The sequence below is a fragment of the Ruditapes philippinarum genome, unplaced genomic scaffold, assembly GCF_026571515.1.
Source record: "Ruditapes philippinarum isolate M1 unplaced genomic scaffold, ASM2657151v2 ctg2933_1_1_1_1, whole genome shotgun sequence".
NCBI lineage: Eukaryota > Metazoa > Mollusca > Bivalvia > Venerida > Veneridae > Ruditapes > Ruditapes philippinarum.
The window spans coordinates 148,680-271,919 of record NW_026862688.1 but is presented as its reverse complement, the minus strand read 5'-3'; the positions used below and the strand labels follow the sequence as shown (position 1 = coordinate 271,919).

The 123,240-nt window shown below is 30.6% G+C and overlaps 3 protein-coding genes and 3 long non-coding RNA genes across 6 annotated transcripts; all 6 read left to right on the top strand.

The window, feature by feature from the left end:
• Positions 1-3,927: 3,927 nt before the first annotated feature.
• LOC132719896 (protein phosphatase 1 regulatory subunit 36-like) lies at positions 3,928-14,346 on the top strand (the record flags this gene model as incomplete). Its single annotated transcript, XM_060703851.1, is given in 10 exon segments — positions 3,928-4,068; positions 4,327-4,369; positions 5,381-5,463; positions 6,031-6,086; positions 6,611-6,710; positions 6,893-6,922; positions 8,361-8,435; positions 11,810-11,908; positions 12,233-12,378; positions 13,468-14,346. Coding segments are annotated over 10 exon segments (841 nt in total), but the record flags the coding sequence as incomplete, so codon positions are not given.
• Positions 14,347-28,699: 14,353 nt separating this feature from the next.
• LOC132719898 (protein phosphatase 1 regulatory subunit 36-like) lies at positions 28,700-38,145 on the top strand. The gene is made up of 9 exons (XM_060703852.1): positions 28,700-29,063; positions 30,789-30,929; positions 31,356-31,398; positions 32,059-32,141; positions 32,714-32,769; positions 33,291-33,391; positions 35,990-36,012; positions 36,337-36,482; positions 37,581-38,145. The coding sequence occupies exons 1-9, from the start codon at positions 28,966-28,968 to the stop codon at positions 37,646-37,648; spliced, it is 759 nt and encodes a 252-aa protein (XP_060559835.1). The 5' UTR covers positions 28,700-28,965; the 3' UTR covers positions 37,649-38,145.
• On the top strand, positions 33,538-35,957 carry LOC132719897 (uncharacterized). The gene is made up of 3 exons (XR_009624281.1): positions 33,538-33,590; positions 34,021-34,095; positions 35,915-35,957. It is a non-coding gene; the product is annotated as an uncharacterized LOC132719897 (long non-coding RNA).
• Positions 37,672-74,841, top strand: LOC132719893 (protein phosphatase 1 regulatory subunit 36-like). Its single transcript, XM_060703845.1, has 13 exons — positions 37,672-37,687; positions 42,261-42,288; positions 43,047-43,067; positions 46,454-46,594; positions 47,019-47,061; positions 52,684-52,766; positions 68,822-68,877; positions 69,398-69,497; positions 69,680-69,709; positions 72,132-72,206; positions 72,512-72,610; positions 72,928-73,073; positions 73,994-74,841. The coding sequence occupies exons 1-13, from the start codon at positions 37,672-37,674 to the stop codon at positions 74,059-74,061; spliced, it is 906 nt and encodes a 301-aa protein (XP_060559828.1). The 3' UTR covers positions 74,062-74,841.
• Positions 54,193-56,586, top strand: LOC132719899 (uncharacterized). Its single transcript, XR_009624282.1, has 3 exons — positions 54,193-54,222; positions 54,686-54,760; positions 56,490-56,586. It is a non-coding gene; the product is annotated as an uncharacterized LOC132719899 (long non-coding RNA).
• A 33,227-nt stretch (positions 74,842-108,068) lies between the features above and the next one.
• Positions 108,069-109,520, top strand: LOC132719891 (uncharacterized). Its single transcript, XR_009624280.1, has 2 exons — positions 108,069-108,465; positions 109,402-109,520. It is a non-coding gene; the product is annotated as an uncharacterized LOC132719891 (long non-coding RNA).
• The last annotated feature ends 13,720 nt before the right edge of the window (positions 109,521-123,240 follow it).

The following is a 123,240-nucleotide window of genomic DNA, read 5'->3' as shown; positions in this document are numbered from 1 at the left end:
ATTAAGGTATTGTACACTAGTTAATTAATTTGTTATTGTAGAGATAATTAAATTTGTTGACATGAATATTGTCATGATACTACATAATTATATGGTTGTATTATTATTGTTACATGATATATTGTAGAGGAGGTGGCCATTTATCTATTGTCTGATATTCTGAAGATTTTATTGGAACAACTAAAGTATTAGTTTCAGGTCTAAAACTGAATTATGCCATTGTGCGGAAAATATGGGTTTCTGAATAACGACATAGAAATTTTTTATTTTTATGATGCAATAGCTGTTGACAACCGCCATACGCTCATTTGTCCATTTCAAAATGTTGTTCCAGGGTGTACTGAGTTAAAGTCAGCAAACCTTACAGGAATGTTGGACACCTAGGGTTTGCTTGTGCATTTTTTCAGTATTAGTAGACTTATTGTCTTTGACTAATAGTAAATTTTTTGTTATTTTGTGGTGCAAGCTCAAGAAGTATTTGACCTAGAGTCATGAAACTTTACAGTAATGTTGGTCAGCATGTGTAGTTGTGCATCTGATGTTTTACTTGTTTTTGATTTCTGTTAATATAAAATTGAGGTTTGGAATTCTTGCAGCTCAATATTGGAAAAGATCAAGATGTCGCAACATTGGAAAAATTGCATGTCATTTTTATGTCCGAACCACTTAGTGGGAGGGGAAGTTATGTAGAATTTCCTTTTGTCTGTCCGTATGTCTTATTGTTAGTCAGTAGACTGACAAAATAGTGGAAGAGAAGGCATCTGTGTGCTATGACCACATTAATTTTCTAGTAATTGCTCTCTCTTTCCCCAATTACAACAGTCTTGGTAATCCTGAAATGTTAGAAAAAAGGCATGCAATCAAGAAGGTCTCACTTTTATTTAAGTTGCAAGAACTACAAGGCATGCACTTTTAGTGTATATTTGTTTGCAAAAGGAATTTGACTTAATTGCTGTACATGATTAAGTGTTCCTTAGGGAAATCAAGAGTTTCCTGTTTGATAAACTCATTACAACTGAAAGGAAAGAAAGTTCGTATATTTTTGAGTGTATAGTGAATGATTATTTTTGGAGGAAAACAAATAAATATTTTAAGAGTTGGGATGGGTTGACAGATAGGTATGTACAAGAGATAGAATGTTATATAAACCTAGATGTTGTTATATGTTGTAAGAATATTGTTGAAGCCATATTTGATATTAACGATAGTGTGAATGTTGTTTAAAATAATATGTTCATCTTGAACAGCAGTATAAAAACACAGAAACAATAATGTAAGACGATGTTACAAAGTTTTTAATCAGATGTCACAGGCAACTGATTAAAGGTAGACTCAGTTTACATCAGCATGTGACTGCTATACTTACTGACGTACAACTAAGCAAGATTGACATTTAAATTATATATGTGACATCATATTTGACTTATTGAATGATTATTTCTGAGATAGATTAGTTAGTAAAGATACAAATAACATAATTAATACTTTTACATAATTAATACTTTCAAAATAAAATTAACCAGGGATATCTGGAAAGTTTTGAGACTGACTCTATATATAAAGGAAAATCAATATTTGTGCCTCCACTTTAGTGGCGGGCATTTAGATTTACCCTTGTCCTTCCGTCCGTCCGTTCTCTTTTGTGTTGCACGTAACTCAAAAAGTATTTGACCTAGAGTCATGAAACATTACAGGAATGTTGATCAGCGTGTGCAGTTGTGCACCTGGGTATTTTCGTGTGGATTTATTCAGTATTTTTAGAGTTATTGCCCTTGACTTAGTAAAAATTTGCAATTTTCAACTTGTGTCGCACGTAACTCAAAAAGTATTTGACCGAGAGTCATGAAACTTTACAGGAATATTGATCAGCATGTGAAGTTGTGCACCTGGGTATTTTCTTTTGGATTTATTTAGTATTTTTAGAGTTATTGCCCTTGACTTAGTAAAAATTTGCAATTTTCAACTTTTGTCGCATGTAACACAAAAAGTATTTGACCTAGAGTCATGAAACTTTACAGGAATGTTGATCAGCATGTGCAGTTGTGCACCTGGGTATTTTATTTTGGATTTATTTAGTATTTTAGAGTTATTGCCCTTGTAAAAATTTTCAATTTTCAACTTGTGTCGCATATAACTCAAAAAGGATTTGACCTAGATTCATGAAACTTTACAGGCATGTTGATCAGCATGTGTAGTTGTGCACCTGGGTATTTTTGTGTGGATCTATATAGTATTTTTAGAGTTACTGTATTTCCCTTGACTTAGTAAAAACCGTTTCAGTATGTTGTTATTTGTTCCTTGAGTGCTTGAGTTAGAATCAACAAACTTTACAGGAATAATGATCAACATCACTTAATTACAGGAATTCATCAACATCACTGTGAAGCTATATGCACCTTGGACTTTGAATGTGGATTTTTTTCAGTTTTGTTAGAGTAATTGCCCTTGACTTACAGTAGTATAAATTTGCAATTTTCAATTTGTTTATGCATAGCTCAAAAAGTATTTGACTTGTAGGCCTGAAAGTTTACAAGAATGTTGGTCAGCATGTGTACTTATGCACCTTGGGGTTTGCTTGTGGATTTATTCAGTATTTGTAAAGTTCTTGCCCTTAGTAAAAGATTTTTAGTTTTCAACTTGTGGCACATGTAGTCCAAAAATATTTGACAGAACAGTGGTGTGTTGGGGCACCCGTGTCCTATGGACACATTTCTAGTTTGCTATAATATGACATATATATTATAACACATATATTTTCCATGAATTAAGTTTCAACAATGCGAAACAAGAATTTCATTACCTACACATAAATATATTACAGAGCACTTTGACAAATAGATGTGACATCACTGTCCCTTCATTTCAATAAAATTTCAGTCAAGTCCCTTAAAGCAAAACAATCTCATTACAAACATGGATATAATTTTTCCCTATAAAATAAAAAAAAACCCAAAGTGTTCTGATCAATGTGGGATCAGTTATTATGGAAACAGACTAATATATAATACAATAAAACCTGATAAAAAGAAGTTATTATAAAAATGATCCTATAAGTCTCACAACTTTCAACATATCCTTGTTAATATGAATATATTTTATTATGAAACTAGGATATAAATGTTTACTTTCTATGAATATAAATTCTGATTTTTGTGTTGCTGTGTAATTGCTTTGATTTGCTCTTAAAAATAAAAACAATGGGGCAATATAAATTATTTATTTGCAAGCAGAATATGAATGATTATATTCTCTACATGGAATTGTGCTGTTTTATGTGTTTCTCTCTCTTTCTCACCATAATTATAATTCTTAGACTGTAGAGCGGTTAATAGCAGACAAAATTCCTGCCAGATGATATGATTGGATAGAATCAAATATCAAGTTATTATAGGCTACAAAAAAGTGTGTCTGTCAATTTTTTCCAGAAAATGTTCTGTGACATTTTGTATAAAAATTGTAATTTACATTGATCAAGATATTGTATTTGTTTTTATCCACCTAGTGTCTAAAATGGAGTTGTCAGCTTCAATTGTAATCAATAAGGGATGTAAAGGTGCCATTTGAAGCTGGTGACCCAGCAATATAGAGCACAAAGATCAAAGCCTGACCTGACTCTGTACAGATATCAAAGGCTGTTTTCTGTTTTTGATTGAGGGAGCAAATTTAAGGATACCATGTTATAATGAGGTGTGATGGCAAATACAAATATTTAAACAAATCTTTGGTTTTTATTTTATATATATTTTAAATATCTACCATCGCAGTATCAAGAAATCAGATGGAGATAATAATTGGTATAATTAACTGTCTCAAGATTTAATAATTCACAAATCTTTGCTGCTAATGATAAATAGCAAAGTTATGTTTAAATACTTATACTAATATTTCTACTAATCAGTATAATAGCTTACTATGTTTTTATTTCAGTGAACCAAGTCTTTCAGAGAAGCAAGCCTATGCTGATTCACTGGTCAAACTTCAAGCTGCAGAGAAATATTTAGGACGTGCCTACTGTGTTCTTGTGCTAGGACTTGGTTTAGAAGAGCAACATCATATGTCATGTGGAATGTATGTTTGTCTTTCTCTTTGACTTACTTAATCATAGTGGTGTGATTGAACATAAATTTTTAAACTACTGAAAGCTAACAATCTAACGAAATGTAAACAAAACAATTACTGTCGAAATGTTTTTATAACTGTTTCTTATTGCCAGACCAGGCCTTTGGTCACAAAATGTGTTTGTAGATAAAAAAATTGTTTGTTTCTTTCAATTCTGTCTTTTATATTATACTTACAAATGTTAGATGTATGATTATCTATTTATAGATCAAGAGTTTCATCAACAGACAAGGACAGGGCTATGTTTGAGGTCAGTAATTAGTCTATTTACAGTAACTGTAGTTTAATATCTTGTTTACTTTTCAGTCTATATAATTGCTGTAAAATAACATTTTTATTGATAAATAGAAAACACAATGTAAATAACATCCTCATTCTGTAAAATGACCATGGTAAATAATATATTCCAAATTTTTTTTCATCAAAATGTTGTATGTATTATGTAACAGACATTAAAGCTGCATGCCTCCAGATGAGCCAAACTATTTCAATAAAATCAATATTGAGAAAAATGCACTAAAGTTTTAAGAAAGGTTAAAACATTCAAAGTCCAAGTTATATTTTACATGTTATGTGCGGTTTAACACTGATTTTGCAGTATTTTATCACCATATTTCTACTGCGTTACTAACGCAGTAAGGGCTGTTTTTGCATATGTTGGCCACTTTTTGGTAATATTCGTGGATTGTAAGTGCCGATTGCAATATGTAAATTACTTTATTTGTTCACCTCACATTATTTTACTTTTAAATACATTTTCAAAATTTTTATGAAAATTAACATGAATCTGGATGCGTGCTGCTTTAAACTGTAATTGTACCAGTTTATCATTTTGACTACCTTATATTCTACTTCTTTTTTTTGCTAATTAATTTATCTTACATAAGATCTGAAGCTTTTACTCTGATTGTTTAAATTGAAATTTATTAACAATTTTAAGTAAATATAGCCAGTTTCATGTGATAACAGAAAATTAAGAAAAATTGTACATCCAAGAACAGGAACCTTCCAATATACTCATAGGCTCAAAGTAAACTCATTAGGCCAACTCTTTATTACTTTTTGACAAAGTAATATACTTTTTGACAAAGTAATATAGTTATGCTCCTGTTTAACTTGATTAACGTTAACTTTAATAGCTTTGAAACCAAAACATGTTTAAAAATGGCTTGCAGAATGACCTGGCTCTAAATTGGTACTATAGAATAGTCATAATTGTTGCTATCATTGTAATATTAATATATTTACTCCTTCATTTCAGACTCTGTATTCTTTTTGTACATTTGTGGTATGGATCACATTTAGACGAAAGGATTTTGAAGCTGTTAAAAAAGAAGTGGGAAGGTAAGCATATAATGAAATGGCAAAAAGCAATTTGTTTGATAGGTTTTACAGTTAGAAAAAAATTTCATTTTGTAATGACAGCTATACTGAATATTCTTAAATGTGTATGCTGACAACAAAAATAAATGATAACTGCTGTACATGCTTTGTACTAAGATAGAATTGCACTGTACTTGGCACTACATATAACTTAAGTAGTGCAGTGTGAAATAAAAAAACTTTATCGAAAATGTCAAATGGAAAGATTGGCAGATTAAAGGTTGAAAATACCTGCACATAAAATCATGAATGACAGCATTCTCTATGGAGTGTAACAAGTTTGTTAAATTAAGAATTCATTAAGGGAAATTTTACACTCAGAAGTAGATGAGAAGTTAAAGCATTTTACATTCATAGCGAAGAAGGTTAATAGTTTGTAAATTAGCTTTAACATTAAAACATGATTTTGTGGTGTGCAGAACACATTATGGTAATATCTACATATCTCTACTACATTTAACAAATGCATTGTGATGTAGGGAAGATTTCTGCCTGTTAAACTAATGAATGTTGTTTTCTTTATTTTAGAATGTTACGATCAGATACATTTAATCCAGCAATAAGGGTTAAGAATGCGCCAGAAGGTAATGTACCAGTAAATCTACTTCATTGACATCATTTCCTAATTTACTATGCACTGAATGTAAATGATGCATACTGAAAGGCTTGCATTTAATGGAGAGATTAACACTTTATTATATAAGCATCAATTGTTTTAAATCCTTTTATTATTGCAATTTTTTGTATGATGAAAATACTGATGAAGGAATTAACACAGATTGTCTGTTAATTAACATATTGATATCAAGAGCATCTACGTAATATGTAACAATATGTGGAACTTATAAATGTGTGTTCAATGTTCATATTTACTGGAACTATGATATCTGGTAAATCAATTAATAAGAGATATAAGTAGATCATTTTATTTGATATAAAGAAATTCCTTAACTATAATTCAACTTACGTACAAGGCTTTCTGAATACATTTAAACTATTCAACACCTGTTATAATCAAATGAAGATATGTTCATATTTTGGAAGCATTATGTAATACATATATATGTAGTGATGACTTCCCTGTCTCACGTTTTGTAATAACTTTCAGAGAAAGAAACAGAGAAAAAAGAAGAGAAGTCTGGTGAAGGAAAAAAGGAAATTAAAATCGAGAAGAAGATAACACCTGCTGAGTAAAGACGACTACACCCGTGGGTTTAATTTGTAAAAACACTAATTATAAGATTAGAATAACAAAGCATGCCATAAACATTTGAGATTTACAATTAGATCATGATCAATGTACCAACTAATTTCTTTCAAATCATGATTTTTACATGGGTGTGTTACAAAAACGTGCTTTTGTGAATCTGTTTTATTTTTTACGTTTCAGGAAAAGACCAGCTATCAAGTCTATTATACAGTAAGTGAAGTATTATTAATGTGAAAGTTAGATATGGTAATTGGATGACTGTGAGATATAATCAACAAACTTGCACATATTCTTAAATGCTGCAAGTCAGAAAAAAATTCTATCTTTCTTATTTTTTTTCCCATTGAATAAATTATGAAACAATACATCCCACACTAGAGTAATCTACCAAACATTCATTAGGATGATTTTGTTCACAATTACAAATTTTTTCTAGAATAACAAGAACTCCAAAGGAGTAACAATTGTGATTGTTTAAGGTTCATTATTTGATAGATTTTTATTAGTGACTTGAAGTATGTCATTTTATATGTTTAGATCCATAGCATCAACACCATTGTTATGCCCCCACAATGTGGGAGCATATAGCGTTGCACTTGTCCGTCCGTCCGTCAGTCCGTCCGTCCGTACGTCCCGAAATCTTGTGAACGCAACTCCTCTTAAACCGGATGGCAGATTTTGCTTAAACTTACAGGGATGAACAACCTTAATGTGTAGATGGTAGTAAAGGAAGGAATTTTTTGCTGCGACCAAATTTAACAGAATTATGGCCCTTTGTTGATTTTTTCACTAGATACTATGTAGAAATTTTGTGAACGCAACTCCTCTTAAACCTGTTGGCAGATTTTGCTTAAAACTTACAGGGATGAACAATCTTAATGTGTGGATGGTAGTAAAGGAAGGAATTTTTGTTGCGACCAAATTTAACAGAATTTATGGCCCTTTGTTGATTTTTTCACTATATACTATGTAGAAATTTTGTGAACGCAACTCCTCTTAAACCGGATGGCAGATTTTGCTTAAACTTACAGGGATGAACAACCTTAAGGTGTAGATGGTAGTAAAGGAAGGAATTTTTGCTGCGACCAAAAATTTTACAGAATTATGGCCCTTTGATGATTTTTTCACTATATACTATGTAGAAATTTTGTGAATGCAACTCTTCTTAAACCGGATGGCAGATTTTGCTTAAACTTCCAGGGATGAACAACCTTAATGTGTAGATGGCAGTAAAGGAAGGAATTTTTGCTGCAACCAAATTTAACAGAATTATGGCCCTTTGTTGATTTTTTCATTATATACTTTGTAGAAATTTTGTGAACGTAACTCCTGTTAAACCGGATGGCAGATTTTGCTTAAACTTCCAGGGATTTACAACCTTAATGTGTAGATGGTAGTAAAGGAAGGAATTTTTGCTGCGACCAAATTTAACAGAATTATGGCCCTTTGTTGATTTTTAGTTTTCAACTTGTGGCACATGTAGTCCAAAAAATATTTGACCTAGAGCCATAAGATTGACAGAACAGTGGCGTGTGGGGGCATCCGTGTCCTATGGACACATTTCTAGTTTATTTTATGTTCTCATAACATATTTAATACCATCTTTATGATATGTAGAGATTTATTTTGCATATATTTGTTTTTTCAGTCAGAGATCACCTGCTATTGTAGCAATACTGCCCTCCCCTAAAGAAGAAGCTCACTGGTTGTTCAAGACACGCAAGTAAGAAATTCCTTCTGATCTCTGACATTCAGCCTATTTTAGCTCGACTATAAGAAGTATATGGAGAGCTGTCCTACTCGCCCCGGGGTCCACGTCCAGATTTCAGATTAAAGTTTTGGTGCAGTAAAATATTTTTCACTATAAGTTTTTAAGGTATCAACATTAAACTTGAAATATATGTTCCTCATCATCAACCACATCTTATGTGATAAGGTTCATAACTTTAGCTAGCACCAATATTTTCAGATTATCTCCCCTTGAACTTAGAATTTTCCTTATAAAATACTATTTTTATCCCCCGCCGAAAATTTTCGGCGGAGGATATAGAAATAGTCTCCGTCCGTCCGTCCGTCCTTCCGTCCGAAATTTTTGTCCGGAGCATATCTCTAAAAGTATTTGAGTTATCAGCTTGAAACTTCATAGGTGGATAGACCTCATTGAGGAGGAGTGCAGTGCACAAGAATGATAACTCTACCTTGCATGATTTTTGAGTTATTGCCCTTTGTTATTTTTCAAAATTGATTTTTGTCCAGAGCATAACTCCAAAAGCCTATGAGATATTAACATGAAACTTCATAGGTGCATAGATCTCACTCAGGAGGTGTGCAGTGCACAAGAATGATAACTCTTCCTTTCATAATTTTTGAGTTATTGCCCTTTTGTTATTTTTTCATACCTAATTTTTCACCTGAGTGGAGCATTAACTCAAAAAGTGTTTGAGATATCAACATCAAATGTCATAGAAGGATAGATCTTATTGAGGAGGAATGTTGTGCGCAAGAATGATAACTCTTCCCTATACATTTTTTGAGTTATTGCCCTTTGTTGTTTTTTTTTCATGCTATTTTGTCCAGAGCTTATCTCAAAAAGTATTTGAGGTATCAACTTGAAACTTCATAGGTGGATGGATCTCATTGAGGAGGAGTGCAGTGCTAAAGAATGATAACTCTACCCTGCATTATTTTTGAGTTATTGCCCTTTGTTATTTTTCAAAATTAATTTTTGTCCAGAGCATAACTCAAAAAGCCTTTGAGATATCAAAATGAAACTTCATAGGTGCATAGATCTCACTCAGGAGGTGTGCACTGCACAAGAATGATAACTGTACCTTTTATAATTTTTGAGTTATTGCCCTTTGTTATTTTTCATACTTAATTTTTCAATTCAATTTTTTTCTCAAAAAGTATTTGAGGTATCAACTTGAAACTTCATAGGTGCATAGATCTCACTCAGGAGGTGTGCACTGCACAAGAATGATAACCTACCCTGCATTATTTTTCAGTTATTGCCCTTTGTTATTTTCAGCCATCAGTATTCACATAGGTTTCAAATCTGTAATCACTATAGCCATCAGTTTTCATTACCAAAAGACCTCTTAAAATGGAATTATTCTGCTCTACTACATATACATTCTTCCAATGAGCAAACACATTCGGCGGGGGATGGCCATGTTGACATGGCTCTTGTTTACTCTTACTTCTTTATTTCTTAAGGGATAAACTTCATACTTCAAATATATGTTCCTTATCATCAACCACATCTTATGTGACAAGGTTCATAACTCTAGCACCAATATTTTCAGATTTATCTCCCAATGAACTTAGAATTTTCCTTAAAAAATATTATTTTTTACTGTTACTTATTTATTTTTTAAGGGATCAACTTCATACTTCAAATATATGTACCTTATCATTAACCACATGTTATGTGACAAGGTTCATAACTCTAGCACCAATATTGCAAGAACTATCTCCCCATAAACTTAGATTTTTTTACTAGAAAAAATTTATTTTTAACTATAACGTTTTTAGTTTTAAAGGTATTTACCTCAAACTTCAAATACTTATTCCTTATCATCAATTACATTTTATGTGACAGGGTTCATAACTCTTGAAGCAATATTTACAGATTTTCTCTCTTTGAACTTAGGATTTTCTTTAACAAATATTATAACTTCTTTACTTTTTAAGGTATCTACTTCAAACTTCAAATATATATTTCTTATCATTATACACATGTTGTGTGACAAAGTTCAAAACTCTAGCATGACTATTTCCAGAATTATTCCCCTTGATCTTGGAATTTATGTTAACAATGTTATTTTTTTCCCTATAACTTAATACATAATTATACATAATTGATTTCTTTTCATAGTTTTGTCTTCCTTACTGCGCCCAGTATTTTATTAGTCGAGCTCCGCTGTCTCCTGTGACAGCTCTTGTTGTATCATAACTAATGTTTTAGTGTAAGATTTGTTTTCACTTTAAAAAATTGCAAGTTGGAAGTTTACAGATGTTTCCAGTAACCACATTTACCTGAAGTTGACATCATTGACAAATGGAGTTGCATGATGTATATAGGGATCACTTCTCCGTCGTCTGTCTGTCCGTCTGTCTGTCCGTCTGTCCGTCACAAAACTTGTCCGGACTACTCCTCATAAACTACTGGTGCAATTTCATCCAAACTTTACAGGAATGATCAGTACCAAGTCTAGTTGTGCATATTGTCAGCATTTTCCGGTTCAATGATTTTTGTCAGAGTTATGGCCCTTTAATAATTTTTAATTTTAAAGTTTGTCCGGACTACTTCTCTTATACCACTAATGCAATTTCAATGAAACTTTACAGGATTGATCTGTAGCTCAAGTCCTTGCGCATATTGCACGGGTTTTCCGGTTGAATGATTTTTGGCCTAGTTATGGCCCTTTGATAAAAAGGTGTTTTTTTCTGTGTGTTGCCAGATACACAAAAGCTTGTCTGGACTACTCCTCATAAAATACTGGTGCAATTACATCCAAACTTTACAGGAATGATCAGTACCAAGTCTAGTTGTGCATATTGTCAGCATTTTCCGGTTCAATGATTTTTGTCAGAGTTATGGCCCTTTAATAATTTTTAATTTTAAAGTTTGTCCGGACTACTTCTCTTATACCACTAATGCAATTTCAATGAAACTTTACAGGATTGATCTGTAGCTCAAGTCCTTGCGCATATTGCACAGGTTTTCTGGTTGAATGATTTTTGGCCTAGTTATGGCCCTTTGATAAAAAGGTGTTTTTTTTCTGTGTGTTTTCAGATACGCAAAAGCTTGTCCGGACTACTCCTCATAAACTACTGGTGCAATTTTATCCAAACTTTACAGGAATGATCAGTACTAAGTCTAGTTGTGCACTGTCCGTCTGTCTGTCACAAAATTTGTCCCAACATGAAATTGGCCATCATGAGGCGACACATGTGATTACTGATCGCTCTTGTTCAGTCAAGTGAACAGTTGAATTTTTATGTTTTATAGTTGGGATTCTACTACATTAACTCTTTGTTGTCGCTTTTTATAGTAAAGTTTATGAACAATAAGCTATATTATAATATTTTCAGCTTACTTGGTAAAATGGATAATGAGAAAGACAAAGAAGACAGTGAAGATGATGATGATCCAAACAAAACAATCTTTGTCATTGACAAAAGAAATTTTAAGTATGTCACTTGATATATCTACAATTATACACTACTCTTACTTTTCAGTGTAGTTTCGTTTAAGTGATGATAAAACATCAAAAGAAATCATTTTATTTTGCCAATTATATAAACTTAAATTAAATTGAGGCTCTGATATTAAATAATGATAATAATAAGATATTATTTATTCACACATTTAAATGTTAGATATGTAAGATTTGTAAGTATAAATTTATAAAGCTTAAACTGTAAGGAATAAATTAAGTCATAGAGACTGCATGTTAAAGTTTGATGAGTTGTTATATTTAGATATTTAATGAATGGAGACTTTATGTTGTTTAGAATTGGTATATTGGGCGACTCCCTTAGTCAGTATAACTCAGTGACATTGTCACCAATGGGAGCAGAAAATGAGGATGAGGACAATGAGGGTGAAGATGGGGAACAGAAACAGGCTGATGATAATACTGCCGATAAACCTCAAACTGGTAATTTATCCTTGGTGTCCTTATTGAAAATATTATAAATTATGATATTTTACTGTGTAAATCATTATGATGTCAAGAATGAGCAATCTGTTATTGTCAATGCTCTAATCGGAAGTAAATACTGTTGTTGTTAATTTGTATGAAGATGAGAAGTGTACCAAGAACCTAAGATATGTTGGTTAATTGTTACATTTTAGCACAAAGTCCTCAGAGGTGAGCTTTTGTTATAAACCATTGTAATCCATAATTAATTTAACTCATCCTTAAGCAATATGGTTGACATTTACCAAACTTCACGGGACTAGATATAATCCTTAGTTGGAACGCTACAAAAGTTGCATAGATGGTTATAGTTTGATGCCTAAAAAGCTCATATGGTAAAAAATGGAACAGAATATGCTTACTTTCAAAATCTTTTCTCAAAATCCACAGCTTAGATATATGACATAACATTATCTAATGGTGTTCTTGATCATGCCCCTAAGAGTCAAAATTGTTCCTGTCCTAGAGGTTACTTAATTAACAAAGATAAATATAGGAAAATGCATTTAAATTCGCTTGTGGGAAACTGCATAGTCTACTGCAAGATATTTGGCAACATTGCTTAGTTGGCAGCTATAAAAGATTTATAAATCATGGGCCTTAAATCAAACCTTGCCTATTTATGACCTTTCCTAGCAGTAGATCTCGTGTGTGCGATCTCGGCCAATATTGTCACTCTCTAGTGTATAGTTCTGAAAGAACATCATACAAATAAGGACTAATGTTAGAAATTTGGAAATAATATGACAACACAAAACAATAATTCACAGTCCAAAATATTTTTACATATTTGAAACTATGGAATATTTAGAAAAACCAATCTAGAGATATACTAAATAATGAAAAATGTCATGATAGAGCTACATTACACTTCCCTTTAGTACTAAGCAAATGCATATGTTGGTTGTGAAGAAAAACCTTTCAAGCATAAAAAAACGGGGAAAAAACATTGATTATTCAATTATTTTAATCTTTTCAATGTACATTTTTGTACTAATGCAAAATAGTATAGATGTTTATTATGTTATTTCTTGATATTATTTACAGACAGAGGTATGAGTCGTACACAGACAGCAGTGTCTGAGGCAGTCACAGATGCTTTTACTGAGGACTGAGATTTGTTTATATTTGTCTCAAAATGGAGAAAGAGAACTGTAAAATATTTTTTTAAAAAACATTCCAAGCTATAAGTGATATATTATTAAAAAAAAGAGTTTGATTATCCGTCCTATATTGTTGTCTGTGATAAAATTATTTCACTTGTTGCATTTAAGCTATTTCTTGATTTACTATTGTACATTATAATTTACATTGAACTCTGTTAGGTTGTAGATATTACCTCAAAAAATAACAAATCTACCTTTGTAGACAATAAAGTTGTTACGTTTTTTGCCTTTATTGATAAGACTTTGTACGTCACTATTCAAAATGCACTGTAGTACATATATTTTGAATTACTTAACCAAATTTCAATAAAACTTGATTTAATAGATAGTTCACAGTTGATGCATATTGAATATAGTGATATTTTTTTCTTTGTATGAAATATTTTATACAGATTTTTCCTCGTGAAATGTAAAAGCCAACAACCCAAATATATGTTCCCACAAATAAAGAACAAGATAATCGCTTTGCATTACATGGTGCTGCCAAGGAAAATTATCTTATTGGCGAGCACTTGTTACCTGATGATGATGGTTATCTATATGTTAGGACATGATTTGTTGCCAATCAAATAATTATGAACATTAACTTACGAGTTTTCAGCAGGAAATTTATCTGCAACAACTTAGATACTGGATAAAAGTTTTGGTATACATTATATATTTTAGAACTATGCTGTTGTTGTAAAATGTCAGTGGCCAAATTTCACACTTTATATTATTATAATTATTGAGTTTTGTTCCAATAAAACTTAAAATAATATGTTGTTTTCCATTTTTATGTCACCGCATATAGCGATTCACCTGTGTGTTTGTATGTATGTGTGTTCTATAGGTTACAAAGTAAACTTAAAAAATCTTCTTGTGAAAAACCACTAGTCCAATTTCAACCAAACTTGGCAGGATTGATCCTTGGGTGAAGGGCTTCCAAAGTTGTTCAAAGAATTTTATTCCATGCAGAAATCTGGTTGCCATGGCAACCAAAAGGAATTATAAGAATAAATTTAAAAAATCTTCTTGTAAAGACCCACAAGGCATAGAGCATAGATATTTTGCATAAGGCATTGTCTGGTAGACCTCTACCGAGATTGTTCAAATTATAGCCCTGGGGTCAAAATTGGCCCCGCCCCGGGGGTCTTTGTTTTTTACTATATGTACATATAGTAAAAACTTAAAATACCTTCTGGTCTGAAGGTACAAGGCTTATAGCTTTGATATTTGGTATATGATATCATCTATAGGTACTCTACCAAAGTTAATCAAATTTTGCCTTTAGTGTCAAAATTAGCCCCGCCCCGTTCAGTATGTACACATAGTAAAAACAGAAACTAAAACAAATGTTTTCTGAATTGGAGAAAGCTACAGCTTAGATATTTGACATGAAATGTTGTTTGGTAGACCTGTATCAAGATTGTTTGAATTAAACCCATGGGTCAAAATTTTGCCTTGCCCAAGGGGACAGTGACTTACTTTCTTGACCTTTGATGTACAGCCATGAAATTTGGACTATGTGCACAGTTTTAGTTGTAAAACTGAACTTTGATATCAGGTGACCTAAATTTTGATGATGTGACCTATATGTACTTTCTTGTCCTTTGATGTGCAGCTATGAAATTCGAACCATGTGCACAGATTAAGATGTAACGTGAACTTTGATATCAGCTGGCCTAGATTTTGATAAAGTGTCTTACTGTGTTGACCTTTGATGTACAGTCATGGAATTTTGGCCATGTGAACTATGACCTTCACCACCAAATTCACTAGACTCAACTGCATTGATAGATTCATACTCTGATCTTTTATTTGAATAACAATAGATTTAACAACTAATCTGATAATAAGACTTAGATAGGTCAGGGATCTATGCATTATGACAATCTTCAATTGTATAGAAACAAAAAAATTCTGTTCCTACATTACTATTTAGTGTTGTACATGTATTAATGCGGTGGCATAGCATTTTCACAAATGCAATCTTGTTTTATTCTACATTTATTTATTTAATTCCATCAATTTACTACATCAAAACATGCAAATAAATACTATACACAAAGTAAAAAATACATTGCCACTCATATGACGAATTTTAAGAGACTTGTATTACATAAACATTTTACTAAAAAAACTATTTACATATTTCCAAAGCTAAGAAGCAGACGCCAATCATAACATTAAACTGATATAAGTATGAAAAAGCCACTATAAAATTCTAGAAAAAAACGCTAAAAATTGAAATTGCTCAATTCGATTTGATTGTAGGTGAACCAATAAGAATCTACCTCTTAGGAGTTATTACGAAATACAAATAGCAATTAAAAAAGAATTACTTTATTTGGAAAGATAAAAATTTCGTCTGTTTAAAACATTGTCTTAATAAGAGAGTGATTTGAAAAAAAAATCAGCTTAATAATATCTTGCATGTTATTGAAGTTTGAATCAACTGACAGAGCAGTATTTAATTGTTTGATTCTAATATTATCAAAGTGCAGTCGAAAATAGCATGAGTTTCAGTTTCAATAATATGAGATGTTATGTAATGTCCATATGCAGTGAATAAGCATAACTTCCTTAACTTGATATAACATCTGTACAGGTGAGAATGCTTATTATCATTTTTAAATTCCCACCACCAGTACAGTTGTATAAGAAAGCAATGGTGAAAATCGGTTTATATGACAGTCCATTAGATCGTTTGAGCCATATATGACTATTTGTGTGCACTAGTCATTATCACCATTAAAATTACACGAAAGCTTTGTTTCAAACAAGTACTGACTTTTACACTTTCCCACAACAAAATAGAGAAAATAAGAATCCCTAAAGAAAGCCCAACACGGCAAAATTGAAAATGTTGCAGGCTCGGTTTGATTGAGCCTGTTCATGGACGGTACTGTCAAGTGCAAACTACCGTCCACGCCCCCTAGCACCTAATCTATAATTTATACTTTTTCATCTGTTTTTGTTTTTTCCTGTTCCCTTTTTCTAGATTTTTTAAATGATAAATTATAATAATCATAGAAAACACATAGTACAGATTGTTTATATTGTCCGGTGCTTTGGTCATGCTGTATGTTAATAAATAGTGTATACTGAAACGTTATTGGATGTTTATTCTTAGAAGTTGTTTAGATGATAAAGATCTTTTGATGAAATTATTAGAAAAAACTGTATTAACAATAACATAACAGAATGAAATATGCATCTGAATGGAATTTTTGTTACAAATATTTTTTTCTCATTAATCTTAGGTAGTTATATTGCATTTCACAATTATATTGCATTCAGAGGGCAGTCTATTTATTTGTTTATTTTTTACAGGGTAGCTCTAAATATAAACATGTTTTTTATATTACTTGTACATATTAGTGTTTTGTTAAAATGGGTTTGTTTGTTGTATGCAAAATGACCTGTTACAGTATGGCTTTTTATATAGAACTTACTTACAGATGAATTTTGATAATGGCAGAAATTAAAATTGTTACATATAATTGTAGAGGTTTACATGATCCGAAGAAAAGAACTGATGTTTTTGATTTTTTAAAAGCAAAATGTAATGCTGATATTGTCTGTCTTCAAGATGTACATTTTACGTCCAATATGAAAAAGCATTTATATTCTCAATGGAATGCTGAATGTTATTTTAGTTTTGGTACTTCTAATGCCCGTGGTGTGGCCATTTTGTTTCAAAAGAAATCTAGATATGAAAGTACATCAGATGTTTGCTGATGATAATGGTAATTACCTTGTTCTTGATCTTACACTTAATTCTAAAAAAGTTCACATTAGTTAATATATATGGCCCAAATATAGACATGCCTGAATTTTATGACCACATTTTTCAAATTATTGATAATCTAGAAAATGATTCGTATATATGTTGTGGTGACTTCAATCTTGTATTAAATACTAACCTTGATTATTACAATTATAAATCAATGGATAATAATAAGAAAGCTAGAGATTTACTTCTTCAAAATATTAATAGTCGACATTTATTTGACCCGTTTAGAGAATGTAATAAAGATATTAGACAGTATACATGGCGTCGGACAAGTCCGACACAGCAGGCTAGGTTAGATTTCTTTTTGATTACTGAGGATTTTTTTACCTCAGGTAAGGAGTTGTGATGTAGGTCTTAGCTATAGATCAGATCATTCTATTGTAACACTTAGTTTAGATCTTAGCAATGTGCCTCATGGTAAAGGTCTCTGGAAATTCAATAACTCTCTTTTATATGATAAAGAATATTTGAATATTATTAATGAAAAAATTGAAGAAATAAAAAAACAATACTGTTTACCTGTATATAATATAGAAACTATTGAAAATATTAGCAATAGTGAACTATCATTTGTTATTGATGACCAGTTATTTTTAGAAACTCTGTTGATGGAAATAAGAGGAAAAACTATTTCTTATGCAAGTTTTAAGAAAAAGAAAACCAAATCTAGAGAGGATGATTTAATATCACAGATTACAGATTTAGAAAAAAATTCAAATGATCCTGGAAATGTTAGATTATTAAACTTGCAAAAAGAATTGGAAACAATAAGACAAGACAAAATTAAAGGTAATTTAATACGCTCTAGAGCAGAATGGATTGATAATGGTGAAACACCAACTAAATATTTTTGTAATCTTGAAAAATATAACTATACTTCAAAAATCATTCCTTTTTTGGAAAAAACTAATGGTACCATTATATATGAGCAGTCAGAAATTTTAAAAGAAAGTGAAATTTTTATGAAACATTGTATACAAAAACTGATTCTCCTGATGATTTTAATATGGAAGAGTTCTTAGGCAACATAACTGTCCCAAAATTGAGCAGAAATCAAGCAGATTCGCTAGAAGGTCTCTTTACCTTGAGGAAATTTCAGAAACACTTAAGAATATGAAAAATGACAAAAACCCAGGGTCTGATGGTTTTACATCAATTTTTTTTAAAGTTTTCTGGAAACAAATTGGACATTTTGTTGTCAGAAGTATTAATTATTCTTTTATTAAAGGTGAATTATCACTTACCCAAAGGCAAGGTATAATTACCTGTATCCCGAAAGAAAACAAACCAAAACAATATTTAAAAAACTGGCGACCAATAACTTTATTGAATTATACTTTAAAACTAGCCTCAGGCACATTAGCCCAAAAGACTTAAGTCAGTTTTAAATTGTTTGATAGATACAGACCAAACAGGATTTCTAAAAGGAAGATTTATCGGAGAGAATATACGATTAGTCTACGATATAATGAATTATTTAGAAGAAAAAAGAATGCCAGGACTATTAGTAATGATTGACTTTTGAAAAAGCATTTGATACACTTTCTTTTGATTTTATAAATAAGACTTTTGAATTCTTCAATTTTGGCCCAATGTTTAGAAAAATGGATATCTCTTTTTATACAAATACTGAAACTGCTGTCCAAATGAATGGATTTTTGTCTAACTTTTTTAAAATAGGGCGTGGTTGCCGTCAAGGAGACCCAATCAGTCCTTATATTTCATCTTATGTGCCGAAATATTAGCCATCAAAATAAGAACTAATAAAAATATAAAAGGTATACATATCAACGGAACAGAGTATAAGATTTCACAGAATGCTGATGATACCTGGCTTTGATTGTTGGAGGATGGGTCGTGATCAGGGGTCTTTTAAAATTGGTACGCTTGATATTTTACATGAATTTTCTATTATTTCTGGATTAAGAGTTAACTTTGAACCCACCACACCACACTGTACCAATCGCGCCATTCGCGCGCTCTCTTCACAAACTCACTACCCCGCCCACTACGACTCTCTCCAATAACACCCCTACGGCTGCGCAAACACTTCAACTCTTCGCGGCGTCGCTCACCACCTCACCTTCAGCACTCTCACCTCTCGACTGCTTTCACATAACCTATATGAACGTGTGACTAGAGTACTAATAGACGACTAGACATTTGCAGTCTATAAGCTCGGACAATTTATACATATAGGAAGAATATCGCTGGAAAGAATCAAAAACATTATATGCACGGAGATGATAGCTGGTGTATCGAGAGTAAAAGTATAGCGGCTTTAACAACCTATGGTAGTAGAAAATGAGATACTAGCGAGCATAGTTAAATAAGATACATCTTGTTCAATATAAGGCTATACTCTATATTTAGGACTATTCGTTAATGTATATTATATCATCTGACAAGGTCTCAAAATCTCAAAATTCTACATAAATATTTTAAAGGAAATAAGTAACATGTTTTTATGATTTTGTGTTAGAGCAAAAGTGAACCTTTAGTCAAATGATTATTATAGATCTTCTGTCTTAGTCGCGTTGTATAAAAGAATTATAGAAGGTGCTAATAAAGTTGGTTGAGAATGTCCTATATTATGATTGAGGTGCATAAATAGTTTGCGTCTACATTGAATAAAGTTTAAAACTTATCAGAATAGAGAGGAATGAAGGTAATTTATTAATTCTAGAATATAGTATGAATAAAAATGGTTATCACCATTAGTTACTAGTTTTTTTAGTTATCAACTTTTTATACATTTTAATGAGAACTTATTTAATTGTATGGAGAAGTTTTTATATATTATATGCTAATTACTAATGTTAATTGTGTAATCATTTATATGATAAACTATTCATTTGGATGAGATGCTCAGTTTGACATGCTTAGTAAGAAGTTGCTATAGACAGCTCACTGTATGCTTAGTGTAAACTGATACTTAGTGGCCACATTAGGATAATTTGTAGTATATTGAAATAATAGCTACTTGTTTTCTGAATAACCAATTGACTCACTATTTTGAGGCGCAATGGAGTGAGGAGAGAGACATCTATTTTTATAAAAACAATAGCTATTAGTATAAGAGAGTAATAAAGGGATCAATAAGAAGTAACATTAATGAGAGATGAGAGAAATAGCGGTTCACTTGATATAAGTAGAGATAGATAATATGGAAAAGCTAAGATTGTAGACATTGAAAGTAAACATTATCTATTCCATATAATACAATGAAATTACACAAATATCATATGTGCTTCAGAATGAGTATAACATGTAGTGTATTATTATTAAAATCTAAATAGTTTATTGTTTATATATTTTAGACAATCATAATATAAGAGCTTCACCTATATACTTGATTCACGCCACGAATTATATCATTTGTTTTGTTGAGTTATAAAAAGACTTATTACATAATTGTATTAAAGGTAACTATATGAAAAATCATCGATAAGGACATCGAATGAGTAAATTACATATATATTGAGAGGATGATGTAACGGTTATTACCAGACTAATATAGTCTCCAAACGCTATATATTGTGAAGCACATTGCTTACACATACTTTATCAAGCATTCATGACATGAGAGAATTGAGATATATAAACTATGAGTATCGTGTTGTTCATCTATTGAGTTACAATTAACAATTGTCCCCTATAGATAGAGCATGCCACTTTGTAGAACAGAGTATATCTATGACAGACTAAAACATAATAGTAGAAAAAACAGACCACTTATCTGAGAGGGCCACATATTACTTTCTTGAGAATGATTTATCAGTTACGAGTATAGGTATGTGTACTTTTTGTGTGAGACTCAGATCGAGATCTATAGAATATTCATTGTTTATCACACACCTTATGTTAGGAGGAAGTGGCTCATTTAGCTTTCAATATTTATAATATGTATAGACGAGAGAAAATTATTAAAATTGTCTCAGGGTAAATACACATGATGCTTAAGTTTAATTGAGATATTAGATAATTGCGAGTTCAAGTCAATTCTTTTTTATTATGCAGCAGTCCCTCATTTCCAAAAAAGTTTATAATGCATTGTATTTCACTCAATAATACATAGCTAGCGTTCACACAAGTTAACAATGAATATGCGATTTTATTCTATATAGTCTAATGTAGATAATGCACTATATTATGTTTAACTTTTATGTAAGAAGTAGTAAATTATAGATGTAAATTCAAAAATACTATAGAGTATAGATGGAATTAAGTTTAGAATTCTACCTAATTGAAATAGGCATTGTTAAAAATGGCATTCCTTCTAATGTATATATGATGCATCGAGTGCAACAGTCTAACACATACAAGCATATAAGAAATACAATATATGATTTGGACGAGATATGTGTATTCTTAAGAAACAACCCACACCACTGTCGTTTAGGTTCATAGTCACACGGGTTAATATAATAATATACTATAATATACGCAAGTGCTCCATTGGTATTTTTTCTTGTAGAAAGACTCTATGAGTATTTTTTGAAAAGATAATCACAACATAATCCATTTCTAATCTTCTTATCGTTCATAAGTTCATTCATTACTAACCATTTTGCAATTTTTATTCCGTCTTCCAAATTATATCACTCTCTACTAATTTCTGATATTAGAGTATAGTATATTGATATATTGTTGCTTATTGGTACAAAATCATTGTTTGTAATATAGTTTCACTTAATGTGGAAAGTGAAGTCTCGTATTACACCACTCCAAGTAGACACATAAATTTAGAGTTACTACAGTAATAAAATTCGTACAATATAAATTTTGATACATATAGTGTTTAATGTAATATATATACTGAATTATTCGCATATATAATTTATATATATTTCTATTGTAAAAAGTGTTCACTGACTGTCGGCGTTGTAATTATTCCTCTTATAAGAATCCCTGCACCCACGTATGTACTTCCATATTTAATCATACAAGACAGTGAAGAAGACATATATAAAACAAAAAAAACAGATAGAAAAAAACGAGATACTACGTGTTACCACATTATTGTAGCATTAAGGTATATTGATTAACATCTACGCATTTCAAAGAGAGCGGTGAGAATTTTTCCGTTAATAAATCAAAAGCAAAATAGTTCATTTATATAAATTAATTAGCGTAGTTTATATCAACAAAAGATGTAAGTTCTGTTACTGCCCTGAGACAGTCAAAGAGCATAAATTGCCAAAATATGAGAAACGATATATTCAATAATGCTTATAAATATAGGCAGATGTAATAAAGCTTGATAACCGCGCTTTTAAGGGACAGTAATCTTCGTCATAAAATGACAAAAGGCATAGAAGGAAAATTTAAATACTAGGAGAGCAGATCATTTTTTGTATCATCTCTTTCGCTTTCTTATTAGTTCATTTTTACTTCTGTCTTCTAAATATTTTGAATATATTCCCTGTATTAATTATTGTCGAGATACTAGAAATAAATGACAACACATGATTGATTGAAAGCGTTAACTATTCAATCATCAATTGCGACATTTTCACAAATCATCATAAGTTACCTATTATTACCATTAATTTTAAAGCGACACGCGCGAGCGCCTAAGTGTTTTGAACTTCTTAATATTTTTATTTCATTATATGTTTTTTGCACTTTTTGAGTATTAAAATATATCTCTCAAGTATCTACTTCAGAAAACCAAGATCTGTTAAAAAAACTATATCATATGTTTATCCATCATTTGATACACTAATTCCAATCGGAGTATAGCAATTAAACTATTTCAATGAACATCAAAACGCGAGCACTGAGTCCTGCCATAGCAAGCACTCAATCGCAGATAATTTCAGTCTAAGTCTGTGTAGTAATGATAACTAAACGAGTCCGATAGGTTTCCCAACTCTTTTGACTTCATATGAATATTGTTCAGGCCGATACCCCCCACCTATTCCCTGCTGTCGTCGTATAGTGTAGACCATAGTGACTATTATTACCGCCTTTAGTATCAAGTAGACCGTCTCATAGCAGATAAAATAATCTTTCACTACAAGGTGAGTATTTATAGATATCGATTATAAGTTGATTACACTCTCTACTTCACAAGATAAAATATTATAATTTCTAAGCATTTGGTGCTATGGTGTATAAATGTCGGAACTTTCAGTCAAGGATTCTCGCCGTGACACTTCATTTGTTTCTTATAAGGCATTAAGTTTATCTTGGTTCTTTATCTAAAACAATCATTAGACATGATTTCATAAACACTATAACTACGATAGTATGCGATATGATATGTATACAGAGTTAGTTATTTTGGATACAATTTCACTCGCACATATATCAAACATTCTGCGATTTCGAGCTTAACTAGTAACATAATGCAGTCCTCTGGAGCGGATATAAGCGGTTTATAAAGTTCATATTGCCACCACTACTAGATCGTCTCATGATACAGACCACGAACCGATGCAATGTTCAAATCTACATAAAATGAAGAATTACACATATGACTCATATCTTGATTTAAAAGTTGTGGAGCAGTAATTTTGTCAGCAAGTAGGAATATTTATTGAGTTTAATTGAAGACGGGTAAATATTATAAGATCTAGTGTTATATGCATTCATTTATTGCCAGTTTAACAAGTTGAACCATGTTGAATAAATTCATATGTCCCTAAAAATATTTCAACAATGTACTTTTATTATATCCGTGATAATATCAGTGATGTCTGAGCACATCTATTTCGCATATTTTAAATCAACTAATACGTGTTATATGGAGAGTAGATAATAATATAACAAGTGTCTCACTTTACCTGGAATCAAAAATGATACATGGTTAATTATAATCTTATGATATTCTGATATAGTTACATACTACACAATCCGTAGTGATGCGAATTTATATTTTACAAGCAATACTCGTACGTTTTATGTAGCAATATACTGAATGTTACGATCAGATACATTCTAAAATGGCCCAGACAATGTAATGTTTGTACACTGATATTGCTTCTCACGCTACACGAGTTATAATTTTACCCTTTGAGATACATGTCTAACTTCATTCTATTTTGAGCTCATCATTCTTTCTACATTCTATCCGTAAATTATTAAGTTTTTTATCTTATATCTTATCATGACATCGAATAGAAATACTGCGAGTAGCGTGTAAAATGACTCATTAAACACATTTCACTATTTATTACAGAATATAACACTTCATTACTTCAGCATCAATTGTGTTCATAAATCCTACTATACTTGTTATAATTACAATTAGACTCATATTAATTTGTAACTGATCATTACGAACAAATCTTAAGAGTCACACGCTGCGCGCGATACATAATCTTAGTCGAGACATAATGAGACAATTAGACTGTGAGACTGGACTCATATTATTATTAACTAACGTGATCAAGAGATCAATAAACGAGACGAGAGATCAGGAAAACGGAGTATAAGGTTTAAAAATGCTGATTGATATTACCTATAATATCGTAAATACTAAAAATAGTTATCTGATGTAATCATTTTATATCACAGTAAATTATTCTATAATTCAACATCTAGACTCAAAATTTCAAGAATGAATTATTGAAGAGTTCAATTAAATCTGAAGACTCGTTGAATTTATTAAATTTATAAAGAAAATCGTCCAATATTACACATATATCACCTAGCGTACTATATATTTCTATCTATATTGATAACAATCTTCACAGAGCATAATTTAAATTATATCAGACACTTATTCACCACCATAGAGAATAGCCTAATGTACACAATACTTATAACATATATTTGTTTTAGCCCTTTATAAAATAGAATAATATGAAATGCAAAGACAGCGTATGTTAGTCTTATAATGAATAATGTAGATAACTAGTGTGTAATTAATTGAATGAGAGTACCGATATTGTTTGCGGACCCGCAATTCATAGGCATAACAGAGACACAGACGTCAGTTAAGTATAAACTCGTACCTCACAGGATCAACTCTTGAATATAGAAATCTAACCAAAGATCACACCAATGAAAGGAAGTTAATATATGACTTTATACAGGAGCGTGAGCAGTGTATTGTAGTAACCTCTTTTATATTTAAACAGGATTGAAAGATAATTTAAATCTTTTTTTTTAAAAGAGCAGCATATAAGAATGATTTTCTATAGATCTAGTAAACCAATGATGTAATGATTATCAGACCTGGAAATAAAAGGGTAATGACCGAGTAAGAATGTGGGTGGGTAAAGTTTATACTTGCCATTCTTTGAGAGTAGATAGCATGTATTATATATATCTAGTAAGCGCGAGATCTGCTAAGCAATATAAGATGTCTTCAATTTATCACTAAATTGTTATGTTGTAGATATTGCATCTTTGTCTGTATGACTTTAAACTGATATATGACCAGTATAGCCGAATGAATAACATAGTAGTTAATAAGAGAATCCGAGATGAAAAGAAGAAACTATACCATATACAACAAATAATCTAGTTCCAGCAGTAGATTGTCTTCATTATTAATTTTGCGACGCGAGAGATTTATGAGCATAGAGAATTAATATGACTGCGAACATCTTAGTAGGTAAGTTATAAGTAGTTAATTGGTTGTATATTATATAGGAGTTAATGGCATGTGTCGGAACATTCTATATTTGAGAGCAGTATTTTGTATTTTAATTGGTATCTATAACATTGTACTTATAATATTCTTACACACTTGTATAAAAGAGAGAGATATACCAATCATTCTCAATGAGACTAGGAATATCGTAATAGTACAAAAAATATATCATTTCACGAGTATATAGGGTTCGCAAGACAATGCGATTACTGTACCTAGATGTGTCCAGACTTATTAATTGGAGGTCAAATATGTGCATATTACTATTATAATAATATGTTTATGTGTCTTCTAGAGTTTGAGCGTGTGAGCTTAGGAAGAAAATTACTTTGTAGAATAATAAGAAGTAATATTGGATACATAAATTAAACACATTATATTTAATATGCAGCTGTACCATTGACATAGACTGTGTACATATTATTATCGTTAGTTGGTTTGTATGGGGGAGGAGCGTTGAGGACCAGTGGATTGATAGATGAACATATATTGTACAAGTTGTATTGGAGGAGTAAGCTCAGAATTTTTATATAGTAAAAACATGTGTTAAGGATTATTTCTTCTAGGTTATAGAGTTAATGAAATCTTAATTAGAGAAATAATATTACGTGTGCTTAATATATAGGCTCATACGCGCTTATGCAAAGTACAGAAGAAAAAAATGGCATACATCATCGCCATTCGAGATCAAAAAGTATTCTTGAATTGCGATTGCAGGCGTTCTGTGCGATACAGAAGAAGTAAAATTATAATATGAGCATAGATAACACTACTTCTACTCATACATTCCCAAACTTGAAATAAGTTTTATGTCAGAACATAAATCTTTGAAGTTTTTATTATGTTGTCTTATTTAAAATCTTTATTATATGTATTATGACCCAAGTTTTCATTTAAAGTGAAAATAACCAAGAGTTTATTTATAAAGGTATGGTTGTTTTTTAATGCTTTCAAATTATCCATGTTATTTATATATGTGACCTTGACATGGTGTATACAGACTATATGTATCTAGGACAACTTTTGAGTATGGCTGTATCAGAAATTAGAATCAAAGTTTTATGGCCTTTTAATTATTGCCTGACAGGTAATGTAACAGTTATTACATCTGAAGAATTATGGAGATGCTCATCTAGTATCTGCTGAGATACTTTAATAATTATATTTTTTCATTTCTTTGAATCATAAATGTCTTATACTAGATAACATTTTGCTGAATAAGCAGTTTCCCATATTGAATACTCAATGTCAAAGAGTGATAGCCCTTGAAAAATATGCACAATTATAATCTTGGTCATTTTGAATGGTCATGCAATGTGTCCTTTTCTGACAGCTTATGCTCTTGTTGAACAATAACTACATACAATAATATAACAAGTTAGCTCATATTTATAGTTTCATATTTTTTGTAGAAAATTTATAATAAAGTAGGTAAAAATGTTTATTAAACTTGTAAATATGAAATGATTTATTGTTTTCAGGGCTAAGTCATCAAAAGTGCGGTAGGAATACATGCACCATATTATAATGAAACACATTATAAATACTGTTGTGTTCAAAAAATGTAGAAAATATAACATTTCTTAGTTTACGAAAACTCATAAGAAATTCAAAATTAAAAAATGATTTGTACTAAATATTGCGATACCAGTACGAAAGTGTAATTTGTTTACTATAATTGAGTCATAATTGCTTAAATACAAGTTCAGAAATGTTTGAAATTGAAATGATAAGTATAGATGGCTACACTAAATAAGAATGTTAATTTTCTACATGTTCACATTGCATGTCACATGATGTATATTTCTACAGAGCATGCAATAGTCTAAATGTTGAAGTTTAGAGTCTGATGATAAAAGCATATATTTAAATTTGAGACAGCACTTGTCTGGTATGTTGTCTGCTTGTTATATACACATAATGTATACTTACATAGATAAATTGATTGCCTGACTGACATTAAGGTATTGTACACTAGTTAATTAATTTGTTATTGTAGAGATAATTAAATTTGTTGACATGAATATTGTCATGATACTACATATATATTGTTTGTATTATTATTGTTACATGATATAATGTAGAGGAGGTGGCCATTTATCTTTTGTCTGATATTCTGAAAATTTTATTGGAATAACTAAAGTATTAGTTTCTGATCTAAAACTGAATTATGCCATTAAGCGGAAAATATGAGTTTGAGAAAAACAACATAGAAATTTTTTATTTTTATGATGCAATAGCTATTGACAATCATGTGTCCATTTCAAAATGTTGTTCTATGGTGTACTGAGTTAAAGTCAGCAAACCTTACAGGAATGTTGGACACCTAGGGGTTTGCTTGTGCATTTATTAAGTATTTGTAGAGTTATGGCCCTTGACTTATATTAAAAATTTTGCAATTTTCAATTTTTGTGGTCTAAGCTCAAGAAGTATTTGACCTAGAGTCATGAAACTTTACAGTAATGTTGGTCAGCATGTGTAGTTGTGCATCTGATGTTTAACTTGTTTTTTTGTTTTCTTTAAAGCATACTTTAGGATATAAAATTGAGATTTGGAATTCTTGCAGATCAATGTTGGGAAAAATCAAGATGTCACAACATTGGAAAAATTGGATGTCATTTTTATGTCCGGATCACTTAGAGGGAGGGGAAGTCATTTAGAATTTCCTTTTGTCTGTCCGTCTGTCATATTTTAAGCCAGTAGACTGACAAAACAGTAGAAGTGAAGGCATCTGTGTGCTATGGAAACATCAATTTTCTAGTTATTGCTCTCTCTTTCCCCAATTACAACAGTCTTGGTAATCCTTAAATGTTAGAAAAAAGGCATGTAATCAAGAAGGTCTAAAGGCTGTTATTTAAGTTGCAAGAACTACAAGTCATGCACTTTTAGTGTATATTTGTTTGCAGAAGTAATTTGACTTAATTGCTTAACATGATTAAGTGTTCTTTAGGGAAATCAAGAGTTTTCTGTTTGGTCAACTCATTACAAATGAAATGAAAGAAAGTTTGTATATTTTTGAGTGTGTAGTGAAGAATTATTATTGGAGGAAAACAAATAAATATTTTAAGAGTTGGGATGGGTTGACAGATGGGTATGTACAAGAGATAGAATGTTATATAAACCTAGATGTTGTAATATGTTGTAAGAATATTGTTGAAGCCATATTTGATATTGGCGATAGTGTGAATGTTGTTTAAAATAATATGTTCATCTTGAACAGCAGTATAAAAACACAGAATCAATAATGTATGACAATGTTACCAAGTTTTTAATCAGATATTAACAAAGTGCATTCACAGACAACTGTTTAAAGGTAAACTCAATTTACATCAGCATGTGACTGCTATACTTACTGAGGTACAACTAATCAAGATTGACATTTAAATTATATATGTGCCATCATATTTGACTTATCAAATATTGAATTGTTACTTCTGAGATAATTGTTAGTAAAGATACAAATAACATAATTAATGCTATCAAAGTAAAATTTACAAGGGATGTCTGGAAAGTTTTGAGACTTACTCTATAAATAAAGAAATCTCAATATTTTGCTTTTATATGACATATTATGACATATATATATATATAATCTTCCATGAATTTAGTTTCAACAATGCGAAACAAGAATTTCATTACATACACATCAATATATTACATAGCACTTTGACTAATAGATATTACATCACTGTCCCTTCATTTCAAAAAATTTCAGTGAAGTCTCTTTAAGCTAAACAATCTTATTACAAACATGGATATAATTTCCCTATAAAATAAATATAAAAAAAACCCAAAGTGCTCTGATCAATGTGTAATCAGTTGTTATGGAAACAGACTAATATATAATACAATAAACCCTGATGAAAAGAAATTACTATAAAAATGATCCTATAAGTCTCACAACTTTCCACATATCCCTGTTAATATGAATATATTTTATTATAAATCTATGATATAAATGTTTATTTTCTATGAATATAAATTCTGTTTTTTGTTGTTGTTTTTTTGTTACTATGTAATTGCTTTGATTTGCTCTTAAAAATAAAAACAATGGGGCAATATAGATTATATATTTGCAAACAGAATATGAATGATTATGCTCTTTACATTGCATAGTGTTGTTTTATGCATTTCTCTCTCTTTGTCACCATAATTATAATTCTTAGACTGTAGAGCGGTTAATAGCAGACAAAATTCCTGCCAGTGTTTTATATGATGATATGATTGGATAGAATCAAATATCAAATTGTTATAGGCTACAAAAAAGTGTGTCTGCCAATTTTTCCCAGAAAATGTTCAGTGACATTTTGTATAAAAATTGTAATTTACAATGATCAAGATATTGTATTTGTTTTTATCCACCTAGTTTCTTAAATGGAGTTGTCAGCATCAATAAGGGATATAAAGGTGAAATTTGAAGCTGGTGACCCAGCAATATAGAGCCTGGTCAGACTGCACAAAGATTAAAGTCTGACCTGACTCTGTACTGATAGCAAAGGCTATTCTCTGAGAATTTTAATATTCTATATGTTTTTGATTGAGGGAGCAAATTTAAGCATACCATGTTATAATGAGATGTGATGACAAATACAATTATTTAAACAAATCTTTGGTTTTTATTTTATATATATTTTAAATATCTAGCATCGCAGTATCAAGAAATCAGTTGGAGAAAATAATAAGTATAATTAACTGTCTCAAATTTTAATCATTCACAAATCTTTGCTGGTAATAATGAATAGCAAAGTAATGTTTAAATACTATATACTAATATTTCTACTAATCAGTATAATAGCTTACTTTGTTTTTATTTCAGTGAACCAAGTCTTTCAGAGAAGCAAGCCTATGCTGATTCACTGGTCAAACTTCAAGCTGCAGAGAAATATTTAGGACGTGCCTACTGTGTTCTTGTGTTAGGACTTGGTTTAGAGGAGCAACATCATATGTCATGTGGAATGTATGTTTGTCTTTCTCTTTGACTTACTTAATCATAGTGGTGTGATTGAACATAAATTTTTAAACTACTGAAAACTTACAATCTAACGAAATGTAAACAAAACAATTACTGTCAAAATGTTTTTATAACTGTATCTTATTGTACTCTGTAAAGAAACTGTAAAACAACATGGAAATGATTGATAATGAAGTGTAATGCATTCACTGTAAAGTTTCATGTCTGCCCTCTTTATAACTTAAAAAGGATCGTTTTTAGTTCTCAACTTCTGCAGCTGCCATAACAGGCCTTTGGTCACAAAATGATCCCATTAAAAATCATTCCATAAAAAGGCAAAGGTGTTTGTAGATAAAAAAAATTGTTTGTTTCTTTCAATTCTGTCTTTTATATTATACTTACAATGTTAGATGTATGATTATCTATTTATAGATCAAGAGTTTCATCAACAGACAAGGACAGGGCTATGTTTGAGGTCAGTAATTAGTCTATTTACAGTTACTGTAGTTTAATATCTTGTTTACTTTTAAGTTTATAGAATTGCTGTAAAAATAACATTTTTTGTTAGTAAGTAAAATACGATGTAAAATATATCATCATTCTGTAAAATGACCATGGTAATTAATATATTCCAAATTTATTTTCATCAAACTGTTGTATGTATTATGTAACAGACATTAAACTGTAATTGTACCAGTTTATCATTTTGACTACCTAATATTCTACTTCTTTTGTTTGCTAATTAATTTATCTTACATAAGATCTGAAGCTTTTACTCTGATTGTTTAAATTGAAATTTATTAACAATATTAAGTAAATATAGCCAGTTTCATGTGATAACAGAAAATTAAGAAAAATTGTACATCCAAGAACAGGAACCTTCCAATATACTCATAGGCTCAAAGTAAACTCATTAGGCCAACTCTTTATTACTTTTTGACAAAGTAATATACTTTTTGACAAAGTAATATAGTTATGCTCCTGTTTAACTTGATTAACGTTAACTTTAATAGCTTTGAAACCAAAACATGTTTAAAAATGGCTTGCAGAATGATCTGGCTCTAAATTGGTACTATAGAATAGTCATAATTGTTGCTATCATTGTAATATTAATATATGTACTCCTTCATTTCAGACTCTGTATTCTTTTTGTACATTTGTGGTATGGATCACATTTAGACGAAAGGATTTTGAAGCTGTTAAAAAAGAAGTGGGAAGGTAAGCATATAATGAAATGGCAAAAAGCAATTTGTTTGATAGGTTTTACAGTTAGAAAAAAAATTTCATTTTGTAATGACAGCTATACTGAATATTCTTAAATGTGTATGCTGACAACAAAAATAAATGATAACTGCTGTACATGCTTTGTACTAAGATAGAATTGCACTGTACTTGGCACTACATATAACTTAAGTAGTGCAGTGTGTGAAATAAAAAACTTTATCGAAAAATGTCAAATGGAAAGATTGGCAGATTAAAGGTTGAAAATACCTGCACATAAAATCATGAATGACAGCATTCTCTATGGAGTGTAACAAGTTTGTTCAATTAAGAATTCATTAAGGGAAATTTTACACTCAGAAGTAGATGAGAAGTTAAAGCATTTTACATTCATAGCGAAGAAGGTTAATAGTTTGTAAATTAGCTTTAACATTAAAACATGATTTTGTGGTGTGCAGAACACACATTATGGTAATATCCACATATCTCTACTACATTAAACAAATGCATTGTGATGTAGGGAAGATTTCTGCCTGTTAAACTAATGAATGTTGTTTTCTTTATTTTAGAATGTTACGATCAGATACATTTAATCCAGCAATAAGGGTTAAGAATGCGCCAGAAGGTAATGTACCAGTAAATCTACTTCATTGACATCATTTCCTAATTAACTATGCACTGAATGTAAATGATGCATACTGAAAGGCTTACATTTAATAGATAGATTAACACTTGATTACATAAGCATCAATTGTTTTAAATCCTTTTATTATTGCAATTTTTTGTATGATGAAAATACTGATGAAGGAATTAACACAGATTGTCTGTTAATTAACATATTGATATCAAGAGCATCTACGTAATATGTAACAATATGTGGAACTTATAAATGTGTGTTCAGTGTTCATATTTACTGGAACTATGATATCTGGTAAATCAATTAATAAGAGATATAAGTAGATCATTTTATTTTATATAAAAGAAATTCCTTAACTATAATTCAACTTACGTACAAGGCTTTCTGAATACATTTAAACTATTCAACACCTGTTATAATCAAATGAAGATATGTTTATATTTGAGAAGCATTATGTAATATATATGCAGTGATGACTTCCCTGTCTCACGTTTTGTAATAACTTTCAGAGAAAGAAACAGAGAAAAAAGAAGAGAAGTCTGGTGAGGGAAAAAAGGAAATTAAAATCGAGAAGAAGATAACACCTGCTGAGTACAGACGACTACAACCCGTGGGTTTAATTTGTAAAAACACTAATTATAAGATTAGAATAACAAAACATGCCATAAACATTTGAGATTTACAATTAGATCATGATCAATGTACCAACTAATTTCTTTCAAATCATGATTTTTACAAAATCGTGCTTTTGTGAATCTGTTTTATTTTTTACGTTTCAGGAAAAGACCAGCTATCAAGTCTATTATACAGTAAGTGAAGTATTATTAATGTGAAAGTTAGATATGGTAATTGGATGACTGTGAGATATAATCAACAAACTTGCACATATTCTTAAATGCTGCAAGTCAGAAAAAAATTCTATCTTTCTTATTTTTTTTCCCATTGAATAAATTATGAAACAATACATCCCACACTAGAGTAATCTACCAAACATTCATTAGGATGATTTTGTTCACAATTACACATTTTTTCTAGAATAACAAGAACTCCAAAGGAGTAACAATTGTGATTGTTTAAGGTTCATTATTTGATAGATTTTTATTAGTGACTTGAAGTATGTCATTTTATATGTTTAGATCCATAGCATCAACACCATTGTTTATTTTATGTTCTCATAACATATTTAATACCATCTTTATGATATGTAGAGATTTATTTTGCATATATTTGTTTTTTCAGTCAGAGATCACCTGCTATTGTAGCAATACTGCCCTCCCCTAAAGAAGAAGCTCACTGGTTGTTCAAGACACGCAAGTAAGAAATTCCTTCTGATCTCTGACATTCAGCCTATTTTAGCTCGACTATAAGAAGTATATGGAGAGCTGTCCTACTCGCCCCGGGGTCCACGTCCAGATTTCAGATTAAAGTTTTGGTGCAGTAAAATATTTTTCACTATAAGTTTTTAAGTTATCAACATTAAACTTGAAATATATGTTCCTCATCATCAACCACATCTTATGTGATAAGGTTCATAACTTTAGCTAGCACCAATATTTTCAGATTATCTCCCCTTGAACTTAGAATTTTCCTTAAAAAATACTATTTTTTACTGTTACTTCTTTATTTCTTAAGGGAAAAACTTCATACTTTAAATATATGTTCCTTATCATCAACCACATCTTATGTGACAAAGTTCATAACTCTAGCACCAATATTTTTAGATTTATCTCCCAATGAACTTAGAATTTTCCTTAAAAAATATTATTTTTTACTGTTACTTATTTATTTTTTAAGGGATCAACTCCATACTTCAAATATATGTACCTTATCATTAACCACATGTTATGTGACAAGGTTCATAACTCTAGCACCAATATTGCAAGAACTATCTCCCCCATAAACTTAGATTTTTTTACTAGAAAAAAAATATTTTTTACTATAACTTTTTAGTTTAAAGGTATTTACCTCAAACTTCAAATACTTACTAGTATTCCTTATCATCAATTACATTTTATGTGACAAGGTTCATAACTCTTGAAGCAATTTTATTTTTTGAAACAGATTATCTTTAACAAATATTATAACTCTTTGAACTTAGGATATTCTTTAAGAAATATTATAACTTCTTCTAGCATGACTTTTCCAGAATTATTCCCCTTGATCTTGGAATTCATGTTAACAATGTTATTTTTTTCCCTATAACTTAATACATAATTATACATAATTGATTTCTTTTCATAGTTTTGTCCTCCTTACTGCGTCCAGTATTTTATTAGTCGAGCTCCCGCTGTCTCCTGTGACAGCTCTTGTTGTATCATAACTAATGTTTTTAGTGTAAGATTTGTTTTCACTTTAAAAAATTGCAAGTTGGAAATTTACAGATGTTTCCAGTAACCACATTTACCCTGAAGTTGACATCATTGACAAATGGAGTTGCATGATGTATATAGGGATCACTTCTCCGTCGTCTGTCCGTCCGTCTGTCTGTCCCTCCGTCCGTCACAAAAACTTGTCCGACTACTCCTCATAAACTACTGGTGCAATTTCATCCAAACTTTACAGGAATGATCAGTACCAAGTCTAGTTGTGCATATTGTCAGCATTTTCCGGTTCAATGATTTTTGTCAGAGTTATGGCCCTTTAATAATTTTTAATTTTAAAGTTTGTCCGGACTACTTCTCTTATACCACTAATGCAATTTCAATTGAAACTTTACAGGATTGATCTGTAGCTCAAGTTCTTGCGCATATTGCACAGGTTTTCTGGTTGAATAATTTTTGGCCTAGTTATGGCCCTTTGATAAAAAGGGTTTTTTTTTCTGTGTGTTTTCAGATACGCAAAAGCTTGTCCGGACTACTCCTCATAAACTACTGGTGCAATTTTATCCAAACTTTACAGGAATGATCAGCACTAAGTCTAGTTGTGCACTGTCCGTCTGTCTGTCACAAAATTTGTCCCAACATGAAATTGGCCATCATGAGGCGACACATGTGATTACTGATCGCTCTTGTTCAGTCAAGTGAACAGTTGAATTTTTATGTTTTATAGTTGGGATTCTACTACATTAACCTCTTTGTTGTCGCTTTTTATAGTAAAGTTTATGAACAATAAGCTATATTATAAATATTTTCAGCTTACTTGGTAAAATGGATATGAGAAAGACAAAGAAGACAGTGAAGATGATGATGATCAAACAAAACAATCTTTTGTCATTGACAAAAGAAATTTTAAGTATGTCACTTGATTTATCTACAATTATACACTACTCTTACTTTTCAGTGTAGTTTCGTTTAAGTGATGATAAAACATCAAAAAGAAATCATTTTTTTTGCCAATTATATAAACTTAAATTAAATTGAGGCTCTGATATTAAATAATGATAATAATAAGATATTATTTATTCACACATTTAAATGTTAGATATGTAAGATTTGTAAGTATAAATTTATAAAGCTTAAACTGTAAGGAATAAATTAAGTCATAGAGACTGCATGTTAAAGTTTGATGAGTTGTTATATTTAGATATTTAATGAATGGAGACTTTATGTTGATTAGAATTGGTATATTGGGCGACTCCCTTAGTCAGTATAACCCAGTGACATTGTCACCAATGGGAGCAGAAAATGAGGATGAGGACAATGAGGGTGAAGATGGGGAACAGAAACAGGCTGATGATAATACTGCCGATAAACCTCAAACTGGTAATTTATCCTTGGTGTCCTTATTGAAAATATTATAAATTATGATATTTTACTGTGTAATCATTATGATGTCAAGAATGAGCAATCTGTTATTGTCAATGCTCTAATCGGAAGTAAATACTGTTGTTGTTAATTTGTATGAAGATGAGAAGTGTACCAAGAACCTAAGATATGTTGGTTAATTGTTTACATTTTAAACACAAAGTCCTCAGAGGTGAGCTTTTGTTATAAACCATTGTAATCCATAATTTAATTTAACTCATCCTTAAGCAATATGTTGACATTTACCAAACTTCACGGGACTAGATAATAATCCCTTAGTTGGAACGCTACAAAAGTTGCATAAATGGTTATAGTTTGATGCCTAAAAAGCTCATATGGTAAAAAATGGAACAGAATATGCTTACTTTCAAAATCTTTTCTCAAAAATCCTTAGCTTAGATATATGACATAACATTATCTAATGGTGTTCTTGATCATGCCCCTAAGAGTCAAAATTGTTCCTGTCCTAGAGGTTACTTTAATTAACAAAGATAAATATAGGAAAATGCATTTAAATTCGCTTGTGGGAAACTGCATAGTCTACTGCAAGATATTTGGCAACATTGCTTAGTTGGCAGCTATAAAAGATTTATAAATCATGGGCCTTAAATCAAACCTTGCCTATTTATGACCTTTTCCTAGCAGTAGATCTCATGTGTGCGATCTCGGCCAATATTGTCACTCTCTAGTGTATAGTAGTGAAAGAACATCATACAAATAAGGACTAATGTTAGAAATTTGGAAATAATATGACAACACAAAACAATAATTCACAGTCCAAAATATTTTTACATATTTGAAACTATGGAATATTTAGAAAAAACCAATCTAGAGATATACTAAATAATGAAAAATGTCATGATAGAGCTACATTACACTTCCCTTTAGTACTAAGCAAATGCATATGTTGGTTGTGAAGAAAAACCTTTCAAGCATAAAAAAAACGAAAAAAAAAACATTGATTATTCAATTATTTTAATCTTTTCAATGTACATTTTTGTACTAATGCAAAATAGTATAAATGTTTATTATGTTATTTCTTGATATCATTTACAGACAGAGGTATGAGTCGTACACAGACAGCAGTGTCTGAGGCAGTCACAGATGCTTTTACTGAGGACTGAGATTTGTTTATATTTGTCTCAAAATGGAGAAAAAGAACTGTAAAATATTAAAAAACATTCCAAGCTATAAGTGATATATTATAAAAAGGTTTTAAGTATCCGTCCTATATTGTATTGTTGTCTGTGATAAAATTATTTCACTTGTTGCATTTAAGCTATTTCTTGATTTCCTTTTGTACATTATAATTTACATTGAACTCTGTTAGGTTGTAGATATTACCTCAAAAAATAACAAATCTACCTTTGTAGACAATAAAGTTGTTACGTTTTTTGCCTTTATTGATAAGACTTTGTATGTCACTATTCAAAATGCACTGTAGTACATATATTTTGAATTACTTAACCAAATTTCAATAAAACTTGATTTAATAGATAGTTCACAGTTGATGCATATTGAATATAGTGATATTTTTTTCTTTGTATGAAATATTTTATACAGATCTTTCCTGGTGAAATGTAAAAGCCAACAAGCCAAATATCTGTTCCACAAATAAAGAACAAGATAATCGTTTTGCATAACATGGTGTTGCCAAGGAAATTATCTTATTGGCGAGCACTTGTTACCTGATGATGATTGTTATCTATATGTTAGGACATGATTTGTTGCCAATCAAATAATTATGAACATTAACTAACGAGTTTTCAGCAGGAAATTTATCTGCAACAACTTAGATACTGGATAAAAGTTTTGGTATACATTATATATTTTAGAACTATGCTGTTGTTGTAAAATGTCAGTGGCCAAATTTCACAATTTATATTATTATAATTATTGAGTTTTGTTCCAATAAAACTAAAAATAATATGTTGTTTTCTTTTTAATCTACTTTCATTAATTAATTTATTTATTTAATTCCATCAATTCCATCAAAACATGCAAATTAAAACTACTATACACAACGTAAAAAATACATTGCCACTCATGATGGATTTTAAGAGACTTATATTAACATTTTACCTTACATTAAACATTTTACTGAAAAACTATTTACATATTGCCAAAGTTAAGAAGCAGACCCCATTCATAACATTAATATGATATTATAATTATGAAAATGGCACTACTAAATGCTAGGAAAAAAACGCTAAAATGGAAATCAACCCGATTCGAAGAATCTATTTTCTTAGGGGTTATTACAGAATACAATTAACAATTAGAAAAGAATTACTTTATTTCGAAAGATAAAAATATCGTCTGAAATTAAAATCAACTAAATAATATCTTGCATGTTATTGAAGGACAGGGCCGTACTATAAATGATTTGTTTCTAATATCATCAAAGTGCTGTTGAAACTAGCACGAGTTTCAGTTTCAATTATATGAGATGTTATTTAATGTCCATATGCAGTGATTGTGACATAAAAATAAGCTTTACTTCCTTAAAGCTACATGCCTCCAGATGAGTCGAAATATTTCAATAAAATCAAACTTGAGAAAATGCACTAAGGTGTAAGGAAAAGTAAAAGTTTCAATATAAAAGTAATATTTTACATATTATATGCGATAAATTACTGATTTTTCAATACTTACAACTATATTTTTACTGCGTTAATAACGAAGTACAGGCTTTTTATGCATATTTTGACCACTTTTTGGTAATTTACGTGGTTTGTAAGTGCCATTGATAATGTGTAAATTGCTTCCTTTTGGTTACTTCACAATATTACACATTCCAATGCATTTTCAAAATTTTCATGAAAATTAGGACGAATCTGGAGTCGTGCTGCTTTAACTTGATATAACACCCGTAAAGATGTGAATGCTTAATGTCATACACCAGTAAAGGAAATTCCTCACAAATAGGAAAGATGAAAATAGCAAATCGGTTTATATGACAGCCTATCAGATCGACTGAGTCATTTATGACTTTATTTTTGTTCACTAGTCATTATTACAATTTAAAATACACGAGATCTTTGTTTCAACAAGTTTTGATCTTTATGACTTCCCACAACAATCCTAATCTATAATGTATACTTTTTAATATGTATTCTGTTTGATTATAATTTCTAAAGCTCTGGCGCGATTTTTCCCCTTTTTCCAAAATATTCAATGAAAATAAACAGTAAAAGCGATGAATGTAAACTGATAAAAAATGAAGCAATCAAGCTGAATAAGGAGTTAAAACGTTTTTGGGAGGAGTGCATTTTTTTCCCACAAAGGCCTGGAAGGAGAATTTAAACTGGCGCAGATAATTTTTTTCTTTCCTTTCTTTTGTTCTTCTTTCTGTCTTATTTTATTTCTTTATTATTTTTGAACGAATAAAGACACACATGATTGATTGAGCGTTACTTCATCAATTCGTTTCAATCAGGTCTATAATCATGCATAGTTTAAGAACGTTCTCAGCGCTAGGTTGAATTTAAATTTTCATTGTTTGCCTTTGTATAAATATCGACTACTCTCAGAAAAACGTCTTTAAAAAACAAATATGCATCATTGATAACACTTTGCAATCGTAAAGCATTAAACTATTTCATGAACATCAACCGTATGAGTCCTGCATGCGGCCACTATTGCATGAATTTCAGCTAAGTCTGTGAGTGATCTAAACAGTAGGTCAAACTTATAATGAATATCGCCAACATGAAAATTATCCCGTCGCTTAGAGACATTTTATATTTTTCCATTTTTCGAGAATAATTTCTAAGGTTTAATATAACGATAAGGATGGATTCGTCTTCCAAGGACTTTTTTTTAAAAAAAATTCTTTAACGATGTCTACAGTTTATCATACTTTAAGGCTTTTATAGATGCGATTTCATGTTATGTCACACCCAAAAAAAATAATTTTTGGAATGACTTAAGGCGGTAAGTACTGAAAACGTGAATTTATTTTTTAACAGATCTACGAAAATGTGCAGGAGTAATAATTCAATGGTCAAAACGGGCACACACATGTCTTTGTTTAAGGTATCATTAGACGACTTTTCCATCAGTAATTTAAATTGAAACAGCAGGGTGTTACAGATAAAATATATTACCCCTGTATTACATAATATTACACAATTTGTATTGTACACTTCCTTTGAATAACTGGATTGGTCAGGCGGTAAGTGTCAAACAGATTGGCACGCGAACATTTGTTCATTCAACCGGGACGTTTAAATATAATGATATAGTTTATTAAAATGGTAATTCATGTAACTTTTAAATATACCGATCAATGTGTATGGATTTTGAGAAGAGAAAAAATGTGTGAGGTGCATTATTAAAAATGACATGTTTTACGAAGAAGTGGATATAATATGTGTTATATCTTTTCCAAACAACCCATCCTAATTTTTTCAAGACTTTGAAAAAAAAATATTTAAAATCTATTGATGTGACTTAAATTTTTCTGTTTGCATCACAGGCAAATCGGATAAAGGATATAATCAGGTATATTGAACATTAAAACTGCATTATCACCTGTTCTGATATTTTTTCTGAATGATATTTAATCTCGATTTCATGTTATATAATTTCTTTTGTTTTTAAATAAACTATTTCAACAGCAAATAAGTTGACTTTCATTTGCTAATAGATATATTTCCACTTATTATTTTTAAAAAAAAATGATCTCAGTGTCAGGTCCGTGATCGTAAATTCTTAAACAAGTATCTTTTCCATGCCTTTTTATGGCATTCTTCGCCACAAAGCTATAAAGTCATCTTTTCTATATTTGTTGAAAGCTATTTTATATAATTTTCTACTGTTTACCTTGAACTAACTCGGAAATGTCTATGAACTTCTATTATATTTCTATGTAGGGCGAAGCATTTTTGCCCTACGCAGATTGCGCATGCGCGAGAAAATTCTAATTCCGGTCGATTTTTTCATAGCAACAGACCGCGTCGTAAAAAGGTCTATAAAAGGACATTTTGCAAGAAATAGCTTAGTAGTAATGAAGGGAACCTAATAAAAATTACCTTTCACATTAACCAGATAAGATTCTTTATTAATTTTGCGACGGTTATGCTTATTATAATATGATCAAACTTTGGCTATAAAGAGTTTGTTGTATTAAGGTATGGCGTTGTAATGACTATTGCTTTGAAAATATTTTATATGTTATGTACTACATTGTATTATAATATTCTTCACAAGCTGAAAAGTGGACAATATCATTTCATCAAGATTGTATAGTAACAAAAGTTTCAGTATAGTACTTTGTCTGTCTAATGTCAGCTTATATTGATGAATGTTACTATATATAGGCTATAGAGTTACTGATGATATTACTTGTAGAATATAGTAAAGGATGATTAAGATTTTTTAATGCAGTATCAATTGATTCGCTTTTTATTGTTGTTGTTTTTTTTTGTTTTTTGGTGGGAGGGGTGTATCATTTTGTATAGTCTATTGTGAAAGCTCAATTTGAAAGTAAAATTAAGGTAAATCCAGGTAATACATAATGAGTGTATAATCTTGCAGCTGCTACAACCTATGACAATGAACAAATTCTTGTTTGATCTGGTTTCACCAGAGAGTAATAAAATGGTTCAAAACATTTAGATTTTTAAAGGTATGTATAGGTGTGGTAGCTAATCGTAGAACATGAATGATTTCCCCTACAGGGATTTAAAGTGTAATTCAACATAATTACTAGCAACAGGTATGTTATTGTAGGTGGTGAGCCTTGGGTTCCAGATTCATGGTTTGTGATTTACATAGATAAGTATAAGATAAAGATTATCACTAAGTTTTTCTGCTGCTGAATTATCTCCTCCAGTAAAGTGCAAAACAGACAGCTGGCAGATAACACTACTTCTACTCATACATTCCCAAACTTGAAATAAGTTTTATGTCAGAACATAAATCTTTGAAGTTTTTATTATGTTGTCTTATTTAAAATCTTTATTATATGTATTATGACCTAAGTTTTCATTTAAGTGAAAATAACCTAGAGTTTATTTATAAAGGTATGATTGTAAATTTCCCAGTATGTTATTTATATATGTGACCTTGACCTGATTTATACAGTCTGTATTTAACTAGGACAAATTTTGAGTATCAGAAATTAGAATCAAAGTTTTATGGCCTTTTAATTATTGCCTGATAGGTAATGTAACAGTTATTACATCTGAAGAATTATGGTGATGCTTATCTTATATCTGCTGAGATACTTTAATAATTATATTTTTTCTTTTCTCTGAGTCATTAATGTCTTATTCTAGATAACATGTTGCTGAATAAGCAGTTTTCCATATTGAATACTCAATATGGAAGAGTGGTGGCCCTTGAAAAATATACAAAATTATAATCTTTGTCATTTTGAATAATCATGCAATGTGTCCATTTCTTTATACCAGTTAGCTCATATTTATAATTTCATATTTTTTGTAGAAAATTTATAATAAAATAAGTAAAAATGTTTTTCAAACTTGTAAATGTGAAATGATTTATTGTTTTCAGGGCTAAGTCATCGAAAGTGCGGTAGGAATACATGCACCATAATATATTGTTGTATTTAAAAAATGTAGAAAATATAACAATTCTTAGTTTTCAAAAACTTATAAGAAATTCAAAGTTAAAAAAAATGATTTGTACTTAATATTGCTATACCAGTACAAAAGTGTAATTTTTTCTATAATTAAGCCATTGTTTAAATTCAATTTCAGAAATGTTTGAAATTGAAATGATAAGTATAGATGGCTACACTAAATAAGAATGTTAATTTTCTACATGTTCACATCGCATGTCACATGATGTATATTTCTACAGAGCATGCAATAGTCTAAATGTTGAAGTTTAGTGTCTGATGATAAAAGTATTATTGAGCCGCGTCATGACAAAACCAAAATAATGCATTTGCGACCAGCATGTATCCAGACCAGCCTGCGCAGACCTGTGCAAACTGGTCTGGATCCATGCTGGTCGCAAACCCATTATGTTGGTTTTGTCATTGCGCGACTCAGTTATATCTAAATTTGAGACAGCACTTGTCTGATATGTTGTCTACTTGTTATTTATACATGAAGTATACTTACATAGATAAATTGATTGCCTGACTGACATGAAGGTATTGTACACTTGTTAATTAATTTCTTATTATAGAGATAATTAAATTTGTTGACATGAATGTTGTCATGATACTATATTATAGATTGTTTGTATTATTATTGTTACATGATATATTGTAGAGGAGGTGGCCATTTATCTTTTGTCTGATATTCTGAAGATTTTATTGGAACAACTAAAGTATTAGTTTCAGGTCTAAAACCGAATTATGCCATTGTGCGGAAAATATGGGTTTCAGAAAAACAACATAGAAATTTTTATTTTTATGATGCAATAGCTATTGACAATCATGTGTCCACTTCAAAATGTTGTTCCAGGGTGTACTGAGTTAAAGTCAGCAAACTTTACAGGAATGTTGGACACCTAGGGTTTGCTTGTGCATTTATTCAGTATTTGTAGAGTTATGGCCCTTGACTTATATTAAAAATTTTGCAATTTTCAATTTTTGTGGTGCAAGCTCAAGAAGTATTTGACCTAGAGTCATGAAACTTTACAGTAATGTTGGTCAGCATGTGTAGTTGTGCATCTGATGTTTTACTTGTTTTTGTTTTCTTTAAAGCATACTTTAGGATATAAAATTGAGATTTGGAATTCTTGCAGATCAATGTTGGGAAAAATCAAGATGTCGCAACACATTGGAAAAATTGGATGTCATTTTTATGTCCGAACCACTTAGAGGGAGGGGAAGTTATGTTAATTTTGTCCGTCTGTCATATTGTAAGCCAGTAGACAAGTGAAGGCATCTGTTTGCTATGGACACATCAATTTTCTAGATATTGCTCTTTCTTTCCCCAATTACAACAGTCTTGTAAATTTTAAATGTTAGAAAAAAAGCATGTAATCAAGAAGGACTCTCTGTTATTTAAGTTGCAAGAACTACAAGTCATGCACCTTTAGTGTATATTTGTTTGCAGAAGTAATTTGACTTAATTGCTTAACATGATTAAGTGTTCTTTAGGGAAATCAAGAGTTTCCTGTTTGGTCAACTCATTACAAATGAAATGAAAGAAAGTTTGTATATTTTTGAGTGTATAGTGAACAATTATTATTGAAGGAAAACAAATAAATATTTTAAGAGTTGGGATGGGTTGACAGATGAGTATGTACAAGAGATAGAATGTTATATAAACCTAGATGTTGTAATATGTTGTAAGAATATTGTTGAAGCCATATTTGATATTGGCGATAGTGTGAATGTTGTTTAAAAAACAATATGTTCATCTTGAACAGCAATATAAAAAAACACAAACAATAATGTATTACAATGTTACCAAGTTTTTAATCAGATATTCAAACAAAGTGCAGTCACAGACAAAAACTTATTAAAGGTAAACTCAGTTTACATCAGCATTTGACTGATAATTACTTACTGAAGTACAACTACATGTAATCATAATTGATATTTAAATTATATATGTGACATCATATTTGACTTATCAAATATTGAATGTTGGTTATTTCTGAGATAATCTAGTTAGTAAAGATGCAAATAACATAATAAATGCTTTCAAAGTAAAATTTACAAGGGATATCTTGAAAGTTTTGAGACTAACTCTATTACTAAAGAAATCACAATATTGTGCTATAATATGCAATATTGTGACACATATATTTTCCATGAATTTAGTTTCAACATTGTGAATCAAGAATTTCATGACATGCACATCAATATATTACAGAGCACTGTGACTAATGGATGTGACATCACTGTCTCTTCATTTAAAAAAAATTTCAGTGCAAAGTAATCTATTATAAACATTTTTTTATATAATTTCCCTATGAAATAAAAAAAAAACAAAGTGCTCTGATCATCATGGGATCAGTTGTTATGGTAACAGACTAATATTATAATACAATTAACCCTGATGAAAAGGAATTATTATATAAATGATCCTATAAGTCTCACAACTTTCCACATATCCTTGTTAATATGAATATATTTTATTATGAAACTATGATATAAATGTTTACTTTCTATGAATATAAATTCTGATTTTTGTGTTGCAATGTTATTGCTTTGATTTGCTCTAAAAAATAAAAACAATCGGGCAATATAGGTTATATTTTGCAAGCAGAATATGAATGAGTATGCTCTTTACATGGAATTGTGGTGTTTTATTTGTTTCTCTCTCGTTGTCACCACAATTATAATTCATAGACTGTAGAGCTGTTTATGGCAGACAAAATTCCTGCCAGAGTTTTATATGATGATTTTATATGATGATATGATTGGATTGAATCAAATATCAAGTTATTATAGGCTGTAAAAAATATGTCTGCCAATTTTTTCCAGAAAATGTTCTGTGACATTTTGTGTAAAAATTGTAATTTACATTGATCAAGATATTGTATTTGTTTTTATCCACCTAGTTTCTAAAATAGAGTTGTCTTCAATTGTAATCAATAAGGAATGTAATGGTGCAATTTGAAGCTGGTGACCCAGCAATATAGAGCCTGGTCAGGCGGCACAAAGATGAAAGCCTGACCTGAGTTTGTACAGATATCAAAGACTGTTCTCTGTTTTTGATTGAGGAAGCAAATTTAAGCATACCATGTTATAATGAGATGTGATGACAAATACAAATATTTAAACAAATCTTTGGTTTTTATTTTATATATATTTTAAATATCTACCATCGCAGAATCAAGAAATCAGATGGAGATAATAATTGGTATAATTAACTGTCTCAAATTTTAATAATTCACAAATCTACGCTGCTAATGATAAATAGCAAAGTTTTAATTACTTGTACTAATATTTCTACTTATCAGTATAATAGCTTACTTTGTTTTTATTTCAGTGAACCAAGTCTTTCAGAGAAGCAAGCCTATGCTGATTCACTGGTCAAACTTCAAGCTGCAGAGAAATATTTAGGACGTGCCTACTGTGTTCTTGTGTTAGGACTTGGTTTAGAGGAGCAACATCATATGTCATGTGGAATGTATGTTTGTCTTTCTCTTTGACTTACTTAATCATAGTGGTGTGATTGAACATAAATTTTTAAACTACTGAAAACTTACAATCTAACGAAATGTAAACAAAACAATTACTGTCGAAATGTTTTTATAACTGTTTCTTATTGTACTCTGTAAAGAAACTGTAAAACAACATGGAAATGATGATAATGCAGTGTAATGCATTCACTGTAAAGTTTCATGTCTGCCCTCTTTATAACTTAAAAGGATCGTTTTAGTTCTCAACTTCTGCAGCTGCCATAACAGGCCTTTGGTCACAAAATGATCCCCATTAAAATCATTCCATAAAAAGGCAAAGGTGTTTGTAGATAAAAAAAAATTGTTTGTTTCTTTCAATTCTGTCTTTTATATTATACTTACAATGTTAGATGTATGATTATCTATTTATAGATCAAGAGTTTCATCAACAGACAAGGACAGGGCTATGTTTGAGGTCAGTAATTAGTCTATTTACAGTTACTGTAGTTTAATATCTTGTTTACTTTTAAGTTTATAGAATTGCTGTAAAATAACATTTTTGTTAGTAAGTAAAACACGATGTAAAATATATCATCATTCTGTAAAATGACCATGGTAAATAATATATTCCAAATTTATTTTCATCAAATTGTTGTATGTATTATGTAACAGACATTTTAGTCAGATCAAAGTAAATCTTGGGGTCAAACAAATTGCAACACAAGCTTTTTTTACATAATTCTATTGTCAAATGAATTATTTAAAACAGGTAAAAACCCGAAAAAAAATCGGAACAAAGATTTTAGTAAAAAACGCGATTTAAATGTTGCGTTTATTTCGATTTTTAATGTTGCTCTGTATGTACACCATACACGGCGTTTTATGTTGTAACCGGTGTCGAGGTAAACATAAGTTTAGAGAGCGCGCAATTTGAAATTTGTATTCAGTGAGATTAAAACCATTTTTAGGACTGGAGTAGGATTAATATAAGCTGATGTGAGTAATATGTATGTATTTTTACATTCTTTTTATTCATTTTACACCTTTTAGCCCCAAATATACCCAAATACGTGATATCACGATGTTTGCAATACATTTTCGCGTGGTTATAAATTGCCGCAGCAATCGATCAAACTATAAGTATTTATTAATTTTTAACATGATACTATGATTTGAACAAACATTTAATACCCTAATTTGGTTACAATATGTAAGTAAAGCCCAAAAATAAAAAAAATAAAAATGTCAAGGTTACCCTGGAATGCGCAAAAAATGAAAACTACGGAAGCGTGTTTGGGTCAAAAAAGCACGAAATCCTAAATATCTTCCTAGTAATAACATATTATGCATTTTATTCAAATTTTCTTTGTTTTAGGAATAAAAATGAAAATGTTAATGGTTTTATATTGAGTTGTTTTAGTGAAACTTTGAATTTATTTCAGATTTAATGTGTATAACAAAGGTTTGATTGAAAAAATACCATGTGATTTCACATTGCAAGTCTGTAGATTTAGCCTTGGATATCAAGCTTTAAAGGTAAAATTTGAGGGTTGTTTTATTATCATTTAAATAATAATTATTCGTAATTTATGACATTTTTTCAAAATGATATTTAAATTTTGCATATTAAACTTATAAAAACATTGTCGGCATAGGAATTATAATGAATCTTTTTTTCTTGTTGCAGCGTTTCTTGGATAGAAGATACTCGTGGGATAATGGAGGGTTCAAAAAGAGAAATGAGGTACTATTATTGAAATTTTAAAAAGTAATTTATTAAAAGATAGATAATTCAGATATCGTTAATAAGTTGATTAATAATTGTACGGAGGGCAAACTTAAAAGATAAGGAAGATCTCAAAGAGAGAGATATTTTTTTCACAATCACTGTAACTTTTCGAGTAATTTTTATGATTTAAAGATATAAAGAGTTCAGTGAATGTGCTATGTTGATATTTTTAACATGTTACATAACAATTTCAGTGAGGAAAGCATATGTGTACTATGTAAGACGAATGACGGTCGCCGATTAGCCAAACTTACACAAAAAGGATGTGACACTTTAATTGCCCAAAGTAAAACAAAAGGTACGTTTCCAAAAGAAAAAAAATAGGTTTTTTATACGGATACATATGTGTGGAGAAATATTTCTTAAAATCATGTAAATATGTGTTTTACCACACGATAATAATAAGAATGAATGAATGTTTTATTATTATATTTCTTTTTTATCCCTCTGTAGATGACGGACTAGATGTTAGGCCTAAACAGTATGTGCATGAAGATTGTAGAAAGGATTATTGCTATGACTATGATAAGAAAAGAAAACTTTCTGATGTCACGAACAATGTCATAAGAAGTCCAAAAACAAGGAAAATAGCTGGAAGTTAATTTGTATATGACAATAACTGTGTATTATGTGGGACAACGATAGAAGACGAAAATAAACTTGTTGGCGATGCTGTACATAAAGTTGAAACCTTTGACTTTCAAGACTCAATTAAGGGCATATGTAAAACGAGAAATGATGACTGGGCAAGTGAGATTCTTGGAAGAATAGAAGGTGTAAATGACCTCCCAGCAGCTGAAGCTCGTTATCACCAAAGTTGTAAACAGCAACTTTCGAACATTTAAAAAACGTTCCTGAAAAGTTTCAACATTCAACTCGTGAAAAAAATGAGAAAAATAGAGGAAGGCCATCTAATACAGCAAGTTCTGAAGCATTTTTTAGAAATTATGAAATATTTTTTGAAATGCATGAAAATGAACAACTAACTGTAGTCGATCTGGTGAACATTATGGATGAGAAGTGTGGAACTCACTCGTATAGCTCTGTATATATGAAGAAAAAAATCTTGGAGTATTTTGGAGACAATATCATTATTGCTGAGGTTAATGGTAAACACGATGTAGTGACATTTAAAAGTGAAGCACATGCTATCCTTCACTCGTTTTATAAGCGTAGTAAAACGTGATGAATGTATGTCTGAAAAAGAAGCAATCATAACAACAGCTGCTAGATTAATTCTAAACGATATAAAAAACATGGAAAAGGGAAAAGATATTTATCCTCCAGCAACAGAAATTAAATCATTGTCTTCAAATTTAAATTACTTACCTGACAGTCTGCATCTTTTTCTGCAAAAGGTTATTGACAATAAACAAGGCAAAAAGAAAATAGCTTCAATTGGACAATCTATTGTACAGACAGCAACACCAAGAAGTTTAGTATGCCCGTTACAGCTAGGTTTAGGGGTGATGATTCATCACATGTCCGGATCAAAGATGATGGTTGATTGCTTAAATAACTTAGGTAGCTATAAAATAAAACAGTTTAAGTCAAAATCATACATATATGAAACATGAGTCCATTTGTACTTGTGATCTTTAAACTCTAAACAAATATTTTAGTAAATAGCCAATATTAGAACCAAAGCTATAATTAAAGGTGTTTTTGCGATCAGTTACCTAGCATTTCTAATTAACTGCACCAGGTACTATTTTTATGGTTTAAAGAAACTCTTATGCAAAAAATGTAACACATGTCTATACTTTTTTAGGTTTCAGTGTGTCGTATCAGGAAGTATGTACATATGAAAGAAGTGCAGCAGTGACGCATGGTGTAAACATACAATCAATGAGTAATGGATTTTTACAGTTTATGGCGGACAACGTGGATCATAACATTTGTACAATAGATGGATTACATACATTTCACGGAATGGGAATAATAGCTACAGTAACACCAAAACTTAAGTGTACTCAAGTGATACCACGTATTAATGTCTCACGTGAAGAGGTTATACAAACAGCAAAAATTGATATACAGTTTTATAAGCAACCAAACTGTTTCATGGAAGAAATCAAGTTCAGACATCTGAAAGAAGTTTCCGGAGATGCAGAAGAAGAAGATCTTGAATTTATTCTGAAAATAGCAAGGTCATTGAGGGTTGAGTTACCAGGGTGGTCAGGAACAATGCAGATGATACAACAAGGGAGTCATTATGGTGAATCAACAATATTGTTTATGCCTATGATTGATATGAACTCAAGTGACCTTTCTTGCATATATTCAACTTTACATTTTGTCGCCAAGCAGTCACGAAATCACGGCACTTCAGCAGTCCTAACCTTCGACCAACCCCTTTACTGGAAAGCACTTAATATTGTCAAGAATGAATCAAATAATAGCGAAATAAAATCTATTGTGCTGCGGTTGGGTGGATTTCACTCAGAAATGAGTTTTCTGGGATGTATTGGGCGGCTGATGCAAAATTCTGGTTTAAAGGAACTTCTTTCAACAGTTTATGCAGATAATTCAGTAGTACATATGTTGGATGGAAAAGCTGTAAGTCGTGCAATTAGGGGTCATTTTTTGGTGGACGACGCATTTGAATTCTCTTTTATTTACAGAAGCTTGTAAATACTGAAGTCACACCCGAAAATGCAAATAGAATACAAGATTTTGATGAAGCAGAATTAGACGAGGCTTATGAAATTATAAATTGAAATAAAAAATGAAAAATGTGTTCCAAGCCTATTGAAAGATGAAAAACGTGAAAATTATGATTTCAAAATTTGATACACTAAAGACCCAAATTGTCTGAATTTAGAACAGCAAGACTTTGGATATTTACATACATGGACATGATTGATAATTTGAAATCATTTATTACAGCGGAACGGACAGGGAATTGGAACCTTCATCTCAAAATCCTTACAAAGGATGCTACCTTATTTTGCAGCAGCAGGTCATAATAATTACTTAAAATCAGCCTATATATATATATATATATCCAGGAAATGCTAGACTTACCGAACTGTAAACCAGAGGTATATCAAGCATTTTGCTCAGGCTTGCATGTTGTACGCAGGACCGACAGATATTGGGGAGGCCTCTCAACTAATTTGGTTATTGAGCAAGTTTTAATGAGGAGTTTGAAATCAGCTGGTGGTTTGACAAGGGGAAGAGGCATGACAGAGTCTCAAAGAGCACAGTGGTTATTATCTGCTCCTGCAATGGCCGAAGTAAATCAAGCAATGCAAGAATTCACGGGTTCAGCTACGGAGTCTGAATTAAATTTACAACACAAGGAAGCTTCAAAGGCAAGAATTGAAAGAGATTCTAAAGACCGTGATTGTTTCCTTGATTTTTTAAGGCAACGGAACCCATTTACTGAAAGAAAAGAACTTAAGAAATATCGAAACAGGCGTGACGGGAAATGATTCAGTGACCGTCGACACAGCCAAACAAATTGGTTGAAAAAATTGTAAGTAAAATGGAAGGTCAAAAAGTAACAAGCTTTAGCTTTAAACGAAAAGATGAGGCTACAACTTTGGCTACTCAGAACTTAGTTAAACCTAGTGACGTTTGCGTTTATTGATGTTGATCCTCAAGTACTTTTTCAACGGCTCATTGTTGTATCTGACTCAACTTTAGACAATACTGAGGAAATGTTTAAATATGAATTAAGTGGTAAACCATCAAGTCTTTTTGACAGTGGAGGTCTTTTAATGGAGGCAGAAAAGCCGAATCTTATGAATTCAATATGGGGACTAGGTAATTGTGGCCCTAATGAAAAGATAGAGGAACATGTGAAGTACATTCTGGATGGCGGATCATTGATTCAAAGAATTCCGTGGAAATACGGGGCATCCTTTCACGATTGTACCAATTTATCATTTTGACTACCTAATATTCTACTTCTTTTGTTTGCTAATTAATTTATCTTACATAAGATCTGAAGCTTTTACTCTGATTGTTTAAATTGAAATTTATTAACAATTTTAAGTAAATATAGCCAGTTTCATGTGATAACAGAAAATTAAGAAAAAATGTACATAACCTTCCAATATACTCATAGGCTCAAAGCAAACTAATTAGGCCAACTCTTTATTACTTTTTGACAAAGTAATATACTTTTTGACAAAGTAATATAGTTATGCTCCTGTTTAACTTGATTAACATTAGCTTTAATAGCTTTGAAACCAAAACATGTTTAAAAGTGGCTTGCAGAATGACCTGGGTCTAAATTGGTATCTTAGACGAGTCATAATTGTTGCTATCATGGTAATATAATGTACTCCTTCATTTCAGACTCTGTATTCTTTTTGTACATTTGTGGTATGGATCACATTTAGACGAAAGGATTTTGAAGCTGTTAAAAAAGAAGTGGGAAGGTAAGCATATAATGAAATGGCAAAAAGCAATTTGTTTGATAGGTTTACAGATAGAAAAATTTCATTTTGTAATGACAGCTATACCGAATATTATAAAATGTGTATGCTGACAACAAAAATAAATGATAACTGCTGTACATGCTTTGTACTCAGATAGAATTGCACTGTAATTGGCACTACATATAACTTAAGTAGTGCAGTGTGAAATAAATAAAACTTTATCGAAAATGTCAAATGTAAAGATTGGCAGATTAAAGGTTGAAAATACCTGCACATAAAATCATGAATGACAGCATTCTCTATGGAGTGTAACAAGTTTGTTAAATTATTAGAATTCATTAAGGGAAAATTTTACACTCAAGAAGTAGATGAGAAGTTAAAGCATTTTACATTCATAGCGAAGAAGGTTAATAGTTTGTAAATTAGCTTTAACATTAAAACATGATTTTGTAGTGTGCAGAACACATTATGGTAATATCCACATATCTCTACTACATTAAACAAATGCATTGTGATGTAGGGAAGATTTCTGCCTGGTAAACTAATGAATGTTGTTTTCTTTATTTTAGAATGTTACGATCAGATACATTTAATCCAGCAATAAGAGTTAAGAATGCGCCAGAAGGTAATGTACCAGTAAATTTACTTCATTGACATCATTTCCTAATTAACTATGCACTGAATGTAAATGATGCATACTGAAAGGCTTGCATTTAATAGATAGATTAACACTTGATTACTTAAGCATCAATTGTTTTAAATCATTTTATTATTGCATTTTTGTATGATAAAAATACTGAAGAAGGAATTTACACAGATTGTCTGTTAATTAACATATTGATATCAAGAGCATCTGCGTAATATGTAGAAATATGTGGAACATATAAATGTGTGTACAGTGTTCATATTTACTGGAACTCTGATATCTGGTAAATCAATTAATAAGAGATATAAGTAGATCATTTCATTTGATATAAAGAAATTTCTTAACTATTATTCAAATGTACAAAGCTTACTGAATACATTTAAACTATTCAACACCTGTTATAATCAAATGTAGGTATGTTTATATTTTGGAAGCATTATGTAATACATATATATGTAGTGATGACTTCCCTGTCTTACATTTTGTAATAACTTCCAGAGAAAGAAACAGAGAAAAGAGAAGAGAAGTCTGATGATGGAAAAAAGGAAATTAAAATCGAGAAGACGATAACACCTGCTGAGAACAGACGACTACATCCGTGGGTTTAATTCGTAAAAACACTAATTATAAGATTAGAATAACAAAGCATGCCATAAACATTTGAGATTTTCAATTAGATCATGATCAATGTACCAAGTAATTTCTTTTAAATCATGATTTTTACATGGGTGTGTTACAAAATCGTGCTTTTGTGAATCTGTTTTATTTTTTATGTTTCAGGAAAAGACCAGCTATCAAGTCTATTATACAGTAAGTGAAAAAGTTAGATATGGTAATTGGATGACTGAGTTATGAACAACAAATGTTTAACAACAAATTTGCACATCTTTGGTTTTTATAGTTTTTAGAGTCTTAAATGCTGCAAGCCAGAATGATTTCTCTCTTTTTTCAATCCCATGGAATAAATTATAAAACAATACATCCCATTCAAAAGTTTGTTGAATTTTATTTTAATCTACAAAACACTCATTAGGATGATTTTGAACACAGAAACATATTTTCAGAATAACAAGAACTCCAAAAGAGTAACAATTGTGTTTGTTTAAGGTACATTATGGATAGAATTTTATGAGGGACTTACAGTATTTCATTTTTATTTTGTTTTAGTTCCATAGCATTAACACCATTGTTTATTTGATGTTCTCATAACACATATAATAACATCATTATGATATGTAGAGATTTATTTTGCATATATTAATTTGTTTTTCAGTCAGAGATCACCTGCTATTGTAGCAATACTGCCCTCACCTAAAGAAGAAGCTCACTGGTTGTTCAAGACACGCAAGTAAGACATTCCTTCTGGTCTCTGACAATCATACAGCCTATTATTTTATTATGACTAAAATTTTAGCGTAAGATTTGTTTTCTCTGTAAAACCTTTGCTAGTTTGAAGTTACATATGTTTTCAGTAACCACATCTACATTAAATTTGATGTGATTGACAAAATTTATGTAGTTGCATGATATTTTATTTTTAGCTCACCTGTCACAAAGTGACAGGGTGAGCTTTTGTGATCGCTTTTCGTCCGGCGTCCGTCCGTCCGTCGTCCGTCCGTAAACTTTTACTTTAAATGACATCTCCTCATAAACCACTAAGCCAATTTCATCCAAACTTCACAGGAATGTTCCTTTGGTGGTCACCTTTAAAAAATTGTTCAAATAATTTAATTCCATGCAGAACTCTGATTGCCATGGCAACCAAAAGAAAAAACTTTAAATATCTTCTTTTAAAAACCCAAAGAGCTAGAGCTTAGATATTTGGCACGAAACATCTTCAAGTGAGTGTCTACCAAGTTTGTTCAAATAAAAGCCCTGGGGTCAAAATTGGTCCCGCCCCAGGGGGTCATTGATTTTCCCTATATGCATATAGTAACAACTTAAAAAATCTTCTTTTAAAAAACCCAAAGAGCAAGAGCTAAGATATTTAGCATGAAACATGTTCTAATGGGTGTCTACCAAGTTTGTTCAAATAAAATCCCTGGGGTCAAAATTGGCCCCGCCCCGGGGGTCATTGATTTTCCTTATATGTGTATAGCAAAAACTTAAAAAATCTTCTATGAAAAAACCCAAATAGCTAGAGTTAAGATATTAAGCATGAAACATCTTCTAGTGAGTGTCTACCAAGTTTGTTCAAATAAAAGCCCTGGGGTCAAAATTGGCCCCGCCCCGGGGGTCATTGATTTTCATTATATGTGTATGGCAAAAACTTAAAAATCTTCTTTGAAAAAACCCAAATAGCTAGAGTTTAGATATTAAGAATGAAACATCTTCTAGTAAGTGTCTACAAAGTTTGTTCAAATAAAAGCCTTGGGGTTAAAACTGGCCCCGCCCCAGAGGTGTCATTGTTTTTAACTATATGTGTACAGTAAAAATTTAAAAAATCTTCTTTTAACAAAACCCAAATAGCTAGAGGTTAGAGTTTCAGCAGGAAACATCTTTTTGTTGGTGTCTACCAAGTTTGTCCAAATAAAAGCCCTTGGGTTTCAATTAGCCCTGCCAAAGGGGGGGGGGGCGGAGGTCATTGTTTTTCATTATATATGTGTAGTTAAAACTTAACATTATGAAACATCTTCTAATGAGTGTCTTCCAAGTTTGCTGGGGTTTAAACTGGCCCCGCTCCAGGGGCCTATATACAGGTGAGCGACCTCAGGGCCATCATGGCCCTCTTGTTAAGGATAATGAACAGTTAAATTTTTAATGTTTTATAGTTGAGATTCTGCTATCTGCTACATTAACTCTATGTTGTCATATATGGACCTTTCCGTTTTTTCGTAGCGGAACATTTAGCCACACATTTTCCATTCATTGCTAGGTCAACTGCTCACAAACAGTATCACAAACATAAGCACGCATTCTTTTGTGCAAACCAGGTCAACCAGTGACTATGTATTATCTCACTGTAGCGATTGGATAACAAGTTAGCCAATTTACATAAAACTGTAAACACCGGAAAGGTCCATTATAGTAATAGTTACCGATATGAACAATGAGCTATATTATTATAATATTTTCAGCTTACTGGGTAAAATGGATAATGAGAAAGACAAAGATAACAGTGAAGACGATGATGATCCAAATAAAACAATCTTTGTCATTGACAAAAGAAATTTTAAGTATGTCACTTGACTTATCTACAATTAGGCACTTCTCTTCAATTTCAGTATAATTTTTTTAACCGATGATAAAATATCAAAGAAATATTTTTATTTTGCCAATTATATAAACTTAAAATTAAACTGAGGATCCGAGATGAAAATTAACTATTCTCACAATTGAATGTTAGATAAGTAAGAGTTGTATGTATAAATTTAAAAAGCTTAAGCTCTAAGGAATAAATTAAGACATAAGAACTGCATTAATGAAGTTTGATTTATGAGTTGTTAAAAATTTGATGAGTTGTAATATTTAGATATTTAATTAATGGATACTTTGTATTGTTTAGAATTGGTATATTGGGCGACTCCCTAAGTCAGTATAACCCAATAACATTGTCACCAATGGGAGCAGACAATGAGGGTGAAGATGGGGAACAGAAACAGGTTGATGATAATACTGCCGATAAACCTCAAACTGGTAACTTATCCTTGGTGTACTTATTAAAAATTTTATAAATCATTATTATATATTATTGAGTAAGTCAATATGATGTAAAGAATTTGCAATCTGTTATCGTTAATTGAAAGGAAATGTTAATTTGTATGAAGATGAGAAGTGTAACAAGACTATGAGATATATTTGTTGTACATGAACACAAAATACTCAGAAGTGAGCTTTTGTTATAGCAGTTGTCAGTTGTCCATTGTAATCCATAATTAATAACAGCATCTCCTTAAACAATATGGTTGACATTTACCAAACTTCACAGGACTATTTCTTAGTTGGAACTGTACAAAAGTTACATAAATGGTTAAAGTTTGGTGCCTAAAAAGCTCATATGGTAAAAAGTGGAACAGCATATGCTTACTTTCGAAATCTTTTTTTTTTAGAAACTACAGCTTAGATATATGGCATAACATTACCTAATGGTCTTCTTGAATATGCCCATCAGTGTCAGAATTGGTCCTGGCTTATAGGTCACTTAATTTGCAAAGATTTATATAGTAAAATACATTTAAATCTAGTGGAGATTCGCAAAGTCCATTGCAAGATATTTGGTGACATTGCTTAGTTGACAATCTATAAAAGATTTATTAAAAGTAGACCTTGAATCAAACCTTGCCTCTTCATGAGATTTCCTAGCAATATGTCTTGTGTGTGCGATCTCGGTCAATATTGTTGCTGAGGCAGTCACAGATGCTTTTACTGAGGACTGAGATTTGTTTATATTTGTCTCAAAATGGAGAAAAAGAACTGTAAAATATCTTTTTAAAAAACATTCAAAGCTATAAGTGATATATTATTTAAAAGAGTTTAATTATCCGTCCTATATTGTTGTCTGTGATAAAGTTATTTCACTTGTTGCATTTAAGCTATTTCTTGATTTACTATTGTACATTATAATTTACATTGAACACGGTTAGGATGTAGATTTTACCTCAAAAAATAACAAATTTACCTTCGTAGACAATAAAGTTGTTACGTTTTTTGCCTTTATTGATAAGACTTTGTACGTCACTATTCAAAATGCACTATAGTACATACATTTTGAATTACTTAACCAAATTTCAATAAAACTTGATTTAATAGATAGTTCACAGTTGATGCATATTGAATATAGTGATATTTTTTTCTTTGTATGAAATATTTTATACAGATTTTTCCTGGTGAAATGTAAAAGCCAACAAGCCAAATATCTGTTCCCACAAATAAAGAACAAGATAATCGTTTTGCATAACATGGTGTTGCCAAGGAAAATTATCTTATTGGCGAGCACTTGTTACCTGATGATGATGGTTATCTATATGTTAGGACATGATTTGTTGCCAATCAAATAATTATGAACATTAACTAACGAGTTTTCAGCAGGAAATTTATCTGCAACAACTTAGATACTGGATAAAAGTTTTGGTATACATTATATATTTTAGAACTATGCTGTTGTTGTAAAATGTCAGTGGCCAAATTTCACACTTTATATTATTATAATTATTGAGTTTTGTTCCAATAAAACTTAAAATGATATGTTGTTTTCTTTTTAATCTACGTTCATTAATTAATTTATTCATTTAATTCCATCAATTTACTACATCAAAACATGCAAATTAATACTACTATACACAACGTAAAAAAGTACATTGTCACTCATGATTGATTTATAGAGACTTATATTAACATTTTACCTTACATTAAACATTTTACTAAAAAACTATTTACATATTGCCAAAGCTAAGAAGCAGACCCTATTCATAACATTAATATGATATTATAATTATGAAAAAGGCACTTCTAAATGCTAGGAAAAAACGCTAAAATGGAAATCAACCCGATTCGAAGAATCTATTTTCTTAGGGGTTATTACAGAATACAATTAACAATTAGAAAAGAATTACTTTATTTCGAAAGATAAAAATATCGTCTGTTTAAATAAAATATTGTCTGAAATTAAAATCAACTAAATAATATCTTGCATGTTATTGAAGGACAGAGCCGTACTATAAATGATTTGTTTCTAATATCATCAAAGTGCAGTTGAAACTAGCACGAGTTTCAGTTCCAATTATATGAGATGTTATTTAATGTCCATATGCAGGGATTGTGACATAAACATAAATTTAACTTCCTTAAAGGTACATGCCTCCAGAAGAGTCGAAATATTTCAATAAAATCAAACTTGTGAAAATGCACTAAGGTTTACGTAAGGAAAAGTAATATTTTACATATATGCGATAAATTACTGTTTTTCAATACTTACAACTATATTTTTACTGCGTTAATAACGAAGTACAGGCTATTTATGCATATTTTGACCACTTTTTGGTAATTTACGTGGTGTGTAAGTGCCATTGATAATGTGTAAGTTGCTTCCTTTGGGTTACTTCACAATATTACAAATTCAAATACATTTTAAAAATTTTAATTAAAATTGGGATGAATCTGGAGTCGTGCTGCTTTAACTTGATATAACACCCGTAAAGATGAGAATGCTTATTGTCATACACCACTAAAGGAAATCCCTCACACATAGGAAAGACGAAAATAGCAAATCGGTTTATATGACAGCCCATGTGATCGACTGAGCCATTTATGACTTTATTTTTGTGCACTAGTCATTATTACAATTAAAAATACACGAGATCTTTGTTTCAACAAGTATTGTTCTTTATGATTTCCCACAACAATCCTAATCTATAATGTATACTTTTTAATAGGTATTCTGTATGATTATAATTTCTAAAGCTCTGGCGCGATTTTTCCCCTTTTTCCAAAATATTCAATGAAAATAAGCAGTAAAAGCGATGAATGTAAACTGATAAAAAATGAAGCAATCAAGCTGAATAAGGAGTTTAAACGTTTTTGGGAGGAGTGCATTTTTTTCACAAAGGCCTGGAAGGAGAATTTAAACTGGCGCAGATAATTTTCTTACTTTTCCTCCTTTTTTCTTTCTTTCTTATTTTATTTCTTGACTTTTTTAAAATATTTAAGACATACATGATTGATTTGAGCGTTACTTTATCGATTCATTTCAATCATGTCTATAATCATTCAAAGTTTAAGAACATTCTCAGTGCTAGTTTAAATTTAAAAAAAAAAATTCTTTACCTTGGTAAAAATATTGCACTGCTCTGGGGAAAAACGTCTTTAAAAAAGCAAATATGCATCATTGATAACACTTTGCAATCGTAAATCATGATACTATGTCCTAAACAACATCAACCGTATGAGTCCTGCATAAGGCCACTATTGCATGGATTTCAGCTAAGTCTGTGAGCGATCTAAAACAGTAGCTAAAACTTATAATGAATATCGCCAACATGAAAATTATCTCGTCGCTTAGAGACATTTTATATTATTCCATTTTTCGAGAATAATTTCTAAGGTTTAATATAACGATAAGGAGGGATTCGTCTTCCAAGGACTTTTTTAATTTTTTCTTTGGAACCAAGACAGGTTCTCTACAGTTATTTCTACAATGATTATTGTTTTATCTAGAAATATTATTTCAAAATCACTAACTTACCTTATAATGTACAAAAAAAAAAAATTAAATAGTATTCTGTGTCAGCTTTGCCTTTTAAATTAAATAATTAATTAATATGTTATAGAATAAAAAAACAATAGTGTCTACTGAATTATACAGGTTATACTCTGATCTGAATTTTTATTTAAAGTCACGTTTGCATAAACTTTACAACAGAATATTCTTATTTATGTACCCTGGAATATTGAATGGGAACTATACCATTTCGGAATGTTACGATCAGATACATTTAATCCAGCAATAAGAGTTAAGAATGCGCCAGAAGGTAATGTACCAGTAAATCTTCTTCATTGACATCATTTCCTAATTACCTATGTACTGAATGTAAATGATGCATACTGAAAGGCTTACATTTAATAGACAGATTAACACTTCATTACTTCAGCATCAATTGTTTTAAATCCTTTTTTTTATTACAGATCTTAATTTAATGACATGACTAATCTAAACCACGCTGATACATGTATCTCAATTAGAATATTGGACTATCATAAGAACATGTGCAAATCATCGACAATTTGGTATACTAGTATAAGGTTTAAAAATGCTGAAATATATCGAATCAAAAATACTATTTCATTTTACCCATTATATAATTTTATAAGACGTAATTAACTAGACTCTTGTTATAATAGATGTAAAAGAAACCAGACTATTTTCTTAAAGCTTTATAAGATTTAGTTATATTTTTATATATTTATGAAGACTTTTAAAATAAGAATAGCAATATATGTGATTTACATTACATATTGTACATTTTCACGATTTAAGAATGTATTAGTGTACTGTGTAGATTCTTCTCACAACAAAAATTGGTACAAAAGTACAAAAGCTTACAGTTGATAACAATCTTCATACAAATTATTTTTCAGCTTTCTCCCATGAACAGATAAGTAAAAACAATTGTTTTAAGATAAAAATCAGAAGCACATGTTCTAAGAGAGGAATTGTGTAATAATTGAATGAATAAAGTCTACGTCATAGCAACTTGAGACAATCAGATGATACAGACCTTGCATAGAACAACCAAAGTCACAAAGAAAATAAGTTATAACTTTAAAAACTACAAACTTCTTTATATTTTAACAAGATTGAAAGATAATTTAAATCTTTTTTTTTAAAGAGCAGCATATAAGAATGATTTTCTATAGATCTAGTAAACCAATGATGTAATGATTATCAGACCTGGAAATAAAAGGGTAATGACCGAGTAAGAATGTGGGTGGGTAAAGTTTATACTTGCATTCTTTGAATAATAGCATGTAATAACACTTAGCTCAGCTAACATTAATGTCTCTGTCAATTCATTTATTCAAAATTGTGTGTTAGATTCACATTTCTGGTATAAAAGGACGTTTTGCAAGAAATAGCTCAGTAGTAATGTATCTTGGACTTTAGTGTACCTGATAAAAATTACCTTTCACATTAACCAGAAAAGATTCTTTAAAATTTTATCTACTTGATTAATTTTTGAAAGGTTATGTTTATTGTACATGTTGTATATTATGATCAAACTTCGGCTATAAAGAGTTTGTAGTATTAAGGTATGGTTTATAATGACTATACATGTACAGCTTTGAAGTACGTGTTACCTATATTATGTTTTATATTCTTCACAAGCTTACAGTGGACATTTCAACAAGATTGTATAGTAACAAAACAGCTAATAGACAGACTATAGTACTTTGTCTGTCTAATGTCAGCTTATATTGATGAATGTTACTATAGGCTATAGAGTTCACTGATGATATTACTTGTAGAATATAGTAAAGGATGATTAAGACTTTTTAATGCAGTATCAATTGATTAGCTGTTGGTTTTGTTGTTGTTTTTTATAGGGGGGGGGGGGCATTTTGTATAGTGTATTGTGAAAGCTCAATTTGAAAGTAAAATTAAGGTATATCCAGGTAATTCATAGTGAGTGTATAATCTTGCAGCTGCTACAAACTATGACAATGATGAACAAATTCTTGTTTGATCTGGTTTCACCAGAGAGTAATAAAATGGTTCAAAACATTTAGATTTTTAAAGGTATGTATAGGTGTGGTAGCTAATCATAGAACATGAATGATTTCCCCTACAGGGATTTAAAGTGTAATTCAACATAATTACTATATAGCAACAGGTATGTTATTGTAGGTGGTGAGCCTTGGGTTCCAGATTCATGGTTTGTGATTTACATAGATAAGTATAAGATAAAGATTATCACTAAGTTTTTCTGCTGCTGAATTATCTCCTCCAGTAAAGTGCAAAACAGACAGCTGGCAGATAACACTACTTCTACTCATACATTCCCAAACTTGAAATAAGTTTTATGTCAGAACATAAATCTTTGAAGTTTTTATTATGTTGTCTTATTTAAAATCTTTATTATATGTATTATGACCCAAGTTTTCATTTAAAGTGAAAATAACCAAGAGTTTATTTATAAAGGTATGGTTGTTTTAATGCTTCCAAATTGTCCATGTTATTTATATATGTGACCTTGACCTGGTGTATACAGACTATATGTATCTAGGACAACTTTTGAGTATCAGTTGTATCAGAAATTAGAATCAAAGTTTTATGGCCTTTTAATTATTGCCTGACAGGTAATGTAACAGTTATTACATCTGAAGAATTATAGTGATGCTAATCTTATATCTGCTGAGATACTTAAATAACTATATTTCTTTTCATTTCTGTGAATCATTAATGTCTTATACTAGATTCCATTTTGCTGAATAAGCAGTTTCCCATATTGAATACACATACGAAAAAGTGGTGGCCCTTGAAAAATATACAAAATTATAATATTGGTCATTTTGAATGACCATGCAGTTTGTCTTTTTCTGACAGCTAATGCTCTTGTTGAAAAATAACTACATACTATTTATATAATCAGTTAGCTCATATTTATAGTTTCATATTTTTGTAGAAAATTTATAATAAAATAAGTAAAAATGTTTTTCAAACTTGTAAATGTGAAATGATTTATTGTTTTCAGGGCTAAGTCATCAAAAGTGCGGTAGGAATACATGCACCATATTATAATGAAACACATTATAAATATTGTTGTGTTTAAAAAATGTAGAAAATATAACATTTCTTAGTTTTCGAAAACTAATAAGAAATTCAAAATTAAAAAAAAAGATTGTACTAAATATTGCGATACCAGTACGAAAGTGTAATTTTTTCTGCAATAAAGCCATTATTTAAATTCAATTTTAGAAATGTTTGAAATTGAAATAATATATAAGTGCATATGGCTACAATAAATAAGAATGTTAATTTTCTGCATGTTTACATTGCATGCCACATGATGTATATTTCTACAGAGCATGCAATAGTCTAAATGTTGAAGTTTAGTGTCAGATGATAAAAGTATAAATTTGAGACAGCACTCGTCTGGTATGTTGTCTGCTTGTTATATATACATAATGTATACTTACATAGATAAATTGATTGTCTGACTGACATTAAGGTCTTGTACACTTGTTAATTAATTTGTTATTGTAGAGATAATTAAATTTGTTGACATGAATATTGTCATGATACTACATATATATTGTTTGTATTATTATTGTTACATGATATAATGTAGAGGAGGTGGCCATTTATCTTTTGTCTGATATTCTGAAAATTTTATTGGAATAACTAAAGTAAGAGTTTCGGGTTCGTAAACTGAATTATGCCATTGTGCGGAAAATATGGGTTTCTGAATAACAAAATAGAAAATTTTCATTTTTATGGTGCAATAGCTGTTGACAATCGCTATCCGCTCATATGTCCGTTTACAGGAATGTTGGACATTGGTTTGCTTATTTAGTATTTGTCGAGTTATGGCCCTTGACTTAGTGAAAATTTTGCAATTTTCAATTTTTGTGATGCAAGCTCAAGAAGTATTTGACCTTGAGTCATGAAACTTAATAGTAATGTTGGTCAGCATGTGTAGTTGTACATCTGATGTTTTACTTGTTTTTGATTTCTTTTAAGCATATTTTAGGATATAAAATTGCGATTTGGAATTCTTGCAGATCAATATTGTGAAAAATCAAGATGTCGCAACATTGGACAAATTGGATGTCATTTTTATGTCCGGACCACTTAGAGGGAGGGGAAGTCATGTAGAATTTCCTTTTGTGTGTCCGTCTGTCATATTTTAAGCCAGTAGACTGACAAAACAGTAGAAGTGAAGGCTGCTGTGTGCTATGGACACATAATTTTCTAGTTATTGCTCTTTCTTTCCCCAATTACAACAGTCTTGGTAATCCTAAAATGTTATAAAAAAGGCATGTAATCAAGAAGGTCTCACTGTTATTTAATTTAAAGAACTACAAGTCATGCACTTTTAGTGTATATTTGTTTGCAGAAGTAATTTGACTTAATTGCTGTTCATGATTAAGCGTTCTTTAGGGAAATCAAGAGTTTCCTGTTTGGTCAACTCATTACAACTGAAATGAAAGAAAGTTTGTATATTTTTCAGTATAGTGAACAAATAAATATTTTAAGAGTTGGGATAGGTTGACAGATGGGTATGTACAAGAGATAGAATGTTATATAAACCTAGATGTTGTAATATGTTGTAAGAATATTGTTGAAGCCATATTTGATATTGGCGATAGTGTGAATGTTGTTTAAAACAATATGTTCATCTTGAACCGCAGTATAAAAACACAGAAACAATAATGTATGACAATGTTACCAAGTTTTTTAATCAGATATTAACAAAGTGCATTCACAGACAACTGTTTAAAGGTAAACTCAGTTTACATCAGCATGTGACTGATATACTTACTGAAGTACAACTAATCAAGATTGACATTTAAATTATATATGTGCCATCATATTTGACTTATCAAATATTGAATTGTTACTTCTGAGATAATTGTTAGTAAAGATACAAATAACATAATTAATGCTTTCCAAGTAAAATTTACAAGGGATGTCTGGAAAGTTTTGAGACTTACTCTATAAATAAAGAAATCTCAATATTTTACTTTGATATGCCATATTATGACACATATATATAATATATAATCTTCCATGAATTTAGTTTCAACAATGCAAAACAAGAATTTCATTACATACACATCAATATATTACATAGCACTTTGACTAATAGATGTTACATCACTGTCCCTTCATTTCAAAACAATTCAGTGAAGTCCCTTTAAGCTAAATCTTATTACAAACATGGATATAATTTCCCTATAAAATAAATATAAAAAAACCAAGTGCTCTGATCAATGTGTGATCAGTTGTTATGGAAACAGACTTATATATAATACAATAAACCCTGATGAAAAGAAATTATTATAAAAATGATCCTATAAGTCTCACAACTTCCCACATATCCCTGTTAATATGAATATATTTTATTATAAATGTATGATATAAATGTTTATTTTTCTAAGAATATAAATTCTGTTTCTTGTGTTGCTATGTTATTGCTTTGATTTGATCTAAAAATTAAAACAATGGGGCAATATACATGATATAGATTATATATTTGCAAGGAGAAGATGAATGATTATGCTCTTTACATGGCATAGTGTTGTTTTATGCATTTCTCTCTCTTTGTCACCACAATTATAATTCTTAGATTGTAGAGCTGTTAATGGCAGACAAAATTCCTGCCAGTGTTTTCATATGATGTATAGAATCAAATATCAAGTTATTATAGGCTACAAAAAAGTATGTCTGCCAATTTTCCCAGAAAATGTTCAGTGATATTTTTTATAAAAATAGTAATTTACAATGATCAAGATATTGTATTTGTTTTTATCCTCCTAGTTTCTTAAATGGAGTTGTCAGCTACAATTGTAATCAATAAGGGATATTAAGATGCAATTTGAAGCTGGTAACCCAGCAATATAGAGCCTGGTCAGACTGCACAAAGATTAAAGTCTGACCTGACTCTGTACTGACAGCAAAGGCTATTCTCTGAGAATTCAAATATTCTATATGGTTTTGATTGAGGGAGCAAATTTAAGAATACCATGTTATAATGAGATGTGATGACAAATACAAATATTTAAACAAATCTTTGGTTTTTATTGTATATATATTTTAAATATCTAGCATCGTAGTATCAAGAAATCAGTTGGAGATAATAATTAGTATAATTAACTGTCTCCAGATTTAATAATTCACAAATCTTTGCTACTAATGATAAATAGCAAAGTAATGTTTAAATACTATATACTAATATTTCTACTAATCAGTATAATAGCTTACTTTGTTTTTATTTCAGTGAACCAAGTCTTTCAGAGAAGCAAGCCTATGCTGATTCACTGGTCAAACTTCAAGCTGCAGATATATTTAGGACGTGTCTACTGTGTTCTTGTGTTAGGACTTGGTTTAGAGGAGCAACATCATATGTCATGTGGAATGTATGTTTGTCTTTCTCTTTGACTTACTTAATCATAGTGGTGTGATTGAACATAAATTTTTAAACTACTGTAAACTTACAATCTAACGAAATGTAAACAAAACAATTACTGTCGAAATGTTTTTATAACTGTTTCTTATTGTACTCTGTAAAGAAACTGTAAAACAACATGGAAATGATGATAATGCAGTGTAATGCATTCACTGTAAAGTTTCATGTCTGCCATCTTTATAACTTAAAAGGATCAGTTTAGTTCTGAACTTCTGCAGCTGCCATACCAGGCCTTCGGTCACAAAATGATCCCCGTTATAATCATTCCATAAAAAGGCAAAGGTGTTTCTAGATAAAAAAAATTGTTTGTTTCTTTCAATTCTGTCTTTTATATTATACTTACAATGTTAGATGTATGATTATCTATTTATAGATCAAGAGTTTCATCAACAGACAAGGACAGGGCTATGTTTGAGGTCAGTAATTAGTCTATTTACAGTTACTTTAATATCTTGTTTACTTTTAAGTTTTTAGAATTGCTGTAAAATAACATTTTTGTTAGTAAGTGAAACACGATGTAAAATACATCATCATTCTGTAAAATGACCATGGTAAATAATATATTCCAAATTTATTTTCATCAAATTGTTGTATGTATTATGTAACAGACATTAAACTGTAATTGTACCAATTTATCATTTTGACTACCTTATATTCTACTTCTTTTGTTTGCTAATTAATTAATCTTATATAAGATCTGAAGCTTTTACTCTGATTGTTTAAATTGAAATTTATTAACAATTTTAAGTAAATATAGCCAGTTTCATGTGATAACAGAAAATTAAGAAAAATTGTACATCCAAGAACAGGAACCTTCCAATATACTCATAGGCTCAAAGCAAACTCATTAGGCCAAATCTCTATTACTTTTCGAAAAAGTAATATACTTTTTGACAAAGTAATATACTTTTTGACAAAGTAATATACTTTTTGACAAAGTAATATACTTTTTGACAAAGTAATATAGTTATGCCCCTGTTTAACTTGATTAACGTTAACTTTAATAGCTTTGAAACCAAAACATGTTTAAAAATGACTTGCAGAATGACCTGGCTCTAAATTGGTACTATAGAATAGTCATAATTGTTGCTATCATTGTAATATTAATATATGTACTCCTTCATTTCAGACTCTGTATTCTTTTTGTACATTTGTGGTATGGATCACATTTAGACGAAAAGATTTTGAAGCTGTTAAAAAAAGAAGTGGGAAGGTAACTATATAATGAAATGGCAAAAAGCAATTTATTTGATAGGTTTTACAGATAGAAAAAAAATCATTTTGTAATGACAGCTATACCAAACGAATATTCTTAAATGTGTATGCTGAAAACAAAAATAAATGATAACTGCTGTACATGCTTTGTACTAAGATAGAATTGCACTGTACTTGGCACTACATATAACTTAAGTAGTGCAGTGTGAAATAAAAAAAACTTTATCGAAAATGTCAAATGGAAAGATTGGCAGATTAAAGGTTGAAAATACCTGCACATAAAATCATGAATGACAGCATTCTCTATGGAGTGTAACAAGTTTGTTAAATTAAGAATTCATTAAGGGAAATTTTACACTCAGAAGTAGATGAGAAGTTAAAGCATTTTACATTCATAGCGAAGAAGGTTAATAGTTTGTAAATTAGCTTTAACATTAAAACATGATTTTGTGGTGTGCAGAACACATTATGGTAATATCCACATATCTCTACTACATTAAACAAATGCATTGTGATGTAGGGAAGATTTCTGCCTGTTAAACTAATGAATGTTGTTTTCTTTATTTTAGAATGTTACGATCAGATACATTTAATCCAGCAATAAGAGTTAAGAATGCGCCAGAAGGTAATGTACCAGTAAATCTACTTCATTGACATCATTTCCTAATTAACTATGCACTGAATGTAAATGATGCATACTGAAAGGCTTGCATTTAATAGATAGATTAACACTTGATTACATAAGCATCAATTGTTTTAAATCCTTTTATTATTGCAATTTTTTGTATGATGAAAATACTGATGAAGGAATTAACACAGATTGTCTGTTAATTAACATATTGATATCAAGAGCATCTACGTAATATGTAACAATATGTGGAACTTATAAATGTGTGTTCAGTGTTCATATTTACTGGAACTATGATATCTGGTAAATCAATTAATAAGAGATATAAGTAGATCATTTTATTTGATATAAAGAAATTCCTTAACTATAATTCAACTTACGTACAAGGCTTTCTGAATACATTTAAACTATTCAACACCTGTTATAATCAAATGAAGATATGTTTATATTTGAGAAGCATTATGTAATATATATGCAGTGATGACTTCCCTGTCTCACGTTTTGTAATAACTTTCAGAGAAAGAAACAGAGAAAAAAGAAGAGAAGTCTGGTGAGGGAAAAAAGGAAATTAAAATTGAGAAGAAGATAACACCTGCTGAGTACAGACGACTACACCCGTGGGTTTAATTTGTAAAAACACTAATTATAAGATTAGAATAACAAAGCATGCCATAAACATTTGAGATTTACAATTAGATCATGATCAATGTACCAACTAATTTCTTTCAAATCATGATTTTTACATGGGTGTGTTACAAAATCGTGCTTTTGTGAATCTGTTTTATTTTTTACGTTTCAGGAAAAGACCAGCTATCAAGTCTATTATACAGTAAGTGAAGTGATTATTAATGTGAAAGTTAGATATGGTAATTGGATGTGAGATATAAACAACAAATGTTTAACAAAAAAAATATTTTTATAGTCTTAAATGCTGCAAGCCAGAATGATTTCTCTCTTTATTTAATTCCCATTGAATAAATTAAGAAACAATACATCCCACACCAGAGTATGCTGAATTTTGTTTTAATCTACAAAGCATGCTTTAGGATGATTTTGTTCACAGAAACAAATTTTCAGAATAACAAAAACTATAAAGGAGTAACAGTTGTGATTGTTTCAGGTACACTATTTGAATAGATTTTTTCTAAGGACTTAAAGTATTTCAATTTTATTCCATTTTTAGCTCGACTATTCGAAGAATATGAGAGCTATTGTAGTCGCGTCTGCGTTGGTTAAAGTTTTTTGTAAATTCAAATATCTCAATTATTGCTTGAGATATTCAATTGAAACTTACAATACTTATTTATAGAAACAATGTACATCAGTTTGACAAGTTGGATAACTCAGCCTACAATATTGACAGAATTATGCCCCTTTTTAACTTAGAAATTTTGGTTAAAGTTTTTTGTAAAGTCAAATATCTCAATTAATGCTTGAGATATTCAATTGAAACTTACAATACTTATTTATAGAAACAATGTACAAGTTGGATAACTCTGCCTACAATATTTACAGAATTATGCCCCTTTATAACTTAGAAATTGCATATCTCTGCCTGCAATATTTGCAGAATTATTTGCCCCTTTGAAACTTAGAAATTTTGGTTAAAGCCCAACTTAAAGGTTAAAGGTCTTCAAAGATATTTACTTGAAACTTTACACATGTACTTAGGGTCATAATTGGCGAGTCATAATTGTATGCCACTGACCAAATTCCATAACTCTACTCGCATTTAGGCTGATTCATCTCCCCTTTTCTACTTAGTCTCTTGGTTAATGTTTACATGCAAGTTTTACATATCTCAATAATTATTAAAGATATTTATTTAAAACTTCATATATGCAAATTATGCATTTAGAATCATAATTGTAGGTCACTGACCAAGATCCATAATTCTATCTTGCATTTAGGCTGAGTTATCTCCCCTTTTTCAACTTAGAAATTCATGGTAAAGTTTTGCTTGTAAGCTGTTATCTCCATAACTACTGATTCACTGAAGAGTTTGTGCCTTTTTATGGGACATTTTTATGCATTCATAATAATAAAGCAGTGATTTACTTGATAAAACATCTTAATAACAAGCCTATGTACCTTTCTGGTCAATTTTATGTATTCATAGGTAATTAGCATTATTATACTCAATAAAACATCCTTGTGACGATTTTTGAATAGTCGAGCCAATACTGTCCTCCGACAGTTCTTGTTTACTTTGGAAATTGATTTACAGAAATCACCTTGTCAGAACCTTAATAGTCCTCAATCATACATATTTGGTTTGTAGCATGTATAGTGGTCTTGTTCAAAAGAATTGCTTATTGACTAACTTTTGAATATTGACTTACTTTTTAGCTCGACTATTTGATAAGAATAAGTTGAGCTATTGTAGTCATCCGAGCGTTGGCGCAACCACTTCTGTTAAAGTTTTTGTTATGGCTCAAATATTTTCAAAGTCCATTGACATATGGCCTTGAAACTTTGCGCACTTGTTCACCATCATGACCCCAACCTGTAGACAGGAGGAGATAACTGTATCAAGCATTTTAACAGAATTATGCCCCTTTTTTCGACTTAGAATATACATTTAAGTTTGCATACCACCTCTGATATTTTCATATTCTATTGACATCTGGCTTTGAACCAAGTTGAAATTTATAGTCTTCTTTGAGAGCATAATAGGACTCTCTTCAAGGCCTATAACTGTAACATGGATTTAAAGAAAAAAAAATATGTTAAAGTTTTTGTAATACTTCAAATATTTTCAAAGTCAATTGACATAACGCTTTGAAACTTTGCGCACTTGTTCACCATCATGACCCCAATCTGTAGACAGGAGGAGGTAACTGTATCAAGCATTTTGACGGAATTATGCCCCTTTTTCCACTTAGAATTTACATTTAAGTTTGCATACCACCTCTAATATTTTCATATTCTATTGACATCTGGCTTTGAAACAAGTTGAAATTTTATAGTCTTCTTTGTGAGCATAATAGGACTCTCTTCAAGACCTATAACTGTAACATGGATTTAAAGAAAAAATTTGCCCTTTTGTAAACTTAGAAAATTTTACATTATCAAGGCTTTTTTTACTATCAAGCACTAAGAATAGTCGAGCGTTGCTGTCCTACCGACAGCTCTTGTATATTTTAAGATCCATAACATGAACACCATTGTTTATTTTATGTTCTCATAACATATTTAATACCATGTTTATGATATGTAGAGATTTATTTTGCATATATTTGTTTTTTCAGTCAGAGATCACCTGCTATTGTAGCAATACTGCCCTCCCCTAAAGAAGAAGCTCACTGGTTGTTCAAGACACGCAAGTAAGATATTCCTACTGGTCTCTGACAATCATACAGCCTGTTTTTGTATCCTAACTAATGTTTTAGTGTAAGATTTGTTTTCACTTTAAAAAATTGCAAGTTTGAAGTTTACAGATGTTTCCAGTAACCACATTTACCTGAAATTGACATCATTGACAAATGGAGTTGCATGATGTTTTATTTTTAAGACAAGTCAACAATTGAAATTTTTACGTTTCATACTTGGGATTCTGCTACATTAACTCTTTGTTGTCGTTTATTATAGTAAAGTTTATGAACAATTAGCTATATTATAATATTTTCAGCTTACTTGGTAAAATGGATAATGAGAAAGACAAAGAAGACAGTAAAGATGATGATGATCCAAACAAAACAATCTTTGTCATTGACAAAAGAAATTTTAAGTATGTCTCGTGATTTATCTACAATTATACACTACTCTTACTTTTCAGTGTAGTTTCGTTTAACTGATGATAAAACATCAAAAGAAATCATTTTATTTTGCCAATTATATAAACTTAAATTAAATTGTGGCTCTGATGTTAATAAGATATTAAATAAGATTTGTATGTATAAATTTTAAAAGCTTAAGCTCTAAGGAATAAATTAAGACATAAGAACTGCATTAATGAAGTTTGATTTATGAGTTGTTAAAGTTTGATAAGTTGTTATATTTTTTATGTATAGATATTTAAATTAATGGAGACTTAATGTTGTTAAGAATCGGTATATTGGGTGACTCCCTAAGTCAATATAACCCAGTAACATTGTCACCAATGGGAGCTGAAAATGAGGATGAGGACAATGAGGGTGAAGATGGGGAACAGAAACAGGCTGATGATAATACTGCTGATAAACCTCAAACTGGTAACTTATTATTGATTTCCTTATTAAAAATATTATAATTCATTATATTAAAGGGAGTAAATCATTATGATGTCAAGAATAAGCATTTTGTTATCAACAATGCTCTATTCGGAAGGAAATACTGTCGTTGTTAATTTGTATGAAGATTAGAAGTGTACGTCAAGAACTTAAGATATGTTCACAAGACTATTCCTTATTTGGAACTCTACAAAAGTTGCATAAATGGTTATAGTTTGATGCATAAAAAGCTCATATGGTAAAAAATAGAAAAGAATATGTTATCATAATCTTTTCTCAGAAACCACAGCTCAGATATATGTCATAACCTTATGGTCATCTTGATCATTCCACTATGAATCAAAATTGACCCTGTCCTAGAGGTCACTTAATTTACGCAGATCAATATAGGAAAATACATTTAAATCTCCTTGTGGGAAACTGCATAGTCTATTGCAATATTTTTGGTAACATTGCTTAGTTGACATCTAGAAAAGATTTATAAATCGTGGGCTTGCCCCTTTATGACCTTTCTTGACAATAAATCTCATGTGTGCGATCTCGGCCAATGTTGTTGCTCACTAGTGTAAAGTTTTCCTTGGACTGAAAGAACATCATATAAATAAGGGACTACATGTATTGTAAGAAATTTGGAAATAATATGACAACAGAAAACATTAATTCACAGTCCAAACTTATTTGAAACTAAACTATTTAAAAAAATCAATCTAGAGAAATACTAAATAATGAAAAATGTCATGATAGAGCTGCATTGCACTTCCGGTTAGTACTAAGCAAATGCATATGTTGGTTGTGGAGAAAGCCCTTTTTTTCTTTCTTTCTTTTTTTAAAAAAAACCTTGAATATTCAATTGTCAAAATAGAATAGATGTTTAATATGTTATTTCTTGATATTATTTACAGACAGAGGTATGAGTCGTACACAGACAGCAGTGTCTGAGGCAGTCACAGATGCTTTTACTGAGGACTGACATTTGTTTATATTTGTCTCAAAATGGAGAAAAAGAACTGTAATTAAAATATTAAAAACATTCCAAGCTATAAGTGATATATTATTTAAAAAAAGGTTTAAGTATCCGTCCTATATTGTTGTCTGTGATAAAATTATTTCACTTGTTGCATTTACGCTATTTCTTGATTTACTATTGTACATTATAATTTACATTGAACTCCGTTAGGTTGTAGATATTACCTCAAAAATTAACAAATCTACCTAAGTAGACAATAAATATGTTACGTTTTTTTTCCTTTATTGATAAGACTTTGTATGTCACTATTCAAAATGCACTGTAGTACATATATTTTGAATTACTTAACCAAATTTCGATAAAACTTGATGTAACAGATAGTTCACAGTGGATGCATATTGAATATAGTGATTTTTTTTTCTTTGTATGAAATATTTTATACAGATTTTTCCTGGTGAAATGTAAAAGCCAACAGCCCAAATATCTGTTCCCATAAATAAAGAACAAGATAATCGTTTTGCATAACATGGTGCTGCCAAGGAAAATTATCTTATTGGCGAGCACTTGTTACCTGATGATGATGGTTATCTATATGTTAGGACATGATTTGTTGCCAATCAAATAATTATAAACATAAACTAACGATATTTCAGCAGACAAAAATATCTGCAACAACTTAGCTACTGGATAAAAGTGTTGGTTTACATTATATATTTTTTTAACTATGCTGTTGTAGTAAAATGTCAGTGGCCAAATTTCACACTTTATATTATTATAATTATTGAGTTTTGTTCCAATAAAACTTAAAATAATATGTTGTTTTCCATTTTTATGCCCCAGAAATTTGCACGGTCTGTCTGTCCGTCTGTGCATCCCCACTTCATTCGTGTCCGGACTATAACTTTGTCATACATTGAGGGATTTTGGAATAGCGTGGCACAAATGTCTACCACATCAAGACGATGTGTCGCGTTCAAGAACCACCTCCCTACTGACTAACATTTTGAAGTTTCGCATTATCACAATTAGAGTTAATAGGTATACACATTCGTGTCCGGACTAACTTTTTCATGCATTGAAGGATTTTAGAATAACTTTGCATAGATGTCTACCACATCAAACATGTGTCGCGTCCAAGAATCACGTCTCTACCTCAAAGGTCAAGGTCACCCCAACATTTTGAAGTTTCACTTTATCACAAGAGTTTATAGGTACACACATTTGTGTCTGGACTGTAACTTTGCCATGCATCGAAGGATTTAAGAATAACTTGACATAAATGTCTACCACATCAATATGACATGTCGCGTTCAAGATTCATGTCCTATTCTCAAAGGTCAGGGTCACACTACCATTTTGAAGTTCACTTTATCACAAATATAGTTTATAGGTACACACATTCGTGTCCGCACTGTTACTTTGTCATGCATGGAAGGATTTTGAAATTACAAGGCACAAATGTCTACCACATCAAGATGACATGTCGCGTCCAAGACCCATGGGTCAAGGTCACACTAATAGTTTGAAGCTACCCATTCTCTCGAGAAGGGTTTTAAGATACACATTCATGTCCGGAAGTAACTTTGTCATGCATGGAAGGATTTTTAAATAACTTGACACAAATGTCTACCACATCAAGACAATGTGTCACGTCTAGGGCTCATGTCGGTCCGTGTGTACAATCATGTCCAAACTGTAACATTGTCGTGCATTGAAGGATTTTAATAAATGTCTACCACATCAAGAGGATGTGTCGCATCCAAGACCCTTGTCCCAAGGTGTTAAGTATGCTTTGAATAGCACTTCATTTCACAAGAACAATATTAAGCAATTAGATAATTTCATTCTCTTTTCTTTTCATGATAATTGCATGCTTGAGAAATCTTTTCGGGGGCATTCGTCACTTGTGGGACGATTCTTGTTTATCCTACATTTATTTATTTAATACATCAAAACTTGCAAATCAATACTACTATACACAAGGTAACAAATACATTGCCACTCGTATGATGAATTTTAAGAGACTTATATTACAAATTACCTGACATAAACATTTTACTGAAAAACTATTTACATATTTCCAAAGCTAAGAAGCAGACGCCAATCATAACATTAAAAATGATATAAGTATGAAAAAGGCACTATAAAATGCTAGAAAAAGACCGCTATAATGGAAATCATCCCGATTCGATCGTAGGCGAACCTCTTAATAGGAGTTAATACGGAATACAAAAAGAATTTTAAAAAATACTTTAGTTGGAACGATAAAAATATAGTCTGTTTAAAATATCGTAACAAAATATTGTCTTAATAAGAGAGTGATTTGGAAAAAAAAACAACTTAATATCTTACATGTTATTGAAGTTTGAATGAACTGACAGAGCCGTACTATAAATGATTTGATTCCAATATCACCAAAGTGCAGTCGAAAATAGCATAAGTTTCAGCCTCATTTATATGAGATGTTATTTAATGTCCATATGCAGTGACTGTGACATTTAAAGCTGCATTAAATAAAAGATGTTAACATTTTTCTGTCGGCTTAAAAATAAAGCATACTATAATTCCTTTAACATTTTAACAGTATTGTTGTAAACTTCATTAAAATTGCCCATAAGTTATGATTTTAAAAGGAAACCCCACGGTAACACTAAAGTTGGTATACGAATTTTAACATGCAAATGAAGACTAGTATAATTCTACGTCACAGTGGTAAAATCAATTGTTACTATATGGATTATTTTAAATATGAGATATTCTTGTGCAAACAAACAAATACCGTTTTAGTTTCACGGTGCATTAGCCCTGTCGTTAACAAAAAAGTAATCATCTCATAAAAAAGATCGAATTTGAATGAAAACATCCGTAATATAATGTGCAAATATACCGTTAAATTTGGACTGCTACTTAAAAATGTGTGTTGATTTTCTATTGATGTACGGATGACCCAAAGGCGGGGTTTCTGCAAATAGAATACTGCCGATTTCGCCACATGGAGGTTGATGAATTTTAGGCTTATAAAACTCATTTTTGTTGTCTGGACACCAAAATTAACGAACTGTAGCTATTTCTTTTTTTATGAAATTTATTTAATGCAGCTTTAAATAAGCATAACTTCCTTAACTTGATATTACACCTGTAAAGATGATAATGCTTATTGTCGTACACCAGTATAAGAAATCCCTCAGACATAGGAATGGTGAAAATTGGCAAAATCGGTTTATATGACAACCCATTAGATCGTTTGAGCCATTTATGACTGTTTGCACTAGTCATTATCACAATTAAAATTACACGACATCGTTGTTTCAAACAAGTAGTGTCCATTACAATTTCCCACAACAAACCTTATCTATAAATTATACTTTTTAGGTAGGTATTCTGCATTATCATTATTTCTAGAGATTTGGTGTGATTTTTCACTTTTCTAAAATATTCAATGAAAATAAGCAGTTAAAACGATGAATGTCTGTAAGCTTATATCAAGCTGAATGTTAAAGCGTTTTCTGGCATTTTGTCACAAAGGAATAGAAGGAAACTTTAAACTGGCGCTGGGAAGTTTCTTTTTTCTCTTGTTTTTTTCTCGATTAAAGACATACATTACTGATTGAAGGTCACTTCATCATTTTGTGTCAATTATACTCTATAATCATGCAAAATTTAAGAACGTTTTCGGCGCTACTTTAAACTTTGCATTTGTTAAAATATTGCACTACTCGCAAAAACGTCTTTAAAAATAAAATATGCACCCTCGATCTTGTGATACAAGACATACTTTGCTATTGTAAAGCATGAATACTACTAGCTCGTACCATGTGATTAACATCAACCGTTTAAGAGTCGTGAGTAGAGCCACTGTTGCATGGATTTCAGCTGATGAGTTAATGAATATCGCCAACATGAAAATTATCCCGTCGCTTAGAGACATTTTATATTATTCCTTTTTTTTTCAAGTAACCTTTCGAAAATAATTTCTAAGGTTTAATAATACGATAAGGATGATTTGTCTTCCAAGAACTTATTTTTAAAAGTTTGCTTAGGAACCCAGTCAGGTTCTCTGCAGTCATTTTCTATAATGATTATTGTTTTATCTAGAAATATATTTCATAAACACTAACTTACCGAATATCAATGTATGAAAACGTGTATTACATAAATTCTTTGCAATTTAAAGCGATTTGCTTTAATAGTAAATAATGATAATACTTATATTTGTTTTCCTACTTATGTAGAAGCAACACCACACTACATATTTGAAATTACATGTATTTTCAAAAGTTGTGCAGTATTTCCTGTGAATTATTATTATTGAAATGTAATATACAGTTATACAGTTTAAACAATGACTGTAAAAATCAATGTCCCTAAAACATATTTCGACAATTATTTAAATAGTATTCAGTGTCAGCTTTGCCTTTTAAATCAAATAATATGTTATAGAATAAAAAATAGTGTCTACTAAATTATACAGGTTATAATCTGATCTGAATTATTATTTAAAGTCGTGAAGGCAATAATTTTACAAGGGAATATTCTTATTTATGTAGCCTGGAATACTGAATGGGAACTATACAATTTCAGAATGTTACGATCAGATACATTTAATCCAGCAATAAGCGTTAAGAATGCGCCAGAAGGTAATGTACCAGTAAATCTTCTTCATTGACATCATTTCCTAATTAACTATGTACTGAATGTAAATGATGCATACTGAAAGGCTTGCATTTAATAGATAGATTAACACTTGATTACTTAAGCATCAATTGTTTTAAACCTTTTTACTATTGGATAGATACATGTGTCTCAATTAGAATATTGGAACACATAAGAACATGTGCAAATCATCGACTATTTGGTATATAAGGTTTAAAAATGCTTATTTATATCGAAATCAAAAATATCATTTCATTTTATCCATTATGTAATTTTATAAGCATTAATTAATTAGACTCTTGTTATAAAAGCTGTAAAAACAGACTGTTTGCACGATGCTTTATAAAATTGAGTTATATTTTTCTGTCAAACAAAAAGACTAGCTAAAGGGAAAATGAAATTAGGGAGAAATTACATCTTCTACATGTACTAGACTTCATTTGTGAAGACACTTCTTATAAGAATAAGAATAGCAATGTATGTCATTTAAAAGGCAAGACACCAAATTTACAAAATTTTACAAATAATTGGTAAAGTCATTATAAGTTAGAAATCATTTCTGGTCATTGCATTTATGTCCAATATTTTAATATTCTCTTTGTATGTTTTGCTTATCGTGAAGAAAGAATAATTTTTATTGCGATAAATTAATGTATATAATACCAAAGTAATGATTTCAAGATTCGTTTGTTTGTCAGATTGTCACGCAATTTTTGTCAAATCTTGTTGGTCGATCCACCTCATGTTTTCCTGGATAACTAACCATTAATTTTACAATTTGTCCGCAAGTTACCGACTTCTTATTCTGCACGATTTCCGAAAATTAACTAAACATCGCCCTAAAAGTAAAAAAAATGGGGAGCTTGCTTAAACGGTAATATTTACATTTCTAAGAAAATTTGGTACATATCATTTGACCTACAAATTAAATTGGTTGAAAAAAATGTGTGTTTCACTGCACTGCACGGAGGTGGAATTTACGAATTTGGGAATTTTAAAGTATTTCAGAAAATTCAACTGAAAATTTTCAAATTTATCCAATTTAATCCAGATTTTATCAATTTATCCAGATTAAAATGTCTACCACGTCTTAGATTGTATGTTCCATCACTCATGTGCATACTATACACAGAGTTATCGCATTCCGGAAGCGAAATTTGGGTTAATAAGAACAGTATTAAAAGTTAAAAGACATTTTCGCACACATTTGGCGGTATGAGCTGAAAAATATTTCCGGATGTTTCTAAATTCAAAATTTCACCATTACCATTACAAGTAGCTTTCACTTTGCAGTACTGTCCATGAAGAGGCTAAATTAAACCGAGTCTGCCACATATTTTATTTTGCCGTTTGGGGTGATCTATAGGGACTTCATTTCTTCTCTCTATATAACGATACAAACGTTTACAAATTTATGAATAAAAATCACGAAACTATTTTATAGATAAATCTATCAGGCAAATAAATAAATATCAATATTTTGACAAGAAACAATTATCTTGAAATAACAAGACAATTTTTACTCATTGCTTAGTACTTGTTTTTTAAGGTGTGTTAATGAGCTTATGGCTTCCTACAAAACTTTAATAAATTCTGTTTAAACTTACAATTGCTTAAGAAATGATTGTTAAATTCTTGCTTAATGAAGCAAATACTCGCCCCTGCCCACAAGGTTAGCATTTTAATCACTAATCCGATGCGTTAAGCAGTCGACTATGCAAACTATTTATTTCAATTTTATAATTCATTGTGCCAGGTCAGGTACTCGGGCAATTGTTGATGATAATGATGAATATGAAGAAGAGGACATTTTATAATATTTGTCAATTTTATTTTCAGTGTGTTACACCATGTATTGCATCAATTATCAACAACAGCTAAGATATTATACATAAAACACACCCCGCCTTTAGAAAAACACACTTACGTGATACAGCATTAACTAGACAAATCGATTCCTGGTTAAGTGATATCGTCTTCGATAAATTAGTGGGAGCCGGAATCCCAAATCTTATAAAGGCCTTTGATTTGATTGGCCACAACTAAATTTTCATCATTTCTCTGAAAAATCCACGAAGTTATTTGAGTCGTTTCTTGTGAAACAAATGTTAAAAGGTGCAAGTTGGATGATTACACTCTGAAATGCTCCCCGTCCAGTATGTTATGCCTCGTGACTTCGTATTAGGACCTTACTTATTTTAGTAATATATAAATGATATAGTGTCTTCCTGTCAAGACATAAAGATATATTCACATGCTGACGGCTCAACTCTTTTCAATCAGGTTTGATATATTAGATATTCAAATAAAATGACAAATTCAATTACTGATTGGTGTTCACAAATAATATATCCGAAAACCAAATACATGTTTAAACATTATAAACATAGGTTAGCTTTCATGATATAATTCAGGAGTATTACAGGCGTCTGTATTGTCAATACATTTAATTCGCACTCACAGGTTGATTCCGTATGCGAAATTAAATTAAACACTAAAATTGCCTTTTTAAAACACTTTTTTTTTTCTTGCTGAAGATATGAAAAATTTAATTTACAACATTCTTCCAATATTTGACGGTTGGGTAAAGATAACAAAATCAACATTTAAGAAATACACGTTACAAAATCGAATTGCAAAAAACAACATTAAACTCTTCTTGGATTTTTCAAAAGACTAAACTGGCTACCAAGAACGGTTATCTTTTTAAGATATTTTATCTTCAATATTAATCATGGTTGTCGTAGAATTTATTTGTATGATAACCATCAATTCATTTATAAAACAAGTAAATTGATGAATATAAGTTTTAGTATTTAATTTTTTTTGTGATAGCTTGTACTGTTGTTGATTCTTTACACTTTTATCGTTATTATTGTGATAAATGATAACTCTTTTCTTCTTTGCAAGCTCTTATGAAATAAAATGAATGTTAGTTTTCATTTACTTTGTACAATTGAATGTCATCTTCTTGAAATAAAGATATGGTTATTATACTTTCTCTATTATTGACAGATTGCTGCACTTTTGAGATTAGTTTCCAGATTATATTTCATACTAAATTTGATAATGAGATTAAAATGGTTCTTAATAAAATAAACAAAATATGTTTGCTATATATTTTCAGAATGTAAGAAACATTAACAAAGAATAAAAAGAGTTCTATATTTTTTGCTTCAAAATCAGGCTTCAACAGAAATGGATTATTTGTTGAACATATTAACATTGTAAATGGACTGACTAAAACCGGAAGGAATTTATTCCAATGAAGTGCCTACAAGTTTCAATAAATTTATGTAAATAAAGTATTTGTAGTTGTTGTTGAAGTTGTAGTACTTAACAAAACGCTTAAAAGTTCAGTCTGCACTGTACTTAGCATTCACATTTCGACATTTTCAATAATGGTACATTGCCTTTTGAAAAAACAACGACAAGAAAACAGCAGCATGCAATTGATAACCGTATTAAAGAATGAACAGATAGATATATTAGTTTTCCTTTATTTAAAATTTATGAGAGTACCATCAATGCACATAACTTACAGACATAAGATACAATCATCATTATTCCCTGCCAATCTGTAAGATTTATACGAGTCTGAAAATGTGAAAATCTTTGCAATTTTTATTTATGTGTAAAATATCCTTGATAATCTGCACTTTAAACACGTATTAGAATAAACATACTTAACTAAAAACTGACTTGCGTGTCATTTTAAACACAAGGCTTACGTTCATTGAACGCCGCCTTTCCTTGTTGATCTTGTTTATCATATTTTACGTATAATTATGGACAGGCAAATATAACTGCCTATATTCGGGCACACATTTTGAAAATATATAATGTATTACAATACTCAATATCTAACATGTCATGATCTGGGAATAAGAAAAATAATGAGTACGCTATCGGCATATATTTGAAGAAGAAAAAACAACAACAACCAACGAATGTAACGAAAAAGGATATAAAGAAATACTTTTACAATGCTACATGTATAATATTTATCTTGACATATTAAAATATGTCTTCGGGATCTTTGATTCCAGTATGTTAGTGTTGACGACTGAATACCGTTGAAGCCAGTGCTACGGTGCGTGAGAGTTGTTGCACATTTACATCATCTCTCATGAACAAACTCAAAAAGACTGAGTCTGAAATTTTCATTAGATATTGTTGTTTTTATTGCCTCCGAGTGATCATCCCTTTTCCCAAATATGTATGCTTCACAACAGCAGGTGTCAAGTGTCGTCATCCCTTTTCCCAAAAATGTATGCTTCACAACAGCAGGTGTCAAGTGTCGCTTTGCAGCTGTAAAAAGTATCCATGTACTTCACTTCAATGTATTTTGCTGGTCCTTAGAGCACATTGATTTTATTAAGCACGTTAGTTTTGACGGTTGAATATCGCTTTAGCCGGTGCTAGTGGGCGTGAGAGGTGTTGCTCCTTTACGTTTTCTCTCATGATCAAACCGAGTTTGCAATTTTATATAAAATGTGGTTTTCATTGCTTCAGACGAATCTCCCTTTTTACAAGGTTGATATTCAATTATATCGGGTCAGCACACTATTAAGTATACAGACTCGCAATTCTAGGATTGTACGTTAGTTAAAGTTGCATCATCACTGCCATTGTTTGGTATAAGTTACAAACTGTGAAAGGGAACAAAAAAGTAATATGTTTCACTCAGCAATTGAGATATGCTAACTGACACTTATCTAGGAAAGCATTGCATTTCCTATTATCGTGATCATTTAAGAAGGGCGTGTACTAGAATCGTGATTTCGTATGTCAGGTCCATTGCTCTATAAAACGAAATTGATATTATATTACACAGTAAGCTAAATTATTTTATCATGGGGAAATTGAAATTTCATGCAAATATATATCATAAAAATGATAATATTGTTTGGTGACTTGATGCTCATTTTTGTTTACTAGTCTTAACTTAGATTATTTCATAATTGAAATAAAGAAAACAATACAAACTTTCTTTGTAACAGGTATGAGTTGTTCTACACAATTCATTGTCTCACACGTGCAGACTTGTTATTTATTATGGGGGGTACCAGTTTTCTTGAGATATCGTATTGATGTACGAGGACAATCGTTGTCTCTTCATGGTAATGCGATTTTTGGAATATTGTATGTCAACTTATTTAGAAGCAATACAAGCATTATCACTTGATTAAGGTTTGGACCAATAACAAGTGTGCACATTTTCATATCATTACCTCACTCCGTTTGTTCCAGAATAATCATTTTTATTATGCAAAATGTTCCTAAAAGTGTTACAACACTTTTTGTTCAAATCTGGCCGATATCGCAAAAAATATTCTTGATTTAATATCTGATTTATTTATTTCTTATTTTAAGAAGATTTTTTTTTATATTTTAATTGCATCTCTTGATCTATCTTAAAAATTCATGTTTTAGGCTTATTGACCACAGTTGACATTCTTTAATATTATGGTTAGAATCATTCAATAATCTATTTTGAATGTTCATCTGATTTACCTTGCTGGTGGCAAATAAATCTAACCATGTTGCAGCAGCAGACCTAGATCAGCCGGAACATTTGTTGAAAATCATGTTAACTATTTTACTCTTGCAACTTTTTAAAACAGTTCCAAATGCATTCTTCCATTTTATGCAGAAAAAAGGAAGCATATGCAATATGCATAATCAAAATATACTAAATGTAATAAATGTTATTTGGTTACATATAGAATAAATATAGAATATAATATGAAGTACATGATGTCTGTACATGAGACAGTATTTTTTTTCTCTAACAGATTTTTCAGATTTATACTTTTACTTCTTTAATAATATTAGCAGCAGGATTTTCAACTATCTTTAAACATTTTTCTTATGAAAAGATAAATAGATATAATTTGAATGTGAGAAAAGACATCTAAATTATTCATGAAATATTACTCTTATTGATCTTAAAACAAGTAAATGTTTTAAATTGCTGTTAGATTACAGGTATTTCCTTGAAGCAATACCTCTGGTTTTCTGTTAATCTTGTTCATTATTGAATATCTGGATTTACGCACCTGTAGGCTGTAATTCTCTGAATATTTCTTGTTTTATCCATCTTATTACAAGAGCATGATAATAAAGTTATGATTCCTTCTTCTAATCAATCATATCTATCATTCCATCAATGAGAGGGATTCTTTCAAAATGCAAACTAATTGCTATTCAATATAATATTATTGAAAACATTTATTTCATTTGCTTTTGTTGAAAATTTACATTTAAGCGGGATGAATAAAAGCGGAGATATAGTGTATGATTGTATCTAGGTGGATATTGATGTCAATTGAAAACACAATAAGTATAGTCCACCATTTTACAGATTTGTTTTGCACAAGAAATTTGTTAATCATTTGCTTAAGACGCCTTAATAAGATTGAGTGATTAAAAGATAGTCACCAATTAAAAAAATGAGTAGATTGCACTTATTGATTTTCAGCTATGATGTGCAAAACTATATTTGTGATGTTCAATTAAATTTGAATTACTGTTATTGTGTCCATGGTTGTAACAAAAGAAGCGGTTTTAAATTAGAAAAATACAGAATCCCTTAAAAGCAAATAAGAAAAATTGAAAATGTTGCAGATTCGGTTTGATGCCGTGTACGCCCACTAGCACCTTTAAAGCTTGAGTATGATATCTACCTTTCTATTGTGAGGTTCAATGCCCAGAATTCAAACAATGTAGTGATTCTTATGTTTCGTTTTGTTGCTACATAACACGGTTTTTAGGTCTAAAGTTTTATATGGATCGCCAGGAATTGTCCATTTTCAGATTAAAGATTCAAAGATAAATATTAGTTGATAAATTGTAGGATTATCTCCCCAGGTAAAGTGTTATAGACAGTATAGACAGCTGTTTGATTAAGCACACCTGATATAATCCCTGAATCATTTATCTTTTGAGGAAATTTAAGCGTTGATAGAGACTTAAGTTTATCATCGTTACATTTCATGCCCTAAAACTTATATTTTAATGAAAATTGATTGAGATTATTCTTTTTTAAAGACTGTTGCCAGAAATGAGTAACCAGATAAACACATATTTTAAATGAGATAAAAACAAACGTAATTTTAATGCTATCAGATTCTAGTGCTGAGTTAAGTCTCCTAGTATGTAATATGTGATTTCCATGTTTTATCAAATCATGAAAACATAAACAATAATTTAGAGTTTGTTATTTTTGATTCTATATAGATAAATTAATGTTAAGTATCTATTTTTAATAGTACCTTCTGTATATTGATCAGATCAGGGATTTTCAAATATTTGAAAGACCCTGATCAGATAAAACAGGAAATGTCTACTCTTGATAAGGCAAATACGAGTGGTTTTATATTTTGAAATAAGTAAATTTTATTGCTCTTTTTTGCAAGATAGCTTGTATTTACTATTGCCGTCTATAAACAGACTCAATCGGAACGAGCCTGTAACATTATTATTACATTTTATCGGTTTTTTGGTGTTCCTGTTTACATTAAATTATGTTATATATAATGTATCTTTTAACATTCTTTTGTTGGCAAATGTCATTTAATAATATTGTGACTTATTTACGAAATGGATGTTTTCAAAATGCTTAATCTGTTATATTAAAAGAAAACTGGCAAAATTGTACAGAGGCCTGCCTCCATGCAGCTACGGCGCTGTAGTCGCTAAATATAATTGCATTGACTTCAAGGAAATACGTCATACACCTATAGTTAGTGCTCTACAGATGTGGTTTTATGGCTTGATCATACAGCAGCTATAAAATGGGTTTATCTCTCAGGATTAGAATATGCTCATTATCAACAGATGACTTACACAACATTTAATTTAAAACTAAGTCTTAAAACTAAATCTGAAAACTAAATCTGAATTACCGTAGTCAGTGATCTATTCATGAAGACAATGAACTTTTACACATATTGCACGCAAACAACAAAGCGCGCTTTTTACATTTGTGTATCGAATTTTCTATCATATGCATTAACTTGTTTTACATTACTCTTCGTCCTTGGTTCTTTGTGTGATATTCATAAAATATATTCTTTAAGATTTGTGACAATTGCGCTATACAACGAAAAATTTGAATAAAAACAAATATGTCTTTAATGTTTACCTATATATAAACATTCACAAATAAGAACCAAACAAACTAGACAATTACAGTGTATAAAAATATAATTGACAACGTGCCTGTTCGAAAAACTACATGCAATTGTAACATATCTTCATTTCAAATGTTCAATCTTCCACGGTTTAACTTATTTTCATGAGTGCCTTGCTAAGCATATGAAAGCTCTTGCACTTAGAACTTACTTTATGCAGACTGTACAAAATAATATAATTTAACTGTTATTCACTAGAATTATAAAATAGAGAGAGATAAAATCATCAAAGAAAGTTCAAAACGGAAAAATTGACAAAGTTGCAGGCTCGGTTCTTTTGAGCCTGTTCATGGACAGTCCTGAAAAGTGCAAGCACTATCCACGCCCCCCCCCTATCACCGGCTTGAGCAGTATTCAACATTTAAACATGTAATGGTTAAAATTTTGAGTTTAAAAACTTCCGCAGATGTATTCATAAGGCGATGATTACGTAAACTTCAATGTGACACGTTAGTGCCATTCCATGAAAAGCGGCGTACTGTCCCCAAGTAAAAAATCCTTGAAAGAGGTTCAGAGGTTATGAAACGGCATATCCCAGATAAGCAAGCGGTCAAAAGGCCAATTTTAAAATCAGGCCACATATCCTAAGGGTGATTATACATTATTCAAGTAAGGAATACTGGAACCACTAAAGTAGAAAAAGCCAAATTGAAAGAACTAAAACATCAGAAGCACAATAATGATGTCGTGTTGAACGATCTTTAAGAATCGGAAATATAACATCCCTGATTATAAACCAGCCCTTTTCATAATATAAAACATTGCTATCAGACGAAAGTTTAAAGCCCTGAACTATGTAAGTTATCAATCAGTTATCATTCACTACCAGTTACAACCCCACTAAAATCCCAATCTTTTTAAGATGTATGTAAATCCTAACGTATTGTACAGACGTTATTTTTATTTTTTCAAGTATGACGTGTTCAACATAAGTTTATATCAAGATTTGGCAGATCCTACATATTGCTTTTACTAAAACTAATCTACTTGATAGTAGATGCAAACGATATTTGCAATGTTTTAACAATATATTTATATTCCATGTGCAGTTATACGTATTAAAATAAAAAAAATCAAACAGATATAATGTTATACATGTATATACTTATTTTATATATGGAGAAAATGTGGATTGGTACTGAAAAATATGAGGCACAAACGCATGATAAGCCTAAATTGTTACAGGATAGAATTAATAGTTTTACTGTAAGTGATGCTGCCGACTCTAAAAATATGTTTTAAACGTATTTTTTATCTATTTATATACGATTTTTGTTACAGGTGTGTTAAGATAATGTTGCAATAGATTTCATCAATAAATTTATCAATGAATTGCGTCATATACCTAACGGGTGGAATTAGTCAAGAGATGGTGTTGATCCAGTTTCCAGATTGATTTATATCATAGTACTATCTCTATTATCTGATTAGAATTTATTTTATTATCCTATTTTGATTTGTTAAACTTTTAATGACTGAATTTTATTGAAATACTTTTCTTTGATACTTCTCAAACCATGCGTTCTCTTTCGGACACGTACCATATTTTTCTTTGCCAAACATTTTAATAAGTTCTTTTTAAAGAGATACGACATTGATCAACATTTTTGACATCGCGATTCTAAGATTTTATTTCATAGTTATGTGAATATTATCCTATTTATTTATGATATATGGTATTTGATGGAACACAAGGGGTATTCTTTACGAATTATATGGATTTTCAATCGGTTGATCAGCTGTAGGATTATCTCCACAGGTCAAGTGTAATATAGACAGCTGTCTGATAACAAAAACACACCTGATAAGTGTTTACTGATCTAATATCAGTTTTAACGACATTACATCAATATCCTCCGAATAGTAAAAGAAACTAAAACTTACGTAAAGTATATTTACATTCAGTGACCTCAAATATTCGTTTGATGCAAGTTAACTAAGATAATTCTATTTTCAGATTTTTGCGAATGATTTGTTTAAACATGAGGAATGAAATAGCATTTTTATGTAAAAGGTGAAAGGCTTTACTCTGACTTAAAAGTAGCATCATAGATTACTAAAAATACTACTCAAAATTTGGTAGGATCGCTTAAATTTATTTCCTTTTATTCCTTTTATATTAAACCCAAGATAAGTGGGTTGCATGTAGATTATACTATAGTGGCATACCTGACCAGTCCAGGAGAAATAGATTTTAAACCTGTATCTGGCTAAATATCCACGGGAAAAGCGATACCCTAAATGTGTGCGCCATCGGCATGTACCTACATGTACACATCCGTTACATTTAAATTTTACTTGTGCATGGTAAAGTTTATTTCAATGCTATCATGGCTAACTAATGAATAAGACGGCGTGTGACGCCGAAGATATGAATAGGGGGATGATGATTCTTGAGACTGGGCGTTCGTGAAAGCAAATATCTTAACGTATCAACCTTATATAAGGAATAAACACAATCTTATAAGTAATCCTTAACAAATTTTTAGTAGTATATTTGAAAAAAGGGAAATTTCACAGGAGCAATGAAAGCAAAGCAAATAGTAAACAATTGTAGACTCGGCTAACAACATCTCTCACACTCCTAGCATAATCGACTTACAAAGTGGTACTAAAGTATTGGAACCAATGATCCCGAATGACCATCATAAATTATAATATAACAAAACTGAGATTAAGGACGGGGTAACTTTTCAAGGTTGCCACACAGCATTTGACACCTGTTGTTATGTATATTAATATCCGGAAAAGGTGAGAGAGCAATAAAACAAAAAAAATAGTTGACATTTACAGTCTCTGTTTTACTGAATCTGTTCATGTGCAACATTTATCACAAACTCCTTCACCGGCCTATGATGTATTCAATACTCAACAACAAAAGTATTCGGATAGCTGATTCAATATTAAATATACATTTGTCTATAAGCTAAGTTACTTTTTTCCCAAGATAAAACAACATTTGAAGTAGGCTCAAAAGATACAACACAGTGTTCCAGCTAGCAGATTGCACACATATTACTTTATTTGTCAGTAATTGCAATTGTTTTGGTTGCCATCTTCTCTAGGGATCTTTTATAGAAGTATTATTCTTTTAACTGTACATGTGTGGTATCTATAAAAAGTATAAAAAAAACTCATCGTCGTATATATTCTGATTTTCGCGATCAGTGATTACATTGCAAATTAAAAAGATCGAGATTTAAGCTATTGTACCGAGTATTGTATTTTCAATCTTTCATTTTGCTTTTATTGTTGTCGCGTGGTCTAAATATAATCCAGTTCGAACACGATCGAAAAAATGTTGAATGTTTTTTATTGTAACCAATTTTTATTTCATTTTACTTCAAAAATATGTAATAGATTAATATGCATATAGCTCGATATTGAAGCATTCATCATTAACAGTGAATGTTTTGCAAACTTGTAATGTTCTGTTATTCTTTTAATGTACATACAAATATAAAATTGACATTATACGTTCGATTTAGAACTACCTAACACGATTGAAAAAATGTTGGGTGTTTTTTTTGTAATCAATTTTTATTTCATATAACTTCAAAATATGTAATAAATAAAAATTAATATAGCTCGATAATGAAGCATTCATCAGTAACAGTGCATGTTTTACAAACTTGTAATGGTCTGTTATATTTTAAAAATACAAACAAAGATAAAATTGACACATTATACGTTCGATTTAGAACTATCTTCCCTCCCAGCAGATATTGAAACAAAGATGATCATCTTATCTTGATAGCAACCAAACTTGTGCTACATCTCTAACGCCAGACAACTATGTGTTGTTGTTTTTTTTTTTCGGTTTGATTATCGCCTTATTTATTGTACTATTTAAAATGTTCGTAGTATTTGCTATCCTATTTCATAAGACCAGCGTGGGGCTAAGGCGATATTATTGTTTACATGATATAAACTGTTTGGCGAAAAACATAAGGCATAATCATAGTATTTGTAAGCAATGTAATTGTTCATATGTGTATGATTTAAATCCCATTCTTTCTGTTCGGCTGATATAGCTTCTTATACCAGTTTGAAAATGTTTGATTAGCAATTAAATACAACTCAATATGTTATATTTGATTGTTGTTAGAAATAATATTCCAGTTTTGATATTTTACATCTTTTAATTTTCCTGGAGTTTGTATTTCTTGGATGCATTTTATTTGATTCTATCGTGATTTCCCAAAAAGAAAATAACTCTTTATGGTGTCTGCACGTTACTGACTGATTTTCTCTCTATACTCCTTGAGGATATTTGAGTTAATTCTTAAAACTGAAAAATGGCAACGAATGTATGCTTAAAATTTTAGGAGGTATTTTTTTTGTAGTAAATAGCTTTTTGAAGCTCCATTTCCATTTCTGTTTTGTTAAAATTGATGGAGCCGATTTATTTAAATCATGTACGCAATTTGATTAAAATAATCTGTCTTTACAGAACGACAGCATACCATAACTGTGTATCTTCTACAATTCTCAATTTAAGTAAACTTGAAAGGGAGCTTCAGTATGCTTCAAAACGAAGTTAATAATATTTTTACGTTAATTACGAATTGATAAGTCAATTGATACTGATAATAATTCAAAAATATGTATAATATGAATATTGCATTGAAGTTTTCTATGTATTGTAAGAAATTATTTCTTTCTCTACTGTAGTTTTATCTCAAAATTTCCGGCTAATTAACAAATCTTACAAAACGTGCAACCAGCGTTATTTGCCTTCATCAAAATTATCTAAGATTTACAACATGTCTTATCAAAGTAACATAATTTCATTTCATGCCAAGTTTTCTTATAACTAGAATGACCTAGTTCTGTTAAGAATTGCATATCACTCCACATGCAGAAAAAATGTAAAGTATTAACGAGACAAATTTTTCTAATATCTCGCTTTTGTCATCCTTTTACAACCGTCATTCTGTTATGTGACAATCTGGTCCGTTCGTTTATGCGCCAGTGGGTTTAAATTTAACATTATATTGGTCATTTTTTTAAAGAAATATATAATCCTGTAGATAATTCTGGTTTATTAAAACAGATATCAAACCCAAGTAATCATCTCTCGCAGAACCAAATTAAGCAGACAGGTGCATGAAAACCTTTCAATTATTCATCAGATAACATAGTCGGTTAATATCTTATGATACTATCAGTATAATCTAAAGTTATTTTTTCCTATTTCTCTATCTTAATGTTTCATTTATTTCATTACAATTTCTACATTTATTGCTTAAGCAATCTGAATCAGTGTACAAATCTTATAATCTAGACATTACACGCTATATGTTTAAAAATTTTGATTTATTTTATGTTTTAAATAATGCTCTAATAAACCAATAAATCAAGAATAAAAATCAAATTCCATCCAAACTAACTAGTAATTACCTGTTTTTCCGCAATTGACCGACTTCTAACCCCACATGATTTCTGAATCAACGGTCACAGACAGATGACCATTAAAGCTCAGTGTTGGAGATCAACTGTCACAGAGTTTGAGGATTGAACCAGCGACCTTTAGATTACAAATTCCAAGATCTCCCTATTGAACTAAGATATCCCTATGGAACTAAGCGGGGTTACAATTGTAAGTTTGTTCAGAAAATCTTCTGATTGTATATAACTAAAATTATCAGCAATTCAAATTATTACATGTCATATAACCACATACAGAAAGCACATGTATATAGATTATGATGTTCAATGAAACACACGTGACATATTACACGTATAATTATTCATATCTTCGTTTATTTTACTTGCAATTAGTCATTATCCAGAGGCGCTATTCTGGTAGAAGTCATTCACAATTTTCTATTACAGTAGTAGGCTTTCATATGCTACTTTGTTAGTTTGGTTATTAAGACAAATGGTCAAATATTATGTATTATTATATGATCTAAAAATAGCTGCAATCTCATTGGTCCAAACTGTAGTCAACAGAACTTTTTATAAAATCATATTCACTGGGTGTAGTATCATATTAACTGGCTGAATTGGATTTTCCAAGTCTAAAAATAGATTGAGACTCATATTCAATGACCATACACCGTAGACTGTTAATTACGTGTGTTAATTAAAAAATAATTGTTGCGTTTTGTTCTTTATGGCATATTTCTCGATTGAAATATCATTACTTTACTGTTATACTTAAAGGCTAAACCGCATCGATGAGTATAAACTTGAATTACTTTTGTATGCGCAGCGTTCGCGTAGTCGTTGCACGCCTCGCACGTGCGTCTTTTTTCCCGCGCTTCAACGAGGCAAAATTTGTACATGTATCTAAGGTTGTACTTTTTCGTGATTTGTTTTTTTAATTCTTAGCCTATTCATATAATAAAACAATTATTGACTAGTGAGCCATTGAATATGATGTGATATTCACCGGCAGAAAGTCATATTGACATCGGCTATCGCCTTGGTCAATATGTCATCTGCCGGTGAATATCACATCATATTCAATGGCTCACTAGTCAATAATTGTATATTAATTGTGGCACTGAGGACAGGCACCACGCAATCATGATAATGAAACCGAAAATACTGTGCATCTACAGATGACAATGTATCAGGAGAAATCAGGGAATATCAATCTTTTTGCGATTGGCATATTCAAAAAAAATATATTACACTCTTTCAAAATTGCATATTTAAAAAAAACTTTATTTTTACTAAAATGTCGAAATACTCCTATAAGTTAGACGTAATAAATTTCTCTTTGTAAGTTTGAAAGCAAAAGAAGGTAATTAAGTAATATCACAGCTGCCTATGTGGGTTATTGTTGCAAATTGTACATATCTCAACTTCGAGTATTAATGAGTATCTAGTGCAAGTTCATCCAGATGTTTATTAGGCATATTCAATTTTGTTTACTATTTTATGATAAGCACACTGCAAAGCCAGATTTACCTACAATCAATTGTTATTTTTATCCGAGCTCATCTCCGCCAGACAAAATCCTTGGAGGAGGAGTAACGTTTCCTTATAAACAGTTGATATGTGTACAGCTTCACTACAATCTCTTTCATAGGTGGCATGTATTTTGTACAAATATGTGAATATGAACGTACTCTAGACACTTGTCTTTGCTTGTGTTTTCATGAACTACCATATAGAGCATAAATTTCTTGCACGTTTACATATTTCTGAAAGAAACTATTATGTTTGTAAGAATATGACATAGGAATCGAATTCTAAAGCGATTGTCTGATGTAAGGTACATGTGTTTGATAAATGACATTTGTATTATTATGTAATACTTCTGTATCAATTCCTCTGAACAAAGTTATTTTAAAAAGTAAATGAATAAATCTATAATCTATGGAAAAGACTCCTCTGTTAAGCATTGTGTTTATCAATTTCTTACAGAAAACTTCAAACGAAAGTACCCTGTGAAAATATTACATTATTTATACAGCACAGATATCATACTAACCAATCACTCAGATATCTCTTTGCACTTCCAGTTACGAAAAACATTTGTAAATATAATTGTGTTCATGATGTTTATCAAAGAAAATGATAAATGAATACCATTAACTAAATGTGCAAACGCAGATAATTTCAGTACACTTTGCCACAAAGTTCAATCGCATTTCTCATTATCTAGTCTACCGAATAGTCTTATATTACAACTGCACATTGTCATCATATGTGTGCCAAACAGAAAGATAGCTTTCTACGGGGTTCATGTAATCACTTAATGCTGAAGAGACAAAACATAAACAGGAGGTTAACAGTAGCATATCCTTTCCACATACTAAATGCACCCATAGAAAACACATGCAGGTTGTACTTTAATACCTTCTGTATACCACAAATTGTTTTTGATGAACTGTCTGATTTAAAATATGTTAACTTGATTTTCTGGAAACATTATAATAATTAATACCTTCTATTTATGTAATAGCATGAATTTCTGAATGAGCACAATCCAAAAAATCGAACACTTCCGAGCTAGCTACCATTAATTGTTTATGTCAGGTATAGAAAGTCAGCTAATGGAATATAGATATAAGTAAAATAAATATGGTAGAATAATAAAACAAGCATCCAATGTCGTTTGATATAATTATTCTCTGCAATATATTTCTTAACGTATTTTGTTTGTTTAAAGTGACATCATGCTCATGTTTTCGCTGTAATTTTCAAAATCTGTTATCAAATAAATGTCTTACGAAAAAATGAATAAAAGCTCAAAGTGTGCTTTTTATTTAGTTTTGTTCATGTATTTCTATATTTGTTACTATTGATAAAATGCTATCCGTCAAGGATCTTATATTTTAACTGATAGTCGTTAATTAAATAGGACAATGAAATATTTGTAACATCGCAGTTTGCCGAGATAGTTAGGGTATCTATTTATTTATTTTGTAAAAGATATCAGAAAAGAATAGAAGTTTCATGAGTATTTGTATTGAAGCATAAATGTAAGCATCTTTTGCAACAAAAATATTAACGTTATGAAATGATTACTTTTTTCACTTAAAGCTTTGTTTATGTTAATAAACAAATTGATATTTTGATGTAAACATGAAAATAATAGTATTTGGTTGGATAAGAAGGAAACGTGCAATGGAAGTAGTTGTAAGTCACATTGAATGAGTCAGTAGTCCTAGTTGTCTTATGCGGAATTCGTTTGACAAGCACATCTTTTGGGACAATTGTCATATATTTCTAGTATAATCACAGCTAGATGATGTCAAGATCAGTTATTATTTATAGTGTTTATCTCAGCCAATCAAATACCACTGGAGACAGTTGTGATGTATACAATTTCATTGTTATATCTTGTGCAACTGGCATGTATTTTTCAGTGTAAATCAAGTAATTTAAATCTACGATCTTTGCCTGCTTTTATTGTATTTTATAAAACATAGAACAATCTCATAGTCATATAGTTGTCATATCAACATCATGTATTGTGTTAAATACTTAAGGCCTCAACAGACGGTAGGATTTTGAAGTACAACACCAATTAAAACTAAGATGTACAATCTTAATGTGTGAAGGGTACTGTTTCTGGAATTCGTAGACCTTAATACTAGATGTAAGGGATAGGACATGTTCTATTTTGAAAATCTTGTCGTACAGACCTCTCACATTGACAAGTAACAGATTGCCAAATTATTTCCTGTTAATGGGTATAATGAATGTAATTCCAGAATAATTAGGGCTAAACAGTAAACATAGTAGTAAGATGGGGTAAAAATGATGTTGAAAACTCTTCAGGAGACCCAAAGTTCGTGTTATGTTCGAATCCCAAATCACTCCGGAAATGATTATAGTAGTTTGAAGGCGGTCGGATAGCTCAGCCAATAGAGCCGCAGAACGGTATTCCGAGGGTCCCAGGTTTGTGTCTCGGTCAGGCTGCACATAAAATATAGAGGTTTTTCAATCATTACTCATTGAGAAAATAATAATTTAGTGAGTAAAGTATTTAAGGGATCAATTGGGAGGGAAGTTTTTTTTTTAGGGAAACATATTTTAGCAACATAAACTTCAAGAAGATCTATCATAAAGCTACATCAGGTCTATATTTATGTTATTATGAATGTTCCTGCGATCAGCTTATCCTTTTCAATTCGCTTTTCTTCCTAGCGTTTTAATGGCTCTCTAATGTTAATTGTACTCATTAATCATAAATATTGGACGCTGGGATTATAATCTTATATTACACTGTAAAAGAAACTAGATAATACAAATTATTCATGAAATGAAAAATTTTCCATTCATTTTTTTTATTTTGTTCCATTGCTATTGAAGAAATATATATTAAGAAATTTTGGTATGGCAATATAAACAAAATAAATATAAAGTACATGTATTGTATTTAAACATAGAATAGCAAAAACAATAAAATGAATATGGACAAACGAATTACTTTAATTTGTTTCCATGATTTACAAACTTTTACTCGCTAAACCCACATACACAAATTCAAATTAATAGTATTATTAATCCCAAACTTTGATCAATTTAGAACCAAATTAGAATTATAAATTAAACTTGAAAATAAAAGCGTTAAATGGTACAATAGGAACATTTAATAAAGCACGACAAACAACATCCCTTTTAAATTACAACAGAATGAAATTGGTGCACTCACTCCAAACCCACCACATTAATTAACGATTGACTCTACAGATTCAGGTTATTGAAATAATGAATAATTGTTAAGTTGTATATGCTGTAAATGTTTATGCAAATGTGATACTGTAAGGTCAGTATGCGATGTATCCCCATACCTTAAACTGATCCTTTGGACGGAAACAATGAATAAGGTCACTCTTTTATTGGAGGCAAGGTGTAATTGTATGCATGTCTGTGGTTATTTTCATATGCGGCCGTGTTTCTATCCTCGATCTGAATATTTAACAAAATGGTTATATCAACAAGATGCTAAAATAGGGTTATAAGCGGTAAAATTTGATCTGGAACTTGTTGTATTTAGACTATCTATATTCGGACACACAGTTTGAATAAAGTCTAGTATATAGATTAATATATAACTTAATATCAAATCGATCATGATTTAGATATAAGAAACCAATAAAGCTAATTTACCTTCAATTAATACGTTATCGGTTCCCGTATATTTGCAAAAATCAGACTTTCATAATATTGAACTTTTATTTAAACCTTAAGATCGTGAAGTTTATTGCAACGAAAACAGCTGTGACGAAACACATATATAATGCATTATAATATATCTCCAGGATCTTTGATTCAAGTACGTTAGTGTTGACGACTGAAATTCCGTTTAAGTGTTAGGGGGCGTGAGTGTTGTTGCACATTTACATGATCTCAATAAGTCGGAGTCTGGAATTTTCATTTGATATTGTTGTTTTCATCCTTTTTTCCAAATTGGTATTGACGATTGAATACCGCTTTAGCCGGTGCTAGAGGGAGTGAGAGATGTTGCTCATTTACATTTTCTCTCATGATCAGACTCTTTCAAACCGATTTCGCAATTTTTATATAAAATGTGGTTTTCATTGCTTCTGACAAATCACCCTTTTTCCAAGGTTGATATTCAATTGTATCGGGTCAGCACACTATTAAGTATACATAATCAGAAATCTAGGTTTGTTAGTTTAAGATTGCATCATCACTGCCATTGTTTGGTATAAATTACAAACTGTGAGAGGGAACAGAAAAGTAATATGTTTCACTCAGCAATTGAGATATGCTAATTGACACTTATCTAGGAAAGCATTGTATTTCCTTTCATTGTGATCATTTAATAAGGGCGTGTACTAGAATCGTGATTTCGTATGTCAGGTGCATTGTTCTATAAACGAAAGTGATATTATATTACACAGTAAGCTTAATTATTTTATCATTGGGGAAATGAATTTTTAGCTAAAATATATCACCATAATGATAATATTGTTTGTTAATCTGATTCTCATTTTTGTTTACTAGTCTTAACGTAGATTATTTCATTATTGAAATAAAGAAAACAATATAAACTTTCTTTGTTACAGGTACGAAATGTTCTACACAATTCAGTGTCTAACACGTTCAGACTTGTTATTTATTATGGGTTAACCAGTTTTTTTAAAGATATATTGATGTACGAGAACAATCGTCTCTTCGTGGAAATGCGTTTTTTAAATATTGTATGTCAACTTATCTATAAGCATTAGAAGCATTATTTGTAAGGAAATATGATTAGAATATTATAATAATCTGGAAACTAAGTGATCCCTCGGAAGCATTAATCACAACAAAATTACAGGAAAATAGCAGACTCGGTTTGATTGAGTCTGTACATGTTCATTTTGGAATAGTATCCTTTAAAAACATGTTTTTAAAACCTTATGTATTTGAGAGTTATCTCTTTTTAATTGAAAATGTCTGAGATATAATCAAACATATAAATACTGGATTATTATTACTAATCTTTTTCACTGGAGTGTTTGCTTTTTACTTTATCTTAAATAATATATTCACAAATATCAACTATTAGTTAATCATCTATATTTTTATCTTGCTCTAGTATTCAATTCATTAGCTATCAAGGGTTTTATTAATTAAGTTTGTAAATGGCCAGCTTTTGTATCGTTTCACATATGTTTATTTTACGCCATATTCATATCTTTAAATGGAAAAAGAAAAAAGTTTCAAATGAATTTTATTTCATGCAGAAAATAATGGAAATACATGTATATTTCAGTTTTATTAAACAAAATATACTACTCGTACACGTAGTAAATATTATTTGGAATATAGACTTAAATGCAAAACTTCTCTGAATATAACATGTAGTAAAATGTGTCTTTACATGCAATAACATTTTTTTCTAACGGATATTCAATGGATTTATACCTTTTATTTTGTATTGCGTCCTGTTAAAACTTTAAATATTTTAAGATTAAAATTACAGCTCGCTTTTTGTCGAAAAGAATAACGTTATATACTGGTTAACTTTATAAAATGTAGAAATTAGCAAAAAAACTCTCCTCAAGTATTCACTTAAGCATGGCATGCATTTTAGTATAATAATATTTTATTGCATATTTTGTACATGATTAATTTACACAATCTAACATCAATATCTTAAGCATGAATATAATGTACATACAAAAGGGTTGGACCAAAAGTTATACCAACATTATCTAGGGTCCTCCCCTGAAGGTCTATCTTGTTGGCTTAATGGTAACATAGTAAGAAAATGTGGTTTTAAGAAATTCTGAGATATTTATTTATATGATAAGCGATATTAATTTCATGTATTTTAACTGGTAGAAAAGAATCGCTTAACCTAAAAAACAAAGAAAATTACTAAATGACTTAATGAGGTAAAATGGAAGAAAAAAATATTTGCCATTAACAATTTGCCACTATAATAAACGCACCAAACCTATAGCAACAAAACGAAACATAAGAATCATTTAATTGTTTGAATTATGGGCACTTAACTTTACAATAGAAATGCACGTCAAACTCCAGCTTTAACGGCGCTAGTGGGCATGCACGGTAACCTTTACGTCCATGAATTAAATCAAGCCGAATCTGCAACATTTTCATTTTTTACTTATTTGGGCGTTTTAATGGATTCTGCATTTTTCTTTTGCAGAACCGTTTCTGAAATTTATTGTTTTCTTTTGTGTTAATACAACAGTACACTTCTAGATTTTAAAAGTAATGGTACGCTTATTGTCATTGTCAATTGTCCTATTGAGTTAGACCTGCATTAACATTATCTATACTATCTGCTCTAAAAAGGTGACAGAAAGGCTTAGAAACAAATTATAGAACACAATGTCTCTTTCAAAAACAACCAGCCATTTACTATATCTTGTTTCATATATTGCCTGGACTTGTTGTCCTGCCAAGTGTTAATATATCATAATGTATTGATACAAATAATTTAATTTATAAAATGAGTATTGAATTTGATTTTCCCCATTGCATTTTCACTACGCAACATCTATTCTGGTCTTGGAAAGATCATGAAATGTCTTTATCAAAAATGCATTGTCAAATTTAAGAATTAATATTTCATTTTCTTTTGTGATATCCATGAACATAATTAATTCAAATTGAATTGCACATTACAAATTTTCTTTTGCAAATTATAAAATGAAATTCAGTAATCGCAATCTACAAATATGATAGGAAAGCGATTTTATTTTTAGAATTGGTGATTATTTCTTTAATTACTCATACTAAACGAGGCGTCTAAAGCAAATGATTGTTAAATAATTTGATTTACTTGTATGCTAAATTTATTGATTGATACCTTTGCCGAACATCAGCTTCGTGTATTGGATTAACATCAACATGTTCATATCATAGTTTATCATTAGTATAAATATATTATTGAGTGCATTGTAATGTAATGCATGCCATTGAATTGAAATACAGAAAAAGGCATTTCTATCTAAAATACAATAGGAATAAAAGAAGTGAGACCAATATTTTTATTTTTTATTGTTATTTTTTGAATTTCCGTTTTTTACTAAGCTAATAATTTTTGGCTACGGTTGGAATGACCATTTAAAAATATTAGCAGCATGAATTTAAAACTGCCGACTATTTTAAAACAATCTTTCTTATGAAAACGCACTGAACATTTTAAAGTCATTATTAAAAGAGTGGACATAATTTGATCTCGAGGCAGGGGAATGTTTTAATTTGCTGTTTGATTACAGGTATTTCCTTGAAGCAATACCTCTGGTTTTCTGTTAATCTTGCTCATAATTGAATATCTGGATTTACGCACCTGTAGGCTGTAATTCTCTGAATATTTCTTGTTTTATCCCATCTTATTACAAGAGCATGATAATAAAGTTATGATTCCTTCTTCTAATCAATCATATCTATCATTCCATCAATGAGAGGGATTTTTTCAAAATGCAAACTAACTGCTATTCTTTATTGAAATACATTTATTTCATTTATTTTTGTTAAAAATTTAAATTTGAGCAGTAGGAATAAAATTAATTTACTGTGTTAATCTAATAATTTTATATATTAAGATCTAGGTGAATACTGATGTCAATGTATTGGAAAATCCAGTAAGTATCGTCTTCCATTTTGCACAGTTTTGTTATTACACTTAGTTGGTGATGGTGGGCCTATTCGGATCACATCAGTAAGCCAAATTGAATTTACCAGAGCACAGTACAGCCACCCCATCGTTTCTGGGCAGACTGTCAAGCAGTTTACCAGTACTAGGTTGCCTTCACTTTCGCAACGAACTGTAACTTTTTACATGCCAGAGCAGATGACCGGAGACACAACGAAAGTGATCTGCAGCGTCCGGGAATTGAACCGGGACCGCGCTATTCACAGACCAACGCTAAATCTATTGAGCTAAACGGATGGAAACTTAGTTATTCAGATTTGCGAGTATTTTATATGCAAATAAATCAGCATATCATTTAACCATATTGCGAATCATTAAGAAAACAAAAACAAGTTAACTTTGGCATATGCAGGACAAAGAAATTGTACTTGTATTACATGGTAATGCGTATTCAGAATTACGGACATAATGATTATCAGTGACGGTAACACGTTGCCCCCGTTCTTCTTTTCGGCGTTGTAATATTTTTCTGGTCCTTTGGGATAATTGATTGCAAGTGAAAAAATGTTTTTACCGGTCTATTTACGTTTCTAATCAGTTTTTAAAAATCAAAACACTAGACTGCTATGATTCAAGATTTTATCAAAGTTGCTTTTTCTGATGTTAATCCAATACACGAAGCTGATGTTCGGCAAAGGTATCAATCAATAAATTTAGCATACAAGTAAATCAAATTATTTAACAATCATTTGCTTTAGACGCCTCGATTAGTATGAGTAATTAAAGAAATAATCACCAATTCTATAAATAAATTCGCTTTCCTATCATATTTGTAGATTGCGATTACTGAATTTCATTTTATAATTTGCAAAAGAAAATTTGTAATGTGCAATTCAATTTGAATTAATTATGTTCATGGTTGTCACAAAAGAAAATGAAATATTAATACTTAAATTTGACGATTTTTGATAAAGACAGTTCAAGATCTTTCCCAGACCAGAATAGATGTTGCGTAGTGAAAATGCAATGGGGAAAATCAAATTTCAATACTCATTTTATAAATTAAATTATTTGTATCAATGATAACATTATGATATATTAACACTTGGCAGGACAACAAGTCCAGGCAATATATGAAACAAGATAATTATGGTAAATGGCTGGATGTTTTTGAAAGAGACATTGTGTTCTATAATTTGTTTCTAAACCTTTCTGTCACCTGTTTAGAGCAGATAGTATAGATAATGTTAATGCAGGTCTAACTCAATAGGACAATTGACAATGACAATAAGCGTATCATTACTTTTAAAATCTAGAAGTGTACTGTTGTATTAACACAAAAGAAAACAATAAATTTCAGAAACGGTTCTGCAAAAGAAAAATGCAGAATCCATTAAAACGCCCAAATAAGAAAAAAATGAAAATGTTGCAGATTCGGCTTGATTTAATTCATGGACGTAAAAGTTACCGTGCATGCCCACTAGCACCGTTAAAGCTGGAGTTTGACGTGCATTTCTATTGTAAAGTTAAATGCCCATTATTCAAACAATTACATGATTCTTATGTTTCGTTTTGTTGCTATAACAGTTTGGTTCATTACACGGGTTCTAGGTCTAATGTTTTACATGGATCGCCAGGATTTGTCCATTTTCAGATAAAAGTGTACGAAGATCAATGTTAGTTGGTAAATTGTAGGATTATCACCCTAGGTAAAGTTTAAGATGACAGCTGGTTGATTACAGAAACACACCTGATATAATCCCTGAATCATTTATCTTTTGAGGAAATTAAAGCGTTGATAGAAACTTAGGTTTATTATCATTACATTTCATGACCTAACAATTATATTTTAATGAAAATTGATTGAGATTATTCTTTTTTTTTTTGAAGACTGTTGCCAGAAATGTGTAACCAGATAAACACATATTTTAAATGATAGAAAAACAAATGTAATATGAATGCTATAAGACTTTAGTGCTGAATTATGTCTGCTTGTCTGACATATATGATTTCCCTGCTTTATCAAATCATGTAAACATATAACATATACAATTATTAAGAGTTTGTTATTTTCGATTCTATATATATAAATGAATGTCAAGTATCTATTTATAATGCTACCTTCTGTATATTGATCAGATAAAAACAGGAAATGTCTACTCTTGATAAGGCAAATACGAGTGGAATTATATTTTGAAATAAGTAAATTTTATTGATATATTTTCCTTGTTGAAATTTTGTGAGTCTGAAGTATTCATTTACAGACGCATCTGTAATGACGGATGTATAAAACGTTCTATTTAAAACTCAATTTTTTGAATTAAGCTTATTTTCTAAATTTTGAGAAATGGGTAGCGTTTTAATCTTATATATGTCAGAAAAAAATGGATCAAACCTGTTTTATCTACAGTTACTTGTTTATAAATGTAGGAAAGTAAACAACATCATCTCTTTCATTCAAGCTATTTCATTCAAGCTAGTAAAGATGTTATATTTCCGATCTAGCAAGATATGTTGGTTGTGCTTGTGATAGTTTAGCTTATTGTATATTTTCTTTCTTGTTGGATAGTTGCAGTATTCCTACATTTTCTAAATACCCTTATGATATGTTGCCTGCTTCATGAATCTGTCTTTTGACTTCTGTCTGTAATACGCAGGTTTCTAAGACACAAATTTTAAATACCGATACGCCTGAGCTACGGTATGGACGATAGCTTGCTCCATGAACAGACTCAATCGGACAGAGCCTGTACCATTTTCATTTGTCAGTATGTTTGTTGATTGTTTACATTATTAAATGTGTACAACGCGACATACAATTAATAGCATATTTGTAATTTGGGACTGTTGGAGGCTCCAACTCAAGACCATTGTGTGGGTTTGTGTATCTTATAACATTATTTTGTATGTAATCATCATTTGATAATATCTAAACTTATTAATAATATGGATGTTTTTAAAATGGTGTATGTGTTATATTCTAAAATGTTCCCACAAAGTCTTAATAAAATGGAAAATATGTACAGAGGCTTGCCTCCGTGTAGCTACGGCGCTATAGGCGCTAAATATAATTGCATTGCCTTCGTCAGGTTTAATCAATGAACTACGTCATATACATAAGGTTAGTGTTAATGATAAATCTACATATGTGGTTTTGTGGATTGATAATACAGCAGCTATATAATGGGTTTATTTCTCAGGATAAGAATATTTTCATTATCATCAGATGACTTACACATCATTTAATTTAAAACTAAATCTTAAAACTAAATCTTAATTTCTGTAGTCAGTGATATATTCATAAAGACAATGAACTTTCACACATATTGCATGTAAACAACAAAGCACACTTTTTCATTCCTATATCGAATTTTATTTATATATACATCTTAAGAGTATAGTATCATATCCATAACAGATATGCATATCATATAGCAATTTAACTTATTATAAATATTTTTCTTTACTGATTGTCCTTGGTTCTTTATATGATATTCATAAAATATATTCATGAAGATTAGTCACTATTGCGCTATAGATCAAAAGTTTGACTGAAAATAAATATGTCTTTAATGTTAACAGATTTACTTATATAAACACATTCAGACAATCACAATATTTGACATTAAAGACATATAAGAACCAATCAAATTTGGGAGCACGGCTTTCAATCAATTCTAGACAATTACAGTGTATAAGAATATATTTGACAACGAGCCTGTACTAAAACTACATGCAATTGTAACTAATATTCATTCGAAATGTTCTTAATTCTTAGGTTTTGTTTATTAGCATTCAGTGCCTAGCTTAGTAAAATAAACGTTCTGGAACTCAAACCTTACTTTATTTGGACAGTACAAAAAACTATAATGTAATCGATACTCACTTAATTTGTTTTTCCGGGCCTATTTTATATAAAATAGAACAGTTTTATCAAACGAAAGTATGGAGCACTGAAATGCGTAAGTTATCAATCAGTTATCATTCACTGCCAATAATAAGGCCACTTAATTCCTATAATAGACTGTCTTGTAATTGATTTCTTTTCAAAATGTAAGCAGTTGCTAATGTTTGCAATGTAAGGCCTAATGCATTGTACAGAACATACTTTTGTCATTTGAAACAGTATTTCTCTCAAGTATGACGTGTTCAACTTGATATCAAGATTTGGCAGATACTACTTATTGCTTTTACTACAACTAGTTTACTTGATAGTAGATGCAAACGATATTTGCAATGTTTTAACCATATATCTAAATTCCATGTGCAGTTATACGTATCAAAATAAAAACAGTTCAAACAAATATACTGGAAGTCAAATTGTATATATGGACAAGATGTGGATTGGTACTGAAAAATACCGTATATGAGCACAAACATGTGATAAGCCTGAATTCTTACAGGATAAAATGGATCTGCCGGCTGTAAAAATATGTTTCGGACGTATTGTTATCTATTTATGTATGATTTCTATTACAGGTGTGTCAAAGATAATGTTGAAATAGATTTCATCAGGAAATTTATCAACGAATTGCGTCATATACCTAACCAAGAGATGGTGTTGATGCGGTTTCCAGATTGATTTATATCATAGTATTATCTCTCTATCATTTGATTAGAATATATTTTATTATCCATTTTTATTTGTTAACTTTTAATGAGTTTGAAATTTGTTGAAATTTCCCTCCTTTGATACTTCTCAGAACCTGCATAATCTTTCGAACGATTTTGTTTTTTCATTTGTCAAACATTTTTCTATGGTCTTTTTATAGGAATACGAAATTGATCAATATTTCTTGACACCGCGATTCTAAGATTTTATTTCATAGTTTTGTGAATATTAATTATACGTTTTATTTATAATATGGTTTAAAATATGTGGTTTTAGATGGAACACAAGGTTATCTTTTCAAATCATATGGATTCAAGTGTAATATAGACAGATGTCTGATAACAAAAACACACCTGATATATGTGTTTTAATCTTATATCAGTTTTAAGGACATTACATATTAAACCTCCGAATAGTAAAAATAAGTATTACTGACGTAAAATATAATTACATTCCGTGACCTAAAATACTCTTTAAAATGCAAGTTAACTTGTTGAAAAAGATTGTTTTAAAGATAAACACATATTTTGACTGGGGATCATCAGCATTTATATGCCAAATTTGTGTATTTCCGTTTATCGGTTAAAATGTTAGATGTAATAGGTGAAGGACTTGACTCTAACTTAAAGCAAATAGTTGATAATTGTAGACTCGGCTTTAGCAAGCTGTGCATAATGCACCTGTCAATATTTTGCCCTACCGGGGGGCGGCGGGCATACACGGGGCTTTAGACAGAAGACCATTCCTGACAGGCGGGAATTTGACAAACTTATGGAATCCGGGTCCCGGGTAATAGACTTTGGCCGGTTTTTAAATCCCGGGACTCGGGAATTTCGACGCCACAAAATAAAAAAAGGGGAGTAACTGCGAAAGGTCTAAAGACGACGGCGATATTTTTATTCGTGTTTTTGAAGTTGCAGACATGAAACTTTTCGAATATTTCTACGGTAGAGAAAATTGTGGGATAAGGCGAGAAGGTTGCCCAAGAATTGGGATTTATTTGCAAAGGTATACAGGGATTGTATTCTTCATTTGTTTCCACCTATACCCAGACACTATGTGGAGCCTAGCGGTATTCATGTTTGTCATCTGTTTTCGCGAGTAGACCCATTTATTTTGCGAGTCTGAAAGGCGTTGGAAATCACATGAAACTGACACATATTTCGTATTAATAATACTAAATCCACAAAAGAACGTTCACTTTGCCTGTAGAATATAAACGATTACAGCAGAAAATGTCGTATCGATTGAGATAATCCCTTTAACTGCAGTATGAATAAACTGATCAAGTGACACAAAACGGATGTTGAATACATACACACAGAATTATGTTATTAATTATTCATTTTTTAATTATTTTAACACCTATGCGACCAGTGTAGATCCAGATCAGCCTGCACATCCATGCAAGGGAGTCCAAATCCAAAGGCTGAAGTCAAGGGACTCCAAGTGTACTGACTTAGTCAGTAGTTCCCTTGAGCCTTGTTAGAATCAGAGACATAGAGATAAGCAGCTCTTATATACTCCATTGAAATATCACTCATGCCTATCAAAAAGTGAAAAATTAGGCATTTTGTAGCAAATAAAACTTAATGGATGTAAATTTGATCCTTAAATATTATATACCCTTTCTTTGAAAGGTAAATCTTTCATCTATGGCTGCATGTTAAAATATTGGTAACTTTCCATGCCTTTCCCTTAGAAAAACATGGCAGAACATACCCACTGAGCCAGTTTTTTTGTCATATGAATAGTTTTGTAACAAAAAATATCTCTTTAAAAAATGATGTAACATTTATTTAAATGGGAACTGTAAATATTTTTACCTGCAGCCATAGACAAATGCATAAGTTTTCAGAAAATGTATTATTTTACTGATTTTGATATCTGGTTAATAAGTTTTACTTGCTACAAGTTTTAAGTTTAGCAGGCACGCGTGAAATTTTAACTGGCTAGGAAGAAGCCATTCTCTGTTATCTATGTCTCAGTTAGAATATGATTTTTAATAAAGTAAGAAAATGCATTTAAATACAATGTATGTCAAAACAGATCCAGATAAAATAATATCCTTTTTTCAGATGTATAACCATCATTGTTTTTTTATCATTTACTGTTTCAACTGCTTGTCATAACGAGGCTTTGAATCTTGGCTATCGGTTTCATCTTCATTGGCCTTGTATTGCTTTACGGTCGTGACTTGCTCTAATAAAAAGTAAATTTAATCTGCAGAAACTATTTTAAGGCTTTGTTCTAATCTGATAAATGTGAATGTATTAAAATGTTGATTTATATTTAAACAGGTGAACATTTGGTTGGACCATTTGACGAGTGTTTCTGCCAACAGAAAACGGGGCAAGGCAAAGGCGTCCGTGACACGGTCTTTGAAAAAGGTATTCAGGCACAATGACATTATGAGTTGAATTTCATAAATGATTGCCTCAACATTAAATGAGTCTGAGGCCAAAAAAACTCTTTTTTCTGAAAGCCATACAAAACATAAGGGGTATTGCACTTCTGTGGTCTATATATGTGTATTTTATCATTGACATGGTGGGGAATCATTGATATGGTGACCTGTGAAGTAACATGGTATCTTAAAGTCCCATTATGCATTTTAAACTTTATTTGAAATAAAAGAGTATTCAGTTCCACACCAATGACATGAAGTAGAATTCTGATGTAAAAATTTGCATTTGATTTCTTAAAGACATGAAAGAAAATCTTCGAAATACGCTATAAATATATTGCGCTCATGTAGCGCAAATGTAATAATTGGAGGTATGTTTGGATGAAAAAATAATTTCTGAAGAATAGTAATGCGGAAATGAGCCATTTTCTTCAATAAGAGGATAAGTATGATATGTTTATTCAGTAATTGAAATTTTACTCACAAAAGCATTATGTTTCTTTAAACTTAAAATTGGTGGATTCTCCTGAAAAAGCACAATATTGTTTATAATGTCACTGGGGGCTACTGCAAGTCCTGTCAGTTACGCATACTCCAAAATATTTTCTGTTAAACAAAGATATTGAAAAAATTCTCACATGGACACCAGAATCTTAAAGATTATCAATTGCTGCAATACCATGTCATGTGGTCTCCATATCACATGATTCCCCACCATAATTGCAAGATTAGTTTGATAGACTTAGTACCAGCAGAATTGTTAGAAAATAATGTGTTTTCAAAAAAACGAAAAACAAAATTCAGTACCATTTTTGTTCCAATAGAATTAAAAACAACCTACTGTTTTATCTATCAAAGATATATATTTGAAATCTTTGTTAAGTTGTGCTACTAAATTATTAATTTTTAAACAATCCAGGTTCAAGCTTCTATCCAGGCCCAAGCTCCTATCAAGGTTCAAGCTCCTATATATCCCGACTCAAGCTCCCATCCAGGCTCCTGCTCCTATCCAGGCTCTTGAGGAAAGTGCACCAGATTGTGAGTACACCATGCAACTTAGCTTAAGAAAATTATGTCAGTTTTTTTGTAGCTTTGTGTTCATTGTGAGCTATAATTGTCGTTTCTCCATGAAACTTGGTCAAAATGTTTGACTGAAATCTCGGCAAAGTTCAAGGTTGGGTCATGTGGGGTCACTAGGTCAAATCTTAGAAAAAGAATGCAAACACTTTAGAGGCCACATTTTTGGCCCATTTGTCATTAACCTTAGTGTAATTTTTCAACTCTATGAAATCTAGAACATGTTCAAAATTAGGTCATGAGGGGTCAAAAATTAAGTCATTAGGTCAAATCTTAGAACATTTTTGGTCCAATTTAAATGAAACTTAATAAATTTGAAACCTTAAAGATTATAAAAATGCCCTCTATTTCAGACAAACAATGTGGAAGTGTCCAGGTTTGGCCGCAGGAGGAGGAAGAATGTCCTTTTTAATGACTTTTTGTGTTAAATGTTAAAATAAAATAAGAAGTTAAAGTGTTGTAAGTTTTTAGCTCATCTGAGCCGTGAGCACGAAGCTATTGTAATCGGTGAATGTCTGTCTTCGCAAATCTGGTGTCCTCAACTTTTAGTGTTTTAACACTCTAAGAGGCCACAGATATGGTTCAATTATAATTAAGCTTGGTCAGCATGCTTACCATCCCTTCAGAAACTGGGTCATGTGGAGTCAGAAACTATGTTAGTAGGTTTATTTTGTAGCTAAACTATAAATGTAAAATATTAAAGAGCTTATACGATCGATTGTGTGTCCGTGTCCGCAATGTTTTTGTTAAGTCATACATTCTATTCTATGAAAGATATTCAATTGAAACTAGGTACGGTATTTAGTGGGACTACCACTACCATACAAAGAAGGCCTTTAACCTGGATGCATTATTTTCAGAATTATGCCCCTTTATTACTTGAAAATACCCATTTTATCTTCTAAGTCTAATTATTTGAATACTATCAAAGTTATTAAACTACAATTGATACATATACACTCATTGGGAGTGACTATACATACCTTTCTTCAGAGGCCCATTAATCTGGACTCATTATTTTCCTAATCATAAGCCTTTGTACTTATATTTTTCATTGTTTTTCTGATAACAGTTTTATTTATTGATTGATCTCTTAGATATTTACCCTCTCCCCTACCCCCGGGGCATTTGATGCACCAAGCAGTGATGCACCAAGCAGGCTCAAGGGTGGGGATTTAGACAAAATTGGTTGTCTCTAGGGTGGGGATTTAGACTTCAAACATTTTAAGATGTCAAATTCCCCTGGGTCAGCCCGCCGCCCCCCCCCCCACCCCCGGACGGGCAAAATATTGATAGGTGCATAAGAGATAAAGCAATGTACAACATATCTCACACCGCTAGCATCATCGACTTAAGTGGTACTAAAAGCATTAGAATCAATGATCCCGAATGAGCACAAAATATTTTTTTAAAAATGCGATAAAGGACGGGGTAACTTTTCAGGGCTGACAAACAGCAGTTGACACCTGTTGTTATGAATTTAAAAAATTCGGAAAGGTGAGATTTTCAAGAGCAATAAAACAAAGCAAATAGTTCATGTACAACATCAACCACACACTCCAGCACTAGCTTAAGCTGTATTCAATACATCAAAAGTATTTGAATGACTGATCCAATATAACATATGCATTTGTTTGTTTTTTTAAGAAGCTAAGTTTCATTTTACCAAGAAAAAACAACATTTGAAGAAGGCTATAAAACATTAGATACAACAAATATCTATTTTAAATACACTTGTTTCAAGTAGCAGATTAAACACATATTCCTTCATTTGTCTGTAATTGCAATTGTTTTGGTGGTCATGTTCTCTAGGGATCATTTATAGAAGTCATAACTGTACATGTGTGGCTGGCATCTATAAAAGTGTTAAAAAAACTCATTGTCATAATATTTATTCTGATTTTCGTGATCATTGATTTCACTGCGAATTAAAAAGATCTTTTATTTATTTTACCGAGTCTTGTATTTTCACTCTTTCATTTTTTACTTTCATTGTTGTCACGTGGTCTGAATGTAATCCCGTTCGAACACGATCTTAACATGTTGAATCTTTTTTGTTGCAATCAATGTTTTATTTAACTTTACTTCAAAAATATCTAAAATATAGTAAATTAATATACACATAGCTCGATAATGTGATTACAAGCAAATGTTCTTCAGATTTTGAACACAATAAAATTTCTTTCACCTGTTTGTTAAAATGGTTTCTCGACCTATGCACATAATTAATTTAAATTATATGATTGCATATATGTGTTTATTGTATGATGAATTACTTTTGCACAAATATCAAATACTATTCCTGCTTTGTTTTACTTAGTATGTATTATTGTGCAATCAATATACTTTTCAAGTGTAAACATAACCATGTGACATGATATATTGTATTATATATATATATTTGCAAGACGATGTATTATGTACAAGTCTCAAATAAAATGTCTGTTCTGTTCTGATAATGAAGCATACATCATTAACAGTGCATGTCTTGCAAACTAGTGATGTTCTGTTATTGTTAAATGTACAAACAAAAATACAATTGACACTTTATACGTTCGATTTAGAACTATCTTCCCTCCCATGGTGGTTGTCTGGCTGATATTCAAACAAATTATCATCATCTTATCTTGATAGCAACCAGACTTGTGCCACAACTCCAACTGCTGTTTTTTTTCTGTCTGATTATCACCTAGTTTATTGCACTATCTAAAATGTTCGTATTATTTGCTATAATATTTCATAAAATCAGGATGGGGCTAAGGGGATATTATTGTTCAGTTTGGCGAAAAACATAAGGCATAACCATAGTATTTGTAAGCAATGAAACTTTTCATGTGTGTATGATTTAAACTCCATTCTTTCTGTGCGGCTGATATACCATTTTGAAAATGTTTGATTAGCAATGAAATACACCTCAAAATGTTATATTTGATTATTGTTAGAAATAACATCCCAGTTTTGAAAAAATAAATTCACATTAACCCTGGAATTTGTATTTCTCTGATGTAATTTGTTTTATTCCATCATACCATATATCGTGATTTTCTCAAAAAGAAAATAACTCTTGGTATCTGCATGTTACTGACTGGCTTTATTTCTTTACTTATTGAGAATATTTGAGTTAATTCTTAAAACAGAAAAATTAGAACGAAATTTTTATGAGATCTTTTTTTGTAGTAGATAGTTCTTTGAAGCTCCATTATCATGTCTTGCATCCATGCCTGTTTTGTTAAATTGATGGAGCTGGGTTTTTTTTAAATCATGTACGCAATTTGATTGAAATACTCTTTCCTTACAGAATGACGGCATATCATAACTGTGTATCTTCTACCAAACAATAATCAATTTAAGTAAAACTGAAGCGTAGCTATGGTTCAAAACGGTGTTAATATAATATTTCATTAATTACGAATCAATTAAAACTATGTCGAGTTAATACTGATAATAATTTAGAAATATTTATAATATGAATATTGCAATGTAGTTTCCTATGTAATGTATAAAAGGGACCTCTTGAAAAATAAAGAAATAATTTCTTTCTCTACTATAGTTTATCTCAAAATTTCCGGCTAATCAGCAAATCCTACAAAATCAGCGTTGTTTTTTTATTTGCGCTCATCTAAATTATCTATGATTCACAAAATATCAAAGTAACATAATTTCATTTCTTGCCAGGTTATCTTATAATTAGAATAACCTAGTTCTGTTAAGAATTGCATATCTCTTGGCATGCAGAATACATGCTAAGTATTAAAAAGACAAACTTTTCTAATATCTCGCTTTTAATGTTGCAACTTTGCTACGTCATCCTTTTACAATGTCCCGTCATTCTGTTATGTGTCAATTTGATCGTTTGTGGGTTGAACATTTTATTGGTCATTTTTTAAAAGAAATATGATCCTGTAAACGATTCTGGTTTATTAAAACAGATATCAAACTCAAGTAATCATCTCTCGGAGACACCTTTCAATTATTCCTCAGATAACATAGTCGGTTGATATCGTATGATATTATCAGTATAGTCTAAAGTTCATTTTTTTCTTATTTCTTTATCTTAATGTTTCATTTATTTCATTTCAATTACTACATTTATTGCTTAAGCAATCTGAATCACTGTACAAGTCTTATAATCTAGACATTACACGCTATATGTTTAAAATCCTGATTTATTTTGTGTTTTAAATATTGCTCTAATAGACCAATAAATCAACAATAGTAATCAAATTCGTTCCAAACTAACTAGTAATTACCATTTTTTCCCGCAATTTACCGACTTCTTACCACACATGATGTTTAAATCAACGGTGACAAACAGATGGCCATTAAAACTCAATGTTCGAGATCAGTTTTCCCAACGTTTTTTCGCCTTTCCCGAGGATTGAATCAGCGACCTCTAAATTACAAATTCGAGAATCTCCCTAAGCGGGCTTACATTTGTAAATTTGTTCAGAAAATCTTTTGGTTGTATATAACTAAAAATTGTCAGTAATTCAAATTATTATATGTCATATAACTGAATGCAGAACATAAAGAGTATTATGTTTAATGAAACACACGTGTCAAATTATACGTATAACTATTTATAATTAGAAATTGTTTTATTATCCTCGTTTATTTTACTTGCAATTAGTCATTATCCAGAGGCGCTATTCTGGCAGCACGAACGTGTTAACACCCATACGTATGTACGTATAGACCTATTTATCTGTATCTCACCAATACAGCATAAATGTAAATTTTAATGAATCCGAAAATACTGTGCATCTTTACAGATGACAATGTATCATGAGAAATCAGGGATATCAATCTTTATGAAATTCCATTTTAATACTAAATTTAAATATCCTTTAATTGTTAGTCGATTGAGGAATCAAAAACTTATCACATTATTGCAAGTTAATATTACAATACGGTATCACACATCTGAAATATTACGTACATATATATTAACAGTCCGACGGTCAAATACGTCTCAAATTGTCTCCCAGTTTTGCCTTTTTATTAAGTTCTCAACTTTGCATATTGACTAAAAGTAAACTAAACAAAGAATTACTTTAAAAAATAAAAGGATGGAAGTGATTGATTAAGAGTTATCTGCCCTTGAAAATAACCTTAAGGAGTAAAAAATAACTCACGGCCAGGGAAAGACAGTTCAAAAAGTAGAATGGTGATCCCTATTTTTATAAATTTATTTCAATTTTATTCAGAATCTATTCAACAAGCGCGAAAAAAGCGAAATGGATGCTACAAATGTGAAGTTTTTTATTGGATTTAAATTAAAAATTAAACTTCTGACTTTGGAAAATGTTTTGTTCCGAAAGTGTGTCGATCTATTTATAGTTTCATTCTTTTACAGGTGCGTACAGTATATTTAATCAGGATATTATCAATGAATATATCAATGAATTACGTCATAAACCTAAAAGGAGATGATCGTGATGTGGTTTTTAGACTAATAAAATTGATTGTAAAAATCGTTCAAGTCATGATATATATGATTTCTTCATCTGATTATAATATATTTTGTTCTTCCTTTTTGACATTCTTCTAATCATTTTGTTGATATATGTTACTTTTAAACTTAAGAATGTGTCTTTGGAATCTCTTTTATATGAAGTAAATACGACATAGACACGTATAGAATTTTTCGTTGTCAACTGAATTATTCTATTGAACCTCCAGCATGCCTGGAAATCTTGAAAAGTGTGGTCCCTTGTGTGATACAACAACATTACATGGAAAATGCAGACACAGTTTAATTGAGTCTGTTCATAAGGGATAATGAAAATGTGCAAAACATCTCTAACTCAACTAAAAAAGACACCCTGCCACACTTATCATTTACGCGTAATGACACTACTGCATAATTGAAAACAAACTACGAAATTGACTTATTAATTCATCAATATATGGGCAACATTTACAAGATACAAAATTATGTATACATTTATATTTTAATTAATACTTAAATTCCATATCGTAAATGCTTTAATAGACTACTTAATTCAATAAAACAAACACATCTTCTTGCGTCTGAAGGCTAAACATTAAGATATACCCAAAAAAAGATAAAACGAAAACCTAAATAATGACAATAACAGTTTATGCAAGTCATCGTCTATGCCCTCTAGCACCGGTTACGTAGAATTCAACATTAAAATATGACAAGGTTTATTTACAAATCAATAAATTTACAGATGTATGAGGATGTGGAATCATAATCATGGAATCTTCTGTGTGACAAGTTCATGACATTCCATGACAAGCGGCGAATGGTTCTCAGATTAAACTATGTGTGCGCCCTAAACGAGGAAATAATGAATGGAAGTTAATCATTAAGAGAGGGATCTAGGGATATGAAGACATGGCTACAAAAATGTCAGTCAAGAAGATGGTAAATGATTGATAAAGTTTCTCTTGTAATTTCTTTTTAAATTAATTTTTTTATCACAAACTTTATTGTTGAATAAGAATTTCAAAAAAGAATAATTTAATATTTTTCAATCACCAAGTTATGGCGATTTTTCTGTGAATAGTTTAAGCGTGAATAGTGTGTATTTGTTTCGTTATCCCAGTTATAAATTTGTATAATTTTATTGATTTACGCTTGTTTCTTGTGCATAAAGGCATAGACAGTAATAAGTTGATTTCTGGACATATTTCGGAATGGAGCATACACATGTAACTGTGCATATTTTGCAAAATTTGTGTTTTTGTAATCTTCTTTAAATGTACAAAAACACAGATTTTGTAGACACAGGGTTCGTTAAATTTAGAACTTTTTTTCCCTCCCATGATGGTTGTTTGGTAGACATTCAAATAAACTGTCATCATTTTATTTGATACCAAACAGAATTTTGCTACAACTCAAGAGCCAAGGAACCGTTTGGGTTTTTTTTCTGCCTGATTATCGCATAGCATATTATCCCTCGCTAAAGGCGGATGGATATAGTGTTTTCTACCCGAACGTTCGTCTGTCTGTCCGTTATAACCCGTCACACTTTAGTTCAATTGTGCTTATTGAAACACTTCGAATCCGTTCCTGGAACCAACCTGTACTAAGCAATGAATGTAAAATGTCTTATTCACAGAAACAACGGCTTGCCCACTTGCATTCTTCAGATTTCTAGTCCGGCAGTAATGCCACCACTCTTTGATTTTGTTACATCTCATTGAGTTCCAAACGATCATAACTCACTTTTGTAAAATATTATTATATGATTAGTTTGACCCAGTTTTGTTAAGAATGACATATCACCCGGACCACTGTCACTGGATGCAATATCTTAGGATAAAATTATTTAATATCGAAGAGACCACTAAATTTCTTTCAATTGAACTATGTTATTTAAAATAAAAACGGACTTCGGCAGAATTTAACATTTAACATGAAATTGTAATCTTTCGATTTAGAATATATTCATACGGCGGTAATTACGGAACATTTAATGTGGCACATATACCTTATCGCCAAACTCTGTTAGTCATTTATTTACAAATGTACATGATTAATTCATGATAGCATTTTTGACATTTTAAATGATGTGTTATCATTTCAACATTTATAAGTATTATGTCATACGTACGAGGTCATTGATATATGAAACGATTCTGTTTTGCTAATGCACTACTTATTGTACATCAATTTTAAGTTTGACCCTTTTCAAGAAAACATGAATAATCGTAAATGATTTTGATAAGAATAATATGAATATTAAAACCATGTCACAATCACGCGGTGAATCAGTTAAGCAAACAGGTGCCTCCGTTATGTACAACCGCTAACGGTGGGCCAATAGCGATTACCGTGCAAGAACACCTTCCAAATATTCCACTGATAAAATTATTCGGTTAATATCTCCACGTAGTATCAAGCAAGTCTAAAGCTGCTAAATGTTTCTTACTTCTGTAACTTAATATTTCATTTATGTCATTTCAGTAACAGGAACATTGATTTGTTTTCAACTGGCAAGCAATCCAACGATCTGATCGAGGTCTTCTAATGATTTAAACATTTCTGACAAAAACGTTTAACAATTTTTTTTGAATAGAGCACTAAAACAACAATAACATGTTATTTTCTTCCTGTAAACAGTCTCATTTCAAATGGGAATATTTTACATTTGTAATTTTACTAAGAAAATCATTTTCTGATACTAGATATTACCGAGAAACACAATGATAAAATGATGTTCTATGAAAGACATATGTGAAGCTATAATATACGTAATATAGAATTGTTATATTGATGTCATCGTTTATTTTACTTTGCAATTAATCATTATCCAAAGGCAACATAAAAGCCATTAACAAATATGATATGGCAACCTTCCACCAGCGTTGTTTGCTTTCCCGTTACTATCAAGTTATGAAGACAAATGGACAAACACTGGGTACAAATTGTGACACTAATTAATGAATGGCAACAATTAGAATACCTGTAGACAATGCATCAGTTTTATACTAAATGTTCTGGAAACAAAGTTCGCCACTTCCATGTCTAAATGTTGAATTCTGCTAGAGCAGGTACTAGAGGTTGTGCACGGCAGCTTGTATTTACTGTCAATTAACAGGTTCAATTAAACTGAGGCAGCATATTTTCAATTTTTCAGTTTTTGGCGTTCTTAAATGCTTAAAGAATAGTTATATAAATGCAGAATGAATATTTCTATCAAAAATAGAAAGAAACAAGGGTTGTCTGTAATATGAACATGAATACTGATATATACCAATATAACATATCAAACTATTATATAGATCGGCATTCTTTTCAGAATGATTTTGCCAGAATCATTCGAAGCTCACTTTGGACAAAATTACTCCAATTTACCTAAGAATTGCAGAAAATATTCTGGAATTTTGTTTTGGCAACTATATCCCTTATTATCTTATTTATTTATTTATTTTATTCCCTTTATTTTTGGTCGTTGTGATGTGTAATGTCCGGTTTTATGTCAAATAGCTTATAAAGCAAAGCCATTATATCCTAACTTTGCATTGGGGAAATTTATCAAAACGTTGGTTTTTTTCTCAATTTGTTTGATATTCCAGTTCTGGAAGCAGACTTACTTTCCAAGGACCACTGAAATAATAATATAGGCATACACGATATATTAGGCTACAATTTGAACGAATAGCGAAAACGGTCTTTTAATATACAACTTATATTACAATTCTTAGGTTTCCTGTACTCAGTAAGCTGTCTTAACGTGAACATTCCTAGCAAAAAATTCCAAACAGTACATTAACAAACTGATGCATATGCAACCATGATTTATAACTTAAAAAAATAAGATTCATCAATAATTCATCTCATATACAAAACCCTAAACCACCAACCTGACGTCATGATCTGGTAGATTAAATAAGAAGCAAATACGTGTACACATGTATTTGAATCTCACATGAAAGATTGATTCAGAGTTAACCAGACTTTGGAACACAGAGGTACCCCTCTGTGTTCCTTCACGTGTTGTTCATGTCTGTATTCTTACTTGTTTAGGATGTTTACATGTTTTGTGATGTATGTCTTGTTGGATTGTCGCCGCCCTTATGTCCACTCCAGGTTTTTGTTTGGTGCCTTCTGGGTGCCCTACTTGAAATCAATAAGAAACAATGTTTTACCTATAAATTTAAACATTGAATTATATCCTTCAGTACAGAACAGAACTTTGACATTACTTGTGTCAACTGTTTGTGTTGCATATACAAATGTAATAATGTCAGTCGGACATGTTATATCTTTGCTTATAATAACCTTTCGTTCAAGTAGAGTAATCAGAGTCTACTTTCTATAATACTAATGCATCTTAAATAAATAAATAATTATATAAATAAATGCATAAATAGATAAATAAATAAATATTAACGAAATACCTCTATTTACAGTTTTATATACATTTATTATCATTATTGTGTTTCATAGCAGTTATGATTATAATACATGTGTAAGATTGTAGTTAAATCAAATATTGCCATCATTCAAATTAAGGTTAAAAAAAACATGTAACACAGGTTCGTTAAATACTACCGTATAAATTACAGTGAACAAGTAAAAACAAAAATGGCGTGTGCAGTATAAATCAGTGCCTCACTAACATGTTATATTGAAGCAATGTCAGACGTTAGCATGCGTTTAGTATTCATAACATTATTATGGCACACGTAAATACAAAAAAAGCGAAGTCAACTCTAGATTTCTGTTGCATAAATGGAAACACTTTTTATAGATATAATACGGCTGGCAAGAGACAAGATGAATGGTCTTGATCACGTTGATCAATACAAAAGTATGAAAGGTAACTTAACAGTAACTTAACAAGCAATCTACTGACAAACTCGCATGTGTTGATTGTATGCATAGTCCTTCCTGTAGAATTCGCACAAAGATGGAATTAATTCTATACTGTTAGATAATATAGGTTATTATACATTTTACTTTACAATACGGGAATATATTTGGACGAGTACACAGCTTGAAAATTCATATTGGACGAGCCGATAGGCTCGAATATTCGCGTTCATAAGAAATATGAAAAGAAAAAGAGACTGATTACGCGCTTTCAATTATTATAAGGTATGTTGCGGTACAAGCTATGTTGCAACCACTATTGAAATAAAACCACTATTGAAATAAATTATTTCAATAGTGGTTGGGAATGCATTTCATTAGAAAAATCACTTTGCAACCACTATTGAAATAAAACCACTATTGAAATAAATTATTTCAATAGTGGTTGGGGATTATTTCATTTGAAGAATCACTTTGCAACCACTATTGAAATACAACTACTATCGAAGTAATTATATCAATAGTAGTTGGGGATGCATTTCATTTCAAGAGTCACTTTACATACACTTTTAAAGACTAATGTTTCATTTTTTTTATTGTAGACGAGAATGAACTTTTTAGAAATATTACTTTGTTATTACTATTGTAACGCAAGAAACACTCTATCTAACGAACAATATCAGATATAAAAAGTGGGTATTATACTTGCATATTTTACGGTATTAATTATCAAGACTAAAAGGAAATATGGTATAATGTTACAATTTTCACGGGTGTGCAAAAATATATAACCAATTCACGCAAATTAAAATGCAAATAAAAGGTATTAAAAACTTATATTTTACAGTAATTATAACCGAGACTATGAATTTAACGTACCTCTTTTCGGATTTTTTACTGTTGTGCAGAAATAAAAAAAAATCTCGTAGAATGATGTATAGAATTGTTTTCATATTCTTTTCTTTACCTTTTTCTTTCTATTGATATATAATGTGAAAATCGTAAATTATTTGTACAAGAATTAACACATTGGAAATTACCGGAACTTCAACTCAAACCCCCTGTATATTAAAATAAATCAATTAAGGATACATGTAATTATAAACATCACTATTAAGATAAATTATTTCAATAGTGGTTAGTGATGAATTTTGTTACGACCACTATTGAAATAAATTATTTCAATAGTGGTTAGTGATGAATTTTATTACGACCACTATTGAAATAAATTATTTCAATAGTGGTTAGTGATGAATTTTATTACGACCACTATTGAAATAAATTATTTCAATAGTGGTTGATGATGAAGTTTATTACGACCACTATTGAAATAAATTACTTCAATAGTGGTGGGTTATGAAGCTTATTATGAGAAATAATTTGCAACCACTATTGAAATAATTTATTTCAATAGTGGTTTTATTTCAATAGTGGTTGCAACAAAGCTATAAGTGTTTAAGCAGTAAGACGACAAAGATGAAAACCTAGAAAGAAAATTGATTATATCTACAATCATATAACAACTATATAATAATTTTAGAAAATGTGTTGTTTCCAAAGGATAAATTTTAAAAAGAAAGTATACAATTGTCAAATGCAAACTTATTTTGTTTGAAAAAAAATTGCTTTAATTAGAAACGTCCACTTCTCACTACAATTTGCCCAATTTATATTCATCTAAGTACTTCATGCAAAGTACCTGATTAAGAACTTAGACGTGATGTAGTCGTGCATATTATATATTACAAAATTCTTTTGCTTACCAAAATATTTGATTTGATGTAATGAAATTATCCAAAAAGAGAAAAAAGATAAATACAATTAATACTAGTATCTGCTTTTATTTTTTAATTTTGATTAAAGCCGTAGAATTTTTAAAGTAGGTGCGTTGCATTTAACTGCTTTGTTAGATTTTAGAACTCTGGATATCCAAACAAATCTGAAACGAAATTTACAAAAATAAGGAAAATGTATTGCATCAAAATAAATTTTTCTAAGCACGATAACCGTAACCAATATACTAAGTAATTGATAAAAGGTAATCACTTGATATGCTCCTGACGCAGAAATATTGAATCACCAGATTATGCGATAGTGTCCTCTCCACCATATTTCATCTACCACGCAAATGCTACAATGATTATTCAAATTGACTTTTGCATTCAGAAAACATCTCATCTTGATCATTTCAATGAAATATATGACGTACAAAAAGTAGGTAAATCTATTTCATCATTTATCTTCACGTCAATCATGGTCATGATTTGATGCACAGAAAGTAGGTCTATCTGTTATATTATCTAAATAGCTTTATAAACATGAGCTTGGCATATTCAAAAAGTAATACACCCTTTCAAAAGTGCATATTTCAAACAAAACTTTATTTTTACTAAAATGTCGAAATACCCCTATCAATTAGACGTAATTAATTTCTCTTTATAAGTTTGAAAGCAAAAGAATGTAATTAAGCAATTTAACAGCTGCCTATGTGGGCTATGGTTGCAAATTGTACATATTTCAACTTCCAGTATAAATGAGTATCTAGAGCAAGTTCATCATATTCAATTTTTTATTTGTTTTACTATTTTATAATAAACACACTGCAAAGCCAGATTTACCTACAATTAATTGTTATATTTATTCGTGCTCATCTCCGCCAGACAAAATCCTTGGAGGAGGAGTAACGTTTCCTTATAAACAGTTGATATGTGTACAACTTCACTGCCATCTCTTTCATAGGTGGCATGTATTTTGTAGAAATATGAACGTACTCTAGACACTTGTGTTTTCATGAACTTTACTAACATATAGAGCGTAATTTTCTTGTGCGTTTATATATTTCTGAAAGAAACTATTATGTTTGTAAGAATATGAAACAAATTCTAAAAAGAATTTCTGATGTAAGGTACATGTGCTTGATAAATGACATTTGTATTGTTATGTAATACTTCTGTATCAAATGGTTTACAACAAAGTTATTTTTTAAAAAATGAATAAATCTATGATCTATGGACTATGCACATTTGTTAAGCATTTTAACTATCAATTTCTTACAGTAAACTGAGAACGAAAAAAATCACATTATTAATACAACACAGATACCTTACTAACTAATCACTCAGATATCTCTTTGCACTTCCAGTTACGACAAACATTTGTAAATATACTTATGTTTATGAGCTTAATCAAAGTTAGTGATAAATGAATACCATTAACTAAATGTGAAATGCAGACATAATTTCATCTTTCCATAGTAAGATCTCTTGTACATTCCGGTAAACTATGCTACCAAGTTCAATCGCATTTCTCATTATTTAATTTTGTTATATAAGATAACCGAATATTCTTACATTACAAATGCATATTGGCATCATATTTGTACGGAAGCAT

Excerpts from the sequence above, each read along its gene's own strand:
- LOC132719898 (XM_060703852.1), top strand. The coding sequence starts at position 28,966 with ATGAAAGAAAGTTTGTATATTTTTGAGTGTGTAGTGAAGAATTATTAT. Across the intron at positions 33,392-35,989 it reads AGTACAGACGACTACAACCC|GTCATTGACAAAAGAAATTT; the intron begins GTGGGTTTAATT and ends AAACAATCTTTT. Across the intron at positions 36,483-37,580 it reads TGCCGATAAACCTCAAACTG|ACAGAGGTATGAGTCGTACA; the intron begins GTAATTTATCCT and ends TATCATTTACAG.
- LOC132719893 (XM_060703845.1), top strand. Across the intron at positions 43,068-46,453 it reads GCTAAGTCATCGAAAGTGCG|TGAACCAAGTCTTTCAGAGA; the intron begins GTAGGAATACAT and ends TTTTTATTTCAG. Across the intron at positions 72,207-72,511 it reads TGGTTGTTCAAGACACGCAA|CTTACTTGGTAAAATGGATA; the intron begins GTAAGATATTCC and ends TAATATTTTCAG.